The sequence below is a fragment of the Hemiscyllium ocellatum genome, chromosome 12 (genome assembly GCF_020745735.1).
Source record: "Hemiscyllium ocellatum isolate sHemOce1 chromosome 12, sHemOce1.pat.X.cur, whole genome shotgun sequence".
In the NCBI taxonomy this organism is placed as follows: Eukaryota; Metazoa; Chordata; class Chondrichthyes; order Orectolobiformes; family Hemiscylliidae; genus Hemiscyllium; species Hemiscyllium ocellatum.
In genome coordinates, this window is record NC_083412.1 from 58,777,397 (window position 1) to 58,921,575 (window position 144,179).

Consider the following 144,179-nt stretch of genomic DNA (forward strand, 5'->3'; position numbering starts at 1 on the left):
AGATGGCGAACCTGGCTGGTCCGGGGCCCCTTGGGAGAGGAATCCCGCACGAATACGGGTTTTGTTACGAGTTGATGTTAATACATTCTGAGCATGTATCTCACTACTCAATTTCTGTGTTACCCATCGGTTTTTTTCTCTCTCCTTTGAATAATGTAAGAGACTTAATTATACACTCTGGTTAGTTGTAGGTTAGATTAGTATTAGTTGAGTTTTGTTTTTTTTCTCTCAGTATCTTTTTTTTGTTTGATAAATTTTGGTTATTATTTATTTAAGATTTATTGTATATCAATGTTTATACTTGGGTTTTTTTTATTTGTAAACTTGTAAAAATATGTTAAATCTTCAATAAAAACATCTATTAAAAAAAGCTAACAAACTGAGCAGGCTAATGTCATATTCTAGATACCGACATTTCATAATTGCAAAAATGAAACAAACTGAGAAAAAAATGAGATTTCCATATTATGGTCTAGTCTTTGATCTTCAGAGTTTGTTTACCTTGTCTGTATTCTTTATCCACCACTTATTCTAAATGCCCCCTGCTGAAAACACAGCCAGTTTAGGGGGTCCATACAATCCCAGCTCAATGTATAGGAACCTGGATGAGTGCCAATCAATTGGTCTGGTTTGTCCTGAGTGATCCCAATAGTTTAACTTGGTGAACTGATTAGAATTTACGTTTCATTACCTCCAGACTGTGAGTTTCTTGCCAAATGCTGCATTCCTCCAGTTTCAATGGAAACAACTGGCAGTTACTACTGCATCAGACCTTGATGTGGTACAATTCAGAAGTGCTATCATTTCTTTTAACATATTGCCCCTTAAAAAAGATATAATTTTACAACAATTTTCTTATGGATTTGGGGTTTTAAAGTGTGAAGTCAGTATACTGTAGTGAGTTGTTTAATATTTGTTTTTCCTTCCTGGACAATGGTGGGTCATCAGATAGAAAGTGCCAGAGGACTCACAGACATGCAATTATCCGATTCTCAGCCAGCTGCTCAGGGTGTCTGTGTGCAGAATGGCTCAGCAGTGATTCTTTATCTCAACCTCTGGCCTCTATTGCTGCAATGAAGCTGACTCTGCTCGGTGCAGCCGTCTCACTGTCTGAGCTCAGCAGTATGGGGCAATCTGTTCAAGTAGAGTTGTTGGCATGCCAGGATTTCACATCACTATGTCACCTGTTTTCAATATCATTCATACAACTGGCATTCTCAAACCAACCAATTAGTGCCACAATGCCATCTGGAAAAAATGTGCAATAGGATCACCCATGATTTTTCGAGACTTCCATATCCTTGCTTATTTTTCTTGTGTGGTTAAAAATTATGATCTTGTCCTGGCCTTTGTTAAAGGCGCATTGTGCAGTGAGTCTGAGTTAGTGCAGTGGGATTTAAGAAGGAAATAGGGATAGTACAGGGCCAACATGTTCCAATAAAGGTGAAGTGTTTTTTTAAAATTCATTCATGGATGTAGGCGTCACTGGTTAGATCAGCATTTATTGCCCATCCCTAAATGTCCAGAGGGCAGGCAAAAATTAACCATGTTGCTGTGAGTCTGGAGTCACATGTAGGCTAGACCAGGTAAGGATAGCAGTTTCACATTAGTGAACCAGATAGGTTTTTTTTGATAATGGATTCATGGACTCTTAACTCCAGATTTTTTTTAAAAATTCATTCAAATTCCACTGTTTGCCACGGCAGGAATTGAATTGGGTCCCTAGAACATTGCCTGAATCTCTGGATTGACAGTCTAGGGATAATACTACTAGACCAAAGGAGCATGAAAGAATAGTAAAGGAAGATCCTCAGTAACTTTCCAAGTACATTATCAGGAAAAAGTAAGGATCATGGTAGCAATTTGTATGTGGCATCAGAGGACAAAAGTAAGATTCTAAATGAATATTTTGTGCTGGTGCTCAACAGTGACAGGCACATGCAGGTACACAAGTCAGGGAGAAGGACAATGACATACATAGAAAGGAGGTTGTGAGTTGTTCTAGCAGGTTTAAATGTAGAAAAATCACCATGGCTGGATGAAATGTGCCCCAGGCTGTTGTATGAGACAAGGAAGGAAATAGTAAGGGCACTGACAGTAGATTAGATTCCCTACAGTGTGGAAACAGGCCCTTCGGCCCAACAAGTCCACACCAACCCTCTAAAGAGTAACCCACCCAGTCCCATTTCCCTCTGACTAATGCACCTAACACTATGGGTAATTTAGTATGACCAATTCACCTGAGCTGCATATCTTTGGACTGTGGGAGGAAACCCACGCAGACACAGGGAGAATGTGCAAACTACACACAGATAGTTGCTCGAGGCTGGAATTGAACCTGGGACCTGGTGTTGTGAGGCAACAGTGCTAACCACTGAACCACCGTGCCACCAATTTTCAATTTGTCCCTAGTCACAACAAAGATACCAGAGGACTGGAGAACAGCCAAAAAATACAATAACGTGGTACCATTATTCAAGGAAATGACAGGCCAGTCAGTCTCGTGTCGGCAGTGGAGAAGCTATTAAATGCAATTCTTAGGGACAGAATTAATCTGCATTTAGACAGGCAAGGATTAATCAAGAACAGTCAGCATGGTTTTGTTAGGGGGAAGTCATGTTTGGCCAACATGATTGAACTTTCAAAGAGGTGACCAGGTGTGTAGATGAGGACAAGGCATTCAATGTAATCTACTTAGATCTCAGCAAGGCTGTTGATAAGTTCTGCATGGAATACTGAGAGCCTATGGAGTCCAAGGACACATGGCAAATTGTGTTCAGAATTGACTGAATAGCAGAAAGCAGAGAGTAATATTGAGGTGTGTTTTTGTGACTAGAAGAGTTCCGCAGGAATCAGTCAGGGGCACTTGCACTTAGTGGTATACATAAATTATTTACGTTTGAATGTCGGAGGGGTTTTTTTAGATTAGATTACTTACAGTGTAGAAACAGCCCTTCGGCCCAACAAATCCACACCGACCCTCCGAAGAGCAACCCACTCAGACCCATTCCCCTACACCTAACACTACGGGCAATTTAGCATGGCCAATTTACCTGATCTGCACATTTTTGGACTGTGGGAGGAAACCGGAGCACCAGGAGGAAACCCACGCAGACACGAGGAGAATGTGAAAAATCCACACAGACAGTTGCTTGAGGCCAGAATTGAACCCAGGTCTCTGGTGCTGTAAGGCAGCAGCGCTAACCACCGTGCTGCCCCACTGATCAGTAAGTTTGCAGATGATACAAAAATTGATGAAGTGGTAAATAGTGAGGAGTATAGCTTTAGATTACAGGAGGATATAGGTGGGTTGGTCAGATGGGCTGATCAGTAGCAAACGAAATTTAATCCAGTTAACTGTGAGGTGATGCACTTGAGCAGGCTAAACAATACAAGGGAATCCATGATGAGTGGTCGGATCCTGGGGAGCACCTAGAATTCAGATGGACCTTGGTGTGCATGTCCACTGTCCTTTAAGGTTGCGGAACAGGTAGATAAAGTGGTTAAGAAAGCAAATGGGATAGAGAGTCATAGAGTCATAGACATGTACAGCATGGAAACAGATCCTTCAGTCCAACTTGTCTATGCCGACCAGATATCCCAAACCAATCTAGTCCCACCTGCCTGCACCCGGTCCATATCCCTCCAAACCCTGCCTATTCATATATCCAACCAAATGTCTCTAAAATGTTGCAATTGTACGAGCCTCCACCACATCCTCACCCTTAGTGTGAAAACATTACCCCTTAGGTCTCTTTTATATCTTTCCCCTCTCACCCTAAACCTATGCCCTCTAGTTCTGGACTCCCCGACCCCAGGGAAAAGACTTTGCCTGTTTACCCTATCCATGCCCTTCATAATTTTGTAAACCTCTATAAGGTCACCCCTCAGTCTCCTATGCTCCAGGGAAAACAGCCCCAGCTTGTTCAGCCTCTCCCTATAGCTCAAATCCTCCAAGTTTCACAACATCATTCCAATAGGAAGGAGACCAGAATTGCACGCAATATTCCAACAGTCGCCTAACCAATGTCCTGTACAGCCGCAACATGACTTCTCAACTCCTGTACTCAATACTCTGACCAGTAAAGGAAAGCATACCAAATGCCTTCTTCACTATCCTATCTATCTGCGACTCCACTTTCAAGGAGCTATGAACCTGCACTCCAAGGTCTCTTTGTTCAGCAATACTCCCTAGGACCTTACCATTAAGTGTATAAGTCCTGCTAAGATTTGCTTTCCCAAAATGCAGTACCTCACATTTATCTGAATTAAACTCCATCTGCCACTTCTCAGCCCATTGGCCCATCTGGTCAAGATCTTGTTTAATCTGAGGCAAACCTCTTCGCTGTCCACTACACCTCTAATTGTGGTGTCATCTGCAAACGTACCTCTTATGCTCGCATCCAAATCATTTATATTCATGACAAAAAGTAGAGGGCCCAGCACTGATCCTTGTGGCACTCCAATGGTCACAGGCCTCCAGTCTGAAAGGCAACCCTCCACCACCACCCTCTGTCTTCTACCTTTGAGCCAGTTCTGTACCCAAATGGCTAGTTCTCCCTGTATTCCGTGAGATCTAACCTTGCTAACCAGTCTCCCATGGGGAACCTTGCTGAACGCCTTACTGAAGTCCATATAGATCACATCTACCGCTCTGCCCTCATCAATCCTCTTTGTTATTTCCCCAAAAAACTCAATCAAGTTTTACTTGCCTTTATCAGCACTGGCAGAGAGTTTACAAGCAGGGAGGATTTGCTGGAACTATATAAAACATTGGTTAGCTCACAGCAAGGGTACTGTGTGCAGTTCTGGAATTCACATTATGGGAGAGATATGATAACACTGGAGAGGATGCAGAGGAGATTTACCAGGAAGTTATTTCAGTTATGAAGAGAGATTGGACAGAATGGGTTTGTTTTCCTTGGAGCAGGAGAGATTGACGGGGGAACATGATTGAGATTAGATTAGATTAGATTACTTACAGTGTGGAAACAGGCCCTTCGGCCCAACAAGTCCACACTGACCCGTACATTTACCCCTTACCTAACACTACGGGCAATTTAGCATGGCCAAATTCACCTGACCCGCACATCTTTGGACTGTGGGAGGAAACCGGAGCACCCGGAGGAAACCCACGCAGACACAGGGAGAACGTGCAAACTCCACACAGTCAGTCGCCTGAGTCGAGATGTATAAAGTTATGATAGATGTAGATAGTGAAGACTAGAAGAAACATTTTCCCTTGATGAAAGGATCATTGACCATTGGCATAGATGGTGGTGGGAGTCTGGAACTCTCTGCCTGTAAGGGTGGTAGAGACAGAAACCCTCATAACATTTGAGAGGAACAGCATGGGTATTCAAATCAGGGAGAAGGACAATGATTTTCTTAAAGAAATTAGCATATATAGAAAAGAGGTTGTGAGTTGTCTAGCAGGATTAAATGTAGAAAAATCTCCAAGGCTGGAGAACCGACAGGCTGAAATACTTTTTCTGTGCTGCAGATCTCTATGGTGCTAGAATAAAGTTAACACACATACACTCTCCCTCTCACATACACTCACACACACACTCTCTTTCACACACACACACACACACACACACACACACACACACACACACACACACACACACACACACACACACACACACACACACACACTCTCTCTCTCTCTCTCTCTCTCACAACACACACGTAGCTCTGCATGCACCTTGTAAAGGATTGAAAAGTGTGGTGCTGGAAAAGCGCAGCAGGTCAGTCAGCATCCGAAGAGCAGGACAATTGATGTTTTGGGCATAAGCCTTTCTACAGGAATCATTCTTGAAGAAGGGCTTATGCCCGAAACAACAATTTTCCTGTTCCTCGGATGCTGACTGACCTGCTGCGCTTTTCCAGCACCACACTTTTCAACTCTGATCTCCAGCATCTGCAGTCTTCACTTTCTCCCTGTAAAGGATTGCCATGATTACAGCCAGCCACCAGCCTGCAGTAATCTGCCTTGTATCAAATGTTCAGCAGCACAGATTATTCAAACTACCTTCTAACATTCTCCTTCACAGTTCTATGTTCATAATTATGGCTAACTGAACGATGATGGGCCCAGCATAAGAATTCTGCATAGGGCTCAAGTGCTTTCACTAACCTTGTGCTATCCACTAGGATTCATACTTTCTCCTTAATTTATTCTACCTGATGACTCACTTCAAGAGTTAAACTTCAATTTTCAATCTTCTCTCTCTGAGCACAATTTTTCTCATCATGTCTTGTTCTCACTTTGGAAATGTTTCACTGGTCAGATTTCTCCAATCTTTGAGATGCTATAATCTCAAGAAAAGAATCCAAACACAAACTAAAGTTATTTTTAAGAAGATGCTAATTGAGAATGTTATAAAGTGATTGCCTAGCATACAGGGGAGCTTCAGTCTGCATTGCACATAAGAGAAAGGGTTTATGCCTCTAAAGTTATTTAGCTAATTTTGCAAGTGCATTTGACCACATGGCATACTGACTATGCTTTTTGGGAGGTGCTGGGCTTACTGATCAAAATTTTCTGTTCATCAATTTTAATAGCTGGAAAATCAGAGATATTGCGCTCACAAGTTCCTGATATACATGGCTGCATATTAAAGCTTTTTCACAATGGAACCAAGCCCATTATGTAGTTGCCTAACTCTCCTATGATTATTGATGTGAATCGGGGGCATTCAGCAGTAATATTACCCTTGTGAGTCGTAAGGAAGAATGGAAATACTAAGCCTTTCTGTGGTGCCTCTAATTTTTGTTTCCTTCATAGGAATTCACAGAAATGAACATTTACCATCTATTAACCTCTCACAAAAAATTAACCTTTGCATTTGAATCAATTTCTTTCCAGTTAAAGATTTTTCAGAGTCCTGAGGAAAGGTCACTCGACGTAAAATATTAACGCTGATTCCTCTTCACAGTTTCTGCAAGTTTCCAGCAATTTCTGTCTTTTGTTTCAGAAATCCAATTGGATGAATGGGATTGGGGAAAAAAAACAGGGGAAAAAACAAGAACTGCAGACGCTGGAAATCTGAAACTATAACAGAAATTGCTTGAGAAAAGCTGCAGATCTGGCAGCATCTGTGGAGAGAAAGTAGGGTTAATGTTTTAGGTCCAATCTTGTTCAGAGATCAGAGGACACGTTGTATATGTAGCGAAGGGTACTTGGAAATCTTTTCCATAAACATTGTGAACAACCGGGTGCATTTATGTAGTGCCTTTACTGGAGTAAAACAGTCCAAGGAAATTCATTGGTGTGTACTCAGGTAACAATTGGCAGTGAGCCATTAAGTTTGGTGACCAAAAACTAGTCAAGGAAGTAGGTTTTAAGAAGATTCTTAAAGGAGGACAGAACGTGGAGAGTTTAGGAAGGGCATTCTACTGCCTCAGATCTAGATAACTAAAGGCATGACCACCAGTAGGAGGAGTGCTGAAGGAAGTGGAGAGTCATGTAAGAGAACACAGTTGGAGAAATGCAGATTTATCGGAGGTTTGTGGACCTGCCAAAGCCCATTGTGATTGAAAAGGGTAAATCACACAGGTACTTCAACAGGAAGACCCAGAACGTTTGTGGACAGGAACAGATGTAGATCAGCAAGCTCACAGGTGACAGGTGAATTGAACTTGGTACATATATGAAGAGCAGCGTTTTGGATTAACTTAGGTTATGGAGTGTGGGACCTGGAGGACTGGTCAGGAAAGTATAACTATATGTTTCTGTAGAAAATGTAATCTCCATTCCTTTAGAGGCACTTTCAAACTTATTCCATCGACAGTCCCTTCTTAATCCTTTTTCTGCTATTAATCTCTCCTAGTCCTTGTTCAATGCCCTCCTCTTGGTATGTAGATTGAGATGTTAATTATGTGTAAAGCATATAATAATTGAAAATGTGTGGCAATTAAATATCCAATGTACTTAGATTAGATTCCCTACAGAGTGGAAACAGGCCCTTTGTCCCAACAAGTCCACACCGACCCTCTGAAGAATAAGCCATCCAGACCCATTCCCCTATATTTACCCCAACTAATGTACCTAACACTATGGGCAATTTAGCATAGCCAGGTCATCTGACCTGCACATCTTTGGATTGTGGGAAGAAACTGGAGCAAACCCATGCAGATGCGGGAAGAATGTGCGAACTCCACACAGACAGTCACCCGAGATTGGAATCAAACCCAGGTCCCTGATGCTGAGGTAGAAATGCTAACCACTGAGGAAACATGCCGCCCTAAAGTACTTATAGTAGTCTGCATTGAAGTGAAATAATAATAAACAATAGGCATGTGCTGAACAGTTATTCTGTACACGCTGGGAACCTATTTACCACCTGAAACCATTTTTGCAGATTTTCATTGGACGGCCATGTGTCTGCAGTTTCTTTCCTCTAGAGGGTGCTGCAGTAGAAATAATCAGTTCTATACCCTATTTTCTGAAACCACTTGGCAAGGTCTGCAGTTAATCCATTATAAAACATTTTCCATTTTATCTGCAAATCAGTTTATCATTCAGAGCCTATAAGACAGCTATTAGCACCAAATGAAATATACCTTTCTGGCAAAATAAATAGTAATGCTCAGTACAACTAGACTGTTGTCAGTTTGGAAGACTTGAATTTGAGTATCAAGTTAGGAAATAGTCCAAAAAACTGTGCAATTTTTTTTAATGATGAGGAATTGTTCTGAGAACACCCTTTCACATCCTCAAGAAATCCTGACGTTTCCTCAATGTAATGGGAAGAGGACACTGTTAAATGGGGAAAACTGTAGGGTGGTAATGGCCTAGCGGTCTTATTATTTGACTGTTGATCCAGAGACCAAGGTAATGTTCTAGGGACTGCGGTCAAATCCTGCTGTGGTAAACAATGGCAGGGGAAGGAAACTACTTTCCTTACCCAAGCTGGGACAAATGTGATTCCAGACACATAACAATGTGCCTGACTGTTAACTGCCTTCTGAGCAATAAATACTGGCCCAGCCAGTATTGTCCTCATCTTGTGAGTAAATAAAACATGTATGTATATTTGAAGTATTATTCTAATGTCAGCAAATATAATTGGTGCACAGCAATCTTCAAAAAGATGATATAAACATCCTGAAAACTTATGCGGGTGGGTTATTATCAACATCTCCTGACGACAGGAACACAGTTAGCAAAGTGTCTGTCCCACCTACTCAAAACCAGTATCAAGAGGTCCCACTCATAATCACAGGTGAATGCTTTTGATGCTGTAATGGGAAATGGGAAACCAGCTGTCTTCATTGTTGTGCCAACTAACTGGGAGTGGCAGGGCGTTCCGAAAAAATCATACTGGACTCATTACGCTAACTCTGTCTCTCTCCTGCTGCCTCACCTGCTGAGTTTCCCCAGCACTTCCTGCTCTCGTAGCTGGGAGTTGGCTCAGAGGGCGAACGCAGGATAACATCGGACTGCAGTGTTTCTGCAGAGCCAGGGGGAACATCACTGGTCTTCAAGGGCCTCTTTATGGCCAGCAGTCTTCCTGAAGACGACTCATTGGGTCACCGGTAAAAAATGGAGAGAATGTGCAAGGAACCTGCTCTGCCCATTCACATTTTAAAACAACAATTGGCAGTCCACAAAGGTCAATTTACAAATTTAAAGAGTCTTTGGCTAGAAACGGGTGTAAGTATTGTTTGTCCATTTACAGGTCAGCCTGGAAATTGCTTACCATGAGACTAAAGTAAGTCCTCAGTGTCTAGGGGCCAGCAAAGATTTCTCCCCAATCTGCCCATTATTCCTAAGTGGGACACCAGCAGGGAACCTTACTCCGTCACCTCACCCATTGCAGCAGTTGGTGTTATTTGATCTTACCATACATAGAAATTATGATTTCAAGAACTTCCCCCTTCACAGAACCACTGCACAGTTGGACCTTTCATTTCCGTGTAGGCGACAAAAGAATGACCACAGCACTGAAGGTAAGAAAAGCACGCAGGAAACAGAAGTGGTTACACTTCCTGGAGTTAAGTACTTTCACATTGCAGTCGATATATAGCAAAAGAGCAGTGAAATAAATAGAAACAAGCGTAGTGATATCTATTCCCAAGTCCAAACAAGTGAAAGTTTGCAGCATATTGTGACAACTACTGTATATATGGCATTAGATCAAGGTCAGTCTTATTGAACCTTGTGTACACATTTATGTGCATGTCCTCAGCACCATAGCCACTTTCCAACTGGTATTATGCTGCATCTTTTAACTTAGGACTAACTAGACTTGATAGGTCTCTGTAACAATGGATTCAAACAGATTTTAATTGGTTGGAAAAGGACATATTTTTTAAAAATTGCATTGAGAGTGCAATAACTTTAGACATGACCTCTGGGCCTCCATTTTGATTACACCCTCCCTTCAGTTCCACCCCATTTTGAATCTTGTTTGCATATGTTTCACAGTTGACCTATTTTCTGCTATTAACACTGATAATTAACATATATTGTTCTTCCATATCTCTTTTCTACTGTCATTTGTACTCCCTTTGTCTTTTGCGCTTGGGCACCTTCACCGCCTGTTTCTCCTCTCACTTATTCCTACCGTATAAACCTGTCAATTTTCCAGCCCTCTTCAGGTTTGAAATGTTAACTCTGTTTCTGTCTCCACAGATGCTGCTACACCTGCTCAGCTTCTCCATCACTTTTTTTCTTTTTTATTTCTGATCTTCTTGAACCATAATACATTGCATTTATTTTATAAAGTAGTGAAAGATGTTTTCTAAGTGCAAACATACTTTATACTTACTAAAAGTATAAAATAACATCAAAAACGATGGAAACACCATTAAATCGTCTTACATCAATGGTGAAACCGATTTCAAGAATGGACCCAAAAAACTCATCTTCTGCCTGGAAACCCTCCAACCACAAGGGATGAACTCAGATTTCTCCAGTTTCCTCATTTTCCCTCCCCCCACCTTGTCTCAGTCGATTCCCTCGAACTCAGCACCGCCCTCCTAATCTGCAATTTTCTTCCTGACCTCTTCGCCCCCCACCCCACTCCGGCCTATCACCCTCACCCTTCCACCTATCACATCTCCATCGCCCCTCCCCCAAGTCCCTCTCCCTACCTTTTATCTTAGCCTGCTGGACACACTTTCCTCATTCCTGATGCCCGAAACGTCAAATTTCCTGTTCCTTGGATGCTGCCTGACCTGCTGCGCTTTAACCAGCAACACATTTTCAGCATTTGTGAAATACAGACAATTTTATGTCACCAGCAACTAATTTGTACTCTGCAAGCACCCACAAACTGCTACAGGTAATGATCAGGTTATCTTTTTTAATAACATTAACTGAGGGCTAAGTATTGACTAGGAGTCCAGCGGAAACGTCTCTGTGAAGAGTCTTACGGAAGTTTGACTAACATGGTTTTGAATCAGACGAGAAGTCTGGTGAGGCCAATCTCAATTTTGGGTGCATGGTGCTGCACTTCTACTTCATTTGCTAAGTTGTGAACTTGGTTTCTCACTAGGCAGTGGCAAGTTGCCAACTAAAGAGGATTAAAGCTTATTAAACACCTTATTAACATTGCAATTCAACACCTATCTTATCAAAAGTGCTGAACAAGCTAGACATCAAGAATTCTCAACACTGAAGTACGATATGGCACCTGGCAACTTCAGTTCACTCTTGGCTGCAACTAACCTCCAAGCAGCATCTCAGGCCATCTTCTCAGTCTCCGACAAGTTCAGACTCCATACTTGACCAGGCAGGAGAGCTTTGGAATGCTAGTGCTCGTCTGTGTGCCCTGCATCCTTCTACAGTTGGCACAGGCTCCAGATGTAGTTTGATAGATATTCAACGAGTGGCACATTGTTCCATGAACTGTGCATGCTAAGATAGGGCTAGAATCAGATGTGACAGATGCCATAGTGGTGGAGTGGGTAGTTATTGAGGTGCATTTGGTAAGATAGAACATAGAATAGTACAGCACAGTACAGGCCCTTTGGTCCTTGATGTTGTGCCAATTTTTTATCCGACTCTAAGATCAGACTAACCTACATACCCTTCATTGTACTGTCTTCCATGTGCCTATCCAAGAGTCTCTTAAATGTCCCTAATGTATCTGTTCCACCACTACTGCCAGCAGTGAAACTCACACATCCACCAATCTCCAGGTAAAGAGCCTATTTCTGACATCTCCCCTATACCATCCCCCAATCACCTTTAAGTTATGTCCCTGCAGGATAGACATTTCTGTCATGGGAAAAAGTCTCTGGCTATCCACTTTATCTATACTTCTCATTGTCTTGTACACCTCTATCAAGTCATCTCTCATCCTTCTTCGTTCCAATGAGAAAAGCCCAAGCTCCCTCAACCTTTCTTCATAAGACATGCCCTCCAGTCCAGGCAGCATCCTGGTAAATCTCCTCTGCACCCTCTCTAAAGCTTCCACATCTTTCCTATAATGAGGTGACAAGAACTGAACACAATATTCCAAATGTGGTCAAACCAGGACTCTCTAGACCTGCATCATGACCTCATGGCTCTTAAACTCAATCCCCCTGCTAATGAGAGCTAACACACCATATGCCACTTTAACAACCCTGTTAACCTGGGTAAAAAGTGAGGTCTGCAGATGCTGGAGATCAGAGCTGAAAATGTGTTATTGGTTAAAGCACAGCAGGTCTGGCAGCATCCAAGGAACAGGAAATTCGACGTTTCAGGCCAGAGCCCTTCATCAGGAATCCTGATGAAGGGCTCTGGCCCGAAACGTTGAAACATCGAATTTCCTGTTCCTTGGATGCTGCCTGACCTGCCGTGCTTTAACCAGCAACACATTTTTCAGCTATCAACCTGGGTGGCAACTTTGAGGGATCTATGAACATGACCTCCAAGATCCCTCTGTTCCACCACACTGCTAAGAATCCTGTCTTTAACCCTGTATTCTACATTCAAATTTGACCTTCCCAAGTGAATCACTTCACACTTTTCTAGGTTGAACTCTATCTGCCACTTCTCAGCCCAGTTTTGTATCCTGTCAATGTCCCATTGCAACCTACAACAGCCCTCCACACTAGCCACCACTTCACCAACCTTTGTGTCATCGGCAAACTTACTAACTCACCATTCCACATTCTAATCCAAGTCATTTATAAAAATTGCAAAGAGCAGAGATCCCAGAACTGATATCTGTGAACACCACCGGTCACTGAGGTCCAGGCTGAATACTTTCCATCTACCACCACCCTCTGTCTTCTATAGGCCAGCCAATTCTGTATCCAGACAGCCAAATTTCCCTGTATCCAATGCCTACCATGAGCCTACCATGGAGAACTTAATCAAACACTTTGCTAAAATCCATGTCCACCACATCCACTGCTCCACCTTCATTAATGTGTTTTGTCACATCCTCCAAGAATTCAATAAGGTTAGTGAGGCATGACCTGCCCTTCATTTAGCCATGCTGACCGTGTCTAATCAAGCTATGGTTTTCCAAGTAATCATAATTCCTGTCTCTCAGCATCCTCTCCAGTACTTTGCCCACCACCGACGTAAGACTAGCTTGCCTGTAATTCCTAGGAGAAAGTGAGGACTACAGATGCTGGAGATCAGAGTCTAAAAGTTTGGCACCGAAAAGGCACAGCAGGTCAGGCAGCATCCAAGGAGCAGGAGACTCAATGTTTCGGGCATAGGCCCTTCATCAGGAATGACAATCCTGATGAAGGGCTTATGCTCAAAACATCAACTCTCCTGCTCCTCAAATGCTGCCTGAGCTGATGGGCTTTTCCAGCACCACACCTTTTAGTCTGTAAATCTCAGGATTATCCCTATTCCCCTTCTTGAACAAGGGAATAACATTTGCCAGCCACCAATCATCTGGCAGTACTTAATGGACAATGAAGTTGCAAAGATCATCGCCAAAGATGCAGCAATCTCTTCCTTTGCTTCCTATAGTAACCTAGGGCATATCTCATCTGACTCAGGGGATCTATCTATCCTTACGACTTTCAAAATTTTCAGCACATCTTCGTTCTTAACATTAGCTTGTTTGAACATATCAGTCTGCTTCATGCTGTCCTCAGAAATGTCAGGGTCCCTCTCAGTAGTGAATACTGATGTATGTGTTCATTAAAAAACTCCCCTACCTCCTCTGACTCCAAGCACACGTTCCCTCGACTATCCCTGATTGGCCCTAATCTCACTCTGGCCATCCTCCTTTTCCTCACATGGATGTAGAATGCCTTAGGGTTTGCTTTAATCCTACCTGTTCAAGCTTTTTCATGCCCCCTTCTAGCTCTCCTAAATCTATTCTTCAGTTCCTTCCTGGCTACCTTGTAACCCTCTAAAGCCCTGTCTGATCCTTGCCTCCTCAACCTTAAGTAAACTTCCTTCTTCCTCTTGACTAGATGTTTCACATCCCTTTCAACCCACCATCCCTTCCTTGCCTCAGTCGGACAAACCTGTTCAGCATGATCAGTGTGTACTTCCTAAACAACATCAATATTTCTGTCATGTATTTCCCTGAGAAGATCTGTTCCTAATTTAAGTGCCCCAGTTCCTGCCTAATAGTATTGTAATTCCCCCTCCCCCAATTAAATACTTTCCCATACCGTCTGCTCCTATCCCTCTCCATGAGGATAGTAAAACTCAGGGAGTTGTGATCACTATCACCGAAATGCTCTCCCACCGAAAGATCTGAAACCTGGCATGGTTTGTTGCCAAGCACCAAATCCAATATGGCTTCCCTTCAAATTGGGGTAGGGCATAGAAAATATGTGAGGTCTCATGGCAAGCTTCCCTCTTAAAAAAAACTCAACACAACTTGTACTGAGACAAAAAAACCTATAAGATTCAAGTCTCTGCTCTTTTCCAGAATAGGCTCTCAATATGGCCCTGGTTTTAACATTTCAAGCCCTCTTAGTGTAGCATTCTCTTAACACTGTATTGGAAGCATCAGGTAAGAGTTTTATACTCATGTCTCTCAAGTGAAATTTGAACTCATAAACCCCGATTCACACCAAAGTAACTTGTAACTTACACAATATGTTGTGTCCTGAGCTGGTCAAACATTCCTGCTGGAAGCAAACAGCATACACTGCACTATTCAATATGGTATCCTACTATATTACTACTCTGTCCAGTCTTTGCAACAACACAATTGTTGTCTAAACAGTATGACTTTTATTTCAAAGCAACTAGAGTCATTCAGAGATTTTATAACGTTTTATTCTTTGATGTACTTTTAAATTTCTTTTAAATTCGTTCATTTCATGTAGCCATCACAGGCTGGGCCAGCATTTATTGCCTGTTCCCAGCTGCCTTTGAGAAGATGGTGTTGTGCTACCTTCTAGAATGTCTAAAATCCATTTACATATGACCCCACTTAACTTTTTTTGAGGTGTTTAAATGTGCAATGTAACTGTTTAGCAGGAACTATGAGGTGATTTTAAGTTGTCTTTTTGGCTAGATTTAGTTTGCTTGACTAATAGTTTTTGTATTGTTTCTTCTGTGAATATGATGTCACAAAATGATAGAGAAATTTAACAATAGAAATGTATGCATTATTTTCTTTGAATTTGTTTCATAAACACAATTGAATTTGAATTTCCAGAAAATGCTGTGACCATGAAGTGATGAGATAAAAGATAGATTTCCGAGGATTTTTTTTTACTGTAGCTAAAATATCTTGCTAGCTCGAAGTAATCTGGAGAATGCAAAAGTCTGTGGAATAAATAGAAACTAGTCAATGGCCTTGACGTTTATGACCATGAGAAATAGGAGCAGTAGTACGCCAATCGACCCATCAAGTTTAATCTACCATTCAATTTCATCATGGCTGATCTTATTGTGACCTCCCCACCACTTGCCTGCCTACCCTACACATAGTTGACTCCCTTAGCAATCAAAAATCTGTCTAATTCAACCTTGAATATATTCGGTGACCCAGTCTTCTCTGCTTTCCCGGAATGGAATTCCAAAGCAAGTTCCAAGTATTGTGTCACCAATATTCTACAACGTTGTGGCTAGACCTCCTTACTTTCATAGTCCATACCCGAGCAAGAAAGGCTAACATTCAATTAATGCTTTTAAGTACTTGTTGCAACTGCAGCATAACGTTTTTGATTCATTTACTCTGGATACCTCCAGTCTTGCAACATTCTGCTACTTTGTAAGAATATTCTGCTTTGCTATCCTTCCTGCCAATGTGGACAACTTCACATTTTCCCACACTGTACTTTGTCTGCCAGATTTTTGCTCACTCACTAACCTTTTGCAGAATTACTGTATTCTCCTCGGAGCTTGTTTTCCTGTCTACCTTTGTATCATCAGCAATTTAGCTACAATAGTCAGTTCCTATGCAGATTATAAATAGTTGAGACCCCAGCACACATCTTGTGACTCTAAATAAATACATTTTGTCAATCTGAGAATGACCCAATTATACTCATTCTCAGTTTCCTGTTGATTAACTAATCCTCTATCTTTTCTAATATATCACTGCCAACACCATGACCTCTTGTGCATTAATCTTTCATGTAACGCTTTATTGCATTGTTTTGGATATCTATATTTATATCATTTATACAAATAATTTGAATGAGAACCAAGGAAGCATGGTTAGTACGTTTGCAGATAACACCAAAATTGGTGGTATAGTAGACAGTTGGGAAGATTACCTAAGATTCCACAGGGATCTTGATCAATTGGGCCAATGAGCCAAAGAGTGGCAGATGGAGTTTAATTTAGGCAAACCTGAGGTGTTGCATTTTGGTAAGACAAATCATAGCAGAACATTCACACAGTTCATGGTAAGGCCCTAGGGAGTGTTGTGGAACAGAAAACCCTAGAAACCCAGATACATCGTTCATTGAAAGCTGCATCACAGGCAGACAGAGTGGTTAAGAAGGCATTGGGAATGCTTGCCTTCATTGCTCAGACCACAGAGTTTAGGAATTGGGACGCTATGTTGCTATTGTACATGATGTTGGTGAGGCCATGTTTAGAGTACAACTCTGGTTGCCCTGCTATAGGATGGATATTATTAAATTTGAGAAAAGATTGACAAGGCTGTTACCAGGATTAGAGGGTTTGAGGAGAGGCTGGATAAGCTGGAATGTTTTTCACTGGAGTTCTGGAGGTTGAAGGGGTGACCTTATAGAAGTTTATAAAATCATGAGGGGTATGGGTAAGATAAGTCGCACAGGTCTTTTCCCTAGGGTAGAGGAGTTCAAAACTAGAGGGTATAATTTTAAGGTGAAAGGAGAAGATTTAAAACTGACCTAAGGGGCAACTTTTTCGCACAGTGGGTGATTCATATGTGGAATGATCTGTCAGAGGAAGTGGTGGATAAGATACAGTTACAATATTTAAAAGACCCTTGGACCAGTACATGAATAGGAAGGGTTTAGGAGGATTGGGCCAGATGCAGACGGTGGCAGGTGGCACAGTGGTTAGCACTGCTGCCTCACAGCACCTGAGACCCGGGTTCAATTCCTGACTCAGGCGACTGACTGTGTGGAGTTTGCACGTTCTCCCCGTGTCTGCGTGGGTTTCCTCCGGGTGCTCCGGTTTCCTCCCACAGTCCAAAGATGTGCGGGTCAGGTGGATTGGCCATGTTAAATTGCCCGTAGTGTTAGGTAAGGGGTAAATGTAGGGGTATGGGTGGGTTGCGCTTCGGCCAGTCGGTGTGGACTTGTTGGGCTGAAGGGCCTGTTTCCACACTGTAAGTACTCTAATCTAATCTAATCTAAATGGGACCAGTTTAGTTTGGGAAACTTGGTCGTCATGAATGAGTTGGACCAAAGAGTCTGTTTCCATGCTGTATGGCTCCATGACTCAATACTGGTTCCTCATTATCCATCCTGTTTATTGCAGTAGTGTAAAGGGTTAAAGTAGACATGATAGTTTACATCATGGGGAAGTGATGTGAGGTCACATGATTACTAAGAGATGGCTCTTTCCTGCAGTTTTCTGGCAGTGTTGAAGTCTATTATTTTTAGAGAAAAAGCTAATGTTAGGTCTTATGTCAAAAGACTCCAATATTTATCAACTTCTGTCTTGGATTCAATCTTGTAAAGTTATACCTATAATAAATCCTGTCATAACTCTAATAAATCTGTCAAACATGAGATTTCTTTTGCAAAACCATGTTGACTCTTTCTGTTCATTTTATGATCTTCAAGCTTCAATCTGATGCCTCTTATAAGAGATTTTAGCATTTTCTCAATGACAGATGTTAGATTAGCTGTCTCATAGTTTATTGCTCTCCGACTCCATTTCTTGAGCTGCTGAGCAAATATCTTATAGGCAAGTAAGCTTCTTAGGATTGCCAATATTATATAAACATATAAATTGCTCCAAAATTCTAAGCTTTAATGTCTACATCAAGGTTACCTGTTCCTCAGATGTGGTCTTGATTGTAACATGTGCTATGAATGACAATAATAAGACTTCTATTAGCCAGTGCTGGTGGGAAGAATGGATTTAGCTCCTGCATGTAGCAAAGTTGAAGCTCATCTCGAATAACATTGTATTCCTTGATAAATACTGAGATAAAATTTCATAAGCTATCACACTGACATTAAGCTATCAGTGTAGAACTATTGTACCATTTTAACCACTGGTTCATTTCCACTTGTGCTTTGTAATGTTTTGAACTTAAGAGCTCTTAATGTATTACTAGTTGATATTCTTTATAGTTTTCTTTCAATTCTTTCTCTCGGTTTTATGGAGAGGCCTTGGTAAACCTCCTTGAAGCAGTTGTACGATCGAGCTAACAGTTCTATAAGCATTATGATAGATATCCAGGTTTACTTGACACATGTAAATTGTTATAATTTAATGCCTCACACATCATCAGAAATCCCCAGTGTGAAAAATAGCACTTCTTGAAAAAATCTACCACATGCCAGACTGCTCAAGGGACTATGGTGTTTTGTCAAAGTTTAAAAATATCTAAACAGCAGCTATCACATACATAGCAGGATAAGTAATAAAGATTTGCCTTCATTTGGACAAAGATTTAAAGAAGCTTTCAATTCTAGGTGCTAGCTATGAAGAGAGGTTGAGTAGGTTAGGTTTATTTTCACTAGATTGAGGGGGGACCTGATTGAGGTTTACAAAATCATGAAGGGTATAGACAGAGTGGATAGAGACAAGCCACACTGGGCCGAGAGACAGCCACATCAGGCCAAGAGACAGCCACGCCGGGCTGAGAGACAACCACACCGGACCAGGAAACACCCACGCCGGGCTAGGGAACACCCACACCAGGCCAGGAAACTGCCACACCGGGCCAGGAAACAGCCACATCAGGCCAAGAGACAGCCACACTGGGTCGAGAGACAGCCACATCGGACCAGGAGACAGACACACCGGGCCGAGAGACAGCTACATCAGGCCAGGACACAGCCACACCGGGTCGAGAAACAGCCACACTGGGCCGAGAGGCAACCAGGCCGGACCGAGACAGCCACATCAGGCCAAGAGACAGCCATACCAGGCCGAGAGACAGCCACACCGGGCTGGGAGACAGACACACCGGGCTGGGAGACAGACACAAAGGGCCAAGAGACAGCTACATCAGGCCAGGCCACAGCCACACCTGGTCGAGAGACAGCCATACCGGGCCGAGAGACAGCCACATTGGGCCGACAGACAGCCACATCAAGCCAAGAGACAGCCACACTGGGTCAAGAGACAGCCACACTGGGCCGAGAGACAGCCACACTGGGCCGAGAGACAGCCACACCGGGCCGGGAGACAGACACACCGGGCCGAGAGACAGCCACATCAGGCCAAGAGACAGCCACATTGGGCCTAGAGACAGCCAAATCAGGCTGAGAGACAACCACACCGGACCAGGAAACACCCATGCCGGGCCAGGGAACACCCACACCAGGCCAGGAAACTGCCACACCAGGCCAGGAAACCGCCATATCAGGCCGAGAGACAACCACACCAGGCCAGGGAATACTCACGCCGGGCCAGGAAACCGCCACACCGGGCTAGGAAACAGCCACATCAGGCTGAGAGACAACCACACCAGGCCGAGAGACAACCCACACCGGGCTGAGAGACAGCCACACTGGGTCGAGAGACAGCCACACCGGGCTGGGAGACAGACACACGGGCCGAGAGACAGCTACATCATCCAGGCCGCAGCCACACTGGGTCGAGACACAGCTACACAGGGCCGAGAGACAACCACACCGGACTGAGAAACAGCCACATCAGGCCAAGAGACAGCCACATCAGGCCAAGAGACAGCCACACCGGGCTGAGAGACAACCACACCGGACCAGGAAACACCCACGCCGGGCCAGGAAACAGCCACATCGAGCCGGGAAACAGACACATCGAGTGGGGAAACAGCCATATCAGGCCGAGAGACAGCCACACCGTGCCGAGACACAGCCACACCGGGCCAGGAAACAGCCACACCAGGCCAGGAAACAGCCACACTGGGCCAGGAAACAGCCACATCGAGCCGGGAAACAGCCACATCAGGCTGAGAGACAGCCACACCGGGCCGAGAGACAGCCACACTGTTTCGAGAGACAGCCACATTGGGCCGAGAGACAGCCATACCAGGCCAGGAAACACCCACACCGGGCCAGGAAACACCCACGCCGGGCCAGGAAACCGCCACACCGGGCCAGAAAACAGCCACATCGAGTGGGGTAACAGCCATATCTGGCCGAGAGACAGCCACATCAGGCCAAGAGACAGCCACATCAGGCCAAGAGACAGCCACACCGGGCCGAGAGACAACCATACCAGGCCAGGAAACACCCACGCCAGGCCAGAAAACAGCCACATCGAGCGGAAAACAGCCATATCAGGACGAGAGACAACACACCAGGCCAGGGACAGTCATGCTGGGCCGGGAAACAGCCACACTGGGCCGAGAAACAGCCACCGAGCCAGAAAACAGCCACACTGGGCCGGGAAACAGCCACACCAGGCTGAGATACAACCACACCAGGCTGAGAGACAACCACGCCGGGCTAGGAAGCAGCCCCGCCGGGCCAGGAAACAGCCATGCCGGGCCGGGAAACAGCCCCGCCGGGCCAGAAAACAGCCACACCAGGCCAGGAAACAGCCTCGCCAGGTCAGGAAACAGCCCCACTGGGCCAGAAAACAGCCCCGCTGGGCCAAGAAACTGCCATGCTGGGCCAAGAGACAACCACATCGGACAGGAGATACCGCCATGCTAGGCTGGACGTCAGCCACACTGGTTCAGGAGACTGCCATGCCAGGCTGGGAAACAGCCATGCCACGCCGAGAGACAGCCACATCAGGTCTGTGCTGAGGCCAACAGTTTAAGTTTGTGAAGAAGCAGCAGTTTAGTTGTAATGCATTAGATAATTAGACAAGGAATTAGACAATCATCACTGATACTGAAGGTATCCTCCTCATTAAAGTTGAGAATGCAGCATTCTGCTCTATAGCTGAAATGATAGAGAACTCTTCTCTCAATCTTCCTTTAATCACTTCAGATCCATCTTTAATCTAAAGAAGACAGTTCCCTGATGAGGACTGACCCCTATAAGTGCCCAATCAGTCAGCACGATGGCTCAGTGGTTAGCACTGCTGCCTCACAGCGCCAGGGACCCGGGTTTGATTCCAGCCTCTGGCCACTGTCTGTGTGGAGTTTGCATGTTCTCCCTGTGTCTGCGTGGGTTTCCTCCGGGTGCTCTGGTGTCCTCCCACAATCCAAAGATGAACAGTGGCCCATATTCCTCTAAATCCTTTCTATTCATATACCCATCCAGAAGCCTTTTAAATGTAGTAATTGTATCAGCTTCCAAACTTCCTCTGGCAGCTCATTCCATACATGTACCACCCTCTGCGTGAAAAGGTTGCCCCTTAAGTCGCATTTAAATCTTTCCCCTCTCATCCTAAACCTCTGCCCTCTAGTTTGGGACTCACCCAACCCAGGGGAAAGACCTTGTGTATTTACCCTATCCATGCTCCTCATGATTTTATAAACCTCTATAAGGTCACCCTTCAGCTTCCGACATTCCAGGGAAAGTAACCCCAGCCTACTCAGCCTCTCCCTGTAGCTCCAGTACTCCAACCCTGGCAAATTCTTTGAAAATCTTTTCTGAACCCTTGCAAGTTTCACAACATCCTTCCTATAGGAGGGAAACCAGAATTGCACACAATATTCCTAAAATGGCCTAACTAACATCCTGTACAGTCACAACATGACCTCCCAAGTCCTATACTCAATACTCTGACCAATAAAGGAAAGCATACCCAAACACCTTCTTCACTATCCTATCGACCTGCGACTCCACTTTCAAGAAACTTTGAACCTGTTCTCCAACATCTCTTTGTTCAGAAATACTCCCCAGGACCTTACCATTAAGTATGTAAGCCCTGCCTTGATTTTCCTTTCCAAAATGCAGCACCTCATATTTATCTAAATTAAACTTCATCTGCCACTCCTCAGCCCATTGGTCCATCTGATCAAGATACTGTTGTACTCTGAGGTAACCTTCTTCGCTATCCACAACACCTCCAATTTTAGTGTCATCTGCAAACTTACCAACTATACCTCCTCTGTTCGCATCCAAATAATCTTAAGAAATGACGAGTGGTGTGGGTCTGGCTGGGATGTTCTTCAGAGGGTCAGTGAGGGTTTGATGGGCCAAATGGCCTGCGTCCACACTATTCAGATTCTATGAGCCCTGCCTGATGAGGACTGCCCTCTGCCCTGATCACTTGTTGATACACCCTGTTTCTAGTTGATGCTGTGCCAATTCTTTCAGCCAAGAACTAAAGGACAGCTGTTCATATAATCAGGATGACTGATGTAACTTTGCCCACCTCTTTCTGAAGGTTAGTTTGTTATTCCTTCTAAAAATAGGATGTCTTAATTCCTCAGCACTACATTGATAACAGGGTATATATGGTACCGTATAGATCTTTTGACATCAATTCAGTGGATCATCGTGAACTCAGTGTGTCTGATGATTCTTGTGACCTGTGACCTGTACATTCCTTTTGTTTACATTTGTTCAAAATTTGGAAAGCTATTCACTGCTGTAACAGTAGTCAAATAAGATCACATGCTTCAGGGGAGGTGATAGAAACATTCAGCTTTAAAGTGACCCCAAATTCCAACACATCAAATGTTTAAATTCCTTAAGGTGTGAATTAGGTTACCCGCAACATCCTCTTTCTGAGAGAAAACTGCCACAGCCTCTCTTCTGATTATTATAACCTCTGTGTTCTGAGATCATTCTTGTAAATTGTTTCTACATTTACCCCTATATATCTTTTATGTCATAAACACAGACCAGAACTGTTCACAATACTTTATACGCAGCCTAACCAATATTCTAAACATACTTCAGATAATTCCTTTGCCTTTCAGTTTGGTCCCTCCAGAAATAAACTGGTTGTCCATTGTTTGCTTTCTAATGACATTATGAACCTGCAAAACCTCTTCTCGTAATCTGTACCCACAGTTCCCTTTATTCATCTAACCTTTTTAAACACCTACTTTCCAATACTTCTCGTTATTCTTCCTACTAAAATTTTTACCTCACATTTATCTATTGATATTCATTTGCTAGTTCCATACCCATTTTCAAGTTTATTAATGCCTCCTGTATTTTGTTGAAGTTTTCCGTGTTAACAACAAATCACCATTTGCTGTCATTTGCAGATTTTGATCTATTGCTTTTGATTCTAGGCCAAATCTAAATACATTTGACTATATTTGTATGTATTAATTGTAGCAATATGTCATCCAATAGCTATCCCATTAATCCTGTCAACAACTCTGTCCGAGAGATTAAAAGTTAAAAGATGATTTTGCCTGATGCAATTGATTGAAACATGATCAATTGCTCTGAACAAGGCAAGATATTACGAGCTGACTGAATTTCCCATCCAGTTGGAGCCTTCCCTACACCAGCCTATCCCTCATCCATGTGTCATGTCACAGCTGCCTTTGTGACCATTTTCCTCTCTTCGCCTACCAAAAGAACCAGAAGTAATGTGAAATTTGCTGGAAGGTTGCCACTAACCTTGAGTTGACCTTGACCACAAAAAATCTGTGAGACTGAGCACTAACTGAAACGGCCAAGGGAAAAGCCCATCAATGCAGCATTCCCACTGAATCGGAAATCCTACCCACCTAATTACAAAGATACATAATAATATTCTATTCCAGATTTTGGAACAGCTAGTCAGTGGGAAGTTGAAAAATCAAATGCCCTATATGCATTGGTGGAGTGTCAGAGACCAAAAACTGAGATCTCTCAATTGACAGATTCATTTCTACGGGTACATACATCTAACAAGGAGTCATGCCAAATTCTGTTCATACAGGTGAACATGTAGATGAATGGTTGCTTCCAGTAAATTACATTCACTGAATAAACTGCACTTGGGAGCAGCATGGGAAGGTACACAACAGACTGAACACCTCAAGTAGGCGCCTTGAGGTTCAATTCCATTGCTGTTTGCAGTCCATTAATAATTCAAAAATAGTGCAAGAAATACTTTCAGGTTGAAATATTGGGTGGAAGCAATCTCAGCAACAATTTACATTCTCGGAGGAGAAAATAGAACAGAGTTAAATTTCCTGAGCATGCTTTTCAAAAAAGGGAAGAAAGCAACTTCAATTTTGATCGTCACGTTCCCCTAAACTGCAAGCTTCTGATTCTTCTCAATGCTTTTGTCAGTGGTGCAGGGCCTCACAATGTGTACTCACATAATTCAGCTTTCTGTTTGCTTTGCAAGTTCCTGCTGCTCAGTGAGCATGTATGCTAAGTCAGATCCTTTACTAGGTACAAACAGAACTGGGGACAATTCAGGAAAGAACAACAATGGGAGAAAACCAAGCCCCCATTTGAATTTGGATTTCTCATTGCTGTTTACCTTCTTTTGAGTGGTAATCAGGTTGAGTGGGAGGTAGGGAAATGATAGAGATAGAGCACACTGGAATTCCACTCACATGAGTGCCAATCCATTTTCAGCCTTTGAATTCCTGGCAGACATCAAACAAAGTGTGAACCAACTGGAAATGTTAGTTTGCGACCAGTAGCTTCCAACAAAATACTTCCTGGCACACCCCACATCAGATGTAAATCACGCCTTTGGATACTGGATGTCAGGGGTAGCTGAGCAACAGTAAGTAAACAGAAGCTAATTTAAAGAGTACCATTATTAAAGAAGTGTACTGAGTTCAGCAGTAGCTATTTCATAATCGTACATATGTTTCTTTCTTCTGGCACTTCTTGAATTTTTGGGCTGATTAAGTGCTGTGCCTCAAGCCACTGTGGTTTCCAGTGGAATTTCCCAATCTAAGTTCTTCAGCAAAAAATCAACCAATGTGACATTACTGTGCAGGACAAGTAACGTATCAGGTACTTTACAGACACACTTCCTGATGCATTCACTTCCATATTCTGTGTGATTAAAGACTTGACAACAATGTAGGTTTGTTCAATACATCACATCAGTTGTATGACACTTTGATCTTTGACTATAAATTCTGTGTCTTGTGATCCTGTCCCATTAGTTACCTGATGAAGGAGCAGCACTCCAAAAGCTAGTGATTCCAAATAAACCTGTTGGACTATAACGTGGTGTTGTGCAATTTTTAGCTTGGTTCACTTCCACATACATAGCAGCTTGAGCCTCACCATGACAGATAACTAGGGTCACTTGATCAGACAAGGAATTTCTAGAACCTCTTCCCCAAAATGGCACATTTTTTTTCTTTCTGCTATTAAATGGCGAAGAGCTGCCAAACCTTCCCGCTGATAAGTGAAGCATGGGTAGCTCTCAATTCTCTGGTCGAAACATATTTGTGTAACAATTTGTACACTTGGAAATGTCTAAGCAGCACTCTAGAAGTAGGAGGGGTATTTGCAATAAATATTTAAAGAGATGATATTACTTTGATAGTTAGTAATTCAATCAGTTTAATTGGGTAGGAGGAGAGGCCATTTAACTGGCAGACATGCTCCCTATTCTTCAAAAAACAGACGAGCTCTATCAACCATTTAATGACCTAGAAAGATCGTTGAGCCTATACCAATAGTAAATGGTCAGAACACTAGATTTGACCAGCTTGTCAATCATTTTCCATTTGGTCTGTGGATCCCTTGGCAAGTTTTTTTATTGGAGATGGCAGCTCATGTTTAGCAATTCATTAGCTGTATGTCCATAACCTTGCCTGATAATTAGACAGTGCTGGGGAGTGTACGAGTAAAAAGTAAGGTCTGCAGATGCTGGAGATCAGAGCTGAAAATGTGTTGCTGGTTAAAGCACAGCAGGTCAGGCAGCATCCAAGGAACAGGAAATTCGACGTTTCGGGCCAGAGCCCTTCACGGCAAATCTCCAATATTATCTGTAATAAAAGCACCTCACTTCACTACCCTCATGCTAGAAATCTTTTGGTTAGTTGATGGACAGAATTTCACAGGGCATGGGATAGGGTCAGCTGCTTACTCCTGCTAAAGGAAAGTTGGTCAGTGGTGAGCGAGCCAAGACGAAACCTATCCCACAGCCATTAGTTCCTGCGTGTAGGTGGAAGTGAGTGGTACATTGGCCTCTTCAATGGGAGAAAGTCCCACCTCTCTTTGTCTTGGCAGTGCCAAGGGATCAGTGGTGAGTGCTGCCAGGACTGCAACCAGTCCCACAGAAGGGGCCCAATTTCTTCAGGGAGTGTTGTGCACAAAGCATTTGGCCACCTTGTGGAGAGAGACATAGGGAATGGGATAGGTTTTGGACAACAGCCAGGCTGAAAGAAGTGGGGGGGTGGGGGCATTACTCGCATCAGGTGGTTGACCCCAGTGTGTGAAAATAATACCTCCACTCACTCCCTTTTTTTAAATACATGGGTTACTCCCATCAGCCCATGCCAACGACATTACAGAGTGAATGACATATAATTCAGCTCAATAGGCTTGTGAACAGGTCTAATTCATCTATAATTTACTATTTAAATAAATAAGGTGCCAATTTTGATATCCACCCATTTGACATGTTATGGGGGTGATTTCAGGACTGGGTGAGAATCTGTGATAGCCATCCAACCTATTTACTTGCTGCACCCCTGGCAAAAGTATACACAGCAGGGGCACATAGTATGCAGCCAATTGTATCTGCAGATGGATATTAGAGTAATCTTTATATTTTTTGCACTCCCAGGCTAACTTGTCCCTCATGGCTTATAACTCGTAACTTTCTTTCCTCTTCTCATGTTGGAAAGCACCCCCTTTACCATTGGTCCATCTTCTCTCATAGAATCCATATAGTGCAGAAGCAGGCCATTCCAGCTATCAAGTACAATCTGACCCTTCAAAGATCTCCCAACTAGACCCGGCCTCATAACTTACCCCTGTAATCCTGCATTTCCCATGGCTAACCCATTTAGCCTACATATTCCTGGATACTATGGGCAATTTAGCCTGGCCAATCTACCTAACCTACACATTTTTGGATTGTAGGAGGAAACCAGACCACCAGAAGGAAACCCACGCAGACACGGGGAGAATGTGCAAACTTCACACAGTCGCCCGAGGGTGGAATCAAACCGGGATGCCTGGCTAACCACTGAGCCATCATGTCGCCCAACTGTCATCTGTTCTTGATATGTATAGCTATTCCATCTCTTTACCCTATCTAACTGGCCCTTTCTGAACCATTGCTGTATTTGTCACCATCACTAAATTCCTGAAATTCTTATTATATCTTTTTTTTCTAGAGGTGTCTTCCAGATATAAACAACAATAACATCATGAAGACATCAATGCAACTTTTCTTTCCACTTACATGAGAAGACATAGGACCTGATCAAGTGTATTCTCAAACTCTGTGGGAAGGTAGGGAGTGATAGCTGGGCCCCTTGCTCAGATATTTGTATCATCGATAGTCACAGGTGATGAGCTAGAAGACTGGAGATTGGCTAACATGGTGCCACTATTTAAGAAAGGTGGTAAGGAAAAGCCAGGGAACTATAGACGGGTAGGCCTGACATCATGGTGGGCACGTTGTTAGAGAGAATCCTGAGGGACATGTATTTGGAAAGGCAATGACTGATTAGGTATATATTGGGAAATCATGTCTCATGAACTTGATTTAGTTTTTTCAAGAATTAACAAAGAGGATTGATGAGGGCAGAGCAGTGGATGTGATCTACATGGACTTCAGTAAACTGTACAACAATGTTCCTCACGGTAGTCTGATTAGCAAGATTAGAGCACATGGAACACAGGGAGAACACAGGGAGCCATTTGGATGCAGGATCGGCTCAAAAGTAGAGGACACAGGGTAGTGATGGAGGGTTGCCTTTCAGACTGGAGGCCTGTGACCAATTGTGTCCACAAGGATTGGTGCTGGGTCCACTGCTTTTCACCATTTATGTAAATAATTTGGATGTGAACATTGCAGATATAGTTAGTAAATTTACAGGTGGACAGTGAAGAAGTTTACCTCAGTGTACGATGGGATCTTGATCAGATGGGCCAATGGGCTGAGGAGTGACAGATGGTTAAATTTAGATAAATGTGAGGTGCTGCATTTTGGAAAGGAAAATCAGGGCAGGAGTTATTCACTTAATGGTAAGGACCTCGCAGGTGTTGCTTAATAAAGAGACTTTGGAGTGCAAGCTCATAATTCCTTGAAAGTGGAGTCACGGGTAGATAGGGTAGTGAAGAAGGCATTTAGTATGCATGCCTCTATTGGTCAGAGCATTGAGCACAGGGGTTGGGAGGTCATGTTGTGGCTGTACAGGACATTGGTTAGGCCACTGTTGGAATATTGTATGTAATTCTGATCTCCCTCCTATTGGAAGGATGTTGTGACACTTGAAATGGTTCCGAAAAAATTTACAAGGATGCAGCCAGGGTTGAAGTGTTTAAGCTATAAAGAGACGCTGAGCAGGCTGGGGCTGTTTTACCTGTAGCTTCGGAGGCTGAGGGTTGACCTTATACAGATTTATAAAATCGCGAGGGGCATAGATAAGGTACATAGGCAAAGGCTATACCCTAGGTTGAGAGAATCCTAAACTAGAGGGCATAGGTTTAGGGTGAGAGGGGAAAGATATAAAAGGAACCCAAGGGACAACTTTTTCAGACAAAGCATGACGCGTGTATGGAATGAGCTGCCAGAGGAAATGGTGGAGGCTGGTACAATTACAACAGTTAAAAGGCATCTGGATAGGTCTTTGAATAGGAAGAGTTTAGAGGGATATGGACCAAATGGTGTCAAATGGGACTAGATTAGTTTAGGATATCTGGTTGGCATGGACAAGTTGGACTGAAGGGTCTGCTTCCGTGCTGTACATCTCTATGGTTCTATGACACTATGACATTGCTTCCTAACCCTCCCCATATTAATTGAATTTCAGTGTATTATCAGTGTAAAACATTAGTACATATAATACATTTAGCACATTGAAGTTTTCTAGAATAATGTCTTGGATATCGTTGGATTCTAGCATTGAGTTGCATGTTGCACAATACATCAACAGAAAAAATGCACATGCACTTTGTAATTTAAAAACAGCCAAAAATATCATGAGATGAGATGAAGAAATTGGTGATGACTCGTATTTGAAGTCGAACAACACTGCAAATGAAGTTTTCACAGCCTGAGGTAGGAGTTATTTCAAGGAGACTGAATTTTCTTTCTGTTTTTTTTAAACTTCACCAATTAATTAATCTATTATTTACTGGGAAAACATGAATGTCATCCTCTCCTGCTGTCAGTGCTCAGAATGCTTTCAAAAATCCCAGGTACTGTACTGAAATTTCCAATATGCACACCACTGATGAGAAATTCCAATGGTAAAAGCATCTTGTGAATTTAATGTTATATATTGCTGCGTTCCCCTTGGTTTTGTACGAGTAGGTCTTCTATAATGTGATGGTTGTTTTCATGTGCAACCCCATATTATAGAAAAATCGCACTTCAGAAACAGCACTTAAAGCATTGGTGATGTAATCAAATTACGGCGAACACACACTTTAAAAGTTTGCACTTTAAAAACAGTGTTCCTAATTCATCAGTCACGTTACAGTGAATTTGTGTTACTGAAACATGCATTATAGCATGTTCTTACAATGTTCTTATTACAATTCCATTTCTGTATGATGTATTAGTGGAAAATATAATCTCAGAGTTCTGTTGATAAAATGCTTGCCATCTGCATTCTGAAAATAGATGGTCTCTGTGAATTTGTTCTAGAAATAAGGAGATCAGTTTTAGTGTCTGGTGTATTGTAAATCTGAGCACATCGTTTACGAGCAGGCATAGACCAATGAGCTCTTTGAGCCTGCTGTACCATTCAATAAGATCATGGCTGATCATACTCCCACTTACCGTGATAACCTTTCACTCTTTGTTTATTAAGAAAGTAATTACAATTATCTTAGAAATATCTGAAAACTCTGCTTCCATCACATTTTGAGGAAAGGAATTCTAAAGTGTTGCGACTGTGAGAAAAAAATTTACTCATCCCTGCCTTAAATGGGTAATCCCTTATTCTGAAACAGTGACCCCCAGTTCTAGTTTATCCCACATGAAGAAACAACCTTTCCACATGCATCCTGTCCAAGGCCGCCAAGGATAGTATAAGTTTCAATCAAGTCGCATCTTCCTCTACTAGCTTATCCATCTTTTCCTTGCAAAGACCATATCTTCTTTTTTTTTGTATTTTTGATTGTGGACTGAAATGGGGAAAGGAATAACTTTAAAACCATGCATCGTGAATTCGTTTGGAGCATTGTTTAAAAAGAAGCTAACCACACGAATTGTATGTGTTGTTTACACTGTTGTTTCATTAACCATTGGAGGATGTTTAGTTGGAGATAAAACAGGACCAGAGATTGTGTACAAAATGAGATATGACGAGCAACAACTCACTAATTGGTCTGTGGACTGGTGGCTAGTTGGTGATGACAAAGGCCTTTACCTACAGACAACTATATAATTGGCTCCCAGGTAACTTAAGGTTGGGAACAAAATACCCAGAAGACTTCTGACCTCTAAAAAAAGGCAGATGTGTCCTTTTCTGTAAAGTCTTTCACGCCTGAAGAAAGCCACTTTTTTATCCTTCATCAGTTTCTGTAAGATGTTGCTTAAGTCAGAGACTTTATAAGTTGTGAACCAATTGCTCTGTGACTCCTTTAAGCAAGAGAAAGTATCTGGGGAAGAGATCAAAAACTGTAAGTCCCAGTTAAGCAAAAGCATAATCTCAGTGAAAGCTGGGTAAAGGGATGGTTGAACTACCTTCCCATCCACTCCCTTCACCTAAAACATCATTTTTGTTTTATGATTTGTCTGTAGGGTGTTAGAACTTTATGTTGCATGTTGACAGTTCATTGTCATAGAGTCGTAGAGATGTACAGCATGGAAACAGACCCTTTGGTCTAACTCGTCCATGCTGACCAGATATCTTAAGCTAATATAGTTCCACCTGCCAACACCCAGCCCATATCCCTCAAAACCCTTCCTATTCATATACCCATCCAGATCCTGTTAAATGTTGTAATTGTACCAGCCTCCACCACTTCCTCTGGCAGCCCATTCCATACATGCATGCACCACTCTCTGCATGAAAAGATTGCCCGTTAGGTCTCTTTTATATCTTTACCCTCTCACCATAAACCTATGCCCTCTGGTTCAGGACTCCCCTACCACAGGGAAAAGATTTTGTCTATTAATTATATCCATGCCCCTCATGATATTATAAGGTCACCCCTCAGCCTCTGAAGCTCCAGGGAAATCAGCCCCAGCCTATTCAGCTTCTCTCTATAACTTAAATCCTCCAACCTTGGCAACATTCTTATAAATCTTTTCTGAACCCTTTCAAGTTTCACAACATCCTTCCGATAGGAAGGAGACCAGAATTGCACGTAATATTCCAAAAGTGGCCTAAGCAATGTCCTGTACAGCCGCAACATGACCTCCCAACTCCTGTACTCAATACTCTGACCAATAAAGGAAAGCATACTAAACGCCCTCTTCCCAATCTACCTGCGACTCCACTTTCAAGGAGCTATGAACCTGCACTCCAGTGTTCAGCAACACTGCCTAGGATGTTACCATTAAGTGTATAAGTCTTGCTAAGATTTGCTTTCCCAAAATGCAGCATCTTGCATTTATCTAAATTTAACCATCTGCTACTTCTCAACCCACTGGCCCATCTGATCAAGATCCCATTGTAATCTGAGGTAACCTTCTTTGTTATCCACTACACCTCCAATTTTAGTGTCATTTACAAACTTACTAACTATATCTCTTATGCTCACATCCAAATCATTTAAAATATTACGAAAAGTAGTGGACCCAGCACCGATCCTTGTGGCACTCCACTGGTCATGGGCCTCCAGTCTGAAAAACAACCCCTTGCCACCACCCTCTGTCTTCTTCCTTTGAGCCAGTTCTGTATCCAATGGCTAGCTCTCCCTGTATTCCATGCGGTCTAACCTTGCTAGCCAGTCCTCCATGGGGAACCTTGTTATCCTGCAACCAGAATCTACATTTTATTGTAAGAAATGGTGATTCTTATTAAATGTAGAATCCTGGTTCATGCTTTTTATGTAATGGGTATAAGAAGATAAGTAAATTGGGGAATTTTGAATAGATTTATTAAATCTTTAACTTTTGAAACAATGGCAGGAATATTTGGAATTTATTTTCAGTGAGGTATGACAAAGATTGGGGGCTTAACTGGAATCAAATTTGGAACAGAGCCAATGAGGACTTGGGTGTGGTATAGGTAAATAATACAGATGAAGGCGACATTAGATTCTGGATTGCTCGTGAAACTTAGCACTGAAATTGGGAAAGCATTTCCTGCAGGTGGCACAGTTGGCTCTGATTGAATTAAGGGAACTTTCACAGCCCAGGTTGAATGAATCAGTGGCTAACCTGAAGATAGTATTGCCTAACAGACCTAAAAGGCAAATGTAATTGAGGTACTAGCACTATATATGGATTGAAAGGAAATATACAAGAGACCAGGTACACTAGGTAGTGAAACAATAGGATCAGGTTACAAGTAAACAGCTTGAGTCTGAGAAGAAAATGGAGCTGGAAGGTAAATACAAACATAGGAAGATGGAATTAAGAAGATAGGAAATAGAAATTAGAATTAGAATCACAAAGAGCAAGTGAGGAAATATGAATATAAACTTAAAATGATGTAGTTGAAATAGGAGACATCAGATGCTAATGCAGCTTCTGGTGGCAGCACGTGCGTCGTTACTTGAGGTCCAGTAAAAGGTGACATTTGCACTGATTCTGTCAACATTTCAGGAAGTAGAAATGGAGGCATTTCTTCATTTCATTTGAGAAAATGACTAAGCAAATGATATGGGCAGAAAAAGATATTTCCCATGCAGAGTCAGTTGACAGGTAAAACACAGGAAATTTATGCTCACTATGGAGGAGGTTTAAGACCATAAGATCATAAGACATAGGAGTGCAAGTAAGGCCATTCAGCCCATCGAGTCCACTCCGCCGTTCAATCATGGCTGATGGGCATTTCAACTCCATTTACCAGCGTTCTCCCCGTAGCCCTTAATTCCTCGAGACAACAAGAATCTATCAATCTCTGCCTTGAAGACATTTAGCGTCCTGGGCTCCACTGCACTCCGTGGCAATGAATTCCACAGGCCCACCACCCTCTGGCTGAAGAAATGTCTCCGCATTTCTGTTCTGAATTGACCCCCTCTAATTCTAAGGCTGTGTCCACGGGTCCTAGTCTCCTCGCCTAATGGAAACAATTGCCTAGCATCCACCCTTTCCAATCCATGTATTATCTTGTACATCTCTATTAAGTCTCCCCTTAATCTTCTAAACTCCAATGATTACAATCCCAGGATCCTCAGCCGTTCCACCTATGTTAGACCTACCATTCCAGGGATCATCCGTGTGAATCTCCGCTGGACACGTTCCAGTGCCAGTATGTCCTTCCTGAGGTGTGGGGACCAAAACTGGACACAATACTCCAAATGAGGCCTAACCAGAGCTTTATAAAGTCTCAGTAACACATCTCTGCTTTTATATTCCAACCCTCTTGAGATAAGTGACAACATTGCATTCGCTTTCTTAATCACAGACTCAACCTGCATGTTTACCTTTAGAGAATCTTCGACTAGCACTCCCAGATCCCATTGTACTTTGGCTTTACTAATTTTCTCACCATTTAGAAAGTAGTCTATGCTTTTATTCTTTTTGCCAAAGTGCAAGACCTCACACTTGCTCAGTTTCTTGGGAAAATAGCACTGTTTAAAAAAAAACTATATTAGCTGGCGACAGGTTAGTACATTAGGCATTTAAGCAAAGGATACAGTGTTTAAAGAATAGCCTGGCATATCTAGATTTGAAATACTTAAGCAAACTATTAGTTACAGATGGATAAGCGCATTAGAAACTAAAACCATTTTTGAAGACATTAAAGAGATCATTCTTTTAAGGGAAAAACTCACCATGGGGCAAAGGGTTACAACAGCTAGATAGACAGCAATAATGGCAGACAATTATGAGCTAACTTATAAAAGTAAAGCGATTTTTCATCACTCTCATAAACTCACAGGAGATAGAAAATATGAATGTGAAAGGAAGGCACGTATCCAAGGTAAAGATAGCTAGGAATAGTCCATGGTCCCCTTCTCAGATCAGAGGGAAAATACTGAGGTAGAGGTGAAAACTGAAAGCCAAAGTAATTAAGGTAGTTAAGTAATTATCTGTGGATGGATTTGATTTACGTCTGGGGAATGATTTTGCAGGAGTGAAAGCCATAGCTTCACCTATATCATGTAAAGTCCAGTTGAGGCTTAAACGATAGAATGGTTGCCACAACAGGTTTCCAGTATTTTTCCATTATGTGCAGTGACCAGAGCAATGCCTAAATAGAGTGCAACATCTGAGGTCACAGCAATATCACAAGAAGCTTCTTTAAATAATGAGATTATACTGCACACAATATATCAGATGTGGTTTCATCAATGCCTTGTGCAGCATTCTAGTTCTGTATTCAATTTTCTCACATTAGATAACATTTTACAGGCTGTCAAAATTACTTGCTGTACTTGTTTATTGACTGTTGCTTTTCATGCACTATGACATCTTAATCCCTCTTCATCACCGAATTTAGCAATCCCTTGTCGTTTAGATCATGTTTCTTTCATATTCCTCCTGCTAAAGTTTCTAATTTCACATTTTTCCATTTTATTCTTCATTTACCAGATCTTTGAGCACCCACCTAGCCTAATCAAATCCTTCCTAGCCTCCTTTTACCCTCTTCACAACTTACTTCCCTATCATCTTTGTATCCCCAGCAAATTTAGCGGCCATACCTTCAGCCATTTGATCTAAGTCATTTATACAAATTGTAAAATTTTGAGAGCCCAGTATTTATCCTGGGACATGTCACCCATTACATCCTTCCAAGCAGAAAATACCAGTTTATATATACTCTTGGTTTCTTATTAGACAGTCAATATTCTATCCTTCCTGATAAAGGGCTCCTGCCCGAAATGTCGATTTTCCTGCTCCTCAGATGCTGCTTGACCTGCTGTGCTTTTCCAACACCACTCTAATTTTGACTCTGATCTCCAGCATCTGCAGTCCTCATTTTTGCCTAATCTTCTATCCTTGCTATACCTTAAACAATGAGCTTCTATTTTCTACAGTAACTTTGTTGGTTCTTATTAAATGCCTTCCGGAAACTTAAATACAGTACATACACTGGTTCGCAAGGTATGCAAAATTAATGTCAGTTTGATAGGCAAACATACAATCCCTATCTCTGCTGAACAGGAAAACAATGAAGGGGCAAAGGCATCAATCGTATATTTGCAGAATGCGGCCGCACTTCACTTGCAATCATATCATTGTGCATGCCAAACATATGAAGTCAGAAAGTGGTTAGGGTTCAAATGCTGGTCACAGGCAATGTCCATCATGTCCCTGACTCTTGCAAATTGCACAGTGAGATCTCAGCAGGTGTTTTCACCCCTGTTTAAAAGTGGTGGATACTGCTTATACCTGTATCACTTCCAAGAATATGAGACACACAGCAGGTCTCCTCTACACTGTACTGTAAGTATAATGATATGGACTGGGATGGGAAGGACTCTGAGAACACAGAACACTCACAGTACATGTATTACTCATTCAGTTATTCACACTTCCTCAGGATGAGCAAGATGCAATGTCAACATAAATTCCATACGCCATGGAACATCGTGATGGAACAATACCAGTAGTTGGAACAGAACCAGAGACCTGCAGGAGCGGGTATAATCCTCTCCTGGTGGCTGTAAAAGTGACAACTACTTTGAACTTCTATGTGACTGGCTCCTTCCAGGGGGCAATAGGTGACCTTGTTGTGGGATCTCTCAGTCATCCACTCACAAATGAATGAAGACACTAACTGATGCCATCTGTATACGGTTACACCAATTTATTCCATTCCTCCAATGATGAGGTCAGTGGGATTCAGAAACATAGCCGGTTTCCCACAGGTGCAAGGTACCAATGACTGTGACACTGAGAGGCTACATCAAAATGTTGTGCAATAGGAAGGGCACCATTTCCATAAAGGACAAATCCACATATTGGAAACCTTGGCAGCTGCAATGCACCTACAACCTGGAGAACTCTAGTGACCCTCAGCAATTCTGTAGTTACTGGCATATCCACCTATCAATAACCACTGAACAGTCTCTTCTCAGAGACTGAGAGGCAGATGCAAAGCTTTGCAAGTTACTGCAAGGATTCACATTGCAGCATAAAATTGACAGATGCAAGGGTAAACACCGTCATCTGTAACTGTTATATTTCCCTCTAACTGTGACACAGCTTGACTTGTTGGAATGCAATAATGAGTTATTGCATTATTAAATAGGGGTTCAAGTTCTGTGCTCTTCCAGGATTTGTTTTCAGGCTAATGCCAACTTAAAAACGTTTCCATATTTCCACTTTTGCCTACAATTGCTTATTTCCCTGTTTCTTCAGTCTTGGTAAATGCTTCTGATCAGGTGAAATACCTTAGAAGGTCTTCAAATGCTTGCTGATTTTTAAAAAAACTGTCTCATTCTGACACTCCCTTTAATTGTTCCCAATGATTAATGTGTCAGTGAGTTTTTCAGTGAATTTTCCCCTTCCATCACTAATACCTTCCACACATCCTTTGAATTTATGGCTGGAATTGCAATTATACAATTAGGGTAGGCAGGGAATTTAGTTAGTGCTTTCTGCACTTGACCTTTCTAGCAAAATTAACATGCTCTCTAAATTAACTTTAGAGGCCCTGTTTGATTCTGGAATTTGTCCTATTTAGTTTACAGTGGCAGTTGCAGACAAGACACTACTGGAATTAGAGACCAGCTTGTGAGATCCTGTCGAGTTTTACATGTTAAACCTGCTGTGAGCTGAGTCATCACATTGGTTAGTGATCTACATGACTGCAGACTGTTTACACTGGGGCTCGGGTGTCACTGTGAATGTGTTAAGGCTCACTGTTAGCACATAATCAAGTGTAAAGCTAAATGTCTCAACAGCACCAGTGCCAGCATTCCTGAGAGATGCTCCAACTGTGCTCACTAGCCACGTTTGAAAAAGCTTCTAATGCTTCATGTCGCTTAATAACAATGTGCAGTGCAGAGAATCTGTGGTGTAAGTTGTTTCTCAACTGGTTGCCAGCTGTGTACAATGCTCTCTTCCAAGGAGACAAGTGACTGAAGGATCTATTTATGTTCCCGAAATACCTTCAACCCAGAACCTTGAGCCCTTGATCTCCATACCATGAAACAAACTGTGATAATATAAGCAACCAGCTCTTCTTCAAACCTTATTTAACATTCCCCATTGCTTCCCCCCAAACCCCACAACTAGCAACTTGCCCTATTATCTTCCTCTAATCTTGCAGTCTGCGTGTCACATGCCTGGTGCCTGCTTCAAGTTCTGAAGATGCGAAATGCTGCTGTACAGGTTGCTTGCTACTCAGGGACTCTACTTTGCTGCTTCTGGAGCCCTACTAGAGTGTGCGAGTCACACACTCACGCAGACACAAGCTCTCTCTCATACACAAGCTTTCTCTCATATGTTCACACGTACACCCCCCACGCATGCACCCTCTCACAGACTTATGCCCTGTTACACTCACACCCACACATACACACACACACTCAGCATTCCCTGCACGCATACACATATAAATTTGTGGGGTGAATTTGTACTTGCAGAATTACATGTTATTTTGCTCAAAAACTGCATAAATCCATGTAAAATTCTGTATACAGTACTGGGATGCAGAAAGACTTTAACTGCACACCTTCAATGCATTGTCTGAGCTGAGATGCACCTATTGTTAAAAGCTACCTTGAGAATGTAACTTTAAAAAAGCTTTAGGATTTACATATGAAAGAACTAAAACTAACATGGTCATTCTAAAAGATGAAAGACTGAATCTAAATATAATATTACATTCCACGACACTACAATCCTGTTGCTATAAATCCTGTGTCTTATGATTCTGCTCCACAATCACCTGATGAAGGAGCAGTGCTTCGAAAGTGAGTGCTTCCAGATAAACCTGTTGGACTATAACCCGGTGTTGTGTGATTTTTAACTTTGTCCACTCCAGTCCAACAAAAGTCCCTCCAGATCATGACCTGGAATTCTAGGATACCTCAAATAAGAAATGAACAATATGTGCTGAGTCCAGTAGCTCTCCTTGGTATGTTGTTGGCTTTCAGATGAAACTGATGGGTTAAACATTGAAAGATCAAAGCCATCACCTTCAACTACCGCCACAAGCATCTTGCATTTCTCACTGATTCCAGCCTCCTGCCCTGAACTACATCATCCACAACATCACTGAGCTCTGCAATCCTGAGCTGAACTCCTTCTCTTTATCACAAAGAATACTGACTTTCACCTTCAGAACATTCTTCTTCATCTCTGACTGGTTCATTTCTTCTTTTCCCACCTCTCACACCTCTCTATTCCAATGCCTTGCTGGTCATACTCACATTTGTAAATACCAGTTTGTTCAAAATCCTGTTGCATAGATTATATCCCATTGACTCATCAGTTGGGCCCTGACTGACCTACATTATCTGATCTGATCGCCAGCACCTTTCCCAGGGTTAACATCCAGGATATTGTAGCATTCCTGCCCTGCTTTGTCCAACCATTGGTCACTGTGATTTTGGAGAAGCTTTGTAGCACAGGTGGTGAATCAGGTTGTAGGTTTGCTCACTGAGCTGGGAGATTTGTTCTCTGAGGTTTCTTCACTCAGGAACGGGACTCTGTTGTTGGTGTGAATATTGAGTCACAAGTGATTAGAATGGATGGCCTTGAAGTATGTAGGGAGGAGGTTTTGGGAATACTGGAAAGGATGAAAATAGATAAGTCTCCTGGGCCTGATGGCATTTACCCTAGGATCCTCTGGGAAGCTAGGGAGGAGATAGCCGAGCCATTGGCCTTGATTTTTATGTCGTCATTGTCAACGGGAATAGTACCAGAAGACTGGAGGATAGCGAATGTGGTCCCCTTGTTCAAGAAGGGGAGTAGGGACAGCCCGAGTAACTATAGGCCAGTGAGTCTCACTTCTGTTGTGGGCAAAGTCTTAGAGAGAATTGTAAGGGATAAGATTTATGAACATCTGGATAGGAATAATGTGATCAAGGATAGTCAGCATGGTTTTGAGAAGGGCAGGTCGTGCCTCACAAACCTTATTGAGTTCTTTGAGAAGGTGACTAAGGAGGTGGATGAGGGTAAAGCAGTAGATGTGGTGTATATGGATTTTAGCAAGGCGTTCGATAAGGTACCCCATGGTAGGCTAATGCAAAAACTACGGAGGTATGGCATTGAGGGTGCATTAGAGGTTTGGATTAGGAATTGGCTGGCTGGAAGGAGACAGAGGGTAGTAGTTGATGGACTAGGTTCATCTTGGAGTGCAGTTACTAGCGGTGTACCACAGGGATCTGTTTTGGGACCGTTGCTGTTTGTCATCTTTATAAATGATCTAGAGGAGGGGCTTGAAAGCTGGGTGAGCAAGTTTGCGGATGACACAAAGGTCGGTGGAGTTGTGGACAGTGAAGAAGGATGTGGCAGGCTACAGTGGGATATAGATAGGTTGCAGAGCTGGGCAGAAAGGTGGCAGATGGAATTCAATGTAGCTAAGTGTGAAGTCATTCACTTTGGTAGGAGTAACAAGAAGATGGATTACTGGGCTAATGGTAGGCTACTTGGTAGTGTGGATGAGCAGAGGGATCTTGGTGTCCATGTACACAGATCTCTGAAAGTTGCCACCCAGGTAAATAGTGCTGTGAGGAAGGCATATGGTGTACTGGGCTTTATTGGTAGAGGAATTGAATTCCGGAGTCCTGAGGTCATGTTGCAGTTGTATAAGACTCTGGTGCGGCCTCATCTGGAGTATTGTGTGCAGTTTTGGTCGCCATACTATAGGAAGGATGTGGAGGCATTGGAACTAGTGCAGAGGAGGTTTACCAGGATGTTGCCTGGCATGGTAGGAAGATCGTATGAGGAAAGGCTGAGGCACTTGGGCCTGTTCTCATTGGAGAAAAGAAGGTTTAGGGGAGATTTGATAGAGGTGTATAAGACTATTAGGGGTTTAGATAGGGTAGACACTGAGAACCTTTTACCGCTAATGGAGTCAGCTGTTACTAGGGGACACAGCTTTAAATTAAGGGGTGGTAGGTATAGGACAGATGTTAGGGGTAGATTATTTACACAGCGGGTTGTGAGTTCATGGAATGCCCTGCCAGTAGCAGTGGTGAACTCTCCCTCTTTATGGTCATTTAAGCAGGCATTGGATAGGCATATGGAAGTTATTGGGCTAGTGTAGGTTAGGTAGGATTTGGTCGGCGCAACATCGAGGGCCGAAGGGCCTGTACTGCGCTGTATTTTTCTATGTTCTATGTTCTATGTTCACCATGCTAGGTGTCATCATCAGTGACCCTCCGATGAAGCACTGGTGTTCTGTCCCGCTTTCTATTTGTGTGTCTTAATCTGTTGTGGTGGGTGAAAACATTTCTGTTTCTTTTTCTAAGAGGTTGGTTAATGTGGTCCAAATTGATGTGCTTATTAATGGAGTTCCAGTTTGAATGCCAGGCCTCTAAGAATTCCCATGCATGTATTTGTTTAGTCTGTCCCAGGAAGGATGTGTTGTCCCAGTCAAAGTGGTGTCCTCCTTTGTCTGTGTGTATGGATACTAGTGATAGTTGTCCATGTCTTTTGGTAGCTAGTTGGTGCTCATGTATCCTGGTGGCTAGGTTCCTGCCCGTCTGTCTAATGTAATGTTTGTTGCAGTCCTTGCAGGGTATTTTGTCTCTGATGTTCGTTCTGCTGATTGTTGGTATGGGGTCCTTTAAATTCATAAGGAGTTGTTTCAGTGTCATGGTAGGTTTGTGGGCTACCATGATGCCTAGGGACCAGAGTAGTCTGGTCATTATTTTTGAGATGTCTTTAATGTATGGATGGGTGGCTATAGTTTCTGGGTGTATTGTGTTTTCTTGTTCAGGTCTGTTATGTAGGTATCAGTGGACTGAGCTTATCAGTTGTGCATTGTTCCTGAATACATTATACAAGTGTTTTTCCTCAGCTTCTCTTAGTTCCTGGGTGCTGGAATGTGTTGTGGCACATTTAAATAATACTCTGATACAACTCCATTTGTGGGTGTTGGGATGGTTGCTGGTATCTGGTCAGTGTGTGTGGCTTTCCTGTAGATGCTGGTCTGCAGCTCTCCATTGGCTTTTCGTTCTACTGTGACATCTAGTATCCATAAGAAGAGGGACACCAGTTCCACTGGGACAATACATCCATCCTGGGACAGGCTAAACAAAGACACGCACGGGAATTCCTAGAGGCCTGGCATTCAAACTGAAACTTCATTTACAGACACATTAATTTGGACCCCATTTATCAACCTCTCAGAAAAAGAACCGGAAGTGATATCACACACCACAACAGACCAAGAAACATAAATAGCAAGTGGGCCAGAACACTAGTCCTTCATCAGAAGCACGCTGATGATATTACCTAGCATGGTGATGAGATTTCTGAGAACAAATCTACCAGCTCAGCGAGCAAACTTGCAACCTGATTAGTTACTGTGTTGTTGACCTAGACCCCTTTTCTCCTTCTATTCCTGATGCGTTGCTGACTCTATCATTGTTTTTTTTTAAAAACTTACTCATTTACAGATGTGGACATTGTTGGCTCAGTCAGCATTTGTTAACCATTCCTAATTGCTCAGAGGGCAGTTAAGAGTCAACCACATTGCTGTGAGTCTGGAGTCACAAGTAGGCCAGATCAGGTAAGGAAAACAGTTTCCTACCCTAAAGGACATTAATGAACTCTCCTCCAACAAGTATGTCATCGTCAGTTGAACCTAAATTCTAGATTTATATTGAATTCAAATTCCACCATCTGCCATAGTCGGATTTGAACACAGGTCCCTAGAGCATTACCTAGGGCCTCTGGATTTATCATCTAATAATAAAGGCACTGCAGCATCACCTCCCCTTCCTCCACACCTCATGTTGGCAATGTCTGTACCTTCTTGATTGTCAGAATGCTGCAAATCACCATCCTTTAGGATGGACATTTGGCCAATTAGTGGAGAGTAGAGGGGAGGTCCTCCAGAGGATAAACGTAGAGATGTACATCACAGAAACAGACCCTTCAGCCTAACTCATTCATGCTGACCACATATCCTAAACTGATCACGTCCCATTTGCCAACACTTGGCCCTTATCCCTCTAAGCCCTTCCTATTCATGTACCCATCCAGATGCTTTTAAATGTTGTAATTGCATCAGCCTTCACCACTTCCTCTGGCAGCTCATTCCACACATGTACCACCCTCTTCATGAAAAAGCTGCCGTTCAGGTCCCTTTTGAATTTTTCCTGTCTCACCTTAAACCTATGCTCTCTAGTTCTGGACTCACCACCCCAGGGAAAGAACCTTGGCTATTCATCCTATCCATGCTCCTAATGATTTTATAAACCTCTATAAGGTCATCCCTCAACCTCCAACACTCCAGGGAAAATAGCTCCAGCCTATTCAGCCTCTCCGTATAGCTCAAACCCCTTGTAAATCTTTTCTGAACTGGTTGTGTCAGCATGCTGCTGGTCGGTCCATTCTTAGGCCCACATAAGTTGTATCTCAGATTCTTAATGTTTTGGTTAACCAACTGCTCACGTGCTTGGCTGCAGAGTGAAGTCATGAGGTGGTGGGAAAGTGTGGGTTGTGGGAGGCTCCTTTGTAAAGTGCTGATTATGCACACACAATGCTCCTGATTTGGGAAGTAACAGAAGGGATGCTTGTGGAAGACCATATCGGAATAAAATCTTCTGCGAGAGCGCTTTTTGACGTTCTCCTCTTTCTGCTGTGCACAACATGACTTCCTTGCTGCCTGTGCCTAGCGTCCTTCTTAGTTTATAGCTGATAGAGCTGGGGAAGGCCCTGGTGCAGCATCCAAGATGTGACAAACAAGCCTTCTTCATTGTGGGACCACTTTAACAAACCCAGCAAACCATCAAGCCCATCCACCAACTCAGTCAGTCAGTAGAAATTAACCCAGCTTTGAAGGCAAAAGCTCTAGATACTTTTCAAACAGCTGTGGCAGGGGTCAGCCTTCCTGTTGTCACTCAGCTTTGCATGTTGAAGACACATTGAAGAGTGTGGTGCTGGAAAAGCCAATCAGGCAGCATCCAAGAAGCAGGAGAATTGACGTTTCAGGCACAAGCCCTTTATTAGGAAGGTCCTCATCTTCCATCCCGCCAACCTCCATATATAAAATAGCCACTTCCACATTGGAGACATATTAGTGTTGTATGGGTTTATTATACTGTATGAGCTGCTGTGGATGATGAAGGTTGCTGCTACCGTCTAGTTTAAGTGTAGAGACATAGAAGGCCTATGTGGTCGAATGCAGTAGAGCAAAACCACTTCCTGTTTCTTGAGAAGAGCCTCTTGTGGTTAACAAGACACAGTTAGCATGTTAGCACCTAGTAACATTGACATGATAGACACTGTTATTGAGACTGAAGGGTATGAGTTGGTAGAATCACCCTTTTGAGATCCTCATCTATTCTCCAGAAATCCATACAACCACAACACAGCTGGTGATGCATTTGACATCCTCAGTATTATCCTTTTCAGAATACACACAACAGTTACCTGGGAAAACAAGGTTTTACATCAGAGATATATACTGGCAAACACAACTAATTTACAAAATCAAAGCAATTATTAATAAGGAGGACAAGTGTGAAATAACGGGTGAGATGATCATTGTGATGGTAGAAATATTAAGATCCTGAAAAATGATAAATCTCAGGCCCACATAAATTGTATCTCAGATTCTTAAGTAAAGCAGCGGATGAAATTATGTGAGTAAAAAATGAGGTCTGCAGATGCTGGAGATCACAGCTGCAAATGTGTTGCTGGTCAAAGCACAGCAGGCCAGGCAGCATCTCAGGAATAGAGAATTCGACGTTTCGAGCATAAGCCCTTCATCAGGAATGAGAGAGAGTAGCCAAGCAGGCTAAGATAAAAGGTAGGGAGGAGGGACTAGGGGGAGGGGCGATGGAGGTGGGATAGGTGGAAGGAGGTCAAGGTGAGGGTGATAGGCCAGAGTGGGGTGGGGGCGGAGAGGTCAGGAAGAGGATTGCAGGTTAGGAGGGCGGTGCTGAGTTGAGGGAACCGACTGAGACAAGGTGGGGGGAGGGGAAATGAGGAAACTGGAGAAATCTGAATTCATACCTTGTGGTTGGAGGGTTCCCAGGTGGAAGATGAGGCGCTCCTCCTCCAGCCGTCGTGTTGTTATGTTCTGCCGGTGGAGGAGTCCAAGGACCTGCATGTCCTCGGTGGAGTTATGCACCTCCTACTCCATTTGGATACAGTGTGGCATCAGAAATCTGAGATAAAAATCACATAACACCAGGTTATATTCCAACAGGTTCATTTGGAAGTACAAGCTTTCAGAGTGCTTCTCCTTTGTCAGGTAGCGAGGAAGACTGGATCATAGGACACAGATTTCAACTCAAACAGCATACACGCTTGTTAGTCTAAGTGTGTCCAAGTAAGTCTAAGTCTAAGTTTGTCCACCCCAGTCCAACACTGGCACTTCCACATCATCAGAAAACTGGGCAGCTATCTTTGTATGATTGTTTAAAAATGTAGAAAAAGGCAGCCTGAGAAATTTCAGACCAATCAACCTAACCTTTGGTGCTGCATAAATTACTGCAAAACTTTCTGAGTCAACATACATCATTATTTAAAGAAGTATCAATTAATCAATGTTAATTGGAGACCAGGGAGAAGGCAGAGTAGTGGTTATGTCATTAGATTGGTAATTTGGTATTGGAATTTCAAATTCCCACACATCAGATGGTGAAATGAAAATGCAGTAATCAAATTCAGTTTTCAAAATTAGAATTTAGAATTAGATTGTATTGTCATGTGTATTCAAGTACAGGGATACAGTGAAAAGTGTACAATACTGCCATTCCTGGCACCATTTTAGGTACAATGGTGCCTAGGTACAAAATCTTAGGCAAAAAGTAGAACAATAAAGAAATAAAGTTAAAGTTCAACTTTGCAGTCCTTCTTGAGTGTTTGGCCATGCTAGGCTGGGCTTAATCTCCCCACGCTCAACGCTACGCAGTGGAGGAGGAAGAAGAGTTAAAAAAATCAAAGCGGAAGGAGGAGATAAGCTCCAGGCAGTGCTGTGCTACTGCTATTTATAAATCTAGTCTCAATAACATTGACTGGAATTATCTTATCTGGTTTATTTATGTCTTTCTTTGCTTCAGTGAAGAAATCTACCTGTACCTGACTCCAGATCAGCAATAATATGGCTAACTCTCTGACATGAGCTTAGTTCAAGGACAGTTAAGGATGGCTAAGAAATGTCAGTGATGCCAAGATTTCATTAAATAATTTATTTTTCAAAATCAGCACAAATTTGTATGGAGAGTTGTGGCTGACCAACCTGATTTAATTTTTTGAGGATGGAACAAGAAGGGCTGCTGAGGGTAGTGTACACGCAGTTTACAGGAATTTTAACTAAGTTTCAACATGGTATCTCCCACATGGTGGAGGGGATCAGAAAATCAAATGATCCAAGCTAAAGTGATGACAGGAAGAAAAGTGTTCTGGCTCCTGAATGCTTCTGATGATTCTAGTGGCATTCCATAGGGCTCAATACTGGGCCCATTACTATTCATGATATATATCGATTATTTTAATTTTAAAAGTAAAGGTAATGATTAAGAACCTTGGAGACAATAGAGAGGTGAAAATGTGTTGCTGGTTAAAGCACAGCAGGTCAGGCAGCATCCAAGGAACAGGAAATTCGACGTTTCAGGCCAGAGCCCTTCATCAGGATGAATTCCTGATGAAGGGCTCTGGCCCGAAATGTCAAATGTCCTGTTCCTTGGATGCTGCCTGACCTGCTGTGCTTTAACCAGCAACACATTTTCAGCTCTGATCTCCAGCATCTGCAGACCTCATTTTTTACTCAACAATAGAGAGAGACAAAGTTGTAGACTGGTAGGAATACACCAATGGATTAAGTTAAAAAATCACACAACACCAGGTTATAGTCCAACAGGTTTAATTGGAAGCACACTAGCTTTCGGAGCGACACTCCTTTATCAGGTGGCAGTGATAGCTCTCCACTATCACCTGATGAAGGAGCATCGCTCCGAAAGCTAGTGTGCTTCCAATTAAACCTGTTGGACTATAACCTGGTGTTGTGTGATTTTAACTTTGTACACCCCAGTCCAACACCAGCATCTCCAAATCATGACCAATGGATTAGTCAGGGAGCAGAAAAGTGGCATCTAGAATTGAATCTGAAAGCAACAATGGTTATGCATTTAGCACATAAGAATACAAAAATAAGAGCAGTAGCAGGCCGTTCAGTCCCTCAATCCTACCTCACCATTCTACAAGATCATATAAAACTGCACAGACCTCAATTCCTTTCTAGTGCTAACTCCGCATAACCTCAACCAATAAATATTTCAAAAATCTATCAACTCTTTAAATATTTTCATTTATATAGGCTCTATACCACTCTGAGGTACAGGCTTCTGACATCACTACGCTCTGGTTGAACAAATTCTTATGTATCTGAGTTTTAAATGAATATCCCCTTATTCTGTAGTTATGTCGCTTAGTTCAAGACTCCCCACTAGTGGAAATGTCTTCTCAATATCTATCCTGTCAAGCCCCCTTAGAATCTTGTATGTTTCAGTAAGTTTATTATTTTTAGAGTCATTGAGTCATAGAGTTTGTGCAGTATGAAAAGAGGCCACTCAGCCCATCATATCCACATCAGTCATCAAACATCCATCTATTCTAATCCCATTTTCTAACGCTTGGCCCATAGCCTTGCCTTGTACAATGTTTCAAGTGATTATCCAAATAGTTCTTAAATGTTGTGAGGATTCCTGCCCCCGTCACCATTTCAGGCAGTGAATTATTAATACCCACAATGCACTGGGTGAAAATGTCTTTTTTCTCAAATCCCAACTAAACACACTGCTCTTTACCTTTAAAGTGCCCCCCGTGGTTATTGACATTTCTACTAACATGAATGGTTTCACCTTATTTACCTTGTCTATGCCCTTCAGAACTTCATACACCTTAATCAGAACACCCTCTCAACCATCTCTCTGCTAAGGAAAACAATCCCAAACTATCTAGTTTTTATTCATAGGTGATTTGCACAAGCCCACACAACATCCTGGTGAATTTCCTTCGCAGCCTCTCTAGTGCAATCACATCCTTCCAATAGTGTGGCAATCTAGCTATGGCCTAACGTTATATACAGCTCCATCATAACCTCTTTGCTCTTGTTCTCTCTTAACCACTGTAGGGCATAGGCATCACTGGCTGGGTCAGCATCCATTCCCCAGGCCTACTTGGTGTCTGGAAGGTGGTGGTGAGCTTTTTTCTTAAACCACTGCAATCTATTTGGTGAGGCACACACATAAATGCTGTTAGAGAGGTAATTTCAGGATATTGACCCAATGACACTGAAGGACATATGTTCAAGTGAGGATGGTTAGTGGCTTGGAGGGGAACATGCAGGTGATGGTCCCACATACTTGCTGCCTTTGTCCTTCTGGATAGAAGTGATCAGGGGTTTGGAAGGTATCCAAGGAACCTTGATGAATTTCTGCAGCCCATCTTGTAGATGGTACACACTGTTGCTACTGACCATTGATGGTGGAGGAAGTGAATATTTGTGGACGTGATGCTAATCAAGTGGGTCGCTTTGTCCTGATAATGTCAGGCCCTAAAGTGGACCCATCCAGGAAAGTGGGGAGTATTCTACTACACTTTGTAATCAACGCCTTGACTAGCAATGGCAATTAATTACCTTAACCACTGCATATAAGGATCTGTGAAGATGTACACATGTCCCTCTGATCTTTTGTACTTCATACCATTTAATGTGGGTTCCTTTGCATTGTTAGTCCTCACAACATATATTATTTTACACTTCTCAGGATTAAATTCATTTGCCATAATTCAGCCCATCCGACAAGTCCTGTGGTGTAAGGCTTTACTCTTCTCTGTGTACCACACCTCTAATCTTTGAAACATCTGCAAATTTACTGATCATACTTCCTACATTCATGTCTAGATCATTAATATTCTACAAAAAGAAAGGGACCCAGCACTGAAGCCTCTGGCATGACACTTCACAGGTTTCCAGTCACAAAAGACCTTCAACGTTACCCTCCGCCTCCTGTCACAAAGCTAATTTCAGATCCAATTTGCAAATTGCCCTGGATTATGCGAGCTCTTAGCTTCTTGACCAGTCTGCCATGCAAAACATTGACAAATGCCTCACTGAACTTCATCAACTGCAGACCCCTCATTTACACACCCAGACACCACCTTGCAAATTTCAATCAAATTTGTTCAATATTATCACTCCCTTATAAAGCCTTGATGACTTTCAAAACCTTGATTAATCCTTGCCTCCCCAAGTGGATATTAATTGTCACACAGACATTTCTCCAATAGTTTCCCTACCACAGCTATTAGACACACTGGCCTGTAGTTTTCTGATTTATCCCGACCACCCTCCTTGAAGGACAATACCATATTAGCTATCCTCCAGTCCTCTGGCTACCCACAGAAGATTTAAAAGTGTATGTAGAACTGTCTCCAATCACCTCTTCTGCCTCCCACGGTATCCTTCAATACACTTCACTAAGATTCTGGATTAGTGGTGCTGGAAGAGCACAGCAGTTCAGGCAGCATCCGAGGAGCAACGAAATCGATGTTTCGGGCAAAAGCCCTTCATCAGGAATAAAGGCAGTGAGCCTGAAGCATGGAGAGATAAGCTAGAGGAAGGTGGGGGTGGGGAGAAAGTAGCATAGAGTACAATAGGTGTGTGGGGGAGGGGATGAAGGTGATAGGTCAGGGAGGAGAGGGTGGAGTGGATAGGTGGAAAAGGAGATAGGCAAGTAGAACAAGTCCGGACAAGTCATGGGGACAGTGCTGAGCTAGAAGTTTGGGACTAGGGTGAGGTGGGGGAAGGGGAAATTAGGAAACTGTGTAAGCCCACATTGATGCCTTGGAGTTGCGAAGTGTTTCGAGGCAGAAGATGAGGCGTTCTTCCTCCAGGCGTCTGGTGGTAAGGGAGCGGTGGCTTTTCCACCTATCCATTCCACCCTCTCTTCCCTGACCTATCACCTCATCCCCTCCCTCACTCACCAATTGTACTCTATGTTACTTTCTCCCCACTCCACCCTCCTCTAGCTTATCTCTCCACGCTTCAGGCTCTCTGCCTTTATTCCTGATGAAGGGCTTTTGCCCGAAACGTCGATTTCGCTGCTCCTTGGATGCTGCCTGAACTGCTGTGCTCTTCCAGCACCACTGATCCAGAATCTGGTTTCCAGCATCTGCAGTCATTATTTTTACTTACACATCACTAAGGCCTAGGTATTCATCCACTTACAAGCTTCCAGGAGCTGTAAATGCCTCCTTTCTCCTGATGAAGGGCTTATGCCTGAAATGTCGAATTTCCTGTTCCTTGGATGCTGCCTAACCTGCTGTGCTTTAACCAGCAACACATTTTCAGCTCCTTTCTCTCAATGCTAATTTTTCAAGTATCTTAGAGACACTGTCTCTGATTTATAGAGTCATAGAGCCATAGAGATGTACAGCAAGGAAAAAGACCCTTCGGTCCAACCCGTCCATGCCGACCAGATATCCCAACCAAATCTAGTCCCACCTGCCAGCACCCGGCCCAATTCCCTCCAAACTCTTCCTATTCATATACCCATTCAAAAGCCTCTTAAATGTTGCAATTGTACCAGCCTCCACCACATCCTCTTGTAGCTCATTCCATACACGTACCACCCTCTGCATGAAAATGTTGCCCCTTAGTTCTTTTATATCTTTCCCCTCTCACCCTAAACCTATGCCCTCTAGTTCTGGGCTCCCTGATCCCAGGGAAAAGACTTTGTCTATTTATCCTATCCATGCCCCTCATAATTTTGTAAACCTCTATAAGGTCACCCCTCAGCCTCCAACGCTCCAGGGAAAACAGCCCCAGTCTGTTCAGTCTCTCCCTGTAGCTCAGATTCTCCAACCCCGGCAACATCCTTGTAGATCTTTTCTGAACCCTTTCAAGTTTTACAACATCTTTCCGATAGGAAAGATACCAGGATTGTACACAATATTCCAACAGTGGCCTAACCAATGTCCTGTACAGCTGCAACATGACCTCCCAACTCCTGTACTCAATCCTCTGACCAATAAAGGAAAGCATACTAAACGCCTTCTTCACTATCCTATCTATCTGCGACTCTACTTTCAAGGAGCTGTGAACCTGCACTCCAAGGTCTCTGTTCAGCAACACTCCCTAGGACCTTACCATTAAGTGTATAAGTCCTGCTAAGATTTGCTTTCCCAAAATGCAGCACCTCGCATTTATCTGAATTAAATTCCATCTGCCACTTCTCAGCCCATTGGCCCATCTGGTCCAGATCTTGTTGTAATCTGAGGTAACCCCCTTCTCTGTCCACTACAACTCCAATTTTGGTGTCATTTGCAAACTTACTAACTGTACCTCTTATGCTCGCATCCAAATTATTTATGTAAATGACAAAAAGTAGAGGGCCCAGCGCCGATCCTTGTGGCACTGCACTGGTCACAGGCCTCCAGTCTGAAAAACAACCCTCCACCACCATCCTCTGTCTTCTATCTTTGAACCAGTTCTGTATCTAAATGGCTAGTTCTCCCTGTATTCCATGAGATCTAACCTTGCTAATCAGTCTCCCATGGGGAACCTTGTCGAACGCCTTACTGAAGTTCATATAGATCACATCTACTGCTCTGCCCTCATCAATCTTCTTTGTTATTTCTTCAAAAACTCAATCAAGTTTGTGAGACATGATTTCCCACACACAAAGCCAAGTTGACTATCCCGAATCAGTCCTTGCCTTTCCAAATACATGTACATCCTGTCCCTCAGGATTCCCTCCATCAACTTGCCCACCACCAAGGTCAAGCTCACTGGTCTATAATTCCCTGGCTTGTCTTTATCGCCCTTCTTAAACAGTGGCACCATGTTTGCCAACCTCCAGTCTTCCGGCACCTCACCCTGTGACTATTCTAGGCCTATGCCTAACTTCTCTGTTGTGAATACAAAGTACACATTTAAAACCTCATCTATATCACAAAACTCTAATGAATAAAGGCCAACCCTGTTTAATCATTTTTGATAAGTCAACCCCTTCACCCCAGGAATCAGCCGAATGAATCTCTTTTGATCAGCCTCCAATGCCATACATTCTTCCTTAAAGTCAGAGCCAAAAACTGTTTAGAGTAATCCTCAGTATATTGTATCCTCACCAACACCCTGTACAGTTGTGGCAAGACTTCCCTGTTTTTAAATTCCAATCCAAAATTCCATTTGCTTTCCAAATTATTTGCTGCACCTTCATGCTAGCTTTTTGTCTTTTATTCACAATTCCCAGATCCCTCTGTGCTGAACATTTTTGGATTCTCTCTCCAGTTAAATAAGGATCTGACTTCTGATTCTTCCTTCTAAACTGAATGGCCTCACACATTTTATATTAAACTCCAACTGCCAAGGTTTTGCCCATTCATTAAACTTACCTAAATCCCTTTGAAAATTCATTATGCCTCATCACAACCTGTCACCCACCTATATTATTACACTCTGCCTCTTCCTCTAAGACATTAATATAGAGGCTGAGGTGCTGCATTTTGGAAAGGCAAATCAGAGTAGGACTTATACACTTAATGCTAAGGCCCTATGGAGTGTTGCTGAACAAAAAGACCTTGGAGTGCAGGTTCATAGTTCCTTGAAAGTGGAGTCTCAGGTAGATAGTATAGTGAAGAAGGCATTTGGTATGCTTGCCACTGTTGGTCAAAATAAGTTTATTGGAGTTGGGAGGTCATGTTACAGCTGTACAGGACATTGGTGAGGCTGCTTTTGGACTATTGTGTTCAATTCTGGTCTCCCTCCTATCGGAAGGATGTTGTGAAACTTGATAGGATTCAGAAAAGATTGACAAGGATGTTGCCAGGGAGAGGCTGAATTGGCTGGGGCTGTTTCCCAAAACATCAGAAGCTGAGGGGTGATCTTATAGAGGTTTACAAAATCATGAGGGGCATGGATAGGATATATAGATGAAATCTTTTCCCTGGGGTCAGGGAGTCCAGAACTAGAGGGCATAGGTTTATGGTGAGAGGGGAAAGATATAAAAGAGACCTAAGGGGCAACTTTTTCACACAGAGGGTGGTACGTGTATTGAATGAGCTGCCAGAGGAAGTGGTGGAGCCTGATACAATTGCAACATTTAAGAGGCATTTGGATGGGTATATGAATAGGAAGGGTTTGGAGGGATATGGGCCCTGTGCTGGCAGGTGGGACAAGATTGGGTTGGGACATCTGGTCGGCATGGACGGGGTTGGACCATAGGGTCTGTTTCCATGCTGTACATCTCTATGGCTCTATGAGGGGCATGGATAGGGTAAATAGACAAAGTATTTTCTCTGGATTGGGGAGATTAGTACTGGACGGTATAGGTTCCAGGTGAGAGGGGAAATATTTAAAAGGGACCTAAAGGGCAACATATGCATGCAGCATGGTGCATGTATGGAATGAGCTGCCAGAGGAAATGGTGGAGGCTAGTACAATTACAACTTTTAAAAGGCATCTGGATGGGTATATGAATAGAAAGGGGTTAGAGGAATATGGGCCAAGTGCTGGCTAATGGCACTAGATGAGGTTAGGCTATCTGGTCAACATGGATGAGTTGGACCAAAGGGTCTGTTTCTATGCTGTACATCTCTATGACTCAATGACAGTAAATAATTGAGGCCAAATGATTAGTCTTTGTTGCTTTCAATTTGTTACATCTTTCTATCTGAACAAGCCCAATGCATTCCAACACTCTGTCTTCTGTTTGTTTTCTTATCCTCAGTCACTGTGAATATATTAACCCCAGCACCATGCGATCCTATCTTGTCCAACCTTGTCAGATGTATTCTGGAAATCTAAATCACCACATCTACCAGTTCCCTTTATCATCTCTGCTTGTTACATCCTCAAATTTGTCAAACCCTATCACAAAACCCATGTTGACGTTGTTTGATTGTGTTAAACTTTTCTAAATGCCCTGCCATCTCTTCCTTAATAATAACTCTCGCATTTTTGCAATAACAGATTAAGGCTAACTCGCCTTTAGTTTCTTGTTTTTCTGTCTCCCTCCATTCTTGAACAGGGATATCACATTAGCAGTTTTCCAATTCACTGGAACTTTCCTGGAATCCATTGAGTTCCGGAATATTTCAACTAATACCTGTCCAGCCATTTTCTTTAAAAGCCTGGTGCCAACCATGTCCTGGGAACCTGTCTGGCCTCAGTCTCATTAGTCTTTGTTTCTCATGACAGAAACTGTTGCTAGTTCTTACTTCCCATTAGTACCTTCCTTATCTGTTAGTTTTGTAATATCTCCACCACGAAACTTGATGTAAAATATTGATTAAATTATCAGCCAATGCCCTGTTCCCCATAATCAACTTCAAATTCCCATCCATCAAGGGTCCCACATTCATTTTAATTACCCTTTTCTTACAAATTTATTTTGGTAATCAATGTTCACTCTTTGTATTAGCTTTTTAGTCATCTGTTGCTGGTTCCTAAAAGAAAATCCAAATCCTCTGGTCGATCATTAGTTTCCACCACTTAGTTTTTGATTGGATAGTCTCCATGACTGCCTTTGTTAACTGTGGATCATTCATCCTTCTCATCAATGCTTTTCATTCTATCTCAGTACATGTAACAACAATCAATCAATCAATCAAAATCAATCAATCTTTGAGCCATGCATTTGCCTCTCTCATCTCATTTATCTTATGCTAATTTGCATGCTACTTTGGTAGTAATCCTGCGATTATTGCCTTCCTGGTTCTGCTTATTAGTTTAGCCCTAAACTGCTTATAATCCTTCAGCAACAATTCTTTCCTAGTCCTACCTATGCTGTTGGTACTTTGGATAACAATAAGTGGATCCTTCCCCTCCAACTCCCAAGTTCTTGTCCAGCTGAGAAGTCCTTAATCTTGGCATGAGGTAGATACATAGCCTTCAGGACTCTTGCTGCTGCTGCAGTAAACAGTATATTTTTCTCTAACTATATGACATTTCTCTTTGCTCCCCCCTCTTGAATGATCCTCTGGATAATGGTGCTTTGATCAATTCACTTATCCTCCCTGCAGTTTGTACCCTGAGCAAGAACCTTATATCCGTCTGACAAAGGCACCAACAGAGGCTCCTCCAAATCTAACTTCTGGATTCCAATATCTGCCTTACTCACAGTCACACCCTTCTGTCCCTAATCACAGACCAAATTTGATACAATTAATCTAAAGAATGTGTCAGGATGTCCTTAATCTAGATTCGAGCTCATCAACTCTGATCTCGAGCTGCCAAATTTGTAGTCGCTGTGGATTGAACAGGTGTCTATCACATTCCACTCGCTGCTGAAACACATCGACTGCCCAGCCACTTCTATTCTATTTAATTCATTAACTTGCATGTTAAATATTAAAGAAGTGAGTTTGTAACCTTTACTCTTCAACTGTAATAACGTCTCCTGTGTTAAACCACTTGGCCAATCAAAAGAATATGAAAGTGTAGCAAGCAAACACAGACCTGTTTTCCAGTGACATCACACTTTGACTGGTAAAAACAGGTTGGAGGGATTCCCTGTCACCACCTTTTATTTCCTACTGTTCCCTGCGCTTCTCACACAGGTCCATTGTCCCCAGTCTGCTTCATTGGGATGCTGACTTGCTGTACAATGCTCACAGTCAGGAAGGACGAAGAAGGCAAGGGAATAAACAACAGGATACTGAGAAGTGCAGAGGAACACAAGCAGCTCGGAGTGTATGTTCACAGTCTTCCAAAGGTGGCAGGAGAGTAGACAAGATGGTAGAGGAGTTAGACAATGGGATATTTTCCTTTATAAAGAGATAGAGGACGGTGTGCCAGAGCTGTCTGAAACACTGAGACCGTAACAAGAGTATTTATACTCATGTGATTTCTGATTTATAAGAAGAATATGATCATAAAAGGGAGGGCGAGGAGCAGATTTATGAGGATGTTGCCAGGAATGAAGAATTTTAGCAATAAGGAAAGACTGGAAAAGTTGGTTTTATTCCCCATCATGGAACAGAGGAAGCTGAAGGAAAATTTAATTAGGATATATAAAATTATGTGGAACCTAAATCAATTGGACAGGAAAGATTTATTTCACTTAGCTGAAGGATCAATAACCTTACAACTTTGAGTTAAAGTACTTAGAAGAAGCATTAGAGAGGAGTTGAAAAGTAATTTCCTTTTTAGCCAGAGGATAGCAGGGCTCTAGAACTCAATGGTGTTGGAAACAAAATCTCTTGTAAAATTAAAAGCCACTTGGATATACACTTAAAGTACTGAGACATTCAGGGCAATGATTCAAGTTTTGGAAAGTGGGATTAGCGTAGATGGCTCTCTTTGTCCAGCAGCTGGACTACTGAATGCCTTCCTCCAGCACTGCCTAACTTTCTCTGTATCTATGCTTCTATCAGCCCTCCTAGAAGCTTCAGCTCATGATACTCATGCTTGTATTAAGGCCCTCTCCAGAGTTTGTGCTGTAATGTGTCCAAAGTGTGCCCAGGAAACAACAGTATCATTGTTTTATCAAAGCAACCCTGTCCACGCTGAGATTGCAGAAACTCAAAAATCACGAGCCAACCTGAAATTGTACAGTAATCTTTTCAAAAGGATTGGCTTTCTCTGATCTTTGAGGCAAATTACTCAGCTCAAAGTTCCCCAAGATAGCAAGCTCTAATCTAACTGATGTCCTTTGATTGCTGGATATTTTATTTCTGTATTGTGTAAAATCTTGTAAATAAACAAGCTGTGCCTGGGTACATCTAATTGGCAACATAGAAACTTTTCTCTAGTGTACGTGACAATAAAAGCTATCTATTCTTTGAATGTCTGCTTCAAGCTACTCCCCCCCCCCCCCACCTCTCACCTCTAAACAACATGCTCAAGACCATTGTTCAGCAGATGCTGTGTGTCTAATACGCCTAAAAATCACAACTCTGAATCAATTTTAATTTCAACCTGATACAGCTCCAAAGCCATTTTCTCTGAACACATCACTTGGGGTAGGGACAGGGCATGGCTCTATTAAATGTACATCAGAGGCAAGGGCCAGCATCAGGCCATTCTTTGCAGAATCACCGAATTGTTATAGTGCAAAAGAAGGTTCATTTGGCCTGTCACGTTTGCATTATCTTTTGAATAACTTTAATTCTCCCACTCTTTCCCAATAACTTTGCACATTGTTTGTATTTAAATAATCACTGAATATCCTCTGTGTGGTTGCGTAGTGTGGCAACTTTCCAGCCTCCTGCAGTGTGGCCGCTGCAATGTGGAGCCAGCGTCCAGTGCGGACTGGAAGCTGGCTGTGAATGTGGTCTGTTGGACTGAACTTATTTTTCTGTAATGCTGGATATTTTATTTCTGTATTGTCTAAAATCTTGTAAACAAGCTGTGCCCGGGCACATCTAATTGGCAACGTAGAAACTTTTCTCTAGTGTACGTGACAATAAAAGCTATTCTATTCTTTGAATGTCTGCTTCAAGCTACTCCCCCTCCCCTCCACCTCTAAACAACATGCTCAAGACCATAAGTATCACTGTGTGAAATGGCTTATCTCCCACTGCATTGGTTTCTTTCCAAATCACTTTAAACCTGTGTCCTAGAGTCTTGATCCTTTTACAAACAGCAGCAGTTCATTCCTGTCTATTCTGTCCAAACATCATATGATTTTGAAAATTTCAATTAAATCTCATGTCAAATTAGCCCTCATCTTTTTAAGGACAACAGTCCCAACTTCTCTAATCTTTCTTCATAACTGAGATTTCTCATTCCTGGAACCATTTTTGTAAATCTCGTCTGCATTCTCTCCAATGCATTCAAACCTTTCTTAAAATGTAACTCCCTAAAACTGCACACAATACTCCTGCTGAAGTCTAACTACTGTTTTATATAGGTTTAAAATACACACATAAACACATTTCACTCTCTAACTTACACACAAAAGGATTATTGCACTTTCTCCAGTCAGATTCAATCAACACACACTTCATAAATTCTCTTAAACACATGCACAAAGCACTCTTACGTCATGGTTAAAAATCACACAACACCAGGTTATAGTCCAAAAGGTTTAATTAGAAGGGCTAGCTTTCAGAACGTTGCTCCTTCATTAAGACAACCACCTGATACAGAGAGTAGTGGAGGGTTGTTTTTCAGACTGGAGTGCCACAAGGATCGGTGCTGGGTCCTCTACTTTCTGTCATTTACATAAATGATTTGGATGTGAGCATAAGAGGTACAGTTAATAAGTTTGCAGATGACAACAAAATTGGAGGTATAGTGGACAGTGAAGAGGGTTACCTCAGATTACAACAAGATCTGGACCAGATGGGCCAATGGGCTGAGAAGTGGCAGTTGGAGTTTAATTCAGATAAATGCGAGGTGCTGCATTTTGGGAAAGCAAATCTTAGCAGGGACTTAATGGTAAGGTCCTGGGGAGTGTTGCTGAACAAAGAGACTTTAGAGTGCAGGTTCATAACTCCTTGAAAGTGGAGTCACAGGTAGATAGGATAGTGAAGAAGGTATTTGGTATGCTTTCCTTTATTGGTCAGAGTATTGAGTACAGGAGTTGGGAGGTCATGCTGCGGCTGTACAGGGCATTGGTTAGGCCACTGTTGGAATATTGCGTGCAATTCTGGTTTCCTTCCTATCGGAAAGATGTTGTGAAACTTGAAAGGGTTCAGAAAAGATTTACAAGGATGTTGCCAGGGTTGGAGGATTTGAGCTATGAGGAGAGGCTGAACAGGCTGGGGCTGTTTTCCCTGTAGCGTTGGAGACTGAGGGGTGATTTTGTAGAGGTTTACAAAATTATGAGGGTCATGGATACGGTAAATAGACGAGATCTTTTCCCTGCGGTTTGGGAGTCCAGAACTAGAGGGCATAGATATAGGGTGAGAGAGGATACTTTTTCACAGAGGGTGGTACATGTATGGAATGAGTTGCCAGAGGATGTGGTGGAGGCTGGTGCAATTGCAACATTTAAGAGGCATTTGAATTGGTACATGAATAGGAAGGGTTTGGAGGGATATGGGCCGGGTGCTGGCAGGTGGGACTAGATTGGGTTGGGATATCTGGTCGGCATGGACGGTTGGACCAAGAGTCTGTTTCCGTGCTGTATATCTCTATGACTCTATGACCTGAAGAAGGAACAGCACTCCGAAAGCTAGTGCTTCCAAATAAACCTGTTGGACTATAACATGGCATTGTGGGATTTAAACTTTGTATACCCCAGTCCAACACCGGCATCTCCAAATCATTACTCTTAGATCACACTCTCACACTCTCACACAAACACTGTTTCTCTGTCTCTCGCTCTCTCTCTGTCTCATACACAGTTCAAATACAAACCACTTTCTCTCATAGGTTGAACTATCAAACACATAGGTAAAAACAATGACTGCAGATGCTGGAAACCAGATTCTGGATTAGTGGTGCTGGAAGAGCACAGCAGTTCAGGCAGCTCCAACGAGCAGCGAAATCGACGTTTCGGGCAAAAGCCCTCCATCAGGAATAAAGGCAGTGAGCCTGAAACCGTGCAGAGATAAGCTAGGGGATTACAATCTCACACATTCACATGTATCCATCCTCTCACACAAAATATTTAGTGATGACAGGATAGGTTATGCATTGCTGCTGCAGCATGTGAAGCTGTTGGACATGAACGTGATTACATATGTAGTAAATGTTTACAAAGTGGATTGATGAGAGCGGAGTGGTAGATTGATCTATATGGATTTCAGTAAGGCGTTTGACAAGGTTCCCCATGGGACACTGGTTAGCAGGGTTAGATCTCACGAAATAAAGGGAGAACTAACCATTTGGATACCGAACTGGCTCAAAGGTAGAAGACAGAGGGTGGTGAAGGGTTGTTTTTCAGACTGGAGGCCTGTGACCAGTGGAGTGCCACAAGGATTGGTGCTGGGTCCTCTAATTTTTGTAATTTACATAAATGATTTGGATGTGAGCATAAGAGGTACAGTTAGTAAGTTTGCAGATAACACCATAATTGGAGGTATAGTTGACAGTGAACAAGGTTACCCCAGATTACAACAGAATCTTGATCAGATGGGCCAGGTGCTGGCAGCTGGGACTAGATTGGGTTGGGTTATCTGGTTGGATGAACGGGTTGGACCGAAGGGTCTGTTTCCGTGCTGTACATCACTATGACTCTATGACTCTAACTGTTTTTTTTAGATTAGATTAGATTACTTACAGTGTGGAAACAGGCCCTTCGGCCCAACAAGTCCACACCGACCCGCCGAAGCGCAACCCACCCATACCCCTGCATATACCCCTTACCTAACACTACGGGCAATTTAGCATGGCCAATTCACCTGACCCGCACATCTTTGGACTGTGGGAGGAAACCGGAGCACCCGGAGGAAACCCACGCAGACACGGGGAGAATGTGCAAACTCCACACAGTCAGTCGCCTGAGGCGGGAATTGAACCCAGGTCCCTGGCGCTGTGAGGCAGCAGTGCTAACCACTGTGCCACCTTCAAGATGGGGAATCACATCAGGGACGGGAATAGTTACCTGGAAAATTTGCTCCAAAACACAGTCGTGTCTCTCAAATTAGGGTAACTCAAATTTGATCTGTGAACAGGGACAGAAGGGTGTGGCTGCAGGTGAAGTAGACATGGGAATCGGTGGTGGTATTGGTGGAGCCTCAGTACCTGTCATTGTTCACCAGTTACAAGGTTTTTGCATGAGGGTGGAGAATGCATGGATGATGAGCCCATTATGGAACAGAGAGCCATTCATGTCAGCAGTGAAAACACCAACATTGTAGTGGTATGGACAGTATAATTAGGTGGATAGATACTACTTTCTGTGAATGTGAGCATCAGTCCTGAAGGCTGTGTTGCCTGTACTGTGTAAAGGCATCTTCTCAGAGTTGGAGAGGACCTTGTTGGAGAGAGGAGGAATCTCATTATCATTGCTGCAAATGTGTTGCTGGTCAAAGCACAGCAGGCCAGGCAGCATCTCAGGAATAGAGAATTCAACGTTTCGAGCATAAGCCCTTCATCAGGAATGAGAGAGAGTAGCCAAGCAGGCTAAGATAAAAGGTAGGGAGGAGGGACTTGGGGGAGGGGCGATGGAGGTGGGATAGGTGGAAGGAGGTCAAGGTGAGGGTGATAGGCCGGAGTGGGGTGGGGGCGGAGAGGTCAGGAAGAGGATTGCAGGTTAGGAGGGCGGTGCTGAGTTGAGGGAACCGACTGAGACAAGGTGGGGGGAGGGGAAATGAGGAAACTGGAGAAATCTGAATTCATACCTTGTGGTTGGAGGGTTCCCAGGCGGAAGATGAGGTGCTCCTCCTCCAGCCGTCGTGTTGTTATGTTCTGCCGGTGGAGGAGTTCAAGGACCTGCATGTCCTCGGTGGAGTGGGAGGGAGAGTTAAAGTGTTGAGCCACGGGGTGATTGGGTTGGTTGGTCCGGGCGGCCCGGAGGTGTTCTCTGAAGCATTCCGCAAGTAAGCAGCCTGTCTCACCAATATAGAGGAGGCCACATCGGGTGTAGCGGATGCAATAGATGATGTGTGTGGAGGTACAGGTGAACTTGTGGCGGATATGGAAGGATCTCATTATCATTGTCCATGTTGGTATCAAAACATTGATAGGTCTAGAAAAAAAGGTTTTGCTGAAAACTTTGAATAGTTAGGAACTAAATTTAAAAGTTCTGGATTACTACTGAGTCACTGAAAAACTGGCATAGGGTAAACAAAGTTTGAGGGCTAAATGCATAGCTCAAAGATTAGAATGGGAGGAGGGGGTTTCAGTCCAAGCAGCGCTGACAGCAGTACTCGAATAAAAGGGAGCTATTCTCATGGGATGGGCTACACTTGAATTGTGCTGGTAGTCAAATAACTAGGGCTGGAGAGAAGGCTTTCATCTAGATAGAGGAAGGGAGGGTTCAGGAAAGGGGAAACAGAGATGAAAAAGTGAAAGCATATGGTGGAATTACAGGGTGCTGCTGTTTAGGTAAAGATGCAGAGGGCCTTTTCAGCTGACATGGAGGGCCAGACTATACAAACATTAAAAAAAATGTAGGGTCAAAGGGGGGGAAGTTATGATTCAAAAGCAAAATGAATGGTTCATTACTAAAACACCTGCAGCATTCAGAATCAAATAAATGAATCAACGATATAGGCTGAGATTAAATGGCATGATTTTTTTATCCATTGTAGACGCATAGTTACAAGAAGACCAAATCATGAGTTTTATTTCAAGGCTATGGAACTTTTCAGAATAATAAACAGGAAGTAAAGGGTGGTGTAGATCTGTCAGTGCATGATGAACAAGTGTAATGCCAAGAAATCAGAAGATACAAATCCATACGGATCCAATTAAGAAAAAAATGTTTGAAGACATTAGAGGGAGTAGTCTACAGGCCCCCTCACAGTAGATACTGTATGACAGGGAATAGATCTGGAGGTAATGGGAGTGAGTAAAGTAGGCAGCACTTTCACCATGGAAACTCAGAATCACAGGGCGAGCCAGGAGGAAGAATTCATAGAATTTCCCAAACCAACACTTTGTGGATCAAACCAGGAATTGGGCTATTATGGATCTGGTAATTTGTAATGAGGCAGGTTTGATAAATAATCTTGGAATAAAACAGCATATCAGAAACAGTGGGCCATAATTAGATAGAATTTAGCTTTCAGTTTAAAGTGAGAAAAACAGGAGAAAGCAACTATGTAAGCTCAACTAGGGGTAATGACAAAGGAAGGAGGACAGAGATGGTTAGAATGGAAAGAGAAAAGAATTTGGAAGAAAAGATGTTCAACAAACAGGAGCAGATGTTTAAGAAAACAGTTTATGACTCGCAACAAAGATAATGTTCCAGTGAGAAACAAGGAAACCAAACATTATTAATCAAGGAAGATAAGGTCAGTATCAAATTGAAAGAGAAAGCAAAGAAAATACAATGTGGTGGTGATTAATAGTTATAGAAATGTACAGTACAGAAACAGACCCATTGGTCCAATTTGTTCATGTTGACCAGATATCCTAAACTGATCTCGTCCATTTGCCAGCACTTGGCCCATATCTCTCTAAATCCTTCCTTTTCATATACCCATCCAGATGCCTTTTAAATGTTGTAATTGTACCAGCTTGTCTCTGGCAGCTTATTCCATACACACACCACCCTCTACATGTAATGTTGTCCCTTAGGTCCCTTGTAAATCTTTCCCTCTCACCTGAAACCTACGCTGTCTAGTTCTGGTCTCCCCAATCCAGAGAAAATATTTTGTCTATTTACCCTATCCATGCCCTTCACGATTTTATAAATCTCTATGTAGTCACCCCTCAGCCTCCAACACTCCAGAGAAAACATCCCAAGCCTATTCAACCTCGCCCTGTAGCTCAAACCCTCCAATCCTGGCAACATCTTTGTAAATCTGTTCTGAACCCTTTCAAGTTTCACAACATCCTTCCGATAGGAGGGAGACCAGAATTGCACACAATATTCCAAAAGTGGCCTAACCAATGTCCTGTATAGCTGCAACATGACCTCCCAACTGGTATACTCAATGCTCTGACCAATAAAGTTAAAAATCACACAACACCAGGTCATAGTCCAATAGATTTATTTGGAAGTTCTAGCTTTCAGAGCGCTCTCCTTTATCAGGTAATTAGTGGAGCAGGATCATAAGACACAGAATTTCACAGTGTCATGCAATTAAAATGATATGTTAAACAAACCTATGTTGCTGTTAAGTCTTTTATCTTTTACAATGAGTTACAGGTATTGGTTCATTTATATATAAATCCCAGAACTTCTTTTAAGTCACATTCCTGAGATAACTTAAGATTTTATATTTAAAAAAATAACATCTCAGCTCAGACAATGTATTAAAGGTAAAGTTAGAGTTTGTCTGTATTCCAACCTTGAGCCAGACTGGTTCTATTTCCAAAGTAGGAATTTACAAAATGTTATATAAATTGACTGCCTGCAGATTGTGTGTTTCTTGAGCAAAAATAATGTAACTGCAAATGCAAATTTATCCCATAAACTTATATGTGGGTGTCTGTGCATGTAAGGGAATTCTAGTAAATCCCCCTGCCAGTATATTAGTCTGCCTTCCAATTCAGGTGCAATCCATTCTTCTTATACAGGTCACTTTTACCTCAGAAGAGATTCCATTGATCCAAATATGTGAAACCTTCTTCCCTGCATCAGCTCCTCAGTCTCACATTCACCTGCTCTATCCTTCTATTCCTGCTCTCACTAGCTCGTAGCACAGGGAGTAATCCAGATATTACTACCCTTGAGGATTTTTTTTATAAATTCCTGCCTAACTTCCTATATTCTCCCTTCAGAATCTCATCCTTTTCCCTTCCAATGTCATTAGTTCCAAAGTACGCAATGACCTCCTGCTGGTCCCTCACTTCTTTGAGAATATTTTGCATCCTCACTGAAATATTCTTGATCCTGGCACCAGGGAAGCAACACACCATTCTGATTTTGCACTGCTGGCCACAGAAATGCCTGTCTATGCCTCTGACTCAAGAGTTCCCCAACACAATTGATCACTTGGAACCTGACTTACCCTTCGTTACATTAGAGCCACTCTTGGTATCAGAAACTTGGACTGTTTGTGTTACATTCCCCTGAGAGTCCGTTACCTACTACATTTTCCAAAACAGCATACTTGTTTGAGATGTGGATAGCCATAGGAGATTCCTGCACTACCTACCTCCTTCTCCTACTTTTTCTGCAGGTAACCCATCTATCTGACTGTATCTGCGGTTTTTCTCCCTTCCTATAACTGCCATCCATCATATCCCCTAACTCTTGCAAAATCTGCATTGCCTCTAACTGTCACTCCAACCAATCTATGTGATCTGATAGGATTTGCAACCAAAGACCTTTCCTGCAGACATAGTCATCAGTAACATGGAAACTGTTCATAAACTCCTACATTCTACAGGAAGAGCACGTCACTCTTTGTGCCTTAAAAATCTACAGACCCATAAAATAGCATGGTCTTACTGCTCTAAAAGACACTGCTCCAGGCTAACATAGGCCTATGTTTTATATTTTAAAAATTTAATTGAGACAGATCTCAATAAAACATATACAGTAGTCCCCCCGTACCCGCAGGGGATACATTCCAGGACTTACTATGGAAGTCCCAAACCGCAGAAAGTAGCAAACCTATTCATTTCAATGGGAAACGTACCTTCCTGGCAATCTCTTGGTCTCTGGCTCCTATAATATGTTTGGGGCATGGTCATCTGTGGGTTACTAAGGATGGGAAAAATTTCTGGCTGTTACAGCAGCTCCTTTCTTGAGGTATTTTAGGTGCTGGAGATGATTTCCTTGAATTTCAGGAGCAGTAATTACCGTTTCATATGCTGTTGCCTTGTTTTGGAACTTTGGGGAAAAATAAGTCAAAACAACAACAGTTTTAAAATGGAGAAGAGCAGACAAAGGAAGCACATGGTGAGGTCAGTGCAGGAGAGAGAGAGAGAGAGAGAGAGAGAGAACCTGAACAGTTACTGCCTTTGCTGTTTGAATTCATGATTCGTTGGACATCGAAGTGCATCTGGGAAAATTAATGAACAGTGAAATTCACAACTAATCTTGGAGGAACTGTTGGGCGAAATTCACAGCACAGAATCAGATAAGTTAATCGTTATTTTAAGTGTGGCCTACAGAGAATCTGCAGTAGTGAGTGTAGTGGGTTCTTTCTTGATTATATGTTTTTGAAGATATGTCTCTTGATTAAAATTAATATATAAGCCATATCTATTAACCTGGGGCAGTGTTTGTAGAGGAATAAGACGGTGTTAGTTTCTGGGTCTGTAAATTGTGAAGGAGCAAAAATGGTCTTTAATAGAGTGATATGTACTTCTTGTCAGATGTGGGACTTTAAAGAGAGTTTAAGGGTTACTATGGATTATATCTGCCATAAATGCTGTTGGTTATAAATCTTATCAGATTGAATGGATCGGTTGGAAAGACAGTTAGAAGCAATGAGGCATTTGCAACACAGCAGTATGTGATGGATGGCAGTTATAGGAAGAGGGGAAAGAGTCAGATACGGTCACATAGATGGGTTAACTCCAGGAAGGGTGAGAGAGATAGGCACCTAGTGCAGAAGTCTTTTGTGAATATACCCATTTCTAACATGAATGCTGCTTTAGAAAACGTAGGGGTGATGGATTGTCAGGGGAACATAGCACAAACAGTCAAGTTTCTGGTATTGAGACTGCCTCTAATGCAAAGAGGGGTACGTCGGGTTCCAAGAGATCATTGTGTTAGGGGATTCTCTAGTTCGAGGTACAGACAAAGGTTTCTGTGACCAGCAGCGAAAAAGCAGAATGGTGTGTTGTTTCTCTGATGCCAGGATCAAGGATGTCTCAGAGAGGGTGCAGAATGTTCTCACGGGGGAGAGGGGCCAGCAAGAGGTCATTGTCCACATTAGAACCAATGACATAGGAAGGGAAAAGGTTGAGATTCTGAAGCGAGATTGCAGAAAGTTAGGCAGAAATTTAAAAAGGAGGTCCTCGAGGGTAGTAATATCTGGATTACACCCAGTGCTACAAGCTATTGAGGGCAGAAATAGGAGAATAGAGCAGATGAATGCATGACTGAGGACCTGGCTTATGGGAGAAGGATTCGCACTTTTGGATCATTGGAATCTCTTTCAGGGTAGACGTGACCTGTACAAGAAGGACGGATTGCACCTAGATTGGAAGGGGACTAAAATACTGGCAGGGAGATTTGCTAGAGCAACAGTCAGGGCAGGCAGGGACATGGTAGGACTAATAAATTAAACTGCATTTATTTCAATGCAAGGGGCCTAACAGGGAAGGCAGTTGAATTCAGGGCATGGTTAGGAACAGGGGACTGAGATATCATAGCAATTACAGAAACATGGCTCAGGGATGGGCAGGACTGGCAGCTTAATGTTCCAGGATACAAATGCTACAGGAAGGATAGAAGGGAAAGCAAGAGAGGAGGTGGGGGGGGGGGGGTGCGGGGAGAGAGAGGGGTGGCATTTTTGATAAGGGATAGCATTACAGCTGTGCTGAGGGAGGATATTCCCGGAAATACATCCAGAGAAGTTATTTGGGTGGGACCGAGAAATAAGAAAGGGATGATAACCTTATTGGGATTGTATTATAGACTCCCAAATAGTCAGAGGGAAATTGAGAAACAAACTTGTAAGGAGATCTCGGCTGACTGTAAGAATAATAGGGTAGTTATGGTAGGAGATTTTAACTTTCCAAACATAGGCTGGGATTACCATAGTGTTAAAAGTTTAGATGGAGAGGAATTTGTTAAGTGTGTACAAGACAATTTTCTGATTCAGTATGTGGATGTACCTACTAGAAAAGGTGCAAATGGGTGGCACAGTGGTTAGCACTGCTGCCTCACAGTGCCAGAGACCCGGGTTCAATTCCCGCCTCAGGCAACTGACTGTGTGGAACTTGCACATTCTCCCCGTGTCTGTGTGGGTTTCCTCTGGGTGCTCCTGTTTTTCCCACAGTCCAAAAATGTGTTGGTTAGGTGAATTGGCCACGCTAAATTGCCTGTAATGTTAGGTGAAGGGGTAAACATAGGGGAATGGGTCTGGGTGGGTTGCTCTTCGTGTGGACTTGTTGGGTCAAAGGGCCTGTTTCCACACTGTAAGTTATCTAAATCTAAAACTTGACCTACTCTTGGGAAATAAGGTAGGGCAGGTGACTGAGGTGTCAGTGGGGTAGCACTTTGGGGCCACTGACCATAATTCTATTAGATTTAAAACAATGATGGAAAAGGATAGACCAGATCTAAAAGTTGAGTTCTAAATTGGAGAAAGGCCCGTTTTAACGGTATTAGGCAAGAACTTTGAAAGCTGATTTGTGGCAGATGCTTCCAGGGACGGCTGGAAAATGGGAAACCTTCAAAAATGAGATAATGAGAATCCAGAGAAAGTATATTCTTGTTAGGGTGAAAGGAAAGGCTGGTAGGTATAAGGAATGCTGGATGACTAAAGAAATTGAGGGTTTGGTTAAGAAAAAGAAGAAAGTATATATAAGGTATAGACAGGATAGATTGACTGAATCCTTAGAAGAGTATAGAGGAAGTAGGAGTATACTTAAGAGGGCAAAAATGGGACATGAGATAGCTTTGGCAAATAGAGTTAAGGAGAATCCAAAGGGTTTCTACAAATATATTAAGGACAAAAGGGTAACTAGGGAAAGAATAGGGCCCCTCAAAGATCAGCAAGGTAGTCTTTGTGTGGAGCCGCAGAAAATGGGGGAGATACTAAATGCGTATTTTGCATCAGTATATACTGTGGAAAAGGACATGCAGGATATGGACTGTAGGGAAATAGATGGTGACATCTTGCAAAATGTCCATATTACGGAGGAGGAAGTGCTGAATGTCTGGAAACGCATAAAGGTGGATAAATCCTCAAGACCTAATAGGTGTACCTAAGAACTCTGTGGGAAGCTAGAGAAGTGATTGCTGGACCTCCTGCTGAAGTATTTGTATCATCGATAGTCACAGGTGAGGTGCTAGAAAACTGGAGGTTGGCTAACGTGGTGCCACTGTTTAAGAAGGGTGGTAAGGACAAGCCAAGGAACCATAGACCAGTGAGCCTGACGTTGGTGGTGGGCAACTTGTTGGAGGGAATCCTGAGGGACAGGATGTACATGCATTTGGAAAGGCAAGGACTGATTAGGGATAGTCAACATGGATTTGTGCATAGGAAATCATGCCTCACAAACGTGATTGAGTTTTTTGAGGAAGTAACAAAGAGGATTGATGAGAGCAGAGCGGTAGACGAGATGTATATGGACTTCAGTAAGGCGTTTGATAAGATTCCCCACGGGAGACTGATTTGCAAGGTTAGATCTCATGGAAGGAGAAAATGAGGACTGCAGATGCTGGAGATCAGAGCTGAAAATGTGCATGAGCCCTTCTTCTAAATCTCATGGAATACAGGGAGAACTGGCTCATGTGGATACAGAACTGGCTCAAAGGTGGTAGTGGAGGGTTGTTTTTCAGACTGGAGGCCTGTGACTAGTGGAGTACCACAAGGATCGGTACTGGGTCCTCTACTTTTTGTCATTTACATAAATGATTTGGATGCGAGCGTAAGACATACAGTTAGTAAGTTTGCAGATGACACCAAAATTGGAGGTGTAGTGGACAGCGAAGAGGGTTACCTCAGATTACAACAGGATCTGGACCAGATGGGCCAATGGACTGAGAAGTGGCAGATGGAGTTTAATTCAGATAAATGCGAGGTGCTGCATTTTGGAAAAGCAAATCTTAGCAGGATTTATACACTTAATGATAAGGTCCTAGGGAGTGTTGCTGAACAAAGAGACCTTGGAGTACAGGTTCATAGCTCCTTGAAAGTGGAGTTGCAGTTAGATAGGATAGTGAAGAAGGCATTTGGTATGCTTTCCTTTATTGGTCAGAGTATTGAGTACAGGAGTTGGGAGGTCATGTTGCAGCTGTACAGGACATTGGTTAGGCCACTGTTGGAATATTGTGTGCAGTTCTGGTCTCCTTCCTATCAGAAAGATATTGTGAAACTTGAAAGGGTTCAGAAAAGTTTAAGAAAGACGTTGCCAGGGTTGGAGGATTTGAGCTATAGGGAGAGGCTGAACAGGCTGGGACTGTTTTCCCTGGAGTGTCGGAGGCTGAGGCATGACCTTTTAGAGGTTTACAAAATTATGAGGGGCATGGATAGGGCAAATAGGCAAAGTCTTTTCCCTGGGGTCAGGGAGTCCAGAACTAGAGTGCAACATTTTTAATGCAGCGGGTGGTACGTGTATGGAATGAGCTGCCAGAGGATGTGATGGAGGCTGGTACAATTGCAACATTTAAAAGGCATTTGGATGCGTATATGAATAGGAAGGGTTTTGAGAGATATGTGCCAGTTGCTGGCAGGTGGGACTAGATTGGGTGGGATATATGTTCGGCATGGACGGGTTGGACCGAAGGGTCTGTTTCCATGCTGTACATCTCTATGACTCTAATATACTTAAAACCTATGCACTTAGCTTCCCCCATGCTGTGACCTCTCCCACATAGTTTCCTCCAAGGTCAGCTGCACGGTTTGTTAACTTTTCTTAGATGCACTCTGATGTCCAGAGATACTTGAAATCAAACAGCAACAGCTGTAACTGTGCAGATTCACTGCTGTGTCAAACAACAGTATAGGTTTCTTTCTCTGACCATGTGGTCTCTACTTTGTCTGTCTTCCTCCTTTTTGAAGTGTCCTTGTTTTGATTTTTTATTCCCCCAAAGTTCCAAAACAATGCAACAGCATATAAAACAGTAACATTGCTCCTGAAATTCAAGGAACTCACCTCCAACACTTAAAATCTCTCAAAATAGGAGCAGCTTTGACAGCCACAATTTTTCCCCTCCTCCATCTTGGATTTCCCAGAACCATTGGTTAAGCAGAAGATTGGAAAAAGTTTAAAAACCAACAAAGGTGACCAAAAAAACTATTGAAGATAGAGAAAATAAGCTGTGAAGATAAACTAGTGAGTAATACCAAAATGAAAAGGAGGAGTTTCTTTAAATAGATAAAAAGAAAGGTAGAGACCAGGATTAACATAAGCACCTTAGAGAATAAAGCTGGAGAAATAGTAATGAGGAACAAACAATAATGGGGGAGAGGAGTTGAACAAATACTTTGTATCAACCTTCACGACAGAGGACACAAATAGCTTTCCAAAAATAATAAATCAAGGGCAAAAGGGGAAGAGAAAATAAATAACACATCTATCACTAGAGAAAAGGTACTAGGGAAACTAATAGGGCTAAATGTTGATAGGTTCTCTGCACCTGTTGGATTGTATTCTTGAATATTAAACCAAGTAGCTGCAAACATAATGGTGTGGTGGTGCCGGTGTTGGACTGAGGTAGATAAAGTTAAAAATCACACAACCTGCAACCCATTCTAAGTGATTAAGGATTTATCAGCAATCTAGGTTTGTTCAATACATCGCATTAGTTGTATGACACTTTGATTTTTTGCTATAAATTCTGTGTCTTATGATCCTACTCCATTAGCTACCTGACGAAGGAGCAGCGCTCTGAAAGCTTGTACTTCCAAATAAACCATTTGGAGTATAACCTGGTGTTGTGTGATTTTTAACTTTGCAGAGATAACAGATACATTGGTAGCAAACTTCCAAGAATCCTTAGTTTCTGGAAATGTCCCAGAGAATTGGAAAACTGGGAAGGAGACAAAAAACAAGAAAGACCAGTTAGCTTATCATCTGTCACTAGAAAAATGTTAGAGTACACTATAAAGAATGGAACAGCAGAACATTTAGAAATATATAATATAATCAAGCAGGATTAGTTTCAACATGCAAAAATCATACCTGAAAAAAATTAATGCAATTCTCTAAGGAGATAACACATGTGATAGATAAAGGGGAACCAGTAGATGTCATGTATTTGGATTTCAAAAAGACATGTAACAAGGTACTGACTTCAAGCTACTTAATAAGAGCATATGGTGTTGATATGTTAGTGTCTTAGTATGAACAGAGCATTGGCTAACTAATATAAGACAAATAGTTGGGTTAAGGGTGGAAACCTAGAACTACAATTATATGCAACATATATCAATATATCAATAACCTGAAAGGAGTCAATGTACTCTCACTAGTTTTATGGGAGACACAAAAATAGGTGAAAAGGCAAATTATGAGAATAATATAAAGAGTCTATAGAGAGATATGGACAGCTTCAGTGAGTAAGTAAACCTTGGCAGATGGAATATAATGTGGGAAAGTGTGAGGCCACATTACTTCAGCAGGAAGAATGGAGGAGCTGTATACTATTTAAATAGAGAAAGAAAGAAACAGTATTCAGGGAGTTGGGTCTTCATGAATCATGATCAACAAAAAAGCTAGCACACAATTCAATAGGTAATGCCTTTATTTCAAGGGAATGGAATGGAGTACCAAAATAGGGAAGCCTTGTTAAACCTCTTTGGCCACACCTAGAATACTGTGAACCACTTTAATCCCCTTATTTTAGGGAAGATATACTGTCATTGGAGGCAGCTCAGAGAAAGTACACTAGGTTTATCTACAGCCTGAGTAGAGAGGGATTGCATCCATTGAAATTTAGAAGAATAAGAGGTGATCTTATTGAAGTAGACATGGACAGGTTCTTTCATTCTTTCACCCTGTAAGACAGTCTAGTTCCAGATGGCATGATTTCAGAGTAAGGGGCCACCTGTTTAAGACATAGATGAGAAAGAATTTATTTTCTAAAAAGGTAATGAATCTGAGGAATGTTGAGTTTGATTGGTATGTATATTCAAGATTAAGGCAGACCAGGTTTTATGATCTTACACATGTAGTGATCGTACTCTCTCAAATGTACAGAATGCAGAGATCACGCTCTTTCTCATGCACAGACTATACATCAGGAAGCGATGGTATAGTGGTAATATCAGTGACCAATACTGCCAGCCAATGTTCTGGGGATAGGTGTTTGCATCCACCATGGCAGACAGTGAAATTTGCAATCAGTAAAAATCCGTGAGTTAAAGCTAATCTAATGATGATGTGGAGGAGCCACTGTTGGACTGGGGTGGACAAAATTAAAAATCACACAACACCAGGTTATTGTCCATCCACCAAGTTTATTTGGAAGCACCTTACATCTTTAAGGCATTGTCTGAGCTGAGATGTCATCTTTTTATATAAAACCGTAACTTATCTCAGGAATGTGACTTAAAAGAAGTTCTGGGATTTACATATTAATGAACCGAAACCTGTAACCCATTCTAAAAGATGAAAGACTTAACAACAATTTAGGTTTGTTCAGTATATCATTTCAGTTGCATGACACTGTAATTTTTTGCAACAAATTCTGTGTCTTATGCTTTTACTCCACAACCACCTGTTAAAGGAGCAGCGCTCCGAACGCTAATGCTTCCAAATAAACCTGTTGGATTATAACCTGGGTGTTATGTGATTTTTAACTAATGGAGACTGTGAATTGCCTTTTTTTAAAAAAATCTGGTTCACGAATGTCCTTCGGGGAAGAAAATCTGCTGTTCTTACCTGGCCTGGCCTACATGTGACTCCAGACTCATAGCAAACTGGTAGACTCTCAATCCCTTCTGAATAATTAAGGATGAACAATAAATGTCTAGTTAGTAACACCCAGACATTACATACATCTATTGCTAAATCTATACGTGCACAGATCACAAGTTGCAGTGTAACATGGTCTTGCAAGATCTTACAAACAGGTCACTCAATACACACCCACGGATGAGACCGTTTCTGTCATTCACACTCAGACATCAGTGCCTCACACATTGTTTCTCCCACATGCTCACTCTCCAATATCAGAATCTAATTTTCCCAGGCAGCCGCTCCCTGTATTAGTAAACTTCCGGAACCTAAACTCTTCATTGACACCACGCCAGTTCAGAATCACTGCTGGCGAGATATTGTGACCCATTTACGTAGAGCTCAAATTGGAAACGAGGACAAACGGGAGAACACAATTCACACCCAATGAGTCTTGCTTTCCATCTGCTGCTACAGAACCAATTTTCCCGGACTGAATTGTTTTTTTTTAAATTGACATGAACTATATTCAGCACGTTGGAGAAAAGATTCGTTCCGGGCTGACTTCTCTTATAATGTCAAGACATCGAAAATATACTTCAACCACTTCTGCTGTTAAGTGGTTTTAACCATTTTAGTCGTAATTTTGCTGAACACCGTGGTTTGTCTTTCCCCCAGCTATCTCTGCGCGAATCAACCTCGTCTACAGCTGTGTTCTGGTCAAACTGCTGTCTGACTGAGATGGAACAGTCCTGTTTTAAAGAGACATATTTGAAGATTGCAACTTTGCTTGTATTTTCGTTGATTCTTTCACTGGGTGAGTAATGTTTTTTTTCTTTAACTGCAGGCACTCGGCGCTCTTACCAGCCCTGTCTCAAAATATCATACCTGCATGGTTCTCGCTTAATCTATTCCAGAAATACTAGTTCGAGAAGCCGCTCCCCTTTTTTTTAAAAAAAGAATGGCTCAACGATAAATGATTAACTTGCAGTAGTTGTAAAACAATGTGAGCAGAGGCAATCAAAATTAAAGCTTGCTGTCATGGCAATTGTTCTGCACTTCAGAAAGAAATACTTTCATTTATATAGCATCTTCCGTGGGCTCAGGACACCCTTTTATATTGAATGAAGTGCTTCGGAGCTGGGGGCAGTGTTGTGCTACAGAAAGTGTCAGTAAATCCTAACACTGAACAGGTAATCACTTTGAGTCATGTTGATTTTGACGTAATTATGAGTCAGGACACTGGAGAGAACTCCCTTCCTCTGTCCTCAGGTCTGTTGACACCTAACTGAGAGGGAAGAATTGCTGATTTGAAATACTGCACCACCCACTTTGCAACGCTCCCTCCGTCTGACACACAGGTGCGTGCCCAGACCACTCGGCAATGGGAGTTGAAGCCTCAGTCTTCTGAACGCGGGTGTGAAACTGCCATTTATGCAAGGGAAAAGATCACATTGCAACCAGGAACCTGTCACATTTCAGTCTGAAACATGCAATAGAGAGCAAAGGCTCTGCTGCACACTGATTACATAATCCAAATGCATATAACTGGAAACAAAGATAACCAATACTGGAAACCGCTGGAAAACAGGCAGGGATTCTTATAGGCTTTCCTCCAAACAGGTTGTTTGTTCTATACTAAACAAAAAAAAGTACTGCTTATGGAAGAAATCAGAAACAAACAAGAGAAATTGTTGGAAAAACTCAGCAGATCTAACCGCATCATTGGAGAGAAAGCAGAGTTAATGTTTCAGCTGCAAATGTGTTGCTGGTCAAAGCACAGCAGGCCAGGCAGCATCTCAGGAATAGAGATGTTCAGGTTTTAATGTTTCAGGTCCAGTGGCCTCCTCCAGACCAGACTTGTTTGTTTTATGTGCTTGATTTGTTCTATATATTTGATATGTTCAAACCCAGGAAAACATTCCTGTACGAGATAGACATTTCTGTGGCCAGCAGCGAAAAATCAGATTGGTGTGTTGCCTCCCTGGTGCCAGGATCAAGGATGTCTCCGAGAGGGTGCAGAGTGTTCTCAAGAGGGAGAGGGACAAGCAGGAGGTCATTGCACACATTGGAACCAAGGACATTGGAAGGGAAAAGGATGAGATTCTGAAGGGAGAATATGGAGAGTTAGGCAGCAATTTAAAAAAAAACCTTGAGAGTAGTAATATCTGTATTACTCCCTGTGCTACGAGCTAGTGAGGGTAGGAGTAGGAAGTTAGAGCAGATGAATGCATGGCTGAGGAGTTGGTATATGGGAGAAGGATTCACATTTTTGGATCTTTGGAATCTCTTTTGGGGTAGAAGTGACCTGCACAAGAAGGATGGACTGCACCTGAATTGGAAGGGGACTAACATACTGGCAGGGAAATTTGCTAGAACTGCTAGGAAGGATTTAAATGAGTAATGTTGGGGAGGGTGGGACCCAAGGAAATAGTGAGGAAAGAGATTAGTCTGAGACTGGTACTGCTGAGACAAGAAGCAAGTCAAATAGTCAGGGCAGGCAGGGACAAAGCCGAGAACAAGGTTGGACTGATAAATGAACTGTGTTTATTTCAATATAAAAGGCCTAACACGGAAGGCAGATGAACTCAGGGCATGGTTAGGAACATGAGACTAGGATATCATAGCAATAACAAAAACATGGCTCAGGGATGGACAGGACTGGTAGCTTAATGTTCCAGGATACAAATGCTACAGGAGGGATATAAAGAGGGGGCAAGAAAGGGCGGCACAGTGGTTAGCACTGCTGCCTCACAGCACCAGAGACCTGGTTCAATTCCTGCCTCGGGCGACTGTCTGTGTGGAGTTTTGCACATTCTCCCTGTGTCTGCGTGGGTTTTGTCCAGGTGCTCCGGTTTCCTCCCACAGTCCAAAAATGGCAGGTTAGGTGAATTGGCCATGTGAAATTGCCCGTAGTGTTAGGTGAAGGGGTAAATGTAGGAGAATTGCTCTTTGGCGGGTCGGTGTGGACTTGTTGGACTGAACGGCCTGTTTCCACACTAAGTAATCTATTAAAAAAAAAGGAGGGGAGTAGCGTTTTTGATAAGGGATAGCATTACAGCTGTATTGAGGGAGGAGATACCTGGAAATGAATCTAGGGAAGTTATTTGGGTGGAACTGAGAAATAAGAAAGGGATGATCACCTTACTAGGATTGTATTATAGACCCCCTAATAGTCAGTGGGAAATTGAGAAACAAATTTATAAGGAGATTTCAGTGCAAAACTTGACCTACTCTTGAAAAGTATAAGGCAGGGTGAGTGACTGAGGTGTCAGTGGGGGAGCACATTGGGGCCAGCAACTATACTTCCATTAGTTTTAAAATAGTGATGGAAAAGGATAGACCAGATCTAATAATTGACGTTCTAAATTGGAGGAAGGCTAATTTTGACAGTATTAGGCAAAAACTTTCAAACGCTGATTGGAGGCAGATGTTCGCAGGTAAAGGGATGGCTGGAAATTGGGAAGCCTTCAGAAATAGATAACAAGAGTCCAGAGAAAGTATATTCCTGGCAGGGTGAAAGAAAAGGCTGGTAGATGTATGGAATGCTTGATGATGAGAGAAATTGCGGGTGTGGTTAAAACAAAGGAAGCATATGTCAGATATAGACAGGATAGATCAAGTGAATCCTTAGAAGGCATAAAGGCAGGAGGAGTATACTTTAAGAGGGATATCAGGAGGACAAAAAGGGGATATGAGAATCCAAAGGGTTTTTACAAATACATTAAGGACAAAAGGGTGACTAGGGAGATAATAGAGCCCCTCAAAGATCAGCAAGCTGGCCTTTGTGTGGAGCCACAAGAGATGGAGGGATACTAAATGAGTATTTTGCACCAGTGTTTACTGTGGAGAAGGACAGAAAAGATATAGAATGTAGGGAAATAGATGATGACATCTTGAAAAATGTCCATATGACAGAGGTGGAAGTGCTGGGTGTCTTGAAATGCATAAAAGTGGATAAATCCTCAGGAACTGATTGGGGAAGTGTTTGCTGGTGGTAAGGGCAAGCCAGGGAACTGTAGACCAGTGAGCCTGGTGTCTGTATTGGGCAAGTTGTTGGAGGGAGGTGTGAGAGAAAGGATGTACACACGCTAGGAAAGGCGAGGACTAGTTAGGGATAGTCAACATAGCTTTGTGCGTGGAAAATCATGTCTCACAAACTTGATTGAGTTTTTTAAAGTAGTAACAAGGAGGATTGATGTGGGTGGAGTGGTAGACGTGATCTATTTGGACTTCAGTAAGGCGTTTGACAAGGTTCCCCATGGAAGACTGGTTAGCAAAGTTAGATCTTATGGAATACAGGGAGAACTAGCCATTTGGATACAGAACTGGCTCAAAGGTAGTAGACAGAGGTTGGTGGTGGAGGGTTGTTTTTCAGACTGGAAGCCTGTGACTAGTGGAGAACCACAAGGATCGGTGCTGGGTCCACTACTTTTCATAATTTATATAAATGATTTGGATGTGAGCATATGAGGTATAATCAGTAAGTTTGTAGATGACACCAAAATTGAAAGTGTAGTGGACAGTGAAGAAGGTTACCTCAGATTACAACAGGATCTTGCTCAGGTGGGCCAATGGGCTGAGGTATGGCAGATGGAGTTTAATTTACATAAATGTGAGGTTATGCACTTTGGAATGGCAAATCAGTGCAGGACTTCTACACTTAATGGTAAGGTCCTTGGGAGTGTTGCTGAACAAAGAGACCTTGGAGTAAAGGTTCATAGCTCCTTGAACGTAGAGTCACAGGTAGATAGAATAGTGAAGCAGGCACTTGGTATGCTTTTGTTTATTGGTCAGAGTATTGAGTTCAGGAGTTGGGAGGTCATGTTGCATTGGCTAGGCTATTTTTGAAATGTGCGTGCAATTCTGTTCTCCTTCCTATTGGAAGGATGGTGTGAAACTTGAAAGGGTTCAGAAAAGGTTTGCAAGGATGTTGCCAGGGTTGAAGGATTTGAGTGAAAGGGAGAGGTTGAATAGGCTAAGGCTATTATCCCTAGAGCATTGGAAGCTGAGGGGTGACCTTATAGAAATTTATAAAATCATGAGGGGCATGGATAGGGTAAATAGACAGTCTTTTCCCTGGGGTGTGCGAGTTCAGAACTAGAGGGCATAGGTTTAGGGTGAGAGGGGAAAGATATAAAAGAGACCTAAGAGGCAACTTTTTCACGCAGAGGGTGGTACGTGTATGGAATGAGCTGCCAGAGGATGTGGTGGAGGCTGGTATAATTGCAACATTTAAAAGACATTTCGATGGGTATATGAATAGGAAGGGTTTGGAGGGATATGGGCTGGGTGCTGGTAGGTGGGACTAGATTGAGTTGGGATATCTGGTCAGCATGGACAAGTTGGACCGAAGCATCTATTTCTGTACTGTACATCTCTATGACTCTTTGACTCTACAACTGTCCAAGTAGGAACAGTAACTGTTGTCTGAACAAATCTGCTGAAGGCGAAGCACTTTTAGTCACAATTATTATCTGCAGACACCTTATAGATATCGCAGTCTAGATCTTTGTGTAATTGCTTATAGATTAGGCTTCTTTGAAATAGTAGTGAATTTAACATTGCAAGTCTTAACTGCCTTGTTTGAATATTATTGCACAAAGTTGACTGTTCTTGACTGTGTGCTAACAACTGATCTCTAACCAAAACTGACAAGATATTTCAACACATAATGAATAAATAGAGTGTGATTCCTTGATTATGGTAAGATCTTGGGGTACTGATGTTTCTAGTTTTTAAAAATATAAAAAGAGACTGGCATTACTATTATGCTTTTTATTACCTAACTACTGACTCCAACCCGCTCCCTGATAACAGTCTGAGACTAAGCTAGTTTATTCATAACATTGACATCACATTTGATCCCAAAAGGAGTATCCATCTTTATATTCATCCCACCTCTAAGACTGCCTATTTTCACTTCCATAACATTGCCTGACTTTGTTCCACCTTCATTCATCTACTGTTGATACTCTTATCCATGCTTTTATTATATTTAGGTCAGATTTTTCCAACACACTTCGTGCTCATCTCTCCCATGCTGGCCTCCATAAATTTGGTATCATTAAGTCTCAAATACCTGTCTTTTAACTCAAACGAGTTCAATTATTGAGTCTTGCACAATAGATGGCCATGCCTTCAATTCTCTAGGTCACAATCTTTTAAAGTCCTTGCTTACACCTCTCTGTCACTCAATCTCGTTTTCCTCTTTTAAGTCGCACCTTAAAACTATCTTTTGACCCCTGATGAGCTTATTTCTCTTTTTGTACCTGTGTATTGTATTTTGCTTTAAAATGCTCCTACGAAGTACCTTTTGGATTTTTATTATGTTGAAGGTGCTATTGTTATGGGTAAATAAACACAAGTTACCTTTAATTTAGCTATTTATTTAGAAGTCTCACAGACAATCAAGTACTGAAACAATGATTTAAACTTTATTGTATGTAGCAACCAAAATAAGACCCCTCAAGTAAGCGAGTTAAGCCTCTCAGCACCAGAGGGAAATTGAGTAACAAACTTGTAAGGAGATCTCAGCTATCCGTAAGAATAATACGGTGGTTATGGTAGGGGATTTTAACTTTCCAAACATAGACTGGGACTGCCATAGTGTTATGGGTTTCGATGGAGAGGAACTTGTTAAGTGTGTACAAGAAAATTTTCTGATTGAGTATGTGGATGTACTTAGGAGAGAAGGTGCAAAACTTGACCTACTCTTGGGAAATAATGCAGGGCAGGTGACTGAGGTGCCGGGGTGGGGGCGGCGGGGGGAGAGGCACACTTTGGGGCCAGAGACTATAATTCTATTAGATTTAAAATCGTGATGGAAAAGGATAGACCAGATCGAAAAGTTGAAGTTCTAAATTGGAGAAAGGCCAGTTTTAATAGTATTAGGCAAGAACGTTCAAAAGCTGATTAGGGGCAGATGTTCGCAGGTAAAGGGACGGCTGGAAAATGGGAAGCCTTCAGAAATGAGCTAACGAGAATCCAGAGAAAGTATATACCTGTTAGGGTGAAAGGTAAAGCTCGTAGGTATAGGGAATGCTGGATGACTAAAGAAATCAAGGGTTTGGTTAAGAAAAAGAAGGAAGCATATGTAAGGTATAGACAGAATAGATCGAGTGAATCCTTAGAGTATAAAGGCAGTAGGAGTATACTTAAGAGGGAAATCAGGAGGGCAAAAAGGGGACATGAGATAGCTTTGGCAAATAGAATTAAAGAGAATCCAAAGGGTTTCTACAAATATGTTAAGGACAAAAGGGTAACCAAGGAGAAAATAGGGCCCCTCAAAGATCAGGAAGGTGGCCTTTGTGTGGAGCCACAGAAAATGGGGGAGATACTAAATGAATATTTTGCATCAGTATTTACTGTGTAAAAAGGATATGGAAGATATAGACTGTAGGGAAATAGATGGTGACATCTTGCAAAATGTCCATATTACAGAGGAGGATGTGCTGGATGTCTTGAAACGCATAAAGATGGATAAATCCCCAGGACCTGATCGGGGTACCCTAGAATTCTGTGGGAAGCTAGAGAAGTGATTGCTGGCCTCTTGCTGAGATATTTGTATCATCGATAGTCACAGGTGAGGTGCCGGAAGTCTGGAGGTTGGCTAACGTGGTGCCACTGTTTAAGAAGGGTGGTAAGGACAAGCCAAGGAATTATAGACCAGTGAGCCTGATGTTGGTGGTGGGCAAGTTGTTGGAGTGAATCCTGAGGGATAGGATGTACGTGTATTTGGAAAGGCAAGGACTGATTTAGGGATAGTCTACATGGCTTTGTGCGTAGGAAATCATGTCTCATAAACTTGTTTGAGTTTTTTGAAGAAGTAACAAAAAGGATTGATGAGGGCAGAGCGGTGGATGTGATCTATTTGGACTTCAGTAAAGTGTTCGACAGTAAAGGTTACTCATGGTAGTCTTGTTAACAAGATTAGATCACATGGAATACAGGGACAGCTAGCCATTTGGATAAAGAACTGGCTTGAGGGTAGAAAACAAAGGGTAGTGGTGGTGGAGGGTTGCCTGTCAGACTGGACACCTGTGACCAGTGGTGTGCAACAAGGATTAGTGCTGGGTCCACTGCTTTTCATCATTTATATAAATGATTTGAATGTAAACATAGGAAGTATAGTTAGCAAGTTTGCAAGTGACCCCAAAATTGGAAATGTAGTGGACAGTGAAGAAGGTTACCTCGGATTACAACAGGATAAGATGGGTCAATGAGGAGTTGCAGATGGAGTTTAATTTAGATAAATGTGAGGTGCTGCATTTTGGAAGGGTAAATTAGGACAGGACTTGTACACTTAATGGTAAGGATGGTGAAGAAGGTGTTTAGTATGTTTTCCTTTATTGGCCAGAGCTTGGAGTAAAGGAGTTGCGGCTGTATGGGACATTGATTAGGCCACTTTTGGAATATTGTGTACAATTCTAGTCTCCCTCCTATCGGAAGCATGTTGTGAAATTTGAAAGGGTTCAGAAAAGATTTACAAGGATGTTTCCAAGGTTGGAGGGTTTGTGCTGTAGGGAGGGGCTGAATTGGCTGGAGCTATTTTCCCTGGATCATCGGAGGCTGAGGGGTGACTTTATAGAGGTTTATAAAATAATGAGGGGCAAAGATAAATAGACAAGGTCTTTTCCCTGGCTGGGGGAGTCCAGAATTACAGGTCATGGTTTTAGGGTGAGAGGGGAAAAATTTAAAAGGGACCTAACATTTTCATGTGAAGAGTGGTGTGTATATGGCATGAGGTGCCAGAGGAAGTGGTGGACACTGTGGGTGAGAAGCTTACAGCAGTGCCAATTGTATGAGATGAGGTGTTATACATGCACGCTAGGTATGCGTCTGTGAGTGATGGATTGTGGCAAATTTGGCTTATGGCACGGTTTATTTGATATGGCATTTAGTCTTTGGAGGTACAAGGATGTTGGCACAGTTCCTGTTCCTCTTAAGGGCCTATTTAATTTACAGTGATCGAGGAACAATCACTAGAGAGTCTTAACAAGATATAGATATTGTACAATAAAACTTATGTGATAGTTGCACTGGCTAGTTAGACTTTGTTACTAAGACTATTTGAAATCAGAAATAACACATATGTTGCCTTCAAGCTATTCTCTCAGTACCCCCATCCACCCTGTATTAAATCATCATAGATTAGGTGGATGTTAATGTTTTTTCAACATTAACCTTTTCAGACACCTTACACTATTCACCATATCTCTGAAAGATTTTTTTCCCATTGTTAACATTTTATGCATTCATTTGTAAAACTACATTTAACATAATTCCATCTCCTGCCAGGTCTATAACTTTACAAAATCAGGTAGCCTGGAGGTATTCCAATGTTTCCAGAATGCATTCTTTTTTGACTTAGAAAATTGGGAGGTCTTGGGCTTGAGCACTGATGACCTTAATTCTGATCTTGATCATGCATTAGCTGTGAAGTATGTTGCAACTGGAGGACCATTTATCTCTTGGACTTCCTTTGCAGTAGATGTTGTTTCTGCCAAATAACGTGGTTGATCCATTACCTTATCTGGAGGACACTCATCTCTTGAACGTCTTTTTCAAAAGAACACATCCCTACTGAACCAGGAGTTGCCCAGCTACAACATTTGAAAGACCTTTAATATCATGAATTTCCATCATGGCAGATGGCTAATCTGTGGAAATAAGTACCTTCTTCTTTGCAGTTCCTAGACCGGATTTAAACTAGATATATTGTTTACAATACCATCTTAAATATGTGGACGTTGGTCTGGTTTTCATAGAATTATGTGTAGTTCATCTGCATTTTGTTCATGCAAATATTTACTCTCAATGTGTTGATAGATTGGTTAACATCTGTACCTCCTTACTTCACTTCTTGATTAGATTGGGTCTCCCTTTGCACTCCTTGATTGTCATACTAATGCAAGAGATATTTTCCCATCGTTATTTATGGGACTGGAGAATTGCTGCATTATCTCTGTCACTGACACTGTTCATTTTGCTTTGGCGTACAAAGATTTGAAATGTTTCTCTTAATTCCCTGACATTATGTTTAAATCTGCAATCGCAAATTGTTCTGCAAACAGTTTCGCTGTCTGAGCAACTTCAGTTAAGCATTTGCTAATGAACTCGAACGGGATGTACTGCGTATTCTTGTTTTCAGAATTTCCTTCTGCTTGGAGAATCTGCAAACCAAATATTATACAATGATGATAGGTGTGGAAAATATTTCCAGCACACCTATGTGGTTGTAAATTTCCTTCCTGACACTACTAGACAGTTCTTTTATGCCAACATAGATCACCTCAACAGATACTTTTTGTTTTTAGTTCCACCATGAGTTTGTAAAGCCTAATGAAATTTTATACTAGTTGCTCTTGGACCAGATGGACAACAGTCTGTTCTTGTACCAGTTGTTTTCTGATTCCAAGCTATTTGAATAGTCATAGAAAAACTTGATTCCCTTGAGTTGTTCAGTGTCTTGGAAGTAGCTGAGATAAAGGCGTAAGTTTAGGCTCAAAAGTGAGAAGTGTTGATATGAAGCATGTACATTGTATATGCTCTCAACTCTCTTATGTTACTTGTGTTGCTGAATAATTTGTAGCATATCTTTAATCCTGAGAATAATATCCTCTGGACTATATTGTTTAATCTCTGGAGCTGTTTTTTTTTCAGTCATGGTATTCGATCTGCTAAATAATTACAATCAGCCTGAATTAATCTTAAAAAAAAGGGGGGCCATTGACATAAACAAGTTCTGTCAAATTTGAATTATTTGGATCATGAATTTCCCTTAGGATTTCTTTTGTAAGGCTCTCCGTGTCTGCGTGGGTTTCCTCTGGGTGCTCTGGTTTCCTCCTACAGTCCAAAGATGTGCAGGTCAGGTGAATTGGCCATGCTAAATTGCCCTTAGTGTTAGGTGCATTAGTCAGAGGGAAATGGGTCTGGGTGCGTTACTCTTTGGAGAGTTGGTGTGGACTTTTTGTGCCAAAGGGTCTATTTTCACACTGTCGGAAATCTAATCTAATCTCTTTTGAATCCTGATTTCAAAGTTCCAGAGGCAGAGATAATTCATAGAGATGATTCCCCTGATTGCTGAACTCTTCTATTAAATCTCGCTGTTTCAAATTTTTTTTCTCTTTAAAGTTAAAGTAATTGTCAAAAGATTTCAGATCTTCAACAAATTTATCCATGCCTTTTCATGTTTTGATGATTTATAATATCATCAGCAGTAGGTACTATTGAATACAACCACCTACTTGTTCAGCATATGATTTAATGTTAAGTTTGAAACTATTCTATACCTTAAAATCTGTGGACCCAAGCTGTCCAACCCTGTGATCAGGGAGGAGAAAGTGAAGTCTGCAGATGCTGGAGATCAGGTTCTTTTTTTGCAGATGTTGGAGGAGGGCTTATGCCCGAAACGTCAAATCTCCTGTTCCTTGGATGCTGCCTGACCTGCTGCGCTTTTCCAGCAACACATTTTCAGCTCTGATCTCCAGCATCTGCAGACCTCACTTTCTCCGACCCTGTGATCAAACAAAGTTAAGTCTTGAATGCAGTATTAGTTTTCTTGCTGTGTCTTCTTATTGTGATTATTTATTCTTATTACTTAATATCTCACATTTGACAGTATCTTTATGCTGCTGTGAATTTTGTTTCCCTTTGAAGACTTTTACTTTTGTAAATTGCAACGCTGTTTTATCTCAGTCAAAAACTCCTAGAAATGTACAGAATGAAAACAGACCCTTCCGTCCAACTCGTCCATGCTGATCAGATACCCTAAATTAATCTAGTCCTATTTGCCAACATTTGGCCTACATCCCACTATACCCTTCATTTACATATACACATTCGGATGCCTTTTAAATATTGTAATTGTACTAGCCTCCACCATTTCCTCTGGCAGCTCATTCCATACATGCAGAACCTTTTTTGTGGAAAAGTTGCCCCATAGGGCCCTTTTAAAACTTCTTCCTCTTGCCTTAAACCTATGCCCTCTACTTCTTCTTAGTTTTTTAGCTTTTAAACAGTTTAGAATATCAATTCATTTCCCTTTTTTGGAAGTTTTAAATTATATTAAATAATAATGTTATATAACTGTTTTCTGGGGGGGGGGGGGGCTTTCCTCTTCATTGTGACCAAAATAGAGGTTCCCAAAATTCTGCAGGCAAAATGGATATTTCTTCCTTTTCCACAGGCAATGTGGATGTGTTCCCTCCTTTCACAGCTTAATTCATAATGGATGTCCTTTTCAAATACAGTCTTGTGCCTGCAACCTTAATACATGCTCCTGCCCAGATCCACTGTTTAAGTTATTAGTCTATTATCCAACCACACTTAGCTAGCATGCACCTAACCAGAACCAAACTGATATAAGGACACCATCAAGTACACAAGATGACTGAAGCAGTGATACTGCTGCCCAAAGGAGCTCACCAGTAAGTGTTCCCATTGTTGGAGCTCCACTGAAATTTTAACAACTTGGCTATCATGAGTCCATAGCCTTTACCACAGAGTTCAACAAAGACCTCAGGAGGAAGAGGAAGAGAAAGTGAAATAAGAAAAGAAAGGCAGGAGACATCTGTTACAGTACAATTCTTGGCAGGCTAGCTGTGAGCACTGCAGTTGACTTCAAATCCCAAATATTTGACAATTCCCCACTTCACGGATTCCACTGTAACAGGTCAGTAGTGTACATTCAGTCAAGGATTCAGTGCTGGATAGCACATCATTATTATTATGATTAGAAGACAGCATAAGGTATGCATTCTGTCTGCATCTTTAGTGTGCACATCACAATCCATGCATCTGCTCTCCGCTGTTATTCAAAGTAATTCTTTGCATCTGTATGCAAGTTGTGTAGCCGCAAACACAAGTTGTTTTCCATGTCTGACTGCAGTTTCCACATCTGATGGTGAGGATCTTGAAGTCTCTAATGTGCACTATTTTAGCAGTTATCACATCTTCTCAAATAAACAAGCTGAAATAGCACAAAAGTGGATTCATAGATCATTATTTATTGAAGGAAGACAAGTGGTGGCCTCTTTTAAAAAGCAATTCATTTATTTATCGGACAGTGTTCCAAATCCTAATAGCAATTGCATAAAGATTCCCCATAGATTTTTTCACTAATTATTTTGTCAGATTAAACAATTTAAATGTGTAAGAACCCATTGCTTATTCATAAGATCTTAAACATAAGAGCATAAATTAGGCCATTCAGTCTATTTTGTTTGCGTTGCCATTAATTCACAGCTGAAGAGTTTCTCAACCCCATTCTCCTGCTTTCCTCCATAACCCTTGATCTCCTTGATACTCAAGAATGTTTCTATCTCAGTCTTAAATACATTCAATGACCTGGCTCCCACAGCCTTCTGTGGCAATTAATTCCATAGATTCACCACTCTCTAGTTGAAGATATTCCTCCTTATCTCCATTCTAAAAAGTCTTTCCTTTACTCTAAGGCTGTGCCCTCAGGACCTAGTCTCTCCTACCAATGGAAAGATCGTCCCAACATCTACTCTGTCCAGGGAATTCAATATTCTGTGTGTTTCAATTATATTCACCTCCTCATTTCCTCCCCCCCCCCCCACCCCAACAATCTTTCTAAACTCCATCAATTACAGGCCCAAACATTCTTCATGTGTTAAGCTTTTCATTCCTAGGACCATTCTAACGGACATTCTGTGAACACGCTGTAGAGCCAGTATGTCCTTCCTGAGATATGGAGCTCAAAACGGCGCTCAATACTCCAAATGTGGTCTGACCAGACCCTTATAGAGCCTCAAAAGTAGATCCCTACTTTTATTTTCAAGTCCTCTCAAAATAAATGCTATCATTGTATTTGCATTCCTAACTACTGACCAAACCTACCATTTACCTTGAGAGAATCCTGGACTAGAACTCCCAAGTCCCTTTGCACTTCAGACTTCTGAATTTTCTTCCCATTTAAAAAATAGTCCATGCCTCTATTTTTCCTACCAATTTGCATTCCCTTACATCTATCTACGTTGCATTTCATCTGTCACTTCTTTGCCCACTCTCCTAACCTGTGCAAATCCTTCTATAGACTCCTTGCCTCCACTATGCTAACCGAACCTCTATCTATCTTTGTATCATCTGCAAACTTAGCCAGAATGCCCTTAGTTCCTTCATCGAGATCTTTAATGTATAAAGTGAAAAGTTGTAGTCCCAACACTGAGCCTTGCAGAACATCACTTGTCACCGTCACCCTGAGAAAGACCCTTTTATTCTCACTCATTGCTTTCTGCCAGACAGGCAAGCTTCTATCCATGCTAGGACCTTACCTCTAACACCAAGGGGCCCTAATCTTACTCAGTAGCCTCCAGTGCAGCACCTTGTCAAAGGCTTTCTTGAAGTCCAGGTAGATCACATCCATTGGCTCTCCTTGGTCTAATCTGCTCGTTACTTCCTCAAACAATTCTAGCAGATTTGTCAGGTATGACCTCCCCTTAATGAAACCATGCTGACCTTGCCCTATTTTGCCATACACTTCCAAGTATTCAGAAATCTCATCCTTCACAATGGATTTCAGGATTGTACCCACGACCGAGACTACGCTAATTGGCCTGTAATGTTTTGTCTTTTGCCTTGCTCCCTTTTTAAACTGGAGTATCATGTTAGTGATTTTTTTCCAGTCCTCTGTGACCCTCCCTGACTCTAGTGATTCCTGAAAGATCACCACTAACACCTCCACTATCTCTTCAGCTATCTCCCTTAGAACTCTGGGGTGTTGTCCATTTGGTCCAGGTGGTTTATCCACCTTCAGGCCATTCAGGTTTTATATCATCTTCTCTGTGGTCACGGCCACGAGACTCAGCTCTGCCCCCCTCACCCTCTTGAACTTTTGGGATATTATTTGTGTCTTCCACCATGAAGACTGACACGAAGTAATTATTCAGTTCCTCAGCCATTTTCTCCTTCCCCACTCCTATCCCTCCAGCATAATTTTCCAGCACCCCAATGTCCAGTTTTGCCTCTCTTTTGTCCTTTATATATCTAAAGAAACTCTTACAGTCTTCCTTTATATTACTCTCATCTTTAATCTTTTATCTCCTTATTTCCTTTTTTTGTTGCCCTGTGTTGTAAGCTTCCCAATCCTCTGGTTTCCCACTGCTTTCTCTTTTGCTTTTATGCTATCCCTGACTTCCCTAGTCAACCATGGTAGCTTCATCCTCCCTGTACCATGCTTCTTTTTTCTTGGAATGAATCTCTGCTGTGTCTCCTGAATTACTCCCAGAAACTCTTGCCATTGCTGTTCCACTGTCTTTCCTGCTAGGCTCCTCTGAGTCAATTCTACCCAGCTCCTCCCTCATGCCTCTGTCATTCCCTTTATTCATCCTCACTTAAGGTTGCTGTTTGGATTTGTTCACCAACAGTATTCCACCCAAGAGAAATCCTTCATCACTAAGTGTAAAGTGATTGTTTTAAGGACTGTCCACCAGTAAATATAATGCAGTTTAACTGCCTATGTGAGCCATTTAATGGGTACTCCTGTGTTTTGATATTACTTCCTCAACTGAATATTGTAATATATGGGATTAATAGCTGTTAGGCGAATAGATATACTGCATCTTCAGTGATGTCAAATGGTCTGATTAAAGACAACTTCATCGTAGTCCTGCTCGCTCATTAGAGAGAGAGAGAGAGAGAGAGAGAGAGAGAGAGAGAGATGACTGGTGGTGTTTAACCTGAGAGTCCCCACACATCATGCAAGGGGAGAGGCTAAGAAGGAACATCCTTCGTGCTAAACTCAGCTGGTGCAGGAATTGAACCCATACTGTTAGCATCGCCATCCAGCCAAGTGACCTCTGAAGGTCTGGGAAGAAGGTTATGACACAGTCCTGCTCAACCAGGTCCCTGAGAATAGTGTGAAAAGCTAGTAAGTGTTCATTAGTTCTCATTAGTATGGTTTCCAGTCCTCATCTGCCAATATAATCTTTATATAAATACTGGATTTAAATTTTCCTGTCTTCAGATTAGCTTGTTCAGAATATATTTCAAGGAAAATGTCTCGTGTTTTCTATCTTGATATAGACTCATGCAGTGCTCAAAGACGAGTGAAAGTACAAAAAGGGCCCCTAGTCCGGGCTGAAGGACACCACATAACCATCCAGTGTGATGTGAGTGGGTACCAGGGGTCACCACAGCAGAACTTTGAGTGGTCCCTCTTTCGTCCAGACAAGCCTACACTGAAAATCCAGATTATCAGCACGAATGATCCTGTGTTCTCTTATGCTGTGTTTGGAGGAAGAGTGCAGAAGAATGAGATTTACATCGAGAGGCTGAAAGGAGACTCTGTGCTGTTACACATTACAAAGCTGCAGAAAAGTGATGAAGGGACATATGAGTGTGCCACTCCGAGCACAGACGACGTGTACTGGGGGTCCTACAGTGCCGTAACGAACTTGACAGGTGGGTTTTTCAAGCATTCTTCTTTTCTCAGTGTTGTACTTTATCTGCTCATCATCAACTTCAGAGTTCTGATTGAAAATATCAGAAAGATGGCAGCACCCAATTAAACATGCTTCTGTTTACAATTATCATCTATTGAAAATGCAACAATAAGTACTATCAATCCTTTCCAGGTCTCAACACGCCAATATGAATCTGATTACATTCAAAGCAATGCAGAATTATACACCTTTTGAGCATTTAGATTAATGCACCATTAGGAGATCTAATTATATAGATATGGACAGACATACAAAACATACAAAAGTATGATAAAGGAAGACCGGTAGAGCACTTGGCTCTTCAAGCCTGTTCTGCCATGAGATAAGGTCAGGGCTGGTCTCATTTTAACCTTTAATCTACAACCTGCAAAACTCCGACAGTCTTTCATTCCCTTAGTAATCAAGAATCTTTCTACCTCTGCCTTCAAAATATTCAAAAGTTCTTCAATTGCCTTTTCAGAAAGGAATTGCAAATATAAAATTCTATTGAGCTCATAGTGCAAGCATGTAGCACCTAGAAATACATCTTTTTTAAACCTGTTTTGTTGAATATACAGATTTGCTTTTTCCTATTCAGCATGAAGAAATGAACCATGTAATTCTACTGTATATGCAGTTTGTTTATTTATAGGTAAACATATTTCTTTGTGATTTGCTGGTAAGTGAATAAAAGGGGAAGTGCATTCATTATCAACTGAATTAGATAAGCAGTTTGCTCATGTGGTATAGGGGTAATAATATTTCCAATCAAGCATTTCATTGTTTATCATATTCAAAATGCTTTTTGATTGCAACATCCCTTGGCCTAGTTAGTGATGGAAATTCCTCCTGTGATACTGAGCCCTAGATATCATAGGTTCAATTTATCGAATCATTGAATGTCACAGCACAGACGGAATATGTTTGGCTCTACACTCTTTGAAAGAGCTATTCAATTAATCTTTTCTCTTTACTCAGAACACTGCAATTTCTCCAATTCTCTGTTGATAGTTAGTATTGGATCTGCTTCCATCACACTTCCATGAAGCTGATGACGATAATATCATGCTCCTTCCAAAATAAAATGTTTCTTTATCTGACCTCCGATTCCTTTGTCAATTACATCAACCTCTCTCCTCTGGTTACTGACTGCCACTGAAATCACAGAACTTAGACAGTTACAGCACAGTACAGGCCCATCGGCCCTCGATGTTGTGCCATCTTGTGAATCCAATCCGAAGCTCATCGAACTGACACTATTCCATACTTGTCCATATGCCTATCCAATGACCACTTAAATGCCCTTTAAGTTAGTGAGTCTACAACAGTTGCAGGCAGTGTGTTCCATGCCTACTACTCTGAGTAAAGAGACATTGGACAGATGTCAGAGGTAGTTTATCACCCCTCAGTTTGAAGCTGTGCCAGCCATCATCATCCTCGGGAAAAGGCTCTCACTGTCCACCTGAACTAACCCTCTGATTATCTTATACGTCTCAATTAAGTCACCTCTCAACCTCCTCTAATGAAAACAGTATCAAGTCCCTCTACTTTTCCTCATCAGACTTTCCCTCCATACCAGGCAACATTCTAGTGAATCTCCTCTGCACCCTTTCCAAAGCTTCCACATCCTTCCAATAATACAGTGACTAGAACTGTACGCAATACTCCCAAGTGAGTCCGCACCAGAGTTGTGTACAGCTGCAGCATGACCTCATGATTTTGAAACTCAATCCCTCTACTAATAAAGCAGCATACGGTGTGTTAGCTTTTAACAGCCCTAACAACCTGGGTGGCAACTTTGAGGGATCTACGTACATGGATACTGAGATCTTTCTGCTCATCTACACTACCAAGAATCTTACCATTCGCCCACTACTCTGCATTCCTGTTGCTCCTTCCAAAGTGAATCACCTCACATTTTTCTGCATTAAAGTCCATTTGCCACCTCTCAGCCCAGCTCTGAAGCTTAACTATGTCCTTCTGTAACCTACAACATCCTCCAGCACTATCCACAACTCTACTGACCTTAGTGTCATCCACAAATTTACTAATCCATCCTTCTATCCCTCATCTACATCATTTTTATAAATGACAAATAGCAGTGGATCCCAAACAGATCCTTGCGGTACACCTCTAGTAACTGATCTCCATGATGAACATTTCCGATCGACCACCATCCTCTGACTTCTTTCAGATAACCAATTTCTGATCCAAATCACTAAATTGCCCTTAATCCCATGCCTCTGTATTTTGTGCAGTAATCTACCATAGGGAACCTTATTTAAATGCCTTACTGAAATCCATATACACCACATCAACAGCTTTACCCTCATCCACCTGTTTGTTCACTTTCTCAAAGAACTCAATAAGGTATATGAGGCACGACCTACCCTTCACAAAACTGTGCTGACTGTCCTTAATTAACTTACTCCTTTCTAGATGATGAGAAATCCTATCTCTTATAACCTTTACCAACACTTTATCCGCAACCGAAGTAAGGCTCACTGGTCTATAATTACCAGGGTTGTCTCTACTCCCCTTCTTGATCAAGGGAACAATATTTCCCATCCTCCAGTCTCTGGCACTATTCCTATAGACAATCACAACAGAAAGATCAAAGCCAAAGCCTCAGCAATCTTCTCCCTTGCTTCCCAGAGAATCCTTAGATAAATCCCATCCGGCCGAAGGGAATTTATCTATTTTCACACTTCCTAGAATTTCTTGATTGGCCCTATTCTTACTCTAGTCATTCTTTATCCCTTATATACGTAAAGAAAGCTTTAGGGTTTTCTCTGATCCTATCCACCAACAACTTCTCATGTCCTCTCCTCATTCATCTTAGCGCTCTCTTTTGGTCTTTCCTGGCTACCTTGTAACTTTCAATTGCCCTAACTGAACCTTCACATCTCATCCTAACATAAGCTGCCTTCTTCCCCTTGACAAGAGATTCAACTTTCTTAGTAAACCATGGCTCCTGCACTCGACAACCTCCTCCCTGTCTGACAGATATATACTTATCAAGGACACACAGTGGCTGTTCCTTGAATAAACTCAGTTTCTCTTCATTCACTCTATCAAACTGCCAGAAGTGTTTGAATGTTTCTGTCAAGTGTCCCTATAATCTTCGATAAGTTCAGCAAAACAACCTCAGAATTCTTTCTCATCTCTCCACTTTATGATATGTATTTTATCCCTGGTACAAAGCTATTGGTCAGAGGGCAGTTAAGAGATAACCAAAATGCTGTGGAAATAGTCACAAATAGGTTAGACTGACTGAAAAAGTCAGAATTGCTCCCCTAATCAGCAGTGTTAGCAGACTGCACAAGCTAATTCAAAACCAAAAGCTATACATTTGCCAGCAGGGATCACACAATAGTTTTGGGAATAGAATCCCTTTCTGGCCACTCCCATTCTAGTCAAATATTGCTGAGGGATCAGTGGCTGTTTCCATCTATTTGTGTATAGTATAATAACATATAATACCGTCATCTAATTTATTGATCTATTAGATTTTTTTTTTAGATTACTTACAGTGTGTAAACAGGCCCTTCGGCCCAACAAGTCCACACCGACCCGCCGAAGCGCAACCCACCCATACCCTTACATTTACCCTTTACCTAACAATACGGGCAATTTAGCATGGCCAATTCACCTGACCCGCACATCTTTGGATTGTGGGAGGAAACCGGAGCACCCGGAGGAAACCCACGCAGACACAGGGAGCATGTGCAAACTCCACACAGTCAGTCACCAGAGTCAGGAATTGAACCCGGGTCTCAGGCGCTGTGAGGCAGCAGTGCTAACCACTGTGCCACCGTGCCACCCACTTGCCACCGTGCCGCCCACATGCCACCGTGCTGCCCATCTATTGGGGATGGCCAGAAAATCAAGAATTTTAATACATTATGCTACAGTGTACAAATGTTCTGCTCAAAGCCTCATTTACCTGTTTTGGAAGTAGGTTTGCTTGCTGAGCTGAAAGGTTCATTTCCAGATGTTTCGTCACCCTACTACGTAATGTCTTCAGTGGGCCTCAGGCGAAGCAATGCTGAAAATTCCTGCTTACTATTTATATCTTTGGGTTTCTTTGGGTTGGTGATGTCATTTCCTGGGTGATGTTATCAAAACTCACTCTCATTATTTGTATCCCATGTGGATTCGAACACTAGTCAGGAAGGACTTTAATTTATTATGGCAACTGGGTCCTGTAGAGTATTAGATTTGTAATTTGCTTTTCCATGTTTTTATTTCATGTCATACTGAGGATAAGTTTGATAAGTATGGATGATATTGGTTGTGTTAAGATACCATTAAGACAAATAAGATTGTGGAAGTATTGCTTTGTTGTAGACTGAATATGATTGTCTATTGTCCAACCTGAAAAGCATACTGAAAACATATATGTTCTTACAGTAATTCCAGACACGCTGAGTGCAACATTGGCACCCCAGACCCTGGATAAAGTTGAAGGTGACTCCCTGGAACTGCTCTGTGAAGTATCCAAAGAAACATCACAGCACACGCATGTGGCTGTCACATGGTACATACAGAAGGGAGATCAGAATCTCACAGTTATCTCTCTAACAAAAGATTTCATCCTACGTTCCGGAGATTCATATAAGCAGAGACAGACATCAGGAGATGTACGACTAGATAAGATTGGTGTGACTTCATTCAAACTCACCATCTCTAAACTACAGATGTCAGATCAGGGCGATTACTTTTGTGAAGGTGCAGAGTGGATTCAAGACTTAAACAAATCCTGGTATGGCCTGTCTAGTAAAAATACTGAAGGTACCACAGTGAATGTTAAGAGCATAGGTAAGACCCGTAACTACAAAAAATTATCTCCTTTCACAGCTACAGTTTCATAACATGAATGCTTCAACTATTGTAGTAAGAAAATCATGCTGAATAAATTTCAGCAATATCCTGCTGAACTTCCTGTACAAACTTTTGCAATGTGTAGTGAAGTTGCGAAAGGCTTGAAATTGCATGTTCACTGTCTACTTTACTGGCATTACCACAAGATTTATTACTAGAAAGGCAAGATAGACACAAAAAGGAAAATGTTGCACAATTGGATGTAAGCTTGAACTGAAGTCAGGTCATGTAAGAACAGACTCCTGTTGTAATTCTACGGCCAGCTCTCAACAATGTGATGGAGGTAGATTTCTGGTTTTGCAAGTGCCTGAGAGGATGCTTTGGTCCACAGCAGTCCAAGAAATTAGCTACTGCTGCAGGATTGCAGGGCTGCAGTTTTCACTAGCCTATCAAGGTTATAAGTTGCTACAGAGATTCTGAATACCTGGGGGGAATGTAACAGCACAGAAGAAACCCAGAGTTTTAGATGGGGCTTGATGCAGCTGTTGTTCTAAGGGGCAATGATACTAAACGATCACAAGAGTATTTAGACTGTGAGATAGTATTGTAGAAAAGGAGCATATGTTTTCACTGAGGTATCACATAAAGGTCCAGCTCAATTTGATACCTACAATCTGGAAAGACATTCAGAATATAAATTCAAATTTTAGTTTGTGAATTAACTGCATCTGGGGCAGACAGAATGAAAATTGTTCATGAATTATTCAACTGGCTCCTGGTGGACTCAATCAATTCCCAATGTCATTCTCCAGCAGATACCTCAAAAATATATCTATTCAATTCTGGTTTTGTCAATTCATATAGCATGTCAATGTATTACATGAATATTTCTTATTATTTGTATAGAAAATTAAGCAAAGCATGGTTCATACTGCTATGGAGAAAGGATTGAGATTTAACATTTAAATTCTTCTGAGGAAGCAAAGTAACAATTATAATCTTTACCAAGTTAACTCAACTCAATTTGAGAGAAACTATTCTGTCTTCAGCTACCTCAAAGCAAGTAGGCATTATTTAATTGCTGCCCACATTCTCTCATCCTTGATGGAGATAGAAATCCACTGGAATTGCAGGAGTTATTTAAATGAGGCCTACACCAAAAAATCAAGGATTAGCATTGTTTCAGGATAATTCTTCTAAGTTAATTTGTAGTGGGATTCCATCCATTCGAAAAAATACACTTGTCAAGTTGCTTCTGCTGAACTGGGAAAGGAGAAAATAATTAGTTGAAATGCAATTTTCTTCGACTCCCTGCAGAATGGAAACAGACCAATTGACCCAACAAGTCCACATTGACCCTCCAAAGAGTAATTCACCCAGACTCATTCCCCTACATTTACCCCTGACTAATGCACCTAACACCATGGGCAATTTAGCATGGCCAATTCACCTTACCTGCACATTTTTGGATTGCGGGAAGAAACTGGAGCACCCAGAGAAACCTGCACAGACACTGGGAGAATGTGTCAACTCCACAGAGACAGTCCCTGGCACTGTGAGGCAGCAGTGCTGACCACTGAGCCACCATGCTGCCCTTGTTGGACTGTTTATGTATGTACATTTATACATGTGAATATATACATGTGGTGGGCTGCCCTCTTTGAGTTGAGGGACAATGTAAATATTTTTATATCTCAGGCAAATTTGGAACAAATTATTTCTCAGCTGGTTTTGTTCAAAGTCTGCGATCTGTTTGAAGACATCAGTGGGCGAGAAAAGCAAAACAACTGAGGATTGAATAAAACGTGATGCATTTGTTAGAAAAACAACATGAATCAGAATAATCAAACATTTGGTAAAGTTTGATATTGAGGATGAGGACAGCAATTACTATGGAGTGAGTCATTACTGCTGTTCAACAAATCTGCGTTCAGTCTATTGATCAGGCTGGTCTAGGACTGGTCATTTTGCTGTATCACTAGGTTAAAAAATATTACCAGAAGCTTGATATATAACAATGGAGCTAAAATATAATATTGAGGATTTACTGCCCAGCTTTTGGTTGGCTACGAGACACCTTAACTGATGATCAAGTAAAAACACATTTTGGTTGAAACTAAACCTGCAAAAACTTTGAATAAACATTCAGCAGTATAATAGAGCTTGCAAATGAGAATCTCATTGACAATATTTCATAGATATGAAGGCAAAGACTAAGGAATTTAGCTAATGTTGATTAATCTTCCATTAATTCAGTGTATTCTCAATCTCGGATAGTTGCAATTCTATCCTCTTTCCAGTATCTTAAAAGCTTCAGTCTGACCATGATTGTCCATTATGTCTCAATAGCAAAATTGGACCCCTCAATTATTTAAAAATGATGCTTTCATTCTGAGCATTAAGAATTGATATATTCACTGGTAATCTGCCAGTATTCTATAGTTGATGGCTTGGGTAAAGTAATCCATCATCCACCCAACTGCAGCCTTGTATATTGGTTTATAATGGTAGTGACCTTCATAGAGTGGGTACCAATTTCAGAAACACTTGCAATAGAGACAGGAATGTTTCTCCCATGGATGTTTAGACTACAATTAGAAAATTATAACATTATTAGGTTCAATTAATTATCTCATTGAGCTTTGATAGGCATTAGAATCCACTATAGACATCCTAGTGACTGGGCTTCTCTGATTCTTTAGTGCCAGTTGGCTACTATTCTAACTTATTTTTATTCATTCACAAGATGCAGCTGTCACTGGCTCAGCTTGCATTCATTGCCCTTGAGAAGACAATAGTGAGCAGTCTTTTTGAACAGTCACAGTCCGTGTGGTGTAAGTACACCCAGTGCTGTGAGTGAGGGACGTTAACAGTAAAAGAATGCTGATGTAATACTAAGTCAGGATGATGAGTGGTTTGAAGGAGAGCTGCAGATGGTGATATTCCCATGTATCTGCTGCTGCCCATGTCCTACATGTGATAAATGTGAGTTGGAGCTGGCTAACGGGCCTTTGAGTTGTTGCAGTGCATCTCATAGATGGTACTGTTGCCACTGTGCTTCAGTCAGGAGGGAGTGAATGTTGACGGTGATGGTTGGGCTGCCAATTAAGTGAGCTGCTTTGTCTTGGATGATGTCAAGCTTCTTAAATGTTGTAGGAGCTGCACTCATCCAGGCAAGTGGAGAGTATTCCATCCTGACTTGTGTCTTGCAGATGGTGGACAGGCTTTGAGGAGTCAGCAGATAGGTTACTCATGCATCCAGTTTGTTTTCAGATTAAACCAGTTGGCAACTTTTAGGTATGGTTACATGCGCTGGCAGCTGGATCAAAGATTATCTGGTATCTGCAATAAAACACAGAGTTAGGTGAAAGAGCTGAGCACATTTGGATTTTGCAGTCCAATTGAACAAAATCAGATTTCAGTCTTTGTTCAAATTCAGTATAAGTAAACATTCATATGTGTGCAGGTAATATTGTTTGTGGGGAAAAAATTGCAGATACCGCAGCCAGTTATTTTGGAGCCTCCCTTTTGATGCCTTTGCATTGCATTTATACATACATAAACAAAACAAATGCGTAGATATAATATGTATGTTAATTAAATTCCAAATTTTCCTCTTTTACGCTGCTCTCAGCTATACTGTTCTTTTCGATGACAACTATTGAATGGTTTGCTAGGAGTCTGACTAAGTGGCAGTGACAGGAGATCATAAGAAACAATAATGTACAAGACAGGTTAATTATAGCAAAAGCAGTCTGAGATGTACAAACTGAAGGGCTTTTGTTGAAGTTTGAATCACTGACCTTTTGATGAACGGCAGTATTATGTTAATGCACAGAGTGAATCACTGCTCTTAACCTTCATGAGGCTTCAATTGCTGATGTGATCAGTTTCAGCTTCAATGGCACTTTTCAGTTTACACCAAAGAGACCATTTTACAATTTAAAAGTAACCTTTATGGTCCAGGGTGCACCACTTAAAGGCAGATGTAATAAGTACCTTTGTTGACTCATTTTGGATGACTGCCAGTAGTGAGCTGGTGACAGTCTCTGAATTTTGATAAGGAGGCATTATAGAGCTTGAATTTTACATTCATTTGCTTCCATCTCATTTTGATCCCTTAATCTCTGTGCACATTCCATTACCCCTCTCCAGTTATGAAGGTATGTTGCTCTATGCCCTCAGGATTCTTAAGCAAATAGGAAAGATAAATTAGATCCATTTAAGTTAAGTAACAGTTTGAAGAACATTGAGAAATTTAGCAGATCTTGTTTTAAAAACGAAGCAAGTAATTATGCTGAAAGTATCTCCCTAGACCATCAAGAAACCAATGCAACCTATGGAAATTTTCTCTGGCAATCTCTCCATTAAAGCAGATTCAGTGCAAAGCCAGTCATACTTCTAATCTTTTTGCATAATTTTATTTTCTCGGGTCTACATTAAAGTCAGAATTGAAATGGAGGTCTTTTTATCCGGCTAAAATTTGTCAAATTTGCTCACTTTGATTTTTACTGACACAGTCATGATATTCATTTTATTTCACACAGGTAACCAGTTTCTTGCTCTGATTAAAGCCACTGAAGTCAACATTATTGTAGGAGGCTCACTGGAAATATTCTGCACAGTTGAAGCTCAGAATTTCCCAGAACGTTTCTTCTCTGTTGCCTGGTTCTTAAACAACAGAGAGATAATCCGGATTGGACCAAATGCAGTACCATCTTTTCATGGGGACTATAACATGAGAGAGAGCCTGGGAAAGGTGGTGGTCCATAAGAAAAGCGAGAGGGTTTATGTTCTGAAAATGTATCAGATTCAAGCAGAAGATGGCGGCTCTTATTACTGTCAGGCGGAGGAGAGTGAGAAAGTCTCATCTGCAGCATTCTCAACTAATAAATCAAAGGAGATCACCATCACTGTTCATCGACCACGTAAGAAACCTGCAAATAAATTTTCTTGTTTCTGCTAGCGATTAAGGTATTAGGAGCTGTATTATGTCACGGTTCCTTGTCTAATTAAGAATATCCTTGCCATAGAAAAAATGGAACAAAGATTCACCAGCTTGATCCCTGGCAAAGTTCTATGAGAAGAGAGTAAAGAGACTGTGTCTATATTCTCTGGAATTTAGAAGAATGGGAGGTGATCTCATTGAAGCAAACAAGACCTTTACAAAGATTGATGGTAAAATGCTGCAGGAAGGATGTTTCCCTTGGTTGGGGAGTCTAGCACTGGATATCAAAGTCTTAAAGCAAGAGAGAGGCTACTTAGGATTGAGATGAGGAGGAATCTTTAGAATTCTCTACACCAGAGGCCTGTGGATGTTCAGTCTTTCAAGGCAGAGATTTATAGATTTCTAGATACCGGTAATAAAGATATCAAGGATGTGGGGATAGCACTGACACAGCCTGCAATTCAATTAGATAACGGGTGGTTTTTTATCTCAACACTGTTTTCCAGTACTATCTCCAATATCTTTAATATCTATAAATCTGTAAATTTCCATGAAATTTAGAAATCCAAGATACAATGAGATCATCTCAGGCATAGAAAGGAAACCGGCTCAAAAATGAATGCTCTCAAAGCTATTATTTTCTTGTAGCGAAGATGCAAGTATACTCCATTTTAATAGGTATAACAATTTATACTAGAAGAGAAATAGGGTGCTGACTGAAATTGAAAATTGGCAAGTTGACTCTGGTTGCGATGTTGCTATAGGGAATGTAGCAGGGTGGTGTTGCTCCCCCAAGGTTTTGATTGCTAGGAAAGGTGCTGTATGTAGATGTGTCATTTTGCTTGCAGAGACAGCCCCCCCGCATATGAATATGTGTCGCTCGTAGCAAGTGTAAGTGAACCACATTGTAAACTTGATGGATGATCTTTACGTAATTCTTCATGTAATTGTTCACATAATTCTTGTCATAGTCTAGAATGTTCTCCATAAAATGCTATCTCTATCTGTCTCTCTGTTTTATTAAGATGATTATTGAAACCTACTTCTTTGATCAAACCTTTTAATTACCTTTCCCGATTTCTCATCATTCAAGAGAAGTCTTGAAGGTTCTTGTTAAGTGCTGTGTATAGTTTTGCTCTGTAAAGTGTGCTACACAAATGTAAGCTATTATCATCTGCTGATATTCACAAACCTCTCAGTCTTCACTGTGTCAGCTAGCATCTTTGATTAAACCCAGAACTTACATTTTTCCAAATGTAGCCTCCTTATATCTCTCACATTATGCCTGTTCTTGTCATTTTACAGAAGCCAACCTTAAAGTCATAATCGACAGTAGTATGACTGAGGTTTTGGAAGGTGATTCCATTCAGTTTACCTGTGATATTCATACAGCAAGTGCAGCCTATGGGCAGCTCTCTATTACTTGGCAAATGACAAACAACCAGAACCAAAACAATGATGTCATTGGAATGGACCAAGCTGGTATTCAGGTTACTTACCAACCTTATCAGGAGAGAGTGATCAGCAATGACATCAGAATGGCACGAGTGCAATCAAATTCTTTCACATTGGACATTTATAATGCTCAGACTTCAGATCAAGGACAGTATGCTTGCAAAGTGATGGAATGGGAAGCAGAATCTAATGGAAACTGGCGCCTTATTGGAGAATATTTCAGTGACAAAAAGGCAGTAACTATCAAATCCCTTGGTAAGTAATTCAGTGTTGAATATTGTGGTATTTCATTTAATCAATTGCATGATTCACAATTAGACAAAAGGGATACTTTTTAATAGGATGGCCTTTATTCTATCATAATCAAGGCACAGCATTCCGCAGTCAATAAAAGAATTTCCATTGCCTTCACGGTTACGGTCAGCACAGTCACGATGAGCTAAAGGGCGTGTTCCTGTGCTGTATTGTTCTACATTCTAAGTTCACTGATTAAGCTGATGGCAAAATGCAATGTGTATGGAAAAAAAAGTCTTCCTATTTATAAATTTTGAAGTAAGCTCCATTCGGTGTCTCCTTGCATCATGCCACATTGAATAAATGAGTAACTTTTGATTAATTGCTGAAGAGGTGGGTGAGAATATTTGTGAGAGATGAGGGGTGAACATTTCTCTTACATACCCGACATCTTTAAAATAATTGCCCATAATCCAGGATTGGCCTCTTCTACTCTGTCTCACTTCTGTGCAGCTCGGACAGGAAAGGCATCGGGATTATCTTGTTGGCCCATGATGCTGAATACTGAACCCACAAATGATTGAGCCACCACATTGTTTCATGTAGGAAATGTGTTTAATTGAATGGATGGCAACAAAACCTCAGATGTTAAATATTGGAAGTAATTGAATAGAAAATGATGGAAGTGCATTAAGATCAGAGAATCTGTAAAAACACAAATGAATTTTGAAAATAAGGGGCTACCCATTAAAATGGAGAATTGGAGATATTTTTTAATCCCTCGGTGGATTGTAAGCCTGTGGAATTCTCTTCACTGGAAGTGGTGGATAATTTTAAGACCGAGTTAGATGGATGCCTGGCTACCAAGGGGATCAAAGTTCATAGTAAGCAGACAGGAATGTTCAGTTGAGTCCATGATCAGATCAGTTTTGTGTTCAAATGACAGAGCAGCTGCAAGGGGCCTACTGGCTCAGTGATACTCTTATAGTGTGACACCTTCTTGCATGTTTGTATTATAACTCAGAGCAGGTTCCTCACATAAACTATTTCAGTGAGTTTGTTTCCATACTTGTAGAGGTAGCAGTCAGCCACAGCAATGTTAACCACCAGGTCTAGTGTTAATGCTGCTAGCTTTCCTATTGACCCGATAAAGATATAAAGAGGCACCGAACAGCTATTGCATAAGAAGATCTGGCAATTAACAGGTAACTGGCAGGACGGGTGTTCAGCCTGATCTACCTCTGCTCTTTATGGTTCTGCGAAGGAAAGTTTTAGAATTAATTAAAAGAGCCACTCCCACTTTCAGACAAGCTGCCTATTGGAATCTGCCTATCGCGAAAACCATGGTTTCACTGTTCAAAAAGTCATTGAATTGAACAAAAGAGCATTGTTCTGGTCCAGTGAATCCAGACCTGTGCTGTTTCTAAAATATTGAAAAAGGAAATTGATACCACAATATTGCAAACAATTTTTTACCCCTTGTGGGAACACTACGATTTGATTTAATTCAACTGATACAGTTTGGGATTTGATGGTCTGTACTCTCAAGTCTCAGAGAGCTGCTGACAGTCTTTGATTTTTCTCTTTTGTGTTTGTAGAAAGTAACTTTCAGGTTACTGCAATCACCCGGACTCCAACCGTGAAGTACTATGGTACGTTTGAACTCCAATGTTTCATTAGGCCGGTAGATATCACCCATGTGCCAGCATCTATAACCTGGAAATTCCAACCAGCCAATTCTAATGACAGCTACAATCTTGTTACTTTCACCCATGATACTGCGATTAAGTGGGGGAACATGGCAGAGAACTTCAAAGGAAAAATGATTGTGGTGAAATCTGTGTCCAATGCTGTCCGGTTGAGTGTCTCGAGGGCCAGCAAATTGGAAGCTGGAAAGTTTCTATGCATCGCAGAATTATGGGGAAGGCGTAATGCAAACAAATGGGTCCAAAAAGCCAGCAGAACATCAAACATCCTGGAAGTAAAGGTCAGACCCCCAGGTAAAGTGACAGGCTACTTTTTATATTTACAACATCAAAGTGGAACTGAGGGTTCTGAGGAAGGGTCATTGGAACCAAAACATTAACTCTCATTTCTCTCCATAGATGCTGCCAGACTTGCTAAGCTTTTCCAGTAATTGCTGTTTTTGTTGCTGATTTCCAGCATCTGTTGTTCTTTCAATTTTTATTTAGGTACCTTACTATCTTTGTAGTCACAAGAGACCACAGTCTAGTCTGCTTTTACTTGCCTCTTTGCCCCTTTGTTATTTGTTGGAAATTTCTTTGCATCTCTAAGTGGGAAATTCTATGGGCTTCTCTCTCTGTAAGCAGCCACTTAATTTACAGCCATTTATGGCTGACTCAGCCCTCTTTTTAAAAAAGTGCATTTTTTTAGAATTACAAGCTCAAACTGTCCATAGTACTTCAGAGTGCTGACCTGTAGTTAGGACAGTGATAAATAGACATTAGAAGAACATCAATAAAAAGACTAATTCCACCATTGGTTTCAATGAGTGAGCACACAAAACGACATCACAAACATCTGTAACCAACTTATGTCAGGAAGAATACCTTTTCCAAAAAAAAAGTACAGTAGGGATTCACCACAATGATTCCTGGAATAGCAGGACTAAGCTGTGAGGAGAAATTGAGATATTTTAGTTTAGAAGGTTGAGAGGTAATTTTACTCGTTAACCCAGTGGGCTGTGGAATTTCACATTTTGAGTAAGATCAATAGATTTCTAGATGTTAATGACATCAAAAGGGATTGGAGTTAGGGTGGGAAAATGGCTTTAAGGAACATGATGGGGCAGGATCTAGAATGACTGAGCAAGCTCAAGGGACTGAATGGCCTCCTCTTGTTCCCATGTCCTTCCTAATTAAATAGATTCTTGGAAAATTAGGTTAGTTGTACTTGTCTGAAGTACTATAGTCAAACAAGATACTGTATTATGCCAGTAATACAATGTCAACCTTACGCTAAAGTGCAGTTTTGTTTCTTTAAAAGAAAATCTGTATTTTAACATATATTGGTTTTCTGTATGTATTCTGCTATGAAACATTACATTGAATCTGACGACATGAGAAAGGAATTCAGTTCATATTACATTTCAAAATCTGTGAATTATCCCTTGAATTTGCTGTCTTTCTGTACCTTCTGGGAATTGGTTAGGCCATTTTTGGAATACTGTGCAATTCTGGTCTCCCTGCTGTAGGAGGAATGTTTGAGACATGAAAGGTTCAGAAAAGATTTAGAAGAATGTTGCCAGGGTTGGGGAATTTGAGCTGTAGAGAGAGGCTGAATAAACTAAGGCCATTTTCCCTAGAGAGTCAAAGGCTGAGGGGTGACCTTATAGAAGTTTATAAAATCATAAGGGGGCATGGATAGGGTAAATAAGCAAAGTCTTTTCCCTGGGGTGGGGGAGTCCAGAACTAGAGGACATCGGATTAAGATGAGGAGGGAAAGATTTTAAAGGGACTTAAGGGGCAACTTTTTCACACGGAGGGTGGTGCATATATGGAATGAGCTGCCAGAGGAAGTGGTGGGGACTGGTACAATTACAACATTTAAAAGGCATCTGGATGGGTATATGAATATGAAGGGTTTAGAGGGATATGGGCCAAGTCCTGGCAAATGGGATTAGATTAATTTAGGATATCTGGTCAGCATGGACAAGTTGACCGAAGGGTCTGTTTCCATACTGTACGTCTCTGTGACCCTATGACCCTAATTAAAATGGCATTAATTGAACAGTGAGAGAACTAACGAAGAGTAAGATAACCTGATATTTTAATTCACTGATGCATAGAACTAAGACAATTACATGAAAGAACTGGATAAAAATTAATTTATACTAAAAGCATGAATGCAAAAATGATAAGATCATTAATGCCATGCGTTCATAACTACAGTATCTTTGGTGTTCTTACATTATAAATCATGGATGAGTTTATATAACAAAACTAGTAGTTAGCTATTGACTGATTTCCATGGTATATCACCTTGAAACTAGATGTTGCAAAGAAATACTGTGAAATTATTTTGACAGGCTGTCTTTTCCATTTCTAGCTTGTCTCTTGCAGCTTACTAAGCAAGTTACCACAATACATAGAAGGATCAATGACATCACTGAACTTGAATGTAAAATTTTAGCTCGAACTCAAAACGATTCTCAATTCTCAGTCACATGGCTCTTCAGTAAGACACAAGGACCAAACGTGAAAGGGAAAAATCTTCTGGAGATTGATCGTAATAATATTGTCCAGTATTATGGAGAATTGCTTACTAATTCTCAGAAGAAAATGAAATTTCAGGATGAGAAGCCCTCTAGTGATGTGTACAAGTTAATGATACTGAAAACTGATATGAATGACAGTGGAAATTACTATTGCCATGTAACGGAGTGGCTTTTGGATCCCAACAACATCTGGTATAAAGTGGGAGAGAATACATCAGCAATGACAATTGTCAAAGTGCATACAGCAGGTAAACAAGTTTCCTACGTTTCTCATAAACACTGCAGCACTAGAACAATCGACAATGTATTTGTTGAATGCTATGAGTTATGACAGAGTTAGATTCTTGTTTGGTAAGTGACTCAGAGGTCCTCCAGTGGAATTTGAAATTCAACCAGATCAACCATGGCATTTTTGAATGATAGCACAGTTTAAAGGACTGAATGGTCTACTTCTGCTCCATTTTGGATATGTTCTTATTAGGCCTGCTTTTTAAAAAAAAAAATCCTGACCTCTGTCTCTTTCACCATTCATATGAGCAGCACAGTGACTCCGTGGTTAGCACTGTTGCCTCACAGCACCAGGGAATCTGGTTCGATTCCAGCCTCAGGCGACTGTGTGAAGTTTGCACATTCTCCGTGTCTGCGTGGGTTTCCTCTGGGTGCTCTAGTTTCTTCCCAAAGTTCAAAGATGTGCAGGTCAGGTGGATTAGTGATGCTAAATTGCTCTGCAGTGTCCAGGGATATGTAAATCAGGTATGTTAGCCATGTGAAATGCATGGTTACAGGAATAGAGGTGGGGAATGGGGCCTGGGCAGGATGCTATTCGGAGAGTCGGTGTGGACTTATTGGGCTGAAATGCCTGTTTCCACATTCGAGGTGTTCTATGAATCCTAGATGGCTGCAGCACTTTCAAAATATTGATGAAAAAACCGGTCTGCCAATGGACTCGATTTAATACTCTCCCACCACTACCGCAGCTAATTTCAGGCACCAACAGGCCGAGGATAGTTGTATAGATGTTTATTTTTATTCAATCTGATTGGATATGTGATAACACACTCTGGGGCAAGTGGAACTTGAACTCAACCTTCTGGTCCACTCTGGATAGTAGTACATGGCTTGCTCAAGGTCATATAATGAGTGCCTATCCCTCTTTCTTAGACTTCAATCGCTTGAGCGATGAGAAAATCAGATGAGTTCATGGCTTAAATGAAAAGTTGTAAATTTATGTTTGGGCCCTTCCATCTCCTTTAAATTTAGGCTCACATAGTGCTGTAGAGTGGCACACTCCTGCTTGCTCACATAGCTCCTGTCAGTCTGTGCTGCATAAATAATAGTCACTGCTCCACTTTCTAGAGTCAGAGATTACATAACATCATAGTGGTAGACAAGGGACTCACCCTGATTGTTCTGTGGTTTTTTATTAATCCAAGCTTAGATCCTTAAAAGATTAAAGTTTTGGAATAACTTAAAGGAAAATTATTTGATTGCTTTATTCTCAAAGTATACACCAGTAAACTCTTGGTGTTCATTAACTGTGTTATATCAAACATTGTAGACTAATTTTCAAATGTGGGAAATGGAACTCTCTGATAAATTAAGAGAAATAAAGACAAATCCTGCCAGTCTTATAGCAGTTGCAGAAAAAGACTTGGCGGGGGACAGTGGGGGCTGGAGGGGGGTGGTGAATAACCAATTATAGTGTTTAAAGATTAACTGGGCATTATAGAAGTGAAACAGGATTAGAAGTAACCAAATATTGTGCATATGATTCAAAAAGGAGAGATATCTGAGTCTGACAACTACAGTCCAAAAGACTTACATTGGTACCAAGTAAAATATTGACAATGATACTATAAAATTGGATATACACTGCACAATAATGTCCAACGAAATTGCAAATCTCTTATATATTGTCTATTACAAGCTGACAAAGTGGTATTGGGTCATTTTCATGAACTGCTACAGCCTTGTGGTGGTGGTGACTGCAATATAGTGCTACAATGGGAATTTCTATGACTTTGAATCAGTGACAGTGAAATGTACATTCAAGTTAGTCCTTACATTATAACTTAGAAAGAGAAATTTCTGTAATGAAAATCCTTTTAAACCTCCTTGATGATGTTACAAATAAATGGTGAAACGTTTGCAATATCATTAACTTCGCTTTTTCAGAAGACCTTTAAAGTTTGACTTGGAGGAATTCATTAAATTAAACAAAATTCACTGGAGTCTAGGAGCGAATGGAACTTAAAGGAATTGAATTAAAAGGCCAGATTTAATTATGGGAAACATAGTCCGAGTGTGGGGATAACAGGTAGAATCCGTGTTAATGACCCTATCATTGTTGTTGAAGTTTGACCTGAAAATGTGTTGCTGGAAAAGCGCAGTAGGTCAGGCAGCATCCAAGGAACAGGAAATTCAACGTTTCGGGCACAAGCCCTACATCAGGAAGGGCTTGTGCCCGAAACGTCGAATTTCCTGTTCCTTGGATGCTGCCTGACCTGCTGCGCTTTTCCAGCAACACATTTTCAGCTCTGATCTCCAGCATCTGCAGACCTCACTTTTTCCTCGTTGAAGTTTGACCCCTTGTTATGACATTAGTGGCCAGAATACAAAAGCACTTGTTCAAAGTTCAGGTGACAAAAACATATCGAACATTTCAAGAATGAAAGAAGAAGTGTTTCAGTTTGGCAAGAGATTGCCCACACAATCTGTGGAGGAAATCTAATGCAGATAAAGGCAAATTAATTTACATTGTTTAAAAGGAATGAGAAGCACGTAACATAACAAAGGAAGTAGCACAGGGACATTGTGTAAAGGCTCTGTATCATTTGTAGACTCAGCACTGACCCTGTTGATACAATGTGGAGAAACACTAAAAAGAATGCACAAAAATATAGAATACACAGCAGAATAGTGGAATATTAATTTTCATTGGTTATGTTGAATGTTTTAACTCACTGTCCAGGTCTCGGGGGGATATTAACTCTGAATTATAAGATTCCACCTACTAAGCTAAATCCGTTCTTCAAATTCTTTCACAGGCTGTGATTGGCTAGGGCAGCATTTAGTGTTCATTCCTCATTGCCTTTGAGAAGGTTGTTGTGATCCATCTTCTTGAATTGCAATTGTCCGAGCACATCCACAATGCTGTTAGCAAGAGGGTTCGAGGATTTTGACCCAGTGCCTGGGAAGAGGCGGTGGTATATTTGGATGGGAAATTGCTGGTTATGTTCCCATGTATCTGTTGTCCTTGTCTTTCTCAGTTAATAGAGGTTACAGAATTTCATTTTGAAAGTTCTGCCAAAGGAGCCTTGGTGAGTTGCAATAGTGCATCTTGTCATGCAGATCTAAATTTACTATTTCCTACAATCGTTCTACTCTCTTTAAACTTAATAGCATACTTTTACAGAAGCCTGAACACACGCATCAGCCGGTTTCGTAACAGTTTCTACCCTACTGTTGTTAGAATACTGAATGGACTCTCAAACACTTAATGTTCGCCTGTACCAGTGTTTTTGTTTTTGCGTAAAAAGTGAGGTCTACAGATGCTGGAGATCAGAGCTGAAAATGTGTTGCTGGTTAAAGAGCAGCAGGTCAGGCAGCATCCAAGGAACAGGAAATTCGACGTTTCGGGCAAAAGCCCTTCATCAGGAATGTTTTTGTTTTTGCCACTGTTTACCTAATATTTACTATGTGAGCTGCCTCTATTGCTCGCAAGACAAAGCTTTTTACTGTGCCTTGGTACACGTGACAATAACTTCAATTCAATATTATACACTGGTGACACTATATGAATGTTTAAGGCAGCTAATGGGGTGCCAGTCAAGTGGGCTGAATTGTCCTGGATTGTGTCAACTATTTGTGTTGTTGGAAAAGACCTCATCTAGACAAGTGGAGAATGTTCCAACTGTCTCCAGACTTGTGCTTTGTAGATGGTGGACAGGCATTAAGGAGGTACGACAAGAAGAATTCTATGGTGAATAACCAGAATCTGACCTGCTGTTGTAGCCATTGCATTATGCAGCTGGTCCAGTTCAGTTTCTGGTCAGTGGTAACCTCTAGGATGGTGGGGGATTCAGTGATAGTGATACCATTGAATGTTATAGGAGTGATGGTTCTTGTAGAACTCAATAACTGCCAGGCATTGTAAAGAATGAATGCACTTGCCACATATTAGCTCGATGTTGCTCAGGTCTAGTTGTATATAGACAACAGATTATTTTAGTACCTGAGGAGTGGTGAGTGGTGTTGAACATTGCTCAATCATCAGTGAACATTCCAAGTTGTGTCCTCCAACAATTATAACTATCTTTTATTGATCTAGATATGACTCCAACCAGCAAAGGGTATTTTGTTGCACCTGCCCCGCTCTGCCCCACCAGCTCCTATTGATTCTAATTTTGCTGAGGTCCTTGATGCCATACTCGGTTAAATGTGGCCTTGATATTAAGAGAAGTCATTCTCGCCTCTCCTCGAGGGTTCAGCTATTTAGTCCATGTTTTCATCAAGGCTGCAATGAGACCAGGAGCTGAATGACGCTGATGAAGACCAAGCTGAGTGTTATGTTATTACTCAGCAAGAGCGAATTGAAGCTCTGTTGATGACTCATTCCATCACTTAATTGATGATTGTACAGAGTGATGGGCAGTCATTGGCCCACCTCAACACTGGTTAGTAGGATCAGAAAATCTTACATGGCTGTTTTGATGTGTGAGCATTTTTGAACAAACCATTTCAAATGGCCGAGGAAGCTTAATGGCAGAAATTCTCAACTTGATTAGCATTAAATATTTATTTAAATTTGATCCACAAAAAAGCAAACCACATGATTCATCCCTACTTGCAATGCAAGGGTAGCAGTGGAACCATTTGAATCATTGGCAACAATGCAATGATGTTGCAGCTCTGATGATATTACATGAGGATTATGTAGTAATAACGAGGGGATGAGGTATGTGTCTGGGTCAGCATGTGTGTGACTTGAAGGGAAATTTTTTGATGATTATGTAGCTATGTCATTGCTGCACTTGCTTAGAGCAGTGCTCATAAAGCTGTAAAAATTATGGAATTTCTTATCTGTATGCATCTAGATATGGAGGATCTTCTGGCTGTTCATACCTTTTGCATTTGCAGGAAAATTGAACATTCAGCCTCAATAGGTCTTTCCTCCTCTTGAAACACATTTTACAGCAGGCTGATCAATGTTCAATTTAGTCTATGTTGGTGCATCTGTCACATAAATTGTACTCCTAATGTCATGTGCCCATATTCAACAGAAACTAACTCTCTAGTAAGATTAAGAAGGAATTCTAGAATCTGTATTGTGCTTGTGATCTTTAAATGTTAGTGAACTCACTAGACTAATGATGCTTAATGAAAGCCTGTATCAAATTGAAAAATCAAACAGAAATCCTGAGATTGTGGAAATATTTTAAAGCACTACTTAATGGTAAGGTCCTGGGGAGTGTTGCTGAATAAAGAGTGCAAGTTTATAGTTCCTTGTAAGTGGATTCATAGGTAAATAGGATAGTGAAGAAGGTATTTGGAATGCCTGCCTTTATTGGTCAAAATATTGAGTATTGGAGTTTGGAGGTCATGTTGTGGCTGTATAGGACATTGGTTAGGTCGGTTTTGGAGTACTATGTGCCACTCTGGCCTCCCTCCTATAGGAAACTTGAAAGGGTTCAGGAAAGGTTTCAAAGGATATTGCCAGGATTGGAGGGTTTGAGGTATAAGGAGAGGCTGAATAGGCTGGAGCTGTTTTTCTCTGGAGCATCAGATGCTGAGGGGTGACCTTATAGAGATTTATAAAATCATGAGGGGAATGGATAGGGTATATAGGCAAAGTCTTTTCCCCTGAGTTGTGTGTCCAAAACTAGAGGGCATAGGTTTAAGGTGAGAGGGAAAAGATATAAAGGGGACCTAAAGGACAACTTTTTTTCACACAGAGGGTGTTGTGTGTATGGGCTGAGCTGTCAGAGGAGTGGTTGAAGCTGGTACAATTACAACATTTAAAAGGCATCTGGATGGGTATATGAATAGGAAAGGTTTAGAGAGGTATGGGCCAAATGCTGGCAAATAGGACTAGATTAATTTAAGGTATCTGGTTGTCATGGATGAGTTGGACTGAAAGGTCTGTTTCCATGCTGTATATCTCTAGACTATAACTGGCAACTGTGGTGTCTTTCATATCTTGACTAAAGTCAAATGGCAAAGTAAAACTTGTGCAGTGATAGCTTGATCAACAAATCTTCAAGATAGAATTTGTAATTAATCCCTGAAGAAAACAATATTATAGTTTATTGGGCACATTCTCTCTGAATTCAATGCCAATATGCACTGTGATTCTTCTCACATCCAAGCAAATTTCATGTTTTTTGTCTCGTATTATTTCTGCAGATGTAAACCTACAACTCAGTAACAATAACGTAACTCTATTAGGCAATGAGAATGCTGCTGTTGAACTTGAATGCCAGATCATCAACCAGACACAGAGACAATCACAATTTTCAGTCACATGGTATTTCCAGAATGCTGACAATCCAGACACCAAGGAGACAGCACTTCTCAAAACTGATCAAAATAATATCCTGCAATACTTTGGAGACCTGCCGATAGATCCTCAGAAAATGATGAAATTCCAAAATATCAAAACCTCCAGTAACACCTACAAGTTGATAATACAGAAGGTAGTGCGGAGTGACAGTGGTGTTTACTTCTGTGATGTGGAAGAATGGGTGTCTGCCCCCCAGGATGAATGGGTTATACAAGGACATGCTCGCTCTGGATCAACAGTTCTTCAAGTTCAGATACCAGGTAATGAAATATTGACCGTTTTCTTTCTTTTCACTGACATTTGACTCAAACACAGCCTTCAGAAAGAGGAGTTACTTCTGATAATGTGTGTGAGACTATTATCTTTATATCTCTGTAATTCAAGTTGACAGCTGGTATGTAGAGAGGAAGTGAAAGTTTTCGTTCTGAGACTTGACAAGTAAACTGCAGTAAATGCCAATATAATCTGGTCAGAATGCAAATTGGTGGTAGTAAATTGCCACAGTAATTGCCAATGTTATATACATTGAGGAACTTAGAAGAAAACTGCCTTTCATCTCAGGGATTTAGGTGCTAATTTTGCCCAACTTCTGAAGATTTAAAATTCCCCTGCCTTCTGCTTATAAAGGCCGTACATTAAGTCATTCAGGCAAGCTCAGTTCAGTTCTTAGTGTCTGCATGCTCAAAGTACACAACTTCTCACGCATACAAACATACAAATTAGAAACATGAGTAGGACTTTTGGCATTTGAGCTTGCACTACCATTTGATAAGATCAATGCAGATAAGATTGTAGTCTAAACTCTACTTTCGTTCCTATACCTTAATTTGTGGCTAATTGACTTTAACTCGGTAATCTTGCTCTGACAACAGAAAAAGAGTGTTATACTCTATTGTTTTAGTTCTGAGGTCAAACTAAAATCACTTTTGGAAAAAAGAATAAGGTGTGGTACGTACTCCTGACTGTAATGTACTTGAATTGAAAGTGAAACCCAGGTTTTAAATTGAGTTTGGATACATGATTTGAAATTTTATCTGTCACCTCAGAAATCTGATTATTTGAACTCCCGAGTCTCATTTAAATCTCACTGGCCAACTTACAACCTATAATTGTCAGGGAGCCAATGGGAAACACAGAAAATCAAGCACCTCCTGCCCAACACAAGGTAGCTGCTATTACCTGGATTTGGCCTTGTGGACTGTGCTCCAGGATATCACATGGTTGGAACGTGGGGGAGGGTAATGCTGTTGGGAGAGCTGCCCATGTAAGTGAGAGGCCTAAGTGTTCTCTGTGGGCTCGAGAGGAGCACAATTGCTACTCATAGCCACAAAGGGAAGAAAAAAAAATCTTAGCTGTTCTATTAGTCACAACTCTTCCTCCCCCATACCTTCTCTGATGAGAAAGCTGCAGTAGCTACTTTCTTTAGCACCTCACAGTTTTCTGAAAGATAAATGAAATGGTTGTTTCTGTTAATCTGCCTGTTTTTATTTTGGTCAGTTAATGTTAAAATTACCCATGGAAACTTCAGTCCAACAAGTTCACAATTGAGATTGGCTTTCAGTTGGCAGTCTGTTTTGGAAGGTGCAGGCTTCCTGGGTTTTGTCAGTCACACCAGCTTCGGTTGACGTTTTATGACATGATGGTGGCTCAGAGGATTTAGGTTTCAAGGATGTAGGTCTCTAAAATGTGTGCATTTTCCTTTCCCTCTTCCTTTACTCACCATCTTTCAATGGAAAAATCCAAATAAATATGCTGGCAGAGCAATCAGCATTGTCATCAGCAGAAAAATGTATTTTCATAACAAAAATGAAGGACATGCACAATGTCTCCTTTATAATTGATACTTTTTATTAAGTACATTTGATTAGAGAAAGATATTGAGGTCGGAATCTTGAGGTGAGAGGTAGAACCACCTATCAGACAAAAATGAGCATTCTCTCACATTTTCTCTCAAACACCGGCGCGTTGCTATTAAAGTCAGTTCAGGTAAAGGGCAGGATTCAAATTTGGGGAATCTCTGAATCCTATAGGAATGTAACAAACATTGAAAGGAAATAAAGATTATGCATGATAAGAAACTTATTTTCAGGGTCAATCACAGCAAGAACAACAATATAAATTGTGAGCACCAATGCCAAGGTCATTGACTTTTTACCCATCTTTATTGTCCTTGAAAAGCTGAAACAAGTCCATACCCCAAATAATAACAATGTCTAACTTCAGAAGCATTTAATTGGTTGTTCAATGTGTTCTGAAGTTCTGAAATGATGCAGAATGTAATAATAATACAAATTATTACTTTGTTGGTGTTAAAGTCGTTAATCTTAACTCAAGTTCCATGAATGCCACAGCACTTTCTTCAACAGTCTTACGCGTTAATGCAATAACTAAGATATTGATTAAATAACTGCTATTTTTGCAAAACAATTATGAATTGAAAAAAGTAGCCTTTAAAAAATTTTACTAAAATCATAAACTTTTCAAATGAATGCAAAATAACAAGTGAATATTTTCTTTATTTACATCTGGAGTTCATTGTCATTCCATTGGAGCATAGCCATATTCCTTACTCTTCTCATTCCCAGTGGTGCATGAGGCCAACAAAGCACATAGTTACTTATACTTCCCTGGCTGGAATTTTCAGGAAAAGGCCAGTGGCCTGCTATCAGAAGCTATGTCTTGAGAAGCACCAGCATCTAGCTGAGCAAGAGATTGTCCTGCTCTTATTGACTGCCTTAATCGTATTAACTTAATAACTTACAGGTTGACCATCTAGGTTATCAAGTCCTGAAATGGAGCTTGAACCTGGGTTCCTGGCCCAGAGGCAGAGCTGGTACCTATTACGCAACAAGATCTCCCCACATGTTACTGACTAACCATTTATTTTGTACTGATGTTGAAATGCAGTCAACATTTAGATTGCACCAGGGTCTCAAAAATGGGGAGGCACGGTGGCTCAGTGGTTAGCACTGCTGCCTCACAGCAACAGGGTCCTGGGTTCGATCCCAGCCTTGTGTCTGTCTGTGTGGAGTTTGCACATTCTCCCCGTGTTGTGTGGGTTTCCTCCCACAGTCACAAAGATGTGCAGGTGAGGTGAATTAGCCATGTTAAATTGCCGATCGTGCTAGGTGCATTAGTCATAGGGAAATGGGTCTGGGTGGGTTACTCTTCGGAGGGTCGGTGTGGACTGGTTGGCCGAAGGGCCTGTTTCCACGTTGTAGGGATTCTAATCTAATCTAAAGAAACATGAACCTAAGATAGTCTGTTATTCTCATTGGGCTTTTGTTTCATGATTTGAGTAGCTGCCATAATATTACCTGGAGTGAACAAAATGATTCAGAGAGTTTTTATTACATGCTATATATCATTACTAGAGCAGTCACACTTAGCTTTAATTATATCTCTGTCCCGACTTTAGTAAAGATATAATTCAATGAGACACAATGGAATATCAAAAACCATAAAGTTATAGTTTTTAGTGTAGCAGTATTTGAATGGTACATTTACTGTGCATTTCAGCTAAAGTGAAATGTTGCTGCTAAATTTAGTACCTATCTGCTGTATTAAATCAGGATGATGGAGTTTTATCATTCAACAGCTGGATTTTACATTGTGGTGAGAACAGTGAAGATGAAATTTCTCTCCTGGTGCAGTTGAGAATGTTGTGGTCTTTTGTTATTTTGACACATTTCAGGATTTATACGTGGCTTTCCTTGCAGCTTTGACCTTAGCAAACCCAATGGAACAAAGGAAAATTCTAGCAGCAAATCTACGTTAAAGAATACTTATAGCTGATGGCATATGCAATGACATAGTACTGTGATAGCTGGACTCAGGTTATGTTATTTGACTGATGTGGTTTAGCAGCAGAGATGATGAGTAATCCTGAGAAACATTCTCTTTGTGCCTACTTGCTCCTGCAGTGGTATTGCTGCTGGCACTCCCTCAGCATGTCGGGCCATTTACTTGGGATTGGACTACACAGCTGCTGTGAGCTGGTGCTAACTCTGCATCAAAGCTTGACTCCAATGAGTCACCAGCATGACCAATTCCTGAAGGCCAGACTAATGGAGCGCTGACTATTATTATGACACCCTTGAAAGAGCCCACAGCAACACTTAGGATCACTCTAAATGACAACCCAGACACCCTAGAGGTAGCATATACTCCAGACTCAAAATTATACTCAAGGTACAAACCATCCAGTAAATTGTCTGCTGTTCTTTTTTACAGTCTCAAAAGAGAAAAGCCTTGGATTTTACTAGCATTCTTAGGTTGACTTTGAGTCCAGGGGCTCTTAAAATAGCATGGGAAAGTGGAGGTTTATGTTTCCATCATCTTCTTAATGTCTTTTTGACAGTATGTAGAGTCATCTGATTGTCCTCCTCCCACCCAAAAGGGAATTGAGCCACTTAAGTGGATATTCAGTGGTCTCTTCTCACCACTGCTTCAACTTTACCAGATGTGGGTGGGCCTCTGCATCATGGGGAACCTGCACTTGGAGGAGTGCATAGGACAAGAGGCGATGACCCAATTGGATGCTGTTGCCTCATTGATGGCCCCCGTCACACCACATTCACCCTCACCTTAGAAACAATAGTTATATCCATTACGTCAGTCCAACCAAACTCACTCCCTCACCAGGGCCTACCTGAATGGTCTCTGTGCTCCAGATTCCACTTATCTGATTAGACAACAATATCCTTCAATGGCATCCCCTTCTTCCTGTACTGGGCACAGAAGGACTGAGTTCTGGCAGCTGACAAGGTGCAGCCCTCAGTCCCACACACTACAGCTTGCAGGTTGCTTCCTGCTTCAGGCCTATCAGCAGGAGTGCTGTTATGAGGCTATGCCCAACCCAATCTTGCTCATGTTAACACGGAGAGAATTTGGTGATCAGCAAGGATGCTACAGCCTGAGCAAAAATGAGGAAAAATTAAAAATGAATGCTTTGTAGATTCTAATGATAGATCCTCCTATTAATAAGTTTCCTGGCACTGCCTACATTTACAGTCTGACTAGTAGGTAGGAGTCACAAACAAGGGGCAAGAGGACACAGCTGGGGACCTGTGGCGGTGGCTTGGTGGCTCAGAGTGGTTAGCACTGCTGCCTCACAGCACCAGGGACCCAGATTCAATTCCAGCCTCAGGCGACTGTCTGTGTGTAGTTTGTACTTTATTCCCGTGTCTGCTCTGGTTTCCTCAGGGTACTCTAGTTTCCTCCCATGAACTAAAGATGCATAAGTTAGGTGGATTTTGCCATGTTAAATTCCCCATCGTGTTCAGGACTGTGTAGGTTAGGTGTATTAGCCACAGGAAATCCAGGGTTATAAGGTAAGGGGATGGATCTGGGTGGTATGCTCTTTGGAGGGTCACTGTGGACTTGTTGGGCCGAATGGCCTTTTTCCACACTCTGGGGATTCTATGATTCTCTCTGATTAACCCAGTTGTTAATAACGGCCGAAGGCTCGACTGCATTCAGGGCTGGGGGATGCTGAAGGCTTTTTCTGGCCAACAAGGAATATGACATGACTGGAGCAATACCATTGCTCTATTAACACATCTAACCTCTGATCTGCTGTAGGTTATCTGGAAATCCCGCATTCACTAATACCAGTAACTCTTCCACAATGCATCATGAGATCTGCCACTTATCTTCCCATTCCTGGAATGGAACTACAAAAACATAATTATTTGGATGTGATAAAGTGCTGTAAAGATGGAAGCCCTTTCATCTTTAAAGAAGGAAGTTGTGATATAGAATATGGAAACAATGTTAATAGTCAGTAGTGGATTAAAATGCAGTGCCAAATGTAAATGTTTAGTTGTGAAACTAGAGCACGTTATGTGTGACATAACTGAACATTGAAACAACATACTATATGTAAATTGAATACCTGAATTTTAAGTATTGTTAAAATACTTCTTTGGGATTGCTGACAAAAAGGACTTTCATGAGTGAATGACTTTCAACTAAACTGGAAAGTTTGTTTAATTTTTAGAATAAGTTCCACATTGAATGCCATTTAGTCTTCATATAATGTAAGTTATATTCTGACTGCTTTTTGCTGCACAGTTGAAAATCGTGGAATTAAAACTTAAAGTTATCTTATCAGAAAAATTTGCTTAAAGTTCAGATTCCATTTTTAGGTTGGAAACATGAGCGCATACCATACAATGTTTCAAAGAATGCGATTGTTTCTAACTTGTTTTGTCTTTGTTTTTCCTAGGTGCTACTCTTCACTCAAAGGCTTGTGCATCATCATCTCTCTTCTACTTCATATTCATCTACCCATTTATAGTCATCCTAGCTCTTATCGTTGTTGCACTTTATTTGTATTTGAGGCCAAAGAAACCACAGAAACCTATTAATGAAAAGAGCCTTTGGACACCAATAGAAACATTCATTGATGACCCTAAGAGTGAAGAAGAAGAAAATATAAAATAGCATTTCAATTTTGTTATTTTTTTTTAACTCACTATTGTTGCTATGGGAACTGTCATAAATAGCAGCAAGATATCCCTTGTGATTAAGAAAACAGTGGTGTCAGCCAAACAGAACATTAATTATCATTATCCTTTAAACTAGAATTGATAAACTTTGCTGAACAAGAAATGTATAAATATGTTTTCATTAGTTTTGCTGTAATTTGTCAGAAAGCTCAGCTTCCCTCCTAGTTCAAACAACTTCACTTCATTCTTAGTTCCAGTTCATATTATTGCAAACATTTAAGATTTGGGAGCCTTCTTTTCGTACTTTTCAGTTCCTAAATTTAAATTTAAAATGCATGTCATTTTTTTTATCATGAAGATTTTCTTTTCAACCCTTTCCATGTATTGAAATTATTGCAGCCAATGTCCCAAATCCAGAGCACCTGTAACTTTAAAGTAAGAAAATAAGCAGAGTATTAGATTCTAAAAACCTATCAGGCCAAGCTCTGAAAAGCAATGTGATGTTATCTTAGAATTTGTGCTCAGGATTGGACTTGTCAAAAATGCTGCATCAGCAGAGAACAATTAGTTATTCAGTATCTAGAAAGTGATTGGCGGACACACCATTATATATAGTAAACAGCTTTGTCATTGGGATACAAAGTAGTTGTCTAAACCTTAGAGATGATGCAGAGTTGTTTACTCTTACTACAGTATGAGACTGGATTCATTTTTATTTATTCATTCTTATAATGAGGTGGCTGAAATAACACCTCATTGAAATACATAAGAGTGCAAAAAGTATGGGATGAAAGAACATCATTCAAATCTCAACAACAACAATTACTACAAAGGAAGAGAAATGTATTTAAGTGATTTTTGAAAAGTTTTTGGAAGTTCTTCTTGCAAAAAATAGTCAACGTTTTTAATATAATTTTGAATGCTGGTTTAATGCTGAAAAATGGAATGGTTATCGTGGGGTTTCAAATGGCCTGTTGGAATGGTTTTCATCAAATGAATATGGTATGTGAATTTAGATGTATTAATTACATTGGCAGACCAGAAAGAAGCTATTTAAAATTTGTTTCTGAAAGATAAAGTCAGGATGTGACGGGAGACAGGGTTTAAAAAAATATGCACCAAGCAAAAGTGTGTTGTAGTGAAGGGCAGATGCTCAGCTATTCAAGAAATTGTCAAAATTTCTGGGACCAGGACTAGACTTTACTGAGACAGTATTATGTGTGACAGTGTGTAGGTCTGTGCAGTTGGAGTCAGAATGTTTATAAGCTTCTCTGATGGCATTTATTTAGCCATGCATGAGGAAACAGATTTTTTTAAAAAGACTTATTTTAGGTGAATATGGTAATAAGGGATTCTGATATTTAAGGTTTATACTAGAAATGAAAAAGGGGATAACAGAGAGTTTTGTTTTCACATTTTCATTGATTTTATAGCTTTTTAGTGTTTATACCTGTTTTGGCATAGTTTAGCATTATTACAACAAGGGAATATTTGTGTGCAGTCAGATATATTGCATGCAGAATGACCAAATATTTAACTAAAGTTGGACCAGTTACCAGAATTCAGCAAAACAAGAAGATTGCTAAACAATGGGGTAGGAAAAGGAGTTTGAAACATTTGTTGCAGTTCAGGAGTTGCAAGGTTATAGACTCCTCTGCCAGCTACCATTCCAGTGTGAAATACATTATTGGTAATTACTTTCAAAACACTCCAAATGAACTATTTTAGCCACAAAATGCTCTAAGATGATCAAAGGCATGTCAGGGAAGGCATTTTCAGCTGGCATTGAAGTGCCATGGTCCAAACAACTGTCATTAATGAGAAGGATGGCCTAGTGATTTTATCGCTAGGCTATTAAACCTGAGACCTGGGAAATGACCAAGGGAGCCACGATCAAATCCCACCATGCCAGCTGGTGAAGCTTGAATTCAAAAAAAGAAAATTACGGAATTAAGAGTCTAACTATCGATTGTTGAAAAGATCTATCTGGTTCATAATGTCTTTTTGGAAAGGAAACTGCTACCTTACCTAGTCTGGACCCCAGACACACAATAATATGGTTGACTCTTAATTCCCTCTGGGAGAAAGTGAGGACTGCAGATGCTGGAGATCAGAGTTGAAAATGTGTTCCTGGAAAAGCGCAGCAGGTCAGGCAGCATCCAAGGAGCAGGAGAATCAACGTTTCGGGCATGAACCCTGAACAGTTCATTCACTTTACTAACACCTTCCACCCCGACCTCAAATTTACCTGGACCATCTCAGATTCCTCCCTCCCCTTCCTAGACCTCTCCATTTTTATCTCGGGCGACTGAATCAACACGGACATTTACTATAAACCGACCGACTCCCACAGTTACCTAGACTACACCTCCTCCCACCCTGGCCCCTGTAAAAACGCCATCCCATATTGCCAATTCCTTCATCTCCGCCACATCTGCTCCCAGGAGGACCAATTCCAATACTGAACAACCCAGATGGCCTCTTTCTTCAAAGACCGCAATTTCCCCCCAGACGTGGTCGACGATGCTCTCCACCGCATCTCCTCCACTTCCCGCTCCTCCGCCCTTGAGCCCTGCCCCTCCAATCACCACCAGGACAGAACCCCACTGGTCCTTACCTACCATCCCACCAACCTCCATATACATCGTATCATCCATCGTCATTTCCGCCACCTCCAAACGGACCCCACCACCAGGGATATATTTTCCTTCCCTCCCCTATTAGCATTCCGAAAAGACTACTCCCTCCGTGACTCCCTCATCAGGTCCACACGCCCCACCAACCCAACCTCCACTCCCGGCACCTTCCCCTGCAACTGCAAGAAATGCAAAACTTGCGCCCACCCCCTCCCCTACTTCCCTCCAAGGCCCCAAGGGATCCTTCCATATCTGCCACAAATTCACCTGCATCTCCACACACATCATCTATTGCATCCCCTGCACCCGATGTGGCCTCCTCTACATTGGGGAGACAGGCCGCCTACTTGTGGAAAGTTTCAGAGAACACCTCTGGGACGGCCGGACCAACCAACCCAACCACCCCGTGGATCAACACTTCAACTCCCCCTCCCACTCCACCAAGAACATGCAGGTCCTTGGTCTCCTCCATCACCAGACCATAGCAACACGACGGCTGGAGGAAGAGCACCTCATCTTCTGCCTAGGAACCCTCCAACCACAAGGGATGAACTCAGATTTCTCCAGTTTCCTCATTTCCCCTCCCCCCACCTTGTCTCAGTCCCAACCCTCGAACTCATCACCACCTTCCTAACCTGCAATCTTTTTCCTGACCCCTCTGCCCCCACCCCCACTCTAGCCTATCACCCTCACCTTCACCTCCTTCCACCTATCGCATCTCCAATGCCCCTCCCCCAAGTCCTTCCTCCCTACCTTTTATCTTAGCTTGCTGGACACACTTTCCTTATTCCTGAAGAAGGGCTCATGCCCGAAATGTCGATTCTTCTGCTCCTTGGATGCTTGACTTGCTGCGCTTTTCTAGCAACACATTTTCAGCTCTTAATTCCCTCTGGGCAGTTATTGATGGGCAATACATGCTGGCCAAGCCAGCGATGCCCACCTGTGAATAATTTTTTTTAAAAAATGCGTGGAAAACTATACATGGACATGGCACAACTGAGAACCACTGCCTGTTCAAGTTTCCAATTGGTAGACGGGACTTTCAAAGATGTACCATCTGATATAAGCCAATCAAAATAGTTAATGGTATTGAAGATCACTATTACCCTCAATTCCTTTAGGTCTGCCTCTTTCCAAGCTAGCATTGGAAGTACCTATAGTTTCTAGTTCTTCCTACAGTACTATAGACATTGGGTGAAAACAGTTTTGACATCAAGGACGTTGCAGCTGTCAAATAGCTGACCTCTGACAGTTGCCCTCCTTGTTCCTTCATGCCAAATAGCAACATCAAATCGATATTGGGTTGTAACAATTGAAACACGGTACAGACTTTAACTTGGCCTATCCATTGGGAAAGCAATGGTATCTCCCATTGCTGCTGCGACCTAACCTGACTCTACTTTACCTTCACAAGTAAGCAAAACCCTAGTTTAAAAATGTAACATATGAATGATCAGAGTAGGACTTGGTCAATTTTCTGCCCCCATGGAACTGGCGAAGTTTCACAAGGTATTAACCATTTGTCTCCGGTTCACCAACTGAACACATTTAAAGTGTGTCTTGAATTGGTCAAAGCCTTTTGCTGGTCATTAAAAGTTGTTCTTTATGTCTCCAAAAGACAGTATTGACAGAAAAAAATTGATATTTTAAAATAGTTACCATCTAGGGGATCATGTACTGTTAAATAATCTCTAGATATTGCTACTTTTGGCTTTATATGAATGTAAGATTTGTTTTTTATAAATGATATATAGAGTAACCACCTTATGCTGGCAAGTTAATTCTTAATAGATAGGTCCATTTTGTACAGCTTATAATTTAAATTTCACAAACATTCTTTTGTTTTTTTATGAATAAATGCTGAAAATTCTATCTTACAAAGTTAAAGTTAAAATGAGAGCATGTTTGATTACTGTCACAGATTTGTGAGAGGATGGTAAGTGAGAAGGGACACATCAGCAAATTGGACCATTATTCCAATTTTGATTCTCTAATTGGGTACAGCTACTTGGAGTGAAATCTGCCTCATTATATTAAGGAAAAGTACACTGAGTTTGCAGAGTGATTATATTGCAGAGTACTTCAATTATACAATGGTAAGCTGAAATGTTGCAATGCCAGCAACTGATAGTAAATCCCTTAAAGTCAATGAAGGCTACAAATTACGTTTCCAAAACACAGCTGGTTTCAATATTGAGAGTGTGAAGATAACTGGGTGTCTGTTTCTAGTGACCTCTGGCACAACACACCACATTAGGAAAGATGGCACACAGTGGGCATCCTGTACTTGTGCCAGAAGCATGAAGCACATTGTCATTCAGTCAGAGCCTATTAGTTATGTTGCACCATTCTGGACCTCCAGCTCTTAAACATGCACAGATGAACTTGTGATTAGATGCAAAGCTTTGCTCCACATGAACACAGTAAAAGCCCCAGGATTGTCAGAGAATGTGATTTAGGGAAAAAAAAAGTGGATGGTCCTACTGCTGTAGCTTGTAATTTATATGAGATTGTGGGATGATAATGAAGTGAGATTTGCGAAGGAGCCTAAGGTACCATCATTCCAGATAGTTTCAGCAATGTCAGATACTGCAACCAACTGGTCCTGTAACCAGAATCTCTGCACCACTCTCCTTGCATTGGCCTCTGTGCCAATCTGGATTCCCTTCAGACCTTCAATTGCTAAACCCCTCTGCAGAAAAAGATGCTATGTCTCTTCACCATTTTTAGGAAGGACCGCAGTGCTCCATCAGATAGCATGAAGGCCTTCTCTTTGTCTGCTGTTCCAATCCTCTCTTTATTGTGTGAAATGTTCTCTGATACTGTTGCTCTTTGGCTTTAAAGCAAGCCTGCACCCATGCTAGCTCTGTATAAACTGTCCCTACTGATAGACACCACAATCATGGAGATGATCAAGCAATGTAAAGTTTGCATGTTGTCTGCTTCACCACAATCCACCAAGATCATAACTGTGTGTTGCAATTCTCAAATGAGGCCACAAACGAGTCATACCAAGCTTTTAGCTCACAATGCACACACTATTTCATCTGAAAAAGCCCCGCTTCCAGTTCCAGGTCAGACGTCTGACTCTTAGCTGTTTGGCAATGAGCTAAATAGCACGTGAACAGAACAGATGGATATTGCTACACTCAACCCTGTGAAGGATGAAAATAACTATTGAGAAAGCAAAATACAATTAACATCATTAGTAATGTCTTTCCACACTCCCAGTGGTACAGACCATTGTGCCCTTTGTTTTTCATAGTGTATTTCCTCCTCCTTTAAAATATTTGGATTCTGACTGAAATTGTGGGGGAGTTAATGAACGTAATGCTTTGAGTACGTGCTTCTTACAGAATTGAGATCACACAACCTCTTTGCCCAGCAGCAAGGTTGGATTTAAAAAAAAGTGATTGTAGCTCTTAACCATGGCTATAAGACTGAGGAAAAAGCATCAGGTAGTGCACACCAGGAAGCATGATTAATTTATTAATGTGGTATCACCGAATGACCTGAGCAAGGTATGAAATGAAGAAGGAAAAGCAAAACTTTAAGTGACAAATCAAGGAAATATTTGTTTCAAAATGTTGCTTTTTAATAGGTCAATATTTTAACAACTCACTGGTCCAGAAATCCTAGTGTTACTCCTATTAATCCTAGTGTTCCTCTTATTTCAAGGAACCATGCAATGTTGCATCCAATACAGAAAGAGACTATTCAGCCCCTTGTGGCTGCACTGCCTCTCTGCATAAGCAAGTTATCCAGCGACATTCTCCCACCTTCTCCCCAAAACCCTGTACATTGTTTTTTTTTTCAAATAGCTACCCAAATCCCTCTTGAAGATCTCAGTTGAACTCCCTCTAAAACACATTGAAGAAGATTTTCCATATGCCACTTCTGCATGTTTTACCAGTTAGTTTAAATCTACGCCTTCACAGAGCTTTCACAAGTAGGCATGCTTTCTCCCAATCAATTCTGACCAGATCCCTCATGATTTTGAATATCCTATAAAACCTCCTTTCAGTATTCTCCTCTCCAAGAAAATGGACTGGTCTTCTCCAATCTACCTTCATAACTTACGTTCTTTCATTTTTAGTGCAGTTTGGATTATTTAATAAATGATTTCTAATTGCACAATCACAAATAAACGTGGATATACTCTGAGGTTGGCAAATATAGGCTAGTGAGTACAATCAACGTGTGGGCCCCATCGAATGGTCAATGGGGAATATTGTTTGGTATGATCCACCAGCTGTTGAGACATATAGCCAATGTACCTGAAATCACTCTAGCACTGAAACTCATACCATTTTACTCATTTGTGTAGGAGGTAAAACATCTTTCTTGGTCTGACAGCAGCTAGCTATATCATGCTGCTATTTTGTGGTAACCCATAAGTGGTTTTCTCCACTAACAGGATACAAGGCGATAAATTTCGTAGACGGCTGGAAAGTCCGTAGATAACTTAGGGCAAATGAGTGTTAAGTTTACTTTTCAAATGATACCAAAATAACTGAAATGAAGCAAAAGTGAGCTCATGTTCAGTAAACAGCACAAAGTAAAGTGCAGTTACACTATACAGTCCCAGTACAGCTCATTGAACTTTGAACTCAAACTCAAATAGTCATTGTGAGCCATATAAAATGGTCAGGTATCCATCTGACAGCTAATTTCACCCAATTAATTTTCCATTAGAGTCAAGAAAATTGAGTGCAAGCAGCTGCTGGCCAGTTATATTCACATCCTGTTTTGCTCCATTACCCAATTTCACACCTTTGGATCAGATGACCAACCACTGTGGAAAGACTGGGGGAAAACTGTGAAAAGAGTCCATTAAAGAGCAGATGTAGGCCATTCAACCCATAAGTTCCTGAAGAAGGGCTCATGCCCGAAACATCGATTCTTCTGCTCTTTGGATGCTGCCTGACCTGCTGCACTTTTCCAGCAAAACATTTTCAGCTCCCATTCAACCCATAGTCTACATTCAAAGAGATAGTGGTTCATCTGATAATCCTCAACCCTGTTTTCCTGCACTTTCCCCACAACTGTTGATTCCTAGCAGATTACAAATCTTCAATAATTCTCTGTGGTTAAAAAAAATTCCACAGATCCACTATCCTTGAGAGAGAAAAAAACTTCCGATCTCTGTCTTAAATGTGCAACCCCAACCCCATGCTGAGCTTATTCCATCTGGTCCTAGATTCTCCCACAAGGAGAAACAACCTTTCTGTTATTACCCTGTCAAGTCGTCTAAGAATCCTACATGTTTCAAATTAAGTGGGAATGAAAGAGAAACAAAGCATCCAAGAGGGAAGATTGAGAGGTAGATTAAACAAGCAATATCAGAACATGATTAATAGTGATCAAAAAGTCATGATAATTATACATTCAATTGTTAGTGCATTGTCTTTAGAGCAGGGCCTGGACATGTTCTTGTGGTGCAGTGGTCGTTTCCCTACATCCAAGTCGGGAACCTCTGGATGAAGTGCCTACTGCTCTAAAGGTGAGTTCTAACATCTCTGAGAAGGTTGATTTGAAAATATCTAGAGCTGGACCCAAGAAACTGCTACATATCTCCCTCTGGTGGTCAGTAGCAGTTTCAAATTTCTTATTTAAGAAATGAAAATCATTGAAAAGAATTTCAAAATAATACATTTAAATAGGGGACACAATTGTTCATGTAATGTTATTGACCAGACCAACTGTATTAAGAAGATAGCCTAGACCTTAACTTTTTCTTATTTTAAAGGTAAGGCGGTGCATTCCAGATGCTGTTTGATTGATCAAACTACTCGACTTTAAGCAAAACACATTCACTTCATTTTTACACTAAAGTTAAATACAGATGAAATAAAAAGAAAAGAATTTGCTTAATTGTAGCTAATAAAATGCTTAACAAAGTAATGCATATATTAGCTACTACCAATAAACTCAACCTTGGCAAAGGCAAAGTAAGTAAAATGGATTTGCTCACATGCAATTCTAGCAACAGGAAGAGAATCTTGGCTTCTGTAACAGAGAAAGGAATAGGAGCTGCCCCATCTAGCTTCAAGATCCCAGCAACTACTGAAAGCTAAAAATAAAAATCTGCTTTCTATGGGAATTGGACCCCACCCATTCAGGCTGCTTCTATTGTTCCAACTTCTATAAAACAAAACCCAAGGCCTCACAAGCAGTTTACTTTATTGGCTTTGGAGCAGACTACTCCTCACCTCTGTCTCAATCGTTCTTCTTAAAAAGAATCAGGACAAAACAGACCTCTTAAAGCCTTAGTATCATCAGAATGTATATTAGTTAACCCAGAGTAAATGACAAAAGTACAAAGTAGCCAACATTAATATTTTTAAAAAAGTCTTAAATTTTCTTTACACAGCTTAATGAAATTCTGCAAATTCTAGAAATCTGAAAGATAAATCAAAATTGCTGAAAACATACAGCAGATCTGATCATTTGAAAGCTACAGATCTGAGGTGGTAATTCAAGGATGATTTTGTTTTGTTTCCAAAGTGAATTGCGTTGAGACCCTCAGAAGGATTCTTCCCGTGAAACCCAGCAAGATTTCTTGCCAAACTTTACCACATTTGCCTCATTAACCACCTATCCATTCTTTAGGCAAAAGGATCGGCAGCATTGTGGCATCTTTAAATGCTTGTTGTGCACCTAGATGGGTACTGGCAGTCCAGAGATCCCCTGCATAATTCCTGACATCTGTTGCAAATGTCGAATGCAGCAGCCTGCTTTGGAGGCATGGACAAGGTGATGCACAGACAGGATGTCCACATCTCAGAAGACCAGCAAATAAAGGAGCAGAATCAGGCCATTCAGCCCATCGAGTCTGCTCTGCTATTTGGTCATGGGTGATATGTTTCTCCTGCCTTCTCTCCATAACCCTCGATTTCTTGACTAATCAAGAACCTATCTCTGTCTTACTTATATTTGATGACTTGACTTCCACAGCATTCTGTGTCATCTGGGTTCCACAGCTTAACCACTCTCTGGTTGAAGAAAAAGGGTCATTCCTTTCCTCTGAGGCTATGCCCTTGGGTCCGAGTTGCTTCTTGTAACGGACCTGTCTTCTCCAAATCCACTCTATCCAGGCCTCTCGGTATTCTGTAAGTTTCAATCAGATCCCACCTTCGTGCTTCTAAACCCTATTGACTATTGACCCAGAATCCTCAAGCACTCCTTATATGATGAGGTGTTCACCCAGGGATAAGTTTTGTAAACCTCCTCTGGAACCCTTCCAGTGCCAGCATATCCTTCCTTAGATACAGGGACCCAAAGCTGCTCACAATATTTCAAACCCAGTCTGACCAGAGCCTAACACAGCCACAGCAATACATCCCTGCTCTTGTATTATAGCCCTCTTGAAGTGAGTGTAAACATTGCATTTGATTTCCTAACTTTCAACTGAACCTGAATATTAACCTTAAGAGAATTCTGAACTGAGGGTCCCAAGATTTCTGAAGCTTTTGCACATTTAGAAAATAGTCTATGCCTCTATTCTTCCTACAAAAATGCATAACCCCACACTTTCCCACAGAGCCTCTGCCACTTCTTTGCCCACTCTCCTAGCCTGTCCAACTCCTTCTACAGCATCTCTGTTCCTCAACATTACCTGCTCCTCCACCCATCTTTGTGTCATCTGTAACTTAGCAACAATGCAGATTGTTAATGCAGAACATGAACAGTATTGTTCCCCTGTAGAGCTTCATTAGTAACTGACTGCCATTCTGAAAAAGACCCATTTATCCCCACCCTCTGTCTTCTCCCAGTATCCAATCCTCTACACATGCCAATATTTTGCCCTTAACACCATTGGCGTTATCTTATTTAGCAGGTACCTTATCAAAGGCCTTCTGGAAATCAAAATAGATCACATCTACTGGTTCTCCATTATCTAACTTGCTTGCTACCACCAGAAAGAATTCAAACAGAGTTGTCAGGCATGACCTGTCCTTTATGAAGCCATGTTGACTCAACCATATTTTACCATGCACTTCCAAGCACTCCACAATCTCATCTTTAAATATTGAACTCTAAAATCTTACTAATGACCAAAGTCAGGCTAACCGGCCTATACTTTCCTATATTCCATCTCCCACCCCTTCTTAAACAGAGGTGTTACATTAGCCATTTCCCAATCCTCTGCGACTGTCCCTGACTCCAGTGATTCCTAAAAGATCATTACTGAAGTGTAGTCCATCCAGTCCAGTTTTTTTTTGCCTTCAGAACTTTCACCTTCCCCAGCTCCTCATTAGTAATGGGCACTGCATCAGTTCTGCCCCTGTCTCTCTTGAAGTTCTAGTTATGTCTTCCACTGTGAAAACTGATGCAAACTATCTACAGAGCAACCTTGCTTATCAGAACGTCAGTTATCCAAATTTCGGATTATCCGAACAAAATCTCAAGGTGCTGTAAAAACATCCATTATCCGAACAATCAGTTATCAGAATAAAATATTTGGATAATCAACATTGTTTTGAAGTCAGTTTCCCCAATGCTACTTTGTTCCCCATTACTACTCCAGCCTCATTTTCGAGAAGTCCAATGTCAAATCTTGCCTCTCTCTTACCTTTTAGATATCTAAAAACACTGTTGCAATCTTTTTTTTTTGCTCACTATTTTACCCTCATATTTCATCTTCTCTCCTCTTATTGCTTTTTAGTTATTTTCTGCTGGTTTTTGAAGGCTTTCCAATCCTCTGGCCCCCCATTAATCTTCATCACTTGTAAGTTTTTCTTTGGCCTTTATGCTATTTCTAACTTGCCTTGTCAGCCATGGTTGTCTCATCCTCCCGTTGTGTGTTTCTTCTTCCTTTGGATGAATTTCTGCTGTGCCTTCCAAATTACCTGCAGAAACTCCTGTTACAGCTGCTACCACCACCTTTCCAATGAGGCTGCTCTTCCAACCAAATCTGGCCAGCTCCTCCCTTCCTGTTTTTTTCAGTTACCTTTTCTCAATTGTAAAACCCAGGTATATCTGATTCCACTTCTGCCTCTCAAACTGCAAGGTGAATTCTACCATTTTTAAGTTACTTCTTTCACCTAAAGATCTCTAATCAATTTTGCTTCATTACACATCACCAAAACCAGACTTGCCTGTTTCCAAGATGGATCTACCACAAAAGAACTCATGGGCATTACATAAATTCCTTTTCTTGAAACCTGCCACCAACTTAATTTTCACAGTCTACCTTTCTGTTGAAGTTCCCCATGATTTTTGTCATTGTGCCTTTCTTACTAGCCTTATCTGCCTCCAGATTTACTTTCTAGCCCATATCCTGACTACTGCTAGAAAGCTTATACACAATTCTCTTCAGGGTCTTTTTACCTTCGGAGTTTCTCAACGCTACCCGCACAGGTTCTGCACTTTCTGACTCAATATCATTCCTTGCTATCGATTTAATTTCATTTCTTACTAACAAGGCAACCGTACTCCCTCTGCCCATTTGCCTGTCCTTTAGGTAGGACATGTACCTTTGGATATTTAGTTCCCAGCTTTGATCCGTTTGCAGCCACATCTCTGTGACATCTACAACATTGTGGCCATCAATTTCAATCTGCGCTAGAAGCTCATTTTCATCGTTTTGTGTATTGTGTGCATTTAAGTACAACACCCTTAGTCCTGTGATAACTGTCCCTCTTCTCATAGTTGTCCCCTTATTTGCTGTGCCTAAAGTTACATTCCTGACCCTTTTCACACACTGTAGATGAGATTACCTACAGTGGAAACAGGCCCTTCGGCCCAACCAGTCCACACTGACCCTCCAAAGAGTAACCCACCCAGACCTATTTCCCCTCTGACTAATGCATCTAATACTATGAGCAATTTAGCGTGGCCAATTCACCTAACCTGCACATCTTTGGACTGTGGGAGGAAACCAGAGCACCCGGAGGAAACCCACACAGACACGGGGAGAATGGGCAAACTTCACACAGACAGTCGCCTTAGGCTAGAATCAAACCTGGGACCCTAGTGCTATGAGGCAGCAGTGCTAACCACTGAGCCACCATGCCACCTCTGTACTACTACTCGATCTAGAAAGATTAATAACCTTTGCTCACTGCCCCATCTTTTATCTTTTTACAAGATTTTCTATACAACTAAACCCCATCCCCCATTATTTAGTTTAAAGCCCTGTCCACACTTCTAGTTCTGTGATATCTTGGGACCAGAATCCTAGTAAAATTTAGGTAGAATCCATTCCATTGGAACAGCTCCTTCCCTCGCCAGTACTCGTACCTATGTCCTATGAATTCAAACCTGTTTCTCCACACCGATTTTTGAGGCATGCATTTACCTCTTTAATCTTGTTGACTTTGTGCCAATTTGCTCATGGGTCAGGTAGTAAGTCGGGGATTATTACCTTTTAATTCTGCTTTTTAATTTAGCACCTGGCTGCTCATATTCACTCAATGGAACCACTTTCCTCTAAGGATTGTAATTGCCTCCTGCAACACAATGGCAAAAGTGAGGACTGCAGATGCTGGAAATCAGAGTCTAGATTAGCGTGGTACTGGTAAAGCACAGCAGGCCAGGCAGCATCCGAGGAGCTGGAAAATCAACATTTCAGGCAAAAGCCCATCATCATTTGAAGCCTGATGAAGGGCTTTTGCCCGAAACATCGATTTTCCTGCTCCTTGGATGCTGCCTGACTTGCTGTGCTTTTCCAGCACCACTCTAATCTAGACTCCTGCAACACAGTGTCCAGGTACCTCTCCCCTACCTGATGTGCCGCAGTATTTGTAGTTCAGAGCCAGAGTTCCTCAAGCAACCAACACTTGATGTGGATGTGGTCACAATGAAGCACAAAAAGTTCCACTAGCTTCCATATCATGTACTGCCTAGCTCAGCATCTCAGTTTTAATAATTTAGTTCTGAATTTGATTTTTAAAAATTTTGTACTGGTCTTTTCAATTGTAGTTTGTAATCGATTGTCAAATTCGTTGCTTTCACCAACCAATGAACTTACAGTTTACCTGTGATGTCATTTTTTTTGTGGTGGACACGGAGCCTGGACTTTAATTTATCCTGTTTTTAAAAAAAACCTTATAAACTAAGAGATATCAAAAGAAGCAACCAAAAACCACCTCTTCCCCTCTGCACCCACTTCTCACATTGCCCCCAAATTATAAACTCACTCAGGCTGTCTCTCCTTCTGGATGTGATTTCTCCTTCCTGACCGTGTGAAGCTTACTCCTCATAGCCCTATCACCAACAAAGGAGGCCACAACACATTCCAGACCATGCCAGCCAATGTAGGCAGAAGATCAATGTCCTTTATCAAACAGCCAACATATACACCATCATCTTCTCCCTGGTACCTTACACCCCTCTGTCTCCATTACTGTGCCCACCTCCCAACAAAATTCATGCACTACCGGTCTCACTGTTGGCAACCATAGGCCAGGCTGGCAGGGTCTGGTATCGCAGCCTCCTTTGCCATCCTGAGGGATAAGGATAGCCATCCTCTGGCCATTCTGTCCACCAGAACCTTCAGGTTCTTGTCCGCAAAATGGGGCACCAGATTTTTCTCCTTATCTAAGGTATTAAAAGAAGTGGCCAGTAAGTTAGTTCCCAGAATCCATTGATTTAGGAAAGGTCCCATTAGACTGGAAAATAGTGATTATCTTTCCTTTAGACAAAAAGAGGAGACATAAAAGGACAAAATTACAGGCTAGTTAAATTAACTTCAGTCATAGGGATTATGTTACAAGCTATTATTAAAGAAGTTACCACAGGGCACTTAGATAAGTTCAGAGTATTGGTCAGAGTCAAAACGTTTATGTGAAAATGACATCATGTTTGACTAACCTATTAGATTTCCTCGAGGAGGCAAAACATACTTCGGATAAAGGTGAACCAGTAGTATATCCAGTACTTAGATTTCGAGAAGACGTTTGGTAAGGTGCCAAATGTTATTGTGGAAAATTAAAGCTCATTGTATCAAGGATAGCATATTGTCATGAATAGAAAATTGACTAGTTAACAGGCAGCTGAAAATCTGCATAATTGGATTTTTTTAAAGATGGCAAGATATAATGAAAGGTGTGCTACAGGGATCTGTGCTGGCACCTGACTATTTACAATTTATAGAAATGACATGGTTGAAGGGATGGAAGTTATAGTTGCCAAATTTGCTGATGATGCCTAGATCGATAGGAGAGTAAGTTATGAAGAGGATATAAAGAGGCTATAAAAAGATATGTGATAATTTAACTCAATGGAAAACGTTGAGGCAGATGGAATATAATATGGGAAAAGTAAAGTTATCTATTTTGTCAGGTAGATTAACCAAGAAGCATAGTATCTAAATGGTGAGAGATTGCAAAGCTCTAAGCTGCAGAGGAATCTGAGTGTCCTAATGCATGAATCACAAAAGGTTAAATCCTGCTACAGGAAGTAATTTGGAAATCCAATAGAATGATATTATTGATTAGGAATGGATTTGAATACAAAAGTAGGGAAGTTAAGTTTCATTATCCATGTTATTGGTGAGACCACATCTGGAGCACAATATTGGTCACCTTATTTAATGAAGTATATAAACGCATTGGAACCAGTTCAGAGAGGGTTGATTTGACTAATACCTGAAATAGGCAAGTTGTTTTATGAGGTCATGTTGAACAGGCTAGGCTTACATCTAGTGGAGTTTCATAGAGTAAAAGACAATTTGATTAAAGCATATAAAATCCTGAGGGATCTTGAGGCGAAGTGTGGACTGGATGTTTCCTTTCATGAGATAAACTAGCATTACAGGTTGTTGTATAGAAATCAGGGGTTGTCCCTTTAAAATGGAGATAAAGCATTTATTTTTCTTTTAGAGAGTTGTGACTTTTTGAAACTCTATTCCTCAAAAAATGATGGAAGCTGAGTCCTTGAATATTTTTAAGAGAGAGGTAAATAGATTTTTGTCAAACAAAGGGTTGAAAGGTTATCACAGGTAGGTGGAATCATGAATGTTCAAGTTACAAACAGATCAGGTGTGATCTTATTGAATGGAAAAGCAGGCTTGAATGGTTTAACTATGTTCCTTGTTTTTATGGTCATTCAAGAAAGCAGTGTATTCTCAAAAAACAATTAGGATAGGCAATAAATGCTGGCCAGACTTTTCATTGCTATGTGAGATCTTGTGTGAAATTTAGCTGCTATGTTTTCCTGCCTCATAGGAATGTCTATTCTTCAGAAATGCTGCATTAGCTGTGAAGCATTCTGGAGTAGATTTGGCTATTGAAAAATGAACACAAACACAAAGTTTAGTCTTTTGCCTTGTTGTTTTCTATTCCCTTAGTTCACCCCCTGTACTTTTCACTGAATAGCATAGGCTCAGCCTAGGAGAATGAGGGAATCCACATCCTGGGGATGTCTTGTAATTGCTTGTTGTTTACATGTCATGGGAAACAAAATAAATTCATTTGATTTAGCTGTGGCATGTCACAATCTTGGTAATTGCCACTCAAATTCTTCACATTGTTCTGTCCTTGGTGAAATAAAATCAGTATGTATGTGGCAGAGGTGACCATTGATCCATCTCTGGATATCTGTGAGTTCCCTCTATCTCTACCTCCAGATGAGTGGTATAGTAAATCCTGTATATCTGCAAAATCATGAATTGCAAATTCACCTAACCACTCCAAATAAGACTGGAGACCTATAATCAGTGGTGCCACAAGGATCAGTGCTAGGTCCACTGCTTTTCGTCACTTATATAAATGAATTGGATGTGAACAGAGGAGATATGGTTTGTAGATAGTTTACAGATGACACTACAATTGGACGTGTAGTGGACAGCAAAGAAGGTTACCTCAGAGTACAATGGGATGTTGATCAGATGAGCCTCTGGGCCAAGGTGTGGCAGATGGAGTTTAATTTAGATAAATGTGAGGTGCTGCATTTTGGGAAGGAAAATTAGGGTAGGAGTTATACACTTAATGGTAAGGTCCTGGGGAGTGTTGCTAAACAAAGAGACCTTGGAGTGTAGATTCATAGTTCCTTGAAAGTGGAGTCACATGTAGATAGGATAGTGAAGAAGGCGTTTGGTATGCTTTCCTTTATTGGTCAGTGTGTTGAGTACAGGTGTTGGGAGGTCATGTTGCAGTTGTACAGGAAATTGGTTAGACCACTATGGGAATACTGTTTGCAGTTCTGGTCTCCCTGCTATGGGAAGGATGTTGTGAAACTTGAAAGGGTTCAGAAAAGACTAACAAGAATGTTTCCAGGGTTGGAGGGCTTGAGCTACAGGGAGACGCTGAATAGGCTGGGGCTGTTTTTCCCTGGGGCATCGGAGGCTGAGGGGTGACCTTATAGAGGTTTATAAAATCATGAGGGCCTTGGTAGGGTGAATAGACAAGGTCTTTTCCTGAGGGTGTGGGAGTCCAAAACTAGACGGCATAGGTTTAAGGTGAAGGAGGAAAGATTTAAAAGGAATCTAAGGAGCAACATTTTCACGCAGAGGGTGATGCGCGTATGTAATGAGCTGCCAGAGGAAGCGATGGAGGCTGGTATTACTACAACGTTTAAAAGGATCTGATTGGGTATATGAATAGAAAGGGTTTAGAGGGATGTGGGCCAAATGCTGGATAATGGCATTAGATTAAGTTGGGATATCTGGTTGGCAGGGATGAGTTGGACCAAAAAGCGTTTCCATGCTGCATATCTCTATGATTCTATGATTCTATAACAACAGAAAATCAATATCTGTGGGAAAAGCTCACATATCCATGCTTTTTAACTTATTTTTAATGAGTTCCGGACTAGTAAATTTCATCATTTGCACGGGTTCTCAGGAACTGAACCATTGTAGATACGGAGGAATGACTGTACACCAATGTCAGGTAGTTCTCATATGTTAGAAAGCAATCACATTTCAGAATTGGAAAAGTTAGAACTTAGTGTTTAATGCAGCCTGCCATGATACCTGTAGGAAGCCTGCTTGAGGCCAGTGTTGTGTTACATGCCACATGGTTCTCCAGTGCAATGTGCATGAAGCTCCCTGCATCACCTATATGTAACAACTGGTTCCTGGTTAATTAATTCCGAATGACAAAATATGATACAAGGTCTCCTCTTTTGCATCTTTTATCTACTACAGGTATTTCTCTTTGTGGCCAATACTCATCCTCTTAAAAGTATAAGTTAAATACATCATTTTACATTAGGACTGAGATGAATAGCACCGAATTAAATGAAGAAGTGATGAAGTGCATAGCAACTGAAGGCTGGGTACCATTGAAAGTTTAGTGCGTGTTACACAGGAGAATGTCGAATGAAAAAGGATTGGAGCTTAAACTATAAGATGTACTTAATTAGGAAATAACCTTGCTAGGTTATTATCCACTTCCAACATCAGCTGTTTGATGCACTGCTCTGTTACCTCCAACTAAAGCACAAAGTGACCATAGTCCCACTCTCTCATTAGAGAGAGACAATACACTTCAGGCGAGAGGTAAGGTTGTGACCTCCATAGTAACACCAGCTGATACTGAACTTGAACCCATATTGTTGGCATCTCCCACCAGACATCCAGCCAACTGAGCTAACCATAGAGTCATATAGCACAGAAAGAGACCCTTCAGTCGAACTCATCCATGCCAACCAGGTTTCCTAAACTAAAACTAGTCCCATTTGCCAGGATTTTATATTGGCTCATATGCCTTTAAACCTCTCCTATTCATGTACCTATTCCAAATGTCTTTTAAATGTTGTAACAACAACAACTGCCTCTACCACTTTCAATAAAACAAAAAAACTCCAGAAGCTGAAGAGGCAATTGGTATGCTTGCCTCTATTTGTCAGTGCATTCAGTGTAGGATTTGGGGGGTCACATTGCAGCTGTACAGGACATTGATTAGGCCACTTTTGGAATACTGTGTGCAATCCTGGTCTCCCTGCCATATGTAGGATGGTACAAAACTTGAAATGTTTCAGAAAAGATTTACAAGGTTGGAGGGTTTGAGCTACAGGAAGAGGCTGAACTGGTGGGGCTATTTTCCCTGGAGCATTGGAGGCTGAGGGGTGAACTTATAGAGGTTTATAAAATTATGGCAAGTGTGGATACGGTAAATAGACAAGGTCTTTTCCTCAGGGTAGAGGGCATAGGTTTAGGGTGAGAGGGGAAAGATTTACAAGTGATATAAGGGGCAAGTTTTCCACACAGAGGGTGGTACGTCTATGGAATGAGCTGCCAGAGGATGTGGTGGAGACTGGTACAATTGCAACATTTATAAGGCATCTGGATGGGTATATGAATAGGAAGGGTTTAAACAACTATGGGCCAAATAGAACTAGCTTAATTTAGGATATCTAGTTAGCATGGATGAGTTGGACCGAGGGATCTGTTTCCATGTTGTCCATGTCTATGACTCTATTTGAAAGAACAACAGAAATTGGTGGTGAAACCCAGCAGGTCTGGCACATCTGTGAGGAGAAAGCAGAGTTAATGTTTGGAGTCTAATTTTGATGAAAAGTCAACCGACTCTAAACATTGACCCTGCTTTCTTCCCACAGATGTTGCCAGACCTATTGAATTTTGCCAGCAATCTTTGTTTGACCCAAACAACTCCCTTACCTCCATCCATACCTCGATGGCACTAGCATTGCCGGGAAATGGATCTGCAGCTCCTGACTGAAGAAAGTAGCTGTTGTAACAAGCAATGAATGTGGGTGTTGCCCTTGCTCTGTTTCCATCAGTCACCTGTACTCATAATTTCCAATTGTGCCTTTAGAATGGAATCATGTCAAATCACACACACTGCACAGCTCAGAAACACAAACACAGACATCAGAATGAACTGTTCAATTGAATTGTGATTAGATTCAGACCCACTGAATTATCTTCAGGATTTCACCCTCGTGCTGTAAAACTGCTGATAGATTAATATTGGGCTCAGTGGTACAACACAGCTCCTCCTGTCTATGAACATCGACTGTTAACATATGCTCAGATTTCTAAGACGAATAAGTTATATGCATAAGTTTTGAGACTGTTTGTGTAGCAAGTTCAGATATGTCTAGTATCATAATAAACTTCTTTCAAATCAGTCTTTAATCACTGTTTTTTATTAAATAAACATCAATAACCTAACAGTTTTACAGATGTAATTTGTTTTTTTTTAATTTTGGGAGCTCTGTCTTTTAAACACAGTAATCAAAATATCTGCAGGATTTAAGTACAGCATGTCTCTCATCAGACTAAGCATCATTCATCAGAATAATAGCATTATTTTTAATTGTTTCTGTAAAATATGGAGCCCGATAAGGAAAAGTTGAATTGTTCCTCTCTTTTCCTCATCCTGGCTTGATTTGAACAAGAGTTTTAAAATGTAATAGGATTGCACTTACCAATTCAATGTTTGGATTTATGTGTACTTTTACATAATTACGAAGAACTAGTCAGACCAGTTTTCTTGAGCTTAACAAGTGGTTAGTTTTATTACACTAAAACTCAACACAGGTGAAATTTTTAACGTGAAAATCAGTCTCCATTTCCATAAACAGCAAGCGCACACTCACATTGTTATGAGAAAGTATAAATTAAATAGTACGGGCTATATTTGGCTTAAGTCTTATAAAAAGATATGAAAAGGAACAGTTCACAATAGGTGGGAACGCAAAATTAACATTTTGAGTTCAGTCAACTTTCTTCAGAACATTTTGAAGAACAGTTCTTGGGCTCAAAACATCAACACAACTTTCTTTCCACAGACGTTGCCAGATCTGCTGAGCTTCTCCAGTAGTTTCTGTTTTTGTTTCAGATTTCCAGCATCTGCAATTTTTTGTTGTATTTAGTTCACATTTCAGTTTAATTTGGTCTTATCTGGCTGTGGTTATCCAAAGGTTTTTGTTCTCAACTCAAGCGATTGTTGCTGCTAAATCTTAAACTTGATTGAGTTTTTTGAAGAAGTGATGAGGGTAAAGTACTGGATGTTATCTGCATGGACTTTATTAAAGCATTTGACAAGGTCCCTCGCGGTGTGCTGGTCCAGGAGATTAAAATAAATGGAATCCATGGAGTTTTGGCAATTTGGATATAAAATTTGCATTGTCATTTGGACAAAGGGTAGTTGTGAAGGGGTGTTTTTCTGACTGGAGTGCCATGATCAGTGGTGTTCCTAGGATTCGGTACTAATGCTTCTTGTTGTTCGTTTTATATATATATAAATGATTTAGAAACAAATGTCAGTGGCCTGATTAGGAAATTTGATTTGTAAGACATGAAAACTGGTGGAGTTGTGAAGACTGAGGAAATATATTAAAGGATGTGAGCTGGATATAGATCAACTGGTAAGTTGAGCAAAGAAATGATGATAGAGGGATCTTGAGGTCCAAGTCCATAGCTCCCTGAAATTGGTAACACAATTGGATATGAAAAGATGAGAAAAGAAGGCGTGTTTATCTTCATCGTAAGGGCATTGAGTATAAAAGTTGTCAAGATCTGCTGTAACTGTATAAGACTTTGGTCAGGTTACATTTGGAATATTGTGCGCAGTTCTGGTTGCTGCACTATAGGAAGGATGTGGAATCTTTGGAGAGGGTGCAGAAGAGGTTTACCAGGATGTTGCCTTGATTGGAGTGTATTAGCTACAAGGAGAGGTTTGACAAACTTAGATTGCTCTCATCATGAGCATCGGTGGCTGAGGGGCCATTTAATAGAAGTATATAAAATTATGAATGCTGTGGGTAGGATTGATAGTTGGAGTCTTTTTCTCAGGGAGGAATGTCAAACATGAGGGATACAGGTTTAAGGTGAAAGGGGGAAAGTTTAGAGATGTGAAGGAATTTTTTACATAGAGGGTAGTGGATCACTGGAATACACTGCCATGGGAGGTTTTAGAAGCAGATATGATTGCAAAATTTAAAAGACATTTAGACAAATACATGCACAGGCAGAAAACAAAGACATAGAGTCATACAGCATGGAAACAGACTCTTCGGTCCAACTCATCCATGCAGACCAACTTTCTCAAACTAAACTAATCCCACTTGCCTGGTTTGGCCTATATCCCTCTAAACCTTTCCTATTCATGCACCTGTCCTAAAATTATTAAAATGTTGTAACTGTACCTGCATCTACTACTTCCTCTGGCAGTTAATTCCACATACGAATCAGCCTCTGTATGAAAATGTTGCCCTTCAGGTACTTTTAAATCTTTCCCCTCTCACCTTAAAAAGATAACCTCCAGTTTTGAGGTCCCCGATTCTCAGGAAAAGACTTTTTACTTTTCACTTTATCTATGTCCCTCATGATTCTATAAACCTAAACAGGGTCACCCCTCAACCTGCTGTGCTGCAGGGAAGAAAATCTCAGCTATCCAGCCTTTCCTTAAAACTCAATCCTGTATTCCTGGGTAAGATCCTTGCAAGTCTTTTCTGAATCCTCTCCAATGTAATAATATTCTTTCTATAGCAGGGCGACCAGATTGTACACAGTATTCCTAAAGTGGCCTCACCAACATCCTGGACAAGCGCAACATAATGCCCCAATTCCTAAACTCAATGGTTTGAGCAAGGATGACAAACATTCCAAATATCTGCTTTACCGCTCTGTCTACCTGTGTTGCAGCTTTCACTGGCCTATGTAACTGAACCACTAGGGCTCTCTGTTTGACAACACTCATGTCCTGGTTCCAGTGGGATTTCAGATGCTTGTCTCAGTGGCTGGTTAACAGCGCAGGAGATAAATCTTTTATATTCCTCAAGGGTTTATCATCTCTGTGGGGTCTCCACAGATCCATTGTCTCCATCCTAATGAGTAGACGCCATAGGAGTGCTAATTGGAGCAGCCATTGTAATGTAAAGCCACATTTCCTTGCTCAGTTAAAACTGCCTTTCCTGTAGTCCAGTGGTAGTGTACAGAGGAACCTCAATTATCTGAAGGACACAGGCGGGGATTATTTTGTTTGTTTAATTGAATTCTGGATAATCGAATGCCAGATAACATAACTTAGCTAATCATTGGGACCTTGCGATCTTACTGACTAATCTGATATTCAGATAATTGAATGCCGGATAATCAAGGTTCCTCTGTATACCTCTGTACCAAGAGTCCTGAGTTCAAATGTAATTGCTTCAGAAGTGTGTAATAACATCACTGAAGAGGCTGATTATTAATATCTTTTTTTTAAAAAGTCAAATATATGGAGCCAGCTGATGAGTTAACTTTAATATTTGACATGAGCATTTATGTGTAACAATATCTTCAGTTGTTGTTCTTGGTTAATCTTATTGCAGTTATGGTTTTGAGGATGGTTTGGATTTCTCGTGATTCAGCATCACAGTTTCCAGGTAAAAATGTTGCAGCACAAAAACAGGCCTTTGAGACAATTACCCTCACAGACTAGGGAGGAGATTGGGATCATTGATGGGACACAGATAATGATCAAGGGTTATATTTGTGGAGGGGGTAACAGATCAGTATTGAGGTGGAGATATTGTAGGGAACGGGGAGAAAGTTTGTAAGTGGTGTGGACAGGTCAGGCGTATCGGGGGGGGGGGAGGGGGCACAAGAATTAGGATATATAGAGATGGAAGCAGTTAACATTGTTGAGCCTGGGGAAATACTCCTGTTTCTTTTTGTTCACATGCTGTGCCATAAAGACTCTTGCTGAAAATGTGTTGCTGGAAAAGCGCAGCAGGTCAGGCAGCATCCAAGGAACAGAAAATTCGACGTTTCGGGCATAAGCCCTTCATCAGCCCTTCCTGATGAAGGGCTTATGCCCGAAACGTCGAATTTCCTGTTCCTTGGATGCTGCCTGACCTGCTGCGCTTTTCCAGCAACACATTTTCAGCTCTGATCTCCAGCATCTGCAGACCTCACTTTCTCCATAAAGACTCTTACCTTCATGTGAGAGTCTGGAAATCAAATTGTGAAAAATGCAATAGATAAAAGATAAAATTCCTTTGTTTTCTTCATAGAGTTTTTAACTGATTTAAAATATATTATTTTGACCTTAATATAAATGGTAAACTAAGTAATTCCGTACACACCTTCTTTTTCCACCCCTCCCCCAATCCTTTATCTTCTACCACACTCCTTACCCGGGGTTTCTTAAGGCCAGGGAACCCAGACAAAATGGATTTTAAAATTTTTTAAATCTGTTAAATTGGAGCAACCCAGCCTCTTTAAATACTGGTATTAACTGGGAACTTCCTGAGACCAGGTTTTTGATTGTCCGTGAACTCCTGTCCTATACTAACAGAAGGTATTCATGGACTCAAGTCAGGTTGGGCTGACATTTGAAAGTTCAAAAACTTTAACATTCATTCCTGGGAAAGAAAACAACTCTCAGTATGCCAATTCATCACCATGCACCAAACCCCAAGGTCCTACCAAAAGATATTGTTGCACTACATTTATTAACAACATAAATCCTGAAGCGAATAATAAAAACAATGAGGTTTGGTGTTCAGTGGTGTTTTATATCCAATGGCAGGTGAGTTTGAAATACAACTCCTATTAAATTTACAGTAAAATAAACAGATGGACAGTCAGCCGAATTCTGAGTGTATCCCAACATTCCTAAACCTAAACAATCTGCTGTTGTCATCAAAAAACTGCGTATTTGTATGGAGTTAAAAATCACACAACACCAGGTTATAGTGCAACAGGTTTATTTGGCAGCACTAGCTTTTGGAGCACTGCTCCTTCATCTGGAATCACGTAGTTTGCCATTTATATTGAGGTTAAAACTTGTTTATTTTAAATCAGTTGAAAACTCTATTAAGAAAACAAAGGAATTTATCTTTTATCTATTGCATTTAATATGTACATTTTTCACAATGCGATTTCCAGACCCTCAAACAACTTTCCAGATAGTTTGAAAAAATGTTAGAATTCTTTACTGTGGTTTATGATTTTTGTCTAATCAATCTTCCTCTATGTATTATCGAATTTAAAAATATATTCCATACCAAATATGAAAAAAATCTATAGCTGTAATAATCTACAAGTACAGTGGATAGCAAAATTCAGGAATGTGCTTGAAATTATAGATAGAGTCATAGAGATGTACAGCACAGAAACAGAACCTTTGGTCCAACCTGACCATGCCGACCAGATTGGGAGAAAATGAGTACTGCAAATGCTGGAGATCAGAATCAACATGTGTGGTGCTGGAAAAGCACAGCAGGTCAGGCAGCATTCGAAAGCAAGAGAATCGATGTTTCAAGCATAAGCTCTTCATCAGGAATGTGGGGGGTGTGGGGCCCAAGACAGCTGAGAGATAAATGGGAGGGGGTTGGGGCTGAGGAAGGTAGCTGGGAATGCGATAGGTAGATGAAGGTGGGGGGAGGATGATGCTGATAGGGCGGAGAGGAGGATGGAGCGGATAGGTGGGATAGAAGATAGACAGGTAAAACAGTTCAAGAAGGTGGTGCTGAGCTGGAGGGTTGGATTTAGGATGAGGTGGAGGGAGGGGAAATAAGGAAACTGGTGAAATCAATATTGATGCTGTGTGGTTGGAGGGTCCAAGGCGCAAGATGAGGCGTTCTTCCTTCAGGCGTCAAGTGGCTAGGATTTGGCCATGGAGGATGCCGAGGTCTTGCATCTCCTCAGTGGAGTGGGAGGGGGTATTGAAGGGTTGACCACAGGGCAGTGGGGTTGTTGGGTGTGTGTGTCCTAGAGATGTTCCCTGAACCATTCCACAGGTTGGCATCCTGTCTCCCCAATGCAGAAACATTCTGTAGCCCATCCAAACACCATTATCGTTGCTCCCGATGGTGGTTTCCTCTACATTGGGGACACAGGATACCAACTTGTGGAACAGTTCAGGGAACATCTCTGGGACACATGCACCCAGGAAGACTGTCCTACCTGTCCATCTTCCATCCCACCCATCCACTCATCCTCCACTCCACCTATCACCTTCCAGCCCAACCCTCCTTCCATTTATCTCTCAGACCCATGGGACTCCTCCTACATTCCTGATGAAGGGTTTATGCTCAAAACTTCAACTCTCCTGCTTCTCGGATGCTGCCTAATTGGCTGTGCTTTTCCTGCACGACACTTTATGACTCAGATATCCTAAATTGATCTAGTCCCATTTGGCCCATATCCCTCTAAACCATTCCTATTCGTATATTCATCCAGATGTCTTTTAAATGTTCTAATTGTAGCCACCTTCACCACTTCCTCTGGCAACTTATTCCATTCACGCACCACCCTCAAGCCCCTCTTTCCCTTCTCATTATATACCTATGCCCTCTAGTTCTGGACTCCCCCACCCCAAGGGGAAATACCTTGTCCATTTACCCTATAGATGCCCCTCATGATTTTATAAACATTTATAAGATAACCGCTCAGCCTCCAGTGCTGCAGGGAAAATAGCCTCAGCCTATTCAGCCTCTCCCTATAGCTAAAACCCTGCAGCCCTGGCAACATCATTGTAAATCTTTTCTGAACCCTTTTAGATTCAGTTGGATATTTAGAACTAATTAAATCCATGAGCAGAACCTTCAGCTCCAAATAGGAATGCTGAAGATCTCAAACTAAATTTGAATGTTGGATCTCAGAAAAAAACGGAATACTTAATCTAACTTTGATCAGCCCAATTAATCTATGCTCACAAGGGTTTGAAATCCCAC

General features: G+C 41.4%; 1 protein-coding gene across 1 annotated transcript; it reads left to right on the forward strand.

The window, feature by feature from the left end:
* The first annotated feature begins 73,348 nt into the window (after positions 1-73,348).
* Positions 73,349-118,658, forward strand: igsf3 (immunoglobulin superfamily, member 3). Its single transcript, XM_060833593.1, has 9 exons — positions 73,349-73,617; positions 88,851-89,228; positions 93,662-94,069; positions 98,620-99,000; positions 100,326-100,730; positions 102,308-102,709; positions 104,778-105,194; positions 111,352-111,768; positions 117,738-118,658. Exons 1-9 carry the CDS (start codon positions 73,542-73,544, stop codon positions 117,953-117,955), a joined length of 3,102 nt encoding a protein of 1,033 aa, XP_060689576.1. The 5' UTR covers positions 73,349-73,541; the 3' UTR covers positions 117,956-118,658.
* The last annotated feature ends 25,521 nt before the right edge of the window (positions 118,659-144,179 follow it).

Bases quoted from the DNA above. Each gene is read 5' to 3' on its own strand.
- igsf3 (XM_060833593.1), top strand. From the start codon at position 73,542: ATGGAACAGTCCTGTTTTAAAGAGACATATTTGAAGATTGCAACTTTG. The intron at 89,229-93,661 runs GTGGGTTTTTCA...ATGTTCTTACAG, and splicing joins TGCCGTAACGAACTTGACAG to TAATTCCAGACACGCTGAGT. The intron at 102,710-104,777 runs GTAAAGTGACAG...TTCCATTTCTAG, and splicing joins AGTAAAGGTCAGACCCCCAG to CTTGTCTCTTGCAGCTTACT.